Source organism: Coffea eugenioides, chromosome 2 (assembly GCF_003713205.1).
Source record: "Coffea eugenioides isolate CCC68of chromosome 2, Ceug_1.0, whole genome shotgun sequence".
NCBI classification, from domain to species: Eukaryota; Viridiplantae; Streptophyta; class Magnoliopsida; order Gentianales; family Rubiaceae; genus Coffea; species Coffea eugenioides.
This window is the reverse complement of record NC_040036.1, coordinates 71934193-72078371: the sequence shown is the minus strand read 5'-3', so window position 1 is coordinate 72078371 and position 144179 is coordinate 71934193. Positions and strand designations below refer to the sequence as shown.

The 144179-nt window shown below is 34.4% G+C and overlaps 9 protein-coding genes, 2 non-coding genes and 1 pseudogene across 15 annotated transcripts in view; 3 read left to right on the top strand and 9 right to left on the bottom strand.

The window, feature by feature from the left end:
• The window catches only part of LOC113760202, a 3329-nt gene extending 517 nt beyond the window's left edge, over nucleotides 1-2812 (bottom strand). Inside the window, exons 1-3 of the mRNA XM_027302767.1 lie at nucleotides 2726-2812; nucleotides 1343-1565; nucleotides 693-716 (exon numbers count right to left, since the gene is read on the bottom strand). Coding sequence (XP_027158568.1) covers nucleotides 693-716; nucleotides 1343-1565; nucleotides 2726-2812 — 334 coding nt within the window. The remainder of the gene's footprint in view (nucleotides 1-692; nucleotides 717-1342; nucleotides 1566-2725) is intronic.
• A 19323-nt stretch (nucleotides 2813-22135) lies between these two features.
• LOC113762532 (phosphoglycerate mutase-like protein AT74) lies at nucleotides 22136-23327 on the bottom strand. The gene is made up of 2 exons (XM_027306019.1): nucleotides 22743-23327; nucleotides 22136-22655 (listed from the first exon to the last, which is right to left on the bottom strand). The coding sequence occupies exons 1-2, from the start codon at nucleotides 23212-23214 to the stop codon at nucleotides 22240-22242; spliced, it is 888 nt and encodes a 295-aa protein (XP_027161820.1). The 5' UTR covers nucleotides 23215-23327; the 3' UTR covers nucleotides 22136-22239.
• A 2097-nt stretch (nucleotides 23328-25424) lies between these two features.
• On the bottom strand, nucleotides 25425-29720 carry LOC113761854 (phosphoglycerate mutase-like protein AT74H). Its single transcript, XM_027305010.1, has 2 exons — nucleotides 28845-29720; nucleotides 25425-26104 (listed from the first exon to the last, which is right to left on the bottom strand). The coding sequence occupies exons 1-2, from the start codon at nucleotides 29350-29352 to the stop codon at nucleotides 25680-25682; spliced, it is 933 nt and encodes a 310-aa protein (XP_027160811.1). The 5' UTR covers nucleotides 29353-29720; the 3' UTR covers nucleotides 25425-25679.
• A 6836-nt stretch (nucleotides 29721-36556) lies between these two features.
• LOC113760201 (piezo-type mechanosensitive ion channel homolog) lies at nucleotides 36557-54205 on the top strand. The gene is made up of 18 exons (XM_027302766.1): nucleotides 36557-36852; nucleotides 37489-37638; nucleotides 37743-37929; nucleotides 38278-38393; nucleotides 38913-38997; nucleotides 41031-41246; nucleotides 41322-41499; nucleotides 43068-43196; nucleotides 43376-43549; nucleotides 43711-43944; nucleotides 44658-46172; nucleotides 46601-49080; nucleotides 49543-49938; nucleotides 50288-50446; nucleotides 52156-52659; nucleotides 52761-52902; nucleotides 53019-53163; nucleotides 53526-54205. The coding sequence occupies exons 1-18, from the start codon at nucleotides 36557-36559 to the stop codon at nucleotides 53659-53661; spliced, it is 7242 nt and encodes a 2413-aa protein (XP_027158567.1). The 3' UTR covers nucleotides 53662-54205.
• A 1147-nt stretch (nucleotides 54206-55352) lies between these two features.
• TRNAS-UGA lies at nucleotides 55353-55434 on the top strand. The gene has a single exon. It is a non-coding gene; the product is annotated as a tRNA-Ser (tRNA).
• Nucleotides 55435-55563: 129 nt separating this feature from the next.
• Nucleotides 55564-55645, top strand: TRNAS-UGA. Its single transcript has one exon. It is a non-coding gene; the product is annotated as a tRNA-Ser (tRNA).
• Nucleotides 55646-59474: 3829 nt separating this feature from the next.
• LOC113762452 (protein FANTASTIC FOUR 1) lies at nucleotides 59475-61039 on the bottom strand. Its single transcript, XM_027305907.1, has one exon. It carries the CDS (start codon nucleotides 60952-60954, stop codon nucleotides 60022-60024), a length of 933 nt encoding a protein of 310 aa, XP_027161708.1. The 5' UTR covers nucleotides 60955-61039; the 3' UTR covers nucleotides 59475-60021.
• A 5083-nt stretch (nucleotides 61040-66122) lies between these two features.
• Nucleotides 66123-66833, bottom strand: LOC113760200 (protein DMP10). Its single transcript, XM_027302765.1, has one exon. It carries the CDS (start codon nucleotides 66831-66833, stop codon nucleotides 66180-66182), a length of 654 nt encoding a protein of 217 aa, XP_027158566.1. The 3' UTR covers nucleotides 66123-66179.
• Nucleotides 66834-69805: 2972 nt separating this feature from the next.
• LOC113762734 (sugar transporter ERD6-like 5) lies at nucleotides 69806-74019 on the bottom strand. 3 transcript variants are annotated; one of them, XM_027306306.1, is made up of 18 exons: nucleotides 73710-74019; nucleotides 73404-73466; nucleotides 73163-73252; nucleotides 72862-72921; nucleotides 72427-72492; nucleotides 72279-72344; nucleotides 72126-72201; nucleotides 71980-72044; nucleotides 71639-71754; nucleotides 71508-71550; nucleotides 71351-71435; nucleotides 71212-71255; nucleotides 71073-71135; nucleotides 70936-70995; nucleotides 70796-70846; nucleotides 70466-70525; nucleotides 70212-70329; nucleotides 69806-70131 (listed from the first exon to the last, which is right to left on the bottom strand). In XM_027306306.1, exons 1-18 carry the CDS (start codon nucleotides 73902-73904, stop codon nucleotides 70001-70003), a joined length of 1452 nt encoding a protein of 483 aa, XP_027162107.1. In that variant the 5' UTR covers nucleotides 73905-74019; the 3' UTR covers nucleotides 69806-70000. The 3 variants fall into 3 exon arrangements, with proteins under 3 accessions (XP_027162107.1, XP_027162106.1, XP_027162108.1); XM_027306305.1 differs by having other exon boundaries at nucleotides 71508-71588; nucleotides 71662-71754; nucleotides 73710-74018; XM_027306307.1 differs by having other exon boundaries at nucleotides 71508-71588; nucleotides 71662-71754; nucleotides 73404-73477; nucleotides 73710-73790.
• Nucleotides 74020-74895: 876 nt separating this feature from the next.
• Nucleotides 74896-79285, bottom strand: LOC113760199 (annotated as a pseudogene).
• A 2747-nt stretch (nucleotides 79286-82032) lies between these two features.
• LOC113760198 (myo-inositol transporter 1-like) lies at nucleotides 82033-94694 on the bottom strand. The gene is made up of 38 exons (XM_027302764.1): nucleotides 94510-94694; nucleotides 93068-93217; nucleotides 92572-92634; nucleotides 91391-91480; nucleotides 91251-91310; nucleotides 90405-90470; nucleotides 90246-90311; nucleotides 90056-90131; nucleotides 89904-89968; nucleotides 89571-89663; nucleotides 89377-89457; nucleotides 89213-89297; nucleotides 89083-89126; nucleotides 88936-88998; nucleotides 88796-88855; nucleotides 88626-88679; nucleotides 88270-88329; nucleotides 88057-88171; nucleotides 87853-87970; nucleotides 87750-87798; nucleotides 86257-86448; nucleotides 85989-86051; nucleotides 85087-85176; nucleotides 84707-84766; nucleotides 84206-84271; nucleotides 84055-84120; nucleotides 83902-83977; nucleotides 83758-83822; nucleotides 83549-83641; nucleotides 83383-83463; nucleotides 83217-83301; nucleotides 83077-83120; nucleotides 82933-82995; nucleotides 82795-82854; nucleotides 82660-82710; nucleotides 82516-82575; nucleotides 82256-82373; nucleotides 82033-82163 (listed from the first exon to the last, which is right to left on the bottom strand). The coding sequence occupies exons 2-38, from the start codon at nucleotides 93191-93193 to the stop codon at nucleotides 82033-82035; spliced, it is 2898 nt and encodes a 965-aa protein (XP_027158565.1). The 5' UTR covers nucleotides 93194-93217; nucleotides 94510-94694.
• A 16669-nt stretch (nucleotides 94695-111363) lies between these two features.
• Nucleotides 111364-118586, bottom strand: LOC113763724 (sugar transporter ERD6-like 5). 3 transcript variants are annotated; one of them, XM_027307631.1, is made up of 18 exons: nucleotides 118230-118586; nucleotides 116652-116714; nucleotides 115862-115951; nucleotides 115699-115758; nucleotides 115125-115190; nucleotides 114983-115039; nucleotides 114826-114901; nucleotides 114633-114697; nucleotides 113863-113955; nucleotides 113660-113740; nucleotides 113490-113574; nucleotides 113264-113307; nucleotides 113123-113185; nucleotides 112994-113053; nucleotides 112859-112912; nucleotides 112525-112581; nucleotides 112299-112413; nucleotides 111364-111800 (listed from the first exon to the last, which is right to left on the bottom strand). In XM_027307631.1, the coding sequence occupies exons 1-18, from the start codon at nucleotides 118368-118370 to the stop codon at nucleotides 111676-111678; spliced, it is 1395 nt and encodes a 464-aa protein (XP_027163432.1). In that variant the 5' UTR covers nucleotides 118371-118586; the 3' UTR covers nucleotides 111364-111675. The 3 variants fall into 3 exon arrangements, with proteins under 3 accessions (XP_027163432.1, XP_027163431.1, XP_027163433.1); XM_027307630.1 differs by having other exon boundaries at nucleotides 114974-115039; nucleotides 118230-118585; XM_027307632.1 differs by lacking the exon at nucleotides 116652-116714 and having other exon boundaries at nucleotides 114974-115039.
• Nucleotides 118587-144179: the final 25593 nt, after the last annotated feature.

Sequence of the window (144179 nt, the reverse complement as noted above, 5' to 3'; positions counted from 1 at the left end):
TCTATTTTTTAAAGACATGGAGATATAACAGGTCTGTCTTTCCAGAAATTGTTATAATGTGATTCAGAAAATAATGACAAATTGCGCTTCTCAGATTCTTCTTCTGTCATATCAATTTACAGTTTGCTTCTTTTCTATTGAGACTCAAGTATAAAGGATTTTTGTTCTTCAAGAAAAACAGGAAGATGTATAACCTCATCAAGGATTTTTGAGTTTCTTATAGCTAGAGCACCAAGAAAATTTGTTATAATGTGATTCAGAAAATAATGACAAATTGCGCTTCTCAGATTTTTCTTCTGTCATATCAATTTACAGTTTGCTTCTTTTCTATTGAGACTCAAGTATAAAGGATTTTTGTTCTTCAAGAAAAACAGGAAGATGTATAACCTCATCAAGGATTTTTGAGTTTCTTATAGCTAGAGCACCAAGAAAATTTTAACCCCTTGCTTGGCAAGTAAGTTTTTGGTCAAGTTTGTCTGCTACAAGTGTTTTAATAACTTTAATTATTAGTAACTTTAAAAAATTTCTCAAAGTTTTAAAACATACACTTCAAAATATCCAAAAATTTACTAACTACAAAATTTTTTTCGACAACTTCTACAGTAAAATTTTAGACAAACACCCAAAAAAACTCAGTTGCCAAATGAGGGGAAAGAAGCATAAAGATAAGCAAAGAGGAAGGTTCAACATACCTGATGATGACACGTTAAATATACCTGCAATTGATGAAACAAAAGAACATGAGAAGTCATTATGGACAGATAAGAATGCATAGAGGAACCAAAAGAAGGAGCTGCAAATATTCAATTAAAGAAGGATCACAGCAGTTCAATACTAAAGTTATTACAGCAAGACAACTAAATATTACAAAGAGGAAGCCTTTCACTTCAAAACTTCAACATAGATCATGAAGCTTCCCTAGGAGAAGTCAGTGCAATCCCCAACATGGATCTGACTTATCATTCTCAGTTTACTGCCTTCACCAACATTATCTTGGCATCCTCTCACTCAAGATAAGCCCACTGGTTACGAAACCTATTAATCCTATTCTCAGGTTCTCTTTGCGGGTAAAAATGGCAATTTATTCACCCGAAACTTGGCATTCTAATCTTGCTACGAAACAAAGAATACAGCCAACAGCCGCAGTGATTTCACATCCAAATAGTGACGAGTAAAAACGAAACATATTTCAAATAACAATCAATTCTCAATATGCACCAATGCAGAGAATACATTTTGACATATTTAACTAATGAACATTAGAGAAAACAGGAAAGAACAAAGGCGATCAACTAGTCAATCCCCAAATTCATTCAAGCAGAAGCAAAATCAGAAAACTAACCTGAAGGCAGGGTGAATGAATCCGATTGTGGGCAGTCACAAGAACATTCAGGACACGAAACCAAAGCCTTAAACTTCTTCTTAGGCTTATGAGACCGTCCAGAAGAAGATGGAGACGGTCTCCAGACGTAAACAACCAATATCAAGCCAACAAGAATCGATAAGAATCTCAAAAATCCGCCATTTCTCACTCTGTGGTTTGACGGGTGTGCCATAAATATCCTCTGCAAAAACAAGCAGATAAGAGAGTAATCAAATCTTTAAACTTGTAGACAAAAGGGACCCAAAAAAAACACAAAAGCCTATAAGTAATCACAAAATGGACAACGACCCATTGTTTAAATTAAAAATCCACTTCAATACCTGAATGATCAAAACTTCCACTTCAACTCAAACTCAACCATTGCACCAAGGCTTATAATAATACACTAAAACTAATATTATATCAACTGCCTGCGTAAGTTTTAAGCTTGGTCACCAAACAAGGAAATGAGAAATCTTATGGTTTGTTTTGTACGAATGCAGGGTTTGTTTTGTACGAATCAGGTCTAAAACTAACAGCAAATCGGCGTTGAGGAGGGGATTAAAAGGAGAAGTTATTGACTGGGACGAGGACTGGAATAAGATAGTTTTGTTACTGGAGAAGACTTCTACATGTGCACAAACATCACATATATGCCACGCCAAGAAACTAAGTGGTTTGTTTGCACATAATTGTAAGGGAGAATTTCAGAAACCTCCCCTCAATTTATAATAATATCAATTGGTACCGCTAAACTTTAAAAAGAAAACACATTTCCGTAGTTCTTATTTTCAAGTTTTTGTAACTTTATTGACCTATTTCAAAATGAAACTACAATATAAGGTAAATATATTAAGTATAAATTATTATACATGTTTATATTAACACTATTTATAAAATGTTTATATTAACGTTTAATTGAAACCATTATAAAAAAAATGTTTAATTGAAACAAACAAACAAACAAAATAAGAACAATATAATAAATTGTCCATATAAAATATTAAACACACAACTAATATATTCAACTAAGATTATAAAACAGTTTATGGTTATAAACAATGTATTAAAAGCAAAAATATTACACTGTTTATAATATTATTAAATAGTTTATTTTCTATTTATAAAGTATTACATACAATTTATGATAATACTAGTTTATAATAAATTGTATATTAGTTTATCAAATAATATTTGTTTATGATAATAATATGTTATAGTATTAGTTATAATATTTATTTACTAATATCATAAACTATATTAGTTTATAAAAATATTATCCAATAGTTTATTCATAACTAATATTAGTTTATTATAATCAATTTATAATTATCAACTATTATATAATCAAATTTTGGCTACAGAAGTTGTCCTGAACTTCTCATTTGCAGATTCATCACAGTTAAAACACTGCAACTTTTTTAGTCCCCTGGAATATGTAGGACTCATTTCGCATCCAACTATTTACAAGTTATGGTAGTACTACTTTCGTCTGTTGTATGTGTTGGTAGGTCGTTATCAACATCTTGACAATTCAAGACTGCCTATGTCTCATTTTGTGTTATGACTTATGACTACTTCAAGCCTTGTGAAAAAAATATTAATATATTCATAGACATGGATGTGTACATGGACTATTCGCTATAGAATATCGGTAGATTCCTTTTCTCTTTGAATTGCAACCAAATGCCTTCTAGTAGAATTCTGCAAGCACCAACAATGATACTGCAGATCTATCGTACTTGCTAAATTAAGCATAATTTGAGCACAATTAGTTTCTATGCACAAGATAGGAAAGGTGGTTAACAAATTAGAGTATTATATATGTTAACCTTTTCTTTTTCTCCTTTTCCTTGCCCATTGGAGGTGGCTTTTGCATGGCCTGTTGTATTGCGGATAGACTTTGTTTGTACAAAACAATACAAATGTAGCACTATTCAATCACTGCCGGTAAAAATGTTGTCTTGCACTACAGTATCATTGGAATGGTATTCTCATCTTTTTGATTCATTTGCTATACACTTTGTGTCAATTTATGAATAATTTTCAGTTTTTGTTGTCTTGAGGGGTTGCTATTAATGATAATAATGGGTTGATGTTTTGAATTTTATTTTCTCCAGTTGAGTACTACTATTTCAATTGTAAAGGTGTCATAAAAATGCAACTGTAAGTAATCTTAGTTTTTTGTTATTCCAATTATGCCTTTGTTAATTGATGATTGAAATCTCGTATTATGATCTTTTTTATTTTTTATGATGATTAAAATTCATTATGTCGTATCTGTTGATTTGGAAGAAAATAATAATTTGATGACAATAAGCTAGCATTAGAGACTAAGGGCGCATTTGATAAAACTGAAATCTGAAAGTGCAATCTGAGATCTGAAATCTGAATCCATTAAATTATTGAATTGTTAAGTATTAAATTTAATACATTTGAGTGCATATTACATTCAGAAATAAGTGAATAGCTTATTACTTAATTTTGGAAGCAAGTTTTGCCTAGAAAATTCAGTGCCACTTAATTAATTCAGATGTTCAAGTTTTGATTATCAAACAGTCTGAATATGTTAAGATTTGAATTCATTAGATTTAAGTGCTGAATTGGGTATCAAACAGGGCCTAAGTAGGATCTGGTCTTAGTTGTCTATTTGTCCAAAATACCCTTCTCCCTAATAATTAGATTTATTGAATTTTAAAAATAGCAATAATTATAGTAGTTAGAAAACAAACTGTAACCTTTATTAAATTTCAATTATGAAGACAATAAACAAAATATAACACTCCAAACCAATGTGTCTCTTTGCATTCCACTTTTATTTTTTTTATTTTCATTAAAAATTCTTGATCAATCACAACCTAATTAAATTTTCAAAATTTCAAAAATATTGCTATTGATTCCAAAACAAAGTGTTCTTAGGATAATAGATTCATTGTTGTTTGTGGTTTATGTTAGATTCTGCCTAAAAAATAAAAGAAAAAAACTCAATTAACTCTACCAATAAAATTCCAATTCTCAAAAAATGAATAGTTAGATAGAAAAATTTAAATGGATGGATCATTTATACTCCATTTTTAATAGAAATAACACACAAAGTAATACAAAGACTTCAACTTCAAAGAATGTACATGATCATTTTTTTAAAAAAAATGGTGCATATAACTTCATATTGAGGAATTTCATCAAGATTCTGTCAAATTCAACTTACGTAACATGAAAAATAATAATGGTAGAGTGTGCAACTGATATTTATGCAAACAAGTATTTTCTATTTTATTTTATTTTAATTTATTGCCCTCCCTCATCCCCACACCCTTTTCATCCCTAAGCATAGAATTCGAACCTTGAATTTGATATTGTAGAGAACCCTAAGAGCCTTCTCCTGGCCATTGGGCCAACCCTAGTGGTTAGCAAATAATTAATTTTTGCTTTCCATGCAAATTTAGGTCATCCAATTCCAAAAGAAAAATAAAAATTGTTCATATATCTAATTAAAAATCAAACAATTTCAGGGCTATTACCATAATTTTTTGCCGTGGAGAAAAATAAAAAAAAATAAAAGAAGTAGCTAGAAATATTGATATTGTACAAACAATTCAAAATATTGATGCTTTTGTCAAATTATTTCATAGTTGGTCAAATCTTTTTTTTAATGTTGATTTTTCATCTTCTTTAATTAATTGTCCTCAAAACCGTAATATAGTATTATATTATATTTAATAAACATTAATATAACTTATAAATTGAAAAAGAAAAAAATCTTATAAACAATAAATTATATAAAATGTTTATATAATAAAAAAATGGTTAAATAAATGATTATTAGTTTATGATAATATATTATTAGTTTATATTATAAATTGTATTGTGCAGTGAGCTCCTCTTTTTATATTTTGTGTTTGTTTAAAATATAGTTAGATTTGAAATGCGATTCCCACTTTTGCAATATAATTTTCATAATCTGAGTTAGATTTGTGCAATTCCAATGACTTTTATACTAAAGATAATGTACTCATGAAGGCTCCCCTTCAAAAGTTGCAATTCAAGCTGCTTTTGTTATTTTAAGCAAAAGCACAATCTTATAACAAGTGGAACAAGAAATGGCTAAATGCTTTGTGCTGTTCAGTGCAAATTAAAATTCGACATCTCCACTAATCTGGGGCATGCCCATTGCCGACATCTGTACTATGGTAGATATGACAATGGTTGCTTGATTTGCTTGGTGTTGGCCATAGTATAGATGTATTTCTGTAATCCTCTCAGTTCAGGGATAATGATTGGCCTATCTTCAAAAATGGAACTGTAAAGATATTTCTACAAATCATGGCAGATTATGATTCATTTCATAATTGATATAAGTTGTATCTTTCAAAGTTTCAAGTTGATTAAATGACAATTTTTTGCCATATGATGAAGCTATTCTTGATTCGTCGCAGCTTTTACATAGCTTCGGTCTGAATTCACGAATTGATTACACAGTATCATATATTTACATTGAGTTTAAACTTATGATATAATAGTTTCCTCATCAAGAAAGTTTTTTTTTTTTTTTTTGATAATCTCACCAAGAAAGATTTTGGCAGCCCTTTTTTCCCCTAGGGGTAGATGAACAACCCTTAGGAAATGAACATAGAAAATAGGGTGAAAAAACGTTATCGGCTACTCTACTACTTGGATAAATTACATATAACCCCCCCTATGATTTCATCTATTGCCACATGGCACTCCCTGACATTTCAAAATATCCACTTCATCCCTTATGATTTTATATAAAAAGGAAATTTGACAGAAAATAATCTATATAATGTCATTAGTTGAAATACTAATAGTACTCTTATTTAAAAAATAAATCAATCAACGGTTTAACCACCTTGTATAAAAGCATAAAAAGATTACGTGGATAAATGCAAAAATCATGCAGAAGTAAAGTGGATATTTATGCAAACCATAAAAGGGTTATATGGATATTAATATTTTATCTCATGAGCTTTAAAAGCGCGTTTAGTATAAACACTGCAATTGATTATGTGTTTCGATCATTTTTCACTTAATTACATAAAACTACAAGAGGGTTATGTGACTATTTTAAAATCTTAGGGGGGTCATCTAACATTATGTAAAACCACAAGGGTATAATAAGTAATTCATCCCAACTACTTAGATCGTATATATACTTCTAGTTACTCAACTATTTTTTTCCTTTAAATTGATTATTAAACTTGCAAAAAGTGATATACTTGTAACCATTCCATCTACTTTTTACAACTTTGTAAAAGTTTTAGGATCATTCATGTCCAAAATATGTTGGGGTCTACTTGAATGATGTGTTTTTTGATTATTTGTCAAAAATTAATAGTAGATCATTGTTATTGTCTTAGAAAAGTATTTGTCTGAAACACCATATTTTTTCCAAAAGCCACCCACCACTGGCAACCTCCATTGCATACTATCAGTTCCACTTCTATCGCCAGTACCGTATTTAATGCTTTATGATTATTATTTTTTAAAACTTGTGTGTGTTCTAACCTGGTTTGACCTCTTTACTTCAGGTCTTAAAACAAAGGACTTCCTCATGACTTCCTTAAGCTCATCTCCTAGCATGGTTAGCTATCTCGGCGAGCCCGGTACGACCAGGCCAAGTCATAATTGGAACGGAGAAATCGATATTATACCGATCCGTGAATCATAGATAATTTCATATTCACAGCGATTCGCTTTAACTCGATCGATATTAGCAAATTTGAATCCGCGATGCGTGGAATCAATCAAAATATTTGAGTTAACTCGAAGTCGACTCATATATTTTTTTAAATTATTCCTTTTATGGTATTTTTTATTTTTAGTAATTTTTCAGATTTTTAAAAAATTTTATGTGCTATAATGTGCGTATCACCCGATATTCAACCGATATACCACGACGAATATGAAACAACTGCGACTATGACCTGCCACGATGAACTATATTTCCTAGGCCTCCCAAGCCTAAGTTCACTTGAGAAAGAATGAGAGCCAATTTTCACCTTCTCCAAATAAATGACTTCATTCAAGTCGAAGCAAGGATTAAGGAAGGCACCCATGCATGCAATAACTACAATAGAGTTCTTTTTCTCTCTCTAACTTTACCATGAGGCCTGCTGCCCAGGTGGTTTAGCCAACAGTGGGCCAAGAAATACTGAATGGTGATATAGACAGGTTTTCGAAGAATACACTAAACTGTCGATTTTTTTCAGACTTGAAGAGCATTTGGAATGACTAGTGGATAACAACTCTATGGTATGCAATTGGTATATTGATCTTTGCAGCGTTAATGCTTTTTTACTGTTTGGTCTCATTATCATAAAGTAGCTCCGAAATTCACTTGGTTTCAAGATGTAGAATTTATGTTGAATCAACATTTAGCGGATTTACTAAGACTTGGGACGTCACTCGAATCTAATTTTTTCTAAAGACTAGTAAATTACCATTCTTCGTTTCACTGCACAAGATTCAATCCCAAATTTAATTTGAATGAGGACAGTGAAGGGACATGCCCTTGCTTAGTGACGCTACTACGCTTATGCTTAATGGGCCGCTTCGGCTTCCAATCCTGTCTGACAACCACTTTCCTTACCTTACCTCTTGCTAATCTCTAACTCTAAGCTACACCAATTGAGCAAGATGCTTCTACTTCTGTTTTGCTTGCCTCTCTCGTACTTGTTTGCCTGAAGGCTTCCGTATTGTTAGGTCCAAATTAACCAAAGATCTAATCCAACAAAATTTCCATCCTGCAAAATTGAGTGCAGCTAATGTGTGGCTACGACTAGGCGACGTTATTATGCCATAACAAACTTGTGTAGGTATAGAGAGAGATCCCCTAAAACTGACACTCCTAGATATTAGATGTTTTTTAGGGAAAAAGTCCCAATGGCCCTCTAACTATTAATGGAGTAAATTTTTGGTCCCCCAACAATTAAGAGTAAATCTTTGGTTCTTGATCTATCGAAAGTGCAAAATGTTAGACTTCTGTCAAGTTCAGCCATTAAAATTGACAGAAATTAACACCACATGAAACGCATGCCAAAATATGAAGGCCATTTTAGTCTATCCAGTAATTTTCTATTTGGTAAAAAGGAATTTCTTTCCGAACAAAAAGCTATAGGAAGAAAATCTCCATGGCAGCTGAAGAGCTTCTACTCAAGTGTTTTTGTTCCATGTGGTTGCAGATAATTGATTCTTTTTCTTTTTCTTCTTTGTTTTCTCTTCCAAATTAACAGTTTAATGTTGCTGAAGAATAAAAGAGCGATCTAATGTTGCTGAAAAATCAAAGAGCGATCATGGCTGAACCCATCAGACCCACGAGAAAGATTCGGATCTTTAGTAACAACCCGAATGCTATCGATATCGAATGAAAGGGTGATTGAAAGAAGCCTAAGAGGTTTCTTAAGGAGATTATTCTCCCTACTGTGGAGTTGAAAAGTCAACCTGGTTAGTTTGTAGCTGTTGGCCCAGAAGCTGAAATCCCTGTCAAAAGAGCAACAAAAGGGAGAAAAACAACCCGAAGAAAAAGAAGTTAGCTAAACTGTGGAGTCAACCTCAATCAAAGCCTTCGTCTACCAAATACAAAGGTGTCAGGCATAGGAAATGAGGCAAATGGGTTGCAGAAATTCGCGACCCATTTATGGGAAAGAGGATCCGGTTGGGTACCTATAATTCTTCACCGGAAGTTTCAAGAGATGTGCACTGGTGATGATGGTCCACGAATTGCAGGAGCTTCCAACCACTTGCGGTGGAGGGAGAGAGAATGGTAAAAGGAAATAATTAAGTCAAACTGAATTTTACTCTTTTTGAAACATCTTTCATTCAGGAAGAGCACTATCAGGGTTATAATGGAGAGGGCTGGACGTGGCTGCAACAAGCCAGAATGGCCAGGTCTCACTGGAGATTGGAGTCACAGCGATAAAGCACCCAAGTACTAGGCTTGCGGAATGGGCACTCAAAGAGCGAAGTAAGGGGGACAAAGTCATAGATGAAGCAGTGGCTATCCATCTGGTCTTGTGCAAGGCTTTAGAGCATCAGTGGAGTAGAATCACGATCCAGTTTCAAAGCCAGGACCTTATGAGACAGATAAAGTACAACAGCCCCTCTAACAGTAGGCTATCTACCTTGATAGATGACATTCTGAGCATGCAAAAGTTGTTTCGAATGTGCTTGTTTAGTTTGGCAAATGAAGAAAGTATTAAACGAAGTAGAGAATTAAGTTCTCATGCCTTTGGCATTTTAGTGGATGAGGAATGGAATTTCCTCAGTGCTAGATGAGCACTAGTTGTACAGTTTTTTCGAGCCGTTGCTCGTACTTGTAATTTCTTATTCCAAATAAATGAAAATCTTCTAACGTTTCGGGAAAAAAAAAAAGGAATTTTACTCTTTTTTATCGAGTGGATAACAGCTAGAACTAAAATGCCTCTCGTATTTTGGCATGCATTTCAGTGGCGTTGGTTTCCATTTTACACTTTTTCGATAAATCGAGGGTCAAAAGTTGACTTTTAATTATTGGGGACCAAAAGTTCACTTGACTAATAGTTAGAGGGCTATTGAAACTTTTTTTTTTTCCGATGTTTTGATGAGCAGATGGACATTGCATTGATATCTAGCTTTCGGGTTGAAAAAGCTCGTCGATCCAAAGGAATCATTCTTCTAGTCTTTCTTCAGCTTTCCCGCACCGAAACTGATCCACAGCAGGGTCTATTCGCTTTGTGCAAGGGATGTCAACCAAGTTCAGTTCATGAGAACGTAATAAAGTGGAGAAACCGCGACACGAGGCTTCTTACCTTAGCTGGAAGTCGTTTACTGAAGCGGCCCATTATTAAATATAAAGTAAGTGCTTTAGGAATTTACTGAATAGGTACAGAGAAAGGACTCCCTTCTATGAGACATGTTTGATAATTCGATTTAGTATTTAAATTTAATATATTCAGATCATATTATTTGAAATAATTACTGTAGCATTTTTTGTGATGTGATGCATGTGAAATAAAATAATGATTGAAAATATTAAAAGGTATGTTGGGAAATGTGTTTATGACGTAGGCGAAATATTATTTGAAAAAAATTTGATATCCAAACAAAGCCATATGACTTTATATTCAGCCACGTTTGACAATAAAAAATTGAGCATCTAAATTAATTAAGTGGTATTGAATTTTCTAGGTAAATTTTGCTCCAAAAAATAAGTAATAAACTATTCACTTATCACCGAATGTGATATATACTCAAATGTATTTGATGTAACATTTAATAATTCAATCATTTAATGGATTTAGATTTCAGATTTTAAATTTTAAATTTCAGTTTTTAAACTTCAGTCTTATCAAACACATCCTAACTCTTTAATTAGCACAAGGCAATGATGACCGCGAGTCTAGAGAAGAAAAAATTCTTAAAAAATAGAAAATAGAATATATGGGCTTTTTGCGCTTGTTCATCAAGCTTTCGAGCAACCCTTTCGACCGTCCGAATATTACTACTGAAATTATATTGTATCGCTTCCTATTGCACATTGATGGATCGAGGAATTAATTGCATATACAAGGAAGGTCTATAGACAAGGAGAATAAAGATTGGACAGGCAGTTTCTCGCTAAAGAGAGGAAGTGCTACTTGGCTATCTATATCTATATAAATTAGATATATAATACCCCTACCTTCAGATACCTTCCCACTCCAATTAACACTCTTCCAATTAACAATTCCACTCCGATTAAAACTCCTCCAACCCAATAATAAGAGATAACAACATAATTTCACCAAAAATCGCAAATTACCATCTCTTTCATCATCCTTCTCGTATTGATCTCTATCAACTTCCTTCTAGTATCGATTTTAGTCCTCAACTTAATTTCACCACGAAACATGCTCGCCTATAAACATTTCATCAACCCCTAAATTTCAAACTCGCCATATTGCAAAGGAGGAAACATTTTGCAATGACACCTACGGTAAAAATTCTCTCAATTAATTAATTAATGAACATTTATCTACATATTATTTTGAATTAGTAATTGTAATCTATATGTTTTTTGAATGGCTTTAGGTTAAATATTTTCGGATAGTTACTTACATTCAAAGCATTAACATAGACGATATGTTCCATGAGTTATGCAAAAATTGTGAACAACCATGTCAATCTCATTTTTCAAAAATGGTGTGTATCCATTGTAATGATGTAGTCGACACTATTGTCAGGTAATTATTTTCATTTATCTTTAATTTTAATTACATTTTTTCATTGTATATCACAATTTCTTCTTAACAGATACAATGTTAACATACAAGTTAGAGATTCCAGTGGTAACCTATACCTTGTTGTTCAACACAAGCATGCACGATTCATATTTTGTTCTAATGCTTCTTATCTTATACGTATATATCTTATACAATATCATTCTAAAACAAATGATAATTTTGAATTCCGTATGCTCTTAATTGTTAGAAAAATAGAGGTATATTGTTCAACCAACACATTAATTCATGTAAAAATCATGCATTCTCATTTATAGTACGAACTCCACAAAATTCAACAGAATGAATTAAACCCCCAATACTGGCATTCGTACTCAGAGTTGGTTGGTGTGAAGAATGTTCTCACCTTCATAGAAGATTATCAAATCGAAGGCTAAATATTTGTAAGTATTTCATTTACTTATCAAATTAAATATTCAGTTACATTTAATTGAACCCTTCTGTCGCTCAATTTATGATATAGATTTCTACTTTTTTTTCAGGATCCAATTCCATCAATGTGGTAGTTTTATAAATAATGGGGATGTTCTTATCATATATTGAACTATTGCTACAAAATCTCATTTAAACTAATGGGGATGTTCTTATCATATATTGAACTATTGCTACAAAATCTCATTTTTTAACTATACTTTCATGTGTCCTAAATTATACGAACAATTACATACATTTCTTACTCTTTTTAAATTCCTCCCTCAATTATATTTTCTTCCAAAAATATGATCTACTGTGTATAGCATGGGCGTTTAGACTAGTGTTTCAAATGAAAGAATAGCTAGAACCGGTGAAAGGGTAGATATAAGCCTCTTGAGAGAGGACAGGGAGGGGATCGCTTATCAATTTGTCTAGATAGTATTCTAAACAAATTTTATCTTTATACTACATATATCAAAAGCACTTGAGGGGTGGGGATAGGTGGGGATGGGTTGGTTGGTCATGGGAAGGGAGTGTAAGTGAAATATTTTAAATTTGAACCCTCACATCTATACTAAAATTTTTTTTAAAAAAAGCGTCAATATAATTTAGTAATTTAGTTTTTCTTCCCTAAAATGCCCTTATTACTAATATTAACGACTTTGCTCTGTTTCCAAACATAAATGCAATTCCACGTATTATTGGAGCTTTTTACGTACTACCAACTTTTAAGTTTTGTTTTAGAAGTAGAATCCCTTATGGAATAGAAATTGATTTGGAAAGATTATAGGTTATAAGTTAATTTGCTTGAAAAAAATTTTCGTTAAAATTTAATGACCAGGCATTAGTTAGCCCATATTCTTAAAAATCTTGACTAATTTCATGTATATTAGCTTTCTTAAACTTATATAAATTCTTGCCAAGTTGATTAGAAACTTTTATAAATTCAATGTCTCACTACATAACATTACATTAAACAAGTTGCATATCACTATATCAGTGGATGCATATTCAAGTACATAAGATAGTTATACAAAGAACGTAGACACAGCCGAATTTAGTTCAAAACCTAATACTCATATTTTGATTTTCTTTTCCATGATGTTAATTGATTTCAAAGGATACACCTAAGGGTGGATATTGCTAAAACCTATCTAATTCTATATTAGCATTAATAGAATAAGTTGTTGGCACGAAGAATTCCCGTGCACACAGCGGAAACAATTCTAACACATATAAAAAATATGTGGGAAGAGGAGGAGAACAAACACTCAATAATTTATTTAACTCAAAACAAATATTAAGTCATAGGCTTTCGCTCACGACAACTCACAAATCTCAACTATGAGATTTGCTCTCAAGTCTAATCTCTAGATTCAACTCAACTCTCCACTTCACTTCTCTTCACTTTTCTTCGCCTAATAACCTACTAGACTAGTAGTATTTATAGACTCTAAAACTTCCTAAAACAAATATAATTGTAAACCAAAACTTATTTGGAAACTAACTTGAGATTTCCTAATCTAATATGGAAACTAAACAAATAAGATACCAAATAGAATTAGGAAACTAAATACTAAAATAGCTTGGTTTAATTTCCTTCATAAGTGACCCATTAATGACTACATTATGTTCCCAAGGCCCTTTTCTATTTTTTGCGATTGTTCATATAATACTAGCCTTTAAATTTCATTTTGGAAAATAAAGTTCCTGATGTAAATCTCCATCCTGAATAGAGTTTCAAAAAATAGATACTAGAATTAGTGAAGAACAAGAAAAAAATTTAGCGGGATAATTTATAAACTAAACATGAATGGGAAAACAAAATTTATGTAAATTAATTTTACATGGAAGAAGTAGGAGCGAACTGTAGAGAAACGAAGAAAAAGGAAAAAAATAAAAAGAAATGACAAAGAAGAAAGATAGATTGAGTGAATCACCAATATGATTTGGTAATTTAATGATTTAGGTTTTCTCCAACAATACCTTTGCCATATACTCTAATTACTATTAATTATGATGTGATATTGTGAGATCTCGAAATTTTACTTGTCTTTATAACTCTTATGTGAACTCACTTACCTTTGATTCTTGGTTGCTTTAATGGTTGAATTTGAGCCAAGAGAGTGAATTTTGTTAAAAAAAAGTTTCATATTCTCAAGTTGTTAGAAAATCTAGAAATTTTTGCAGGAGGCTCTGCGCAGCTTTGGGAAATTGACTATAACTTGGTATAGGAAAGTCGGAATTGAGTTCCATTTGTTGCATTTGAAACTAGACTCATAGAGTTTCCTACGATATAAAATTCAGAGTTTGATTCAATCTCTATAAATTTCAGAAAATTGGCAAAGTTGACTGAAAATTCTACCCTGCACAAGTAAACATAGGAATGTTGTAGTAGCTTATGACTCAATTTGGACTAATTTATGAGCTGAATTTCTTTGAGGTGTTTTCTAACGATTATTAGTATTTGAAGTCTAGTTTTTAAAAGGCCAAGTTGTATGAATGTTTGACATTTATAACTCAAGTTATGATTTTCTAAAGGAATGGCATAAGCTAGGGTCTTTTTTTGTGCATACTAGGGTTTTTGGTGTGTTTTTTGTGCATTTTGGTAGTGTGATCATTTGGTGAGGTGTGTGTACTAAATTTGGTGATTAAGAGTGAGTTTCAAATAAGAGAAAGTGTATGATTAGAAGTGATAATAATAAGCTAGTGAACCATAAGTAAAAACACAAGTACGTGTGAGTTAAGAAAAATAGGCTTGAACCGACGTGCACCGTTTGCTACCAATTGAGTACCCCCACTTGACCACTACTTTCTTGCCCTAATCCTCTTGGTTTTATTTCAGCTAATCAGCACCCAATTAACCCTTAAAGCAGCCAAAATATTTGACCTAAAAACAAGAGGAAAAGAAACCAAAAACAAGAGAAAATTGGTGGTGCCAAGTGTTGAACATTTGTGGAACTTTTGACCAAAACTTTCTTATCATTTAATTCATCTTTCATGTCTTAAAACCAAATAAAACAAACTTAAAAGTAGGAGAGAGAGAGAGATCTGTGAGCTAGGGGGAAAAACAAAGAGGAAAAAAAATCTATCCAAGGTCTTGACCAAGACCCTTTGACCAAGCCTTTCTTAGTCTTTATCTTGTATACATTGAACCCAACCATTTCATTTTCTTGCAAGCTTGGCCGAGAGAGAGAGGAGAGGAAGAGAGAAAAATTCCATCTTGATTTTTTTGCTTGATTTGTGAAAAATTCAAACACTAACCCAAATCCATATCGATTAATCTTAAGTTAAGTTTGGAGAGAAGACCTTGGTGGAGTTTTTGGAGGAATAAAACTCTTGTTTGCTGGGGGTTTGACGTAAGTTTCTAGAAAACATCTCTTTTATTTGTCTCTTGAGATTCATTTAAGATAAGTTATGATTGAAGCTAAAAGAAGCATGGTTATGAAAGATTTTATGGCTTTGGCTAGGGTAGCATGTAATTTCCAGCCTTGATATGCATTTTCCAGCCATGAGATGAATTTGATAGTTTTGATATGAGATGGTTTAACTTTGATGTGAACTTTTAAGCTTTGGTATATGGTTTTCTAGCTTTGGTTGAAATTTCCAGCTTTAGTTCTAAAATTCCAGCTTTAGTAGAGAAATTTCCAGCATTGATAGTGGAATCTGCCCTGTTTCTGACATGTATAATTCGTCCATGTTAGAGGCCAAATCAGGTCTAGGTTAAAACATGAAACTTGTAGGGGATGGAGTTACCTAGCTGCTTGTAAAATTTCAGCTCAATCGGAGTACTGTAGCATGTGAAATGATAAAATTACCCCTGACTGCCAAAAGCCTTATTGCGCGGGCAGTGTTCTGTTTTCTCTGAAATTACATGTGACAGCCCCACCTTCCCCTAAGGCGAACCAAAGGGTTCGGCGGACCGCCTGCCCAACTCTCGCCAGGACTCAGTCATTCACCTCAGATAAAATCGAAACAAAATCACAAGGCAAAGTATAATAACGATTCCAAGCTTAGAACATGTGCTTAGACATTTCTATCTCAAAACGAATTACAAAATCAAATGTACAAAAGTTTTCAATTCTTCATACATCCAACCCTTGCCAAATGCTAGGGCGAGAACCATTCCAAAAGGATCAAAAAAACTAGACTAGGCTAGTCTATACAGAGCTCTCGTCCTTGCTCGCATCCCCTGTTAAGGAAAACAAAACTAACGGAATGAGCTAGAAGCTCAGTGAGGTTCCAAACACACAAACAAACAAACAGTTCAATACATTAATCATAGATAGCAAGTAATTCAAGAAACATGGCAATATAAAGCGATAATAACATTTATTAAAAGGATACGGGCTCACAGGGAGCTATTCGTTCATTCTCCTTTCATTCCCTTATTCCTCCAATCATTTGAAAATGCATTTCGATAAGTAAAACCCCTCATTTGCATTGACATTCATTTATTTATTTCATTCACCCCCTCCTGGACGTTGGCCAGGCTCCACCCGACAACAAGGTAATACTCGAGTATACCAAACGTTCACCCAGGATCACTAAATCGCTCGATCGAGTCCGCTTCTGGCTCGAGTCGATCAGTAACGAAGGGCAAGAGCCCAGTTCAGCTAAACGGCTTACATTCATGCGCAACTAGTATTTAATTATTTAATCATTGAAAATTTCACATTCATTTAGGTCGAGTGCGATAAAGTACACACTCGCCTAGAAAATTCATTTTAAGCAATCATTGAAAACATTTAACATGTTATCATTCGTTCATAACAAGTCATATAATCAAGAACAAGCCACATAGTCAATGAAAATATAACAAACAAGGAACACTCACCTATTTACGCAAAATAACGTCCAAAGTATCCTTTCGGATAACACCCTCAATCACCAAGGAACCGTAATATAATCAAAAGAACACATTATGTTTCAACCATCAAAGATGTAAGTGATTCAAAGAAAATTCGAATACGTACTAGTACAAGGTATAAATATGGTTTTGGTAGTGAAAAGAGTACATTTAAACCAAAGGACATAAGTAAAATATGTATAAAACTTATGGTCACTCGTAAAACTTTAAAATCTCCATTTGAGTCGAAGTGACAAAGAAAACGTATTTCTATTAGTCGAAAATTTCATTTTTTCAAGGGTACAAGTTTCGGCCGAATTCTAACTTATATACCTCGATAAAAGAAGACGTAAATACCCTAGATGGTTCACGTGGTATTCGCTCTCAAACCTTACTCAAGAATACTCAAGTCGCAAGTAGATCTACCTAGTTCTTGAGCGTAAATTTGAGCAGCACGCCCTTTGTATTTACCCATTTTTCAGTCATTTATGGCTTCATTCTTTTCCTCAATCAATCCCAAAGTCATACACAAAATCATCTCATTTCAATAGCCATTCCATAGGCTCCAAGTCATACAAGTACAAAATCAAGCTAAGAGCATGTGCGGAAATGAAGGTTGAATCAAGAAACAAAAGACAAATTTGACGTTCTTTTGCGTAACAGACACAACCGAGATTACGCTTATCGGATTGGGATGAAATTTATACCATTTCAAAGCTAAGGCAAAGGTCTACAACTTTGATGAAGACCACTCAGTCCAGTTTGTAGTGTATCTAAGTCAAAATTGCCATTTACAGAACCAGAATCTCACATTCGTGTTAGTTAACCGCACTATGCGTAAACAACTATAACTTAGGCTACCGAAATCCAAATGAGGTGATTCTAGGGGCGTTAGAAAGATAAGACATAGCACTACAACTTTTATGTTTTGGCTAAATGCTAATTCAGGACACATCAGGGTGAACAGACACGGTTAGTGTTGTGAAATATCAAAATTGTCCATTAGACTAAACCTATGAGAGTCAGGGGTATTTTTATCTTTTCACAGGATACGTTGCTCCGATTGAGCTGAAATTTTGCAGGCCACTATAAAACATCATTTTCTACAACTTTCATGTTTTATGCTAAGCCTAATTCGGCCTCTAACATAATGAACTGGAACCGGACAGAACTGAAGCTACAATTTCCAGAAATTTGAAATTTTGTTATATTCAAGTTATAATTCACATTTTTACCTTAAAACTACCACTACTTTCTCCTTTACAGATGATATACCAAATATATACAGCATATAACACCTAACCCACAAGAAATATAAGTGAATTAATCAAAATTCTAACTCAAAATTCATCACTCCAATCATCAAAACCATTTGAAACAAGCATCACAAGCACAATTCTAACATTAATACCCAACTTAATCATGATTCATAGAGAAAGAAAGGTTGATCAACCATTATACCTCAAGACAAGAGCTTGCAAGAAGGATCCTCCACTTCTTCTTAAAATTTTTTGTTCCTTAAGCTTCCCAAACTCCCAAACTAGTGATTAATCGGTTTAGTTTTTTCTTGGTTTCACTCAAATGATGCAATTCAAGATGAAATGAAGTTGTTTTTCTCTCGCTCACTCTCTCTCTTATGCTCGGTCAACAAACTGCAAAAATGGAGAAGAATAAAGCTCTAAGATGGTTTTAAGACTTAGTCTTCACTTGGGTCAAAGGTGCAAGGGATTGAGGCCACTTGTCACCACCAATTTCCATCCAAAATTTTTTTCTTTTCTCTTGTATTTTTGAGTCAACAATTTCGGCCAAGAGAGCTGGGAATGAGGGATATATTTTGCAATAATATCAAGGATATTTTATGGTAGGGAAGTGGTAGTCAAATGGGGTGTTCAATCGGTAGAGAGCATTACTCGTCCGTTCAGCCGTTTTTTTCTTAAATCGCGTATACTAGGGTTTTAACTTATAATTCACTAATTTATTATTACCACTTCTAATCACACACTTAATATCATCTAAAACTCACTCTTAATCACCAAATTTGATCCCCATTCTGTACCGGATAATCACACTACGGATAGGCGTAAAAACCCTAATTCGCGCTAACTTAAAAACCAAAGGAAAAACCCTTACTTTCTAGATTCATTTGCACTTATTGTGGGATGATTAGATCGTAGGGCTATTATAAAGTAATAATTTCCAAATAAAAGGGAATTTTTTTTTAAGGAATATATAAGAAATTTGCAAGTCCTCACATTACACATTTTGACCCTGAAAATGCATGAATTGGGTATCGATGTCTTCATAAGAAATATAGTTCTCTGTCTTAGTTTCGAAACGACATAAAGTTTACCCCAATCCGATAAGCGTAGCTTCAGCGGTGACCAAAACGCCGGAAGATGTCAAACCTATTACTTAGTTATTCTTCTTTAATACTAGTTCCAGCTTTGATTTTTATAGTTGTATTGCTGGAATTGCCTTGTTGTGGATGACATTGAGCCTAGTTGAAGGGCTATTGTATTAACATTGCTTATGTGTGACTTTGGGCTGAATTGAGAAAAATAATGAAGGCATATATGGCTGGAAAATAGCTAAATACAAAGGGCGTGCAGCCCAAATTTTCACTCGAAGATTAGGCATATGTACTCGCGACTTGAGCGAAGATTTGAGGTCGAATTGAACTTGCATTGTCTATGATATTCGAGTCTTGTGCCGGGAAAAGGTATATAAGCTGAAATTTGGCCGAAACTCATATCCTTGGAAAAATGGAATTAGTGATCACTCGAAATATGTTTTTCTCGTCTTTTAAACTCAAATGTGAATTCCAAAGTTTTAATCGCTTTTTAAGCAACACCAAAAGAGCGAGCATGAATTTTCTAGAGTTGGATACGTAACATGAATCCTATCTAAATGAGTTTCATTTACTTGATCTTCTTGAAGCGAAACTCCTATGTTTCGAACCCTAGTTTTCAAGCTTTTAAATGATATTGTATCACAGATTTAGACTCCGACCAAGGAGTTACACCTGAACGTGATTTTAACAAGCACTAAACTTTTGGTGAGTTCTTCCAAATACCTGATTGAACTTGACACTTGTTTTTAATACTTGACCAATGTGATCGAATGATATTTGATTGGTTTGTTCGGGCAAGGGTGTACTTTATCGCACTTGCCCTAATGTGATATGTACTTGTTTATTGTTGCAATTGACTTGATATACTTGTGCTTGACTTGTAAGTACTAAGCGACAGCATGTACCACACTCAATCCGAGTAGGAGGTGCCTCTCATTCTCGTCTCCATACTTTTATATTGATTCAGCCGATTGGAGATGTTATCTCATCGAATTCTTGGGAACCCAAACCTCACTGGCTAGTTAATCGAGTCGAGCCGGCAAGGGCTTGGTCGATTAGATAACGAACCATGGGTATCTAGTGTTGTCGAGTGGAGTGTTATCTCCTTGACTAATCGGTATACTCGAGTATTACCACCAGTGTTTAGTTGATGTTCGGGCCCGATAAGAGGGTTGAATGGTGGACGGATTGGTGTGAAATGAAGCACTACTGGACTAGTTACTTTACTTGAAAGTTGACGGAGTGTTAACTACTACTTGATCAAGCTCTGGTGAAGCAATGGGAACTTGGCTCTTGAGAGCCATCCGTATCCTTATATTTTGACATGATTATTACTTATCGGGTTATTGTTTCTTTTGAAAAACTTTATATTCGCTCATTTTGAGATTTGCTATTTAAAGTGTTATTGCTCATTTTTATGGACTTGTTATGCTCGCTACTTTGATACGTGCACTTTTAAATAATGCTCAACTTGCTATTTGGAATCTCACTGAACTTTAACTCACCCTATTCCGTTAAATTTGTTTTCCTTACAGGGGGTACGAGCGAAAGCGTGAGACTGGTACATGCTAGCGTAGTTTAGTTTTTGGAAATTTTGCGATTGTACTCGCATTAGTCGCTTAATTAGGGTTGAATGTATTAAGAATTTAAATCTTTTGTTATAATTGGGATTGTACGAATGTTTTGAATAGAAATGAATGTAATTGTACTTGCCAAACTTGGTAACTGTTATTTCCTTTATTCTTGAAGTTGTAACCTATTTTATTTGAAATGAGTGAGTGAGTCCTGGCGAGAGCCAGACATGCAGTCCTCTAAACCCTGGGGTATGCCCTAAGGGGAGGTGGGGTCGTCACAGATATCTTGAGACACTAATGCCTAAATAAGTTTTGAGGTTTTCCGTAATATCTGACTTTGATGTTTTATTTAGGAATAAAATTCTATTACGCTTCATTTGGATTGAAGAATTTGACGAAAGATTTGAAATACACTCAAATCGTTATAATTGTTTAGATGATTTAAAAAACATTTAAATTTATAATTCGCCAATTATCAAAGTACATTTTTAACACTATAATAATTTTTGATTCAGAAATTCAAATACCTTTTTAAATAATCTAAACAATTAGAGTGATTTAAGAGGATTTTGAATTTTTTGTCAAATCCCTCAATCCATACGAAGAGTAAACTTCCTCCAATAGAATTTAGTTTAGAATGGAATCATGCAATTATGAAGGAAAATTGTTCATTTTAAACCACTGATTCCTTTGAATTGCTCCTAGAATATAAGATGAATAGGAAAGAAATCTAGCTCTTGCTCTTTTTGAGGTCAGGTTTGGCCTCCCTAAAAATGAATATAAGATGAATAAGAAAGAATCTACATCCCTTTCACAAGCAATCCAAGAACTCTTTGCTTTTCATCATCTTTTTCAGAATTTTCCTCCCTGCCAGCAAGCATATCAACGAAAGGCGAAAGCATCAAGATACCAAGGGCACTTTCATGATGCCTTACCCTGAAAGTAAACAAGCTTAGGATAACAGTACACTCAAAGGAAAACTAGAAATAGTACTTTTGCTTGCAAGATTATTTGCGTCTAAATTCATACAAGCATCGCTCTTACCCCCTAAAATTGACAACATAGAAATACAGACTTGGTATAGTAGACAAACGTTGCAGCAGAAGAAGGAAAAAGGTTGAATAGAGGAACTCCCGAACAGTTGGGGATCTCAGATGTGTCGATATCAATGGTGACTCGTTATTTTTATTTCGATAAATCCTTTCGAATAAAAGAAATAGCCCTTTCTATCATTGAGTGCCCGACTACTTATGATTTTGGCAAGCTCTGGACAGATGGAAACGAGAAAATTTTGTGAGTCAGCTGTTAATTAAAAATTTTCATTCAAGAAAGTTGTTTTGGTTACATTTGATCAGAGTCAGAAGAGCTTACAATAAAATCTCAATTGAGAAAATCACAAAAAATGCAAACAATCACTTGTTCTGACCATCTTCATGACCATCTTTCTCAGCAGTTTCATGATCAGAACCAGCTAACTCAAAGAAAGTATTGAGGTACCACGGACTCCTGTCATTCCAAGTACCCCTGTAATTGGCCCTCAATTTTTGGTCCTCTATCATTTCAGGAGAGAACCCCCATCTTTTGAGTGTTTCATCATCATGTTGGATCGCTAAGCTGTACTCTCCACTTGCCCCTAATTCCATAACTCGAAACTCGCAATTTTTGGGACTCTTGAGAGACTCGAATTGCTCCACTGTCCACTTGAACCACTTCATCAGAAAAATGCGAACAGCTAATCCATGGGATACAATCACTAGATTCAGCTCATCAGCAGGATCTTGAGTTAGTCTCCTCATGTATATGTCCCTCCATAAAGATTCAAGAAAGGCTGCAAAAGTTGTACTAAATCAACTCCTCATTTACTCGGCATAATGAAAAGGATAAAATTTATCTAAGAGCGCTTAATGGTACTTACTGGAAACGCGATCATAAACATCAGCCCCTGATTCTCCTTCAGGAAACCGATAGAAGAACCTTCCATATCTATTCCTGATCTGCTTGAGCTCCTTCATTTTCTCATAATCTTGGAAGTTCCCAAAATCTTGCTCTCTGATCCTGCACTCCTCTCTGACTCCCCTGACTCTGTTTCTTGGAAATGCCCGGCCAATCTCCCTGAGAGTTGATCTGGTACGTTCGTAAGGAGACACATAAAAGTAGGCCTTCCAATTCTGTGAATTTCCCTGCTCAGAAACCACATCCAATATGCTTCTACCAGCTTGCCTGGCTTGCTCAATCCCATTTGTGGATAATGGGATTTTGTGATCTGCTGTAATGCCATAGATCTTCTCATCTGTGTTGGCCGTGCTCTCCCCATGGCGCACCAGGATTATGCGCTTTGGGAGGCACTTGTTATAGTCCTGCATTTCTGCACTGCCGTTGTTTGCCATTTCTTGCTATTGCAGATTAATGAAAGTTAATGTTTTTATGGAAGTTCATCAACTGCGAGGGTTTGACATGGTTGAGGAGGGCCATGAGCTGACCTTTATAGATTGTTTTGGCCGCGTTGGCTTTTGAATGGGAGGAGGAAAGGGGAATAGGATGGTGATAGGAACGTGGGGTTATCATTTTTTTATGATTGGATGCAGCATTTGTGGCTTCTGAATTCTAGTCAAGTTTGATAGTTTTGGACGACTTCCTCTGTGGTCGGGAAAAGTTTGGTCGGTGTATTTATAAATAAACGTTACCAGTTGGTCTAATCCCATCGACGGTTCGACACTAGTTTTAGAATCCATTTGGATGGTTATTTTTTAGAGTTTTTATTGAAAAATATGTTCATAAAAATTGAAAAGATTTTGTGGAGAAAAATGGCAATACAAACAAGGCCGATTTTGGTTAGGCAGACTTTTTTCAATTATCAAAGGATTAGATCATTGGATTAAAAAAAGGGCTTAAGATAAAAGAACATAATTTTTTATGTTTGAATCAGAGAGAAATCTAATCTTGGGCTGTTTTAGGTTAAATTTGTAAAAGTAATTTCTACTATGTGAATTCCTCTAAAAGGGCAAGGATAGAAAACAAAAGGAAGGTTGAAATGGTAAAATATCCTATTTCGGTTGCATTTTTTTGGGAGTTTTTTGAGAAAAGTTACTATAACACCTATTTAGAATCTGATATACGTAAGGTAAAAAAGATTATTAGAAATTGTGTAGAAAGAATATTCATGAAAAACATTAAAAAAATTTCACCAAAAGATCACAACCCAAACAAAGTTTTAAAAGGATAACACAAAAAGACTATTGACTTAATTTGCTCAATGCTTAAAGACGACTGCCGCGTAAGAAGAAAAAGTTTTATTATCATTTTTTCCTTTTTTGTACAGGAAACCATATGAGTTTTGAGTTATGATCGTAGATAGAGAAAGACGTAAATTCCAAAGCAAGCAACATTAAATTTGACTTCTTTTTTTTTTTCTTTTTGCTAACATTTTACCCAAAATAAGATCACTTAAGATAATGTTGCCAAATAATATTTTCACTTATTCTTTTTTTTTGGCATTTCGTTTTTTTTTTTAACCTTTTCCTTTAATATCAACACATGGATTTATCACTTTTGAATACTTTTCCTTTATCCTTCTCAAGTATATGAATTCTAGTTGATTTTTCGATGGTTATATATTCAAATTCAATCAGCTAAAGCAAGATAGAGATGGAAATGAATACAAAAATTCGAAGAAAAGAAAGAACCCATTTTGACCAATAAACTAGTATTAATTAGCTTGCACATGGATGGCTATGAAACTAGTTGTGTAGTTACATATTGGCCAAAACTTGGATAGACATGGTCTTCAAAACTTTAACACTTCAGGTTGTGCTACGACATTTGATGAAATGACGTGGCACAATCTGAACCATGTAGATTCGATTCAATCAAAGGTTCCTGTTCACTTCGAGTCCCTATATTCATTTCCAAATGCCTAGACGAAATGGAAATGAATATAGAAATTGAAAGAAGAGAAGAACTTTGTTGACCAATAATAATCAATTGCTTGCTCATGTATGGCTATAAAATAAATCTAGTATTTGTGTAGCTATGAAGACTGGATTGCACAAAACTATTCTGATGGGAATGAGTATAGAAAATTGGAAGAAGAGAAGAACATATGTTGACCAATTAATAATTAATTGCTTGCACATGGATGGCTATAAAACTAGTATTTGTGCAGCTACTTAGACTCGGTTGCAGAAAACTATTCCAATACTCTCTTTTTGATGCAGCATTTGACCGAGGGCTTTACAAACAATGTGCTGCAGTTGATCAAAACTAGGCAAAACAGCTAGCTAGTTGCCCAAGTTCTGAATTAGTATAGTTTAATCCAAACAAAAATGGAAGATATTGGAGCCCTATCTTTTTGGGGCTTGGATGATCAAAGAGTAAAAAATGCATGATTTCAATGGGGCTATCCTATAGTAAATGTTAAATCCCATAAATTGCTTTCAACTCAATCTGAATGACTGAGCAAACAAAAAGCCCTATCTGAACCATTTTTCACATAACATGCAATGTAAGGAATTTGCTACCATTGTTCCAACTTCCAACTTTGTACATAGGCCTACTTGGTTGGACCTTTATACACACAACCTTTTTGCTAAATCAAGGGTTTAAACCGAACAACTTGTTTATTGTGATTCATGTCCATGGAGGCATCAATGTAATGTATAATAGGTCATTTCCACAATGTTAAACTAAGAGATGTTTTCACATTATGACATGAAAATATTTAGCTCCTAACAAGAGAATGTGGGGCGAAACAGATACAGGGGGAATTGTTGTGTGACACCTAGAAGTACAGTAAAGAAGTGACAAATAGCCTATACAACTGAACCAAAGGAGAACTGGAAAATATACACCCCTTTCACACGCAGTCCAAGAACTCTTTGCTTTCATCATCTTCTTCAGAACTTTCATCTGTCTCAGCTAGGCTATCAAAGAAAGCATCAAGGTACCAAGGACACTTTTCATTCCAATCCCCCTTCTTGGCATGAGCTCGCCACATCTGGTCTGCTATCATATCTGAGGATAACCCCCATGCTTGCATCTCTTCATCACTATGATTGACTGCCAAGCTATATTCTCCACCAATGCCTAATTGCATAACTCGAAACTCGCAGTTGCCAAGATTGTTTAGATACTCAAATTGTTCTACAGTCCACTTGAACCACTTCATGAGAAAGACGCGAATAGCTAGTCCATGAGATACAATTACGAGATTTAGGTCATCAGCTGCGTTTTGTTGAAGTCTGTTCATGTCTATATCCCTCCATAAAGATTCAAGGAAACCTGTAAGTTAATCAGTCACTTATTAGTAAAAATATGCACTCAATATTTGTTAGCAACTAGTATTAACAAACAATTTTTCACAAAGACTTCATCTTTATCTAGATTCAGTAAATATCCAAATTTTAAAACTACAATTTTTTGTTAGGCAAGTAAAATTATGCCCTCTAAGCGGTCACCAAGTAAAACAATACATTCAGCTCTTCATCCATCAGCTTATGATGACGAGCTCACGCCAGGAAAGGTGATTATGTAAGCTTGCCACCAAGTTGGGTTTTATGAAATAATTACTGTAGCACTTTTTATGATGTGATAAATGTGAGATAAAATGATAGTTGGGAAGGTAAAAAGATGATTAGAAAATGTGTTGGTGATTCAAGCAAATGTTCTTTTCCAAATAATGCCCAACCCAAACACAGATGTCCTTAGGCTGCCTGAAGCAATTCTACACATAATGGTTGCAAATCATAGTGAGAAAAGAAATGCAAAGATCTCTAGATAATACAAGTTATGTGTAGGAGAAACAAGAGCACAATGTTGGCTCAAATGTCATAAATTACTCTCGAGATACAATCCCAACTCATAGTCCCTTTCAGCCTTTACTCATTTAATATACAGGGAAAATCAGATTTTGGTTGCATTGGTTTTATGTCCACAGAAGAAGCAAATGCAATCCTACAAATTACATGAGAACACAACAGTTCAAGCTTGCCACAGAAGTAGGAGATACTTGGACATATGAAATTTGAAAAAAAAAATTACCCAAGTTTAACTGCCAAAACTGCTAAAGAGAAAGGCTAATATGAACTTCTGATCATTCCTAAGAAAAAGTCACAAAGAAAACACCCAAAAAAAATAGATAGCTTTTCTTTTAATTTGAGTTATAAAGAATAATCATGTAATAAGGAATAAACTCAAAAAAATGTGATTATGAATGGACAACCATCCAATGCAGAGAACTGATATAAAGATATGATAGATTTGACTTAATAAAAGAATTAGGATAAACTTGAATTTGAGATGCAACAAGTTTGTATCCAAAATGAAGCTAGCAAAAAAAAAAAAAAATTTTTTTTTTTTGACTGTCTAATATGTATTGCAAACCACAATGGACAAATTGACAATCTTATCTCTTTTGATCCAGTCACTTTTGTTATTTTTAGAACCAAGTAATTATATCCATAAATAATTGAGGCACACATCTGAATAAGAAATAACAGAACAGAAAGGACCAGGAGAGCCAATGGGATATATAACGTTATAAATCACACATCTCCACTGACCAACAGCCATACATTAGAGTTGACACAGAGAATATACTCATAAAAGCTAAACAAGAATCAGATTAGCAGGTGAAGCTTAAGAATGATCAAGAAAAGAGAGACAATTACCAGTTAAGGTGTCAGCAAAGATACTTTTGCAATCTAGACAGGTTAGTAGAAATTATCCTCACATAAAAAAAGTGCAGAATTGAATGTAAGTTTGTGTTCTAAAGAAAATGCATATGGGTTCGACAAGGCTGCAGATACAAAGAGCTTTTCACATACAGGACTTAGAACCAAACTCCAAAATGTGACAGTAGTGGCTGCAAGTACTGATCATGCATTCATATGCTACACTTTGATACTTGTTTCGTATTACAGCTACTGATCAGCATCTAACTTGTCATCACAATTTCCTGAGTTCATCAGCTATGCTAAGATTCACGATGAAGTGCTTTATTGCCCATTCTTTTAAATTAAGTTTCCAATTATGTCAATCAGAGTGCTTACATCTAGTCAATAAACAGCTAATTTAATAAAGTGATGCTGAGATCCTTGAAAAGGGCTGAGAAACAGAAGGAAGTCTAAACAATTAGCATCTATTACCTAGAGGACTTAATTGATGGGCTACTACTAGTTCAAATTTACAACATTTCTAGTTGGGGGTTTCACTTCGTAAAGTGTGGCGCCGATTCATCGCTCAACCACAGTTCAGGCAACAATCATCCAAGCCTTGTCTTTTTAGGTACCCCAATAGGTGTTTATGAAATGATCAACCGAATTCAACCAAATGAATCTAAACAAAGCTTATTATCTCCCACATTTACTTAATCCAGACCACTACATATATGTCTGCAAGTGCATTCCAGTTACTTAATCTGCACCACCAAATATATGTCTGCGAATGCATTCCATTGTCTAATTTCCTAAACCTTTTGGTCAAGAAATTATATCCAATACCTCAATAACCTAAATTTGAAACTTTGACACATCTAGTAGCAAGTTTAAAAGTGTATGCTCGGTTGCTGCTGAAAATTCTAGTGTCTTTTTCAAACGCTATTCCAGTGTCCCAATGTTATATTGCTACAATTCTAAATCATACTCAACCAAATAAAATATTGATTTTCCCAACCAGCACACACTCGCATGCATTATCATCCCACACATTATTTTATTTTATGTGTACAACTTAATGATTCAAGCTCTTTTTTATTCCAAAATAACTACTCTAGCTAACCTGGTCAGACAACCAATAATCTTAGTACTATATCCTATATCCTGTAAATAGTAGAATCCAAGCAAAGCAAAAGGCCAAAAAAGTTTATATTTCTGCAAACATCCAAAACAACAGCAATCCAAACAATTCAAGAAATTCTAAAAATCAATAGTTTAAACACTTCCAAATAAAAATAAAAACAACCTGTTACAAAAAATAAAAAACAAAGACTAATTCTTTTTTTTTTTGTTTAAATTCCACTTACTGGAAACCCTGTCATAGACATCGGCCGCCGATTCGCCTTCAGGAAACCGATAAAAGAACCTCCCAAACTTCTCTCTGGTCTCTTTAATAATCTTCATCCTCTCCGCCACCTGAAAATTCCCAAAATCTTGTTCCCTAATCCTGCACTCTTCCCGGACACCGATCACTCGACGCCTAGAAAATTCCCGGCCGATCTCCCGGAGCGTGGAGCGCGTGCGCTCATAAGGAGAGACATAGAAGTAAATTCTCCAATTCTGAGAAGAACCCTGATCGGAAACCACCTGCCTGATGCCTAATCCGGCTTGCCGAGCTTGGGAAATGCCAGTAGAAGTTAATGGGATTCTGTAATCCGGGGTGGCAACGTATGCCGAGTCATCTTTGTTCCCTTCGCTTTCGCCATGCCGGACCAAGATTATTCTCTTGGGTAGATTTCTATGGTGAGAATGAGAATGAGATTTCTGCTGATGATGCTGATGGACATGGTTACCAGTAGAATTACTGGTTATCATTTTGGGCAGGAAAAAGAAAATGAACCAAAAAATGAAAAAGAAAGAAAAGATCTTTGTTGGCAGAAGAACTAATACCACATGGGGTTTATATAAGTATGGAGGTGAGGGGGATTTGGTGGGATTTGAATGGGATTTTTTGGGTTTTTTTTTTTTGGCTTTTTTATTTGGTTATTTTGGGAGTGTTTGATGGGGACAAACTGGACCAAGGGAGGAGTTTTGATTTGTGAAAGGAATCAAACTGGACAGTGGGAAGACAGGATGAAACTTGAAGAAGTATAATTACAGCAGGATTTAAAGGGGGTTTTCAGTTTGACCAAGAATTTACCTTTCAATGGCGGTGATGGCGATCCATGACTGACTCTGACTGACTCCATGAAAGGGGACGGGAGGTTGTTAACTTAATGCTAACAATCTTTTTGGGGGTTTCATGGATATTATTGTTAAAGTTGATGTACAAATTTAAGCTGTACGATACTTTTTTGGCCAATCAAGACCGTTAATAGTTCAAAACCGTTGCTATTGTGACGGTTGTGCCCCAACTTCATCTGCTTTTTTTTTTTAAAAAAAAAAAGCAAATTGGGGAAACCATCTTGCACAATTTGATTGACAAATTATTGTTGTAATGATAGGTTATACATGTATTAGAAATTACAGATCTATAATTTAACAAATACAATAGATCACTTGGTGTTAGGGCATTTGCTTTTTGGAATTTTTCTTGAAAATGAATGATATTTTTTTATAAAGTAATTTATCTAGAATTTTAAAGCTTATCATGGAGATATATAAGTATAGAATTCAATTTAGATAAAAGCGCAAACACTTATCAACGGCAATCGTTCTGAACTGTTTATATTAATAATAAACGAATTAAAAGATAAAATCCAAACAACACTACGCCATTTTGATATAATAAAAGTTAAGCCTACATGAACAGTAATTGAATATAATATTTATTTATATCACAAATTATACTACTACTATTTACCATGGATTGTATCTTATTCAAATGATCTTTGGATAGCACAAATATCTCAAATAATATTTCGTTTATATCATAAATACATTTTTCAACACACCTTTATATATTTCCAAATACCTTTTTATCTCACATACATCACATCACAAAAAGTGTTACAGTAATCATTTCAAATAATACTCTATCCAAACATAGTTATTAAACTCGGCTCGACCAGACGATCGAACCGGTGAACCAGCCATTGGACCAGACCTGATTTTAAATTAGATTGGTTGAGCAAGGAGCCCGTTGACTAGTCAACGATCTGGTGGTCCAACCAGGGTTAAACCGGAAACTCGGCCGATTTTGTCAACGAATCGGGTCTTGTCGAAAATTTTTATTACTTTTGTTGGAATACAAACCTTAGACCTCTATCCAATACACTACAACATACTTATCACCTGGCTACTTCGAAATATGCTAACAAAATAGCTTTATTATAATATATAAATGTTTTTTCAATTCTATTTTTTTTTCTCTAAAACAAATATATTGGAATCTTTTAATAAAAATTTATTACCCTCCAAACTCTATAAGTTATAAAATGGATTTCAAAAATAACATATTACATAATTCATTTTAAAGACAAATATTATTTTTAATAATTTTTTACACTTAAAATTCATAAATAAGCTAGATAATTACACTAAATATAGATAAAACTTTACACTTGAAGTTTGGTGTATTACTAAATAACTTTATATTTGATTGATTCTTATATTAATTAATTATTTTATAGCAAATTAAATTAAATGATCTTTTGCTATGGCATTATTTATTACAATTTATATCATATATCTCATAAAAAAATTATGAAATATAATATTTAAATATATTTAGTAACCCACCGGTTCAACCACTCACCCACCGATTGAACCAGTAACCCGTTAACCCACCTCTTTCGCCGGGTTCCTTCCCGAGTTGGGTTTAATGACTATGATCCAAACAAACCTAGATATCATAACTAGGGATGGCAACGGGGCGAGGTTGGGGCGGGGGACCCCTCCCCCAGCCCCCGCCCCGTTGCCTATTAATTCCCCCCGACCCCCGCCTCCCACTCCCCCCGCCCCGCCCCCCGCTTCCCCCACGGGTGCCCCCGCGGGGTTAATAAAATTTTCGCGGGGTTAATAAAATTTTATTATAGTTAAATTTTAATAAATAATCAAGTACTAAAATATCAACACATCATCAAGTTATTATTCATTTTAATTTTACAATTGAAACTCATAAAAACAATCAAACAAAAGTTATTTGAATACAATCCAACATGATGAAATAAATACAACTAAAATAGTTAAGTTTTCACTTTTGGTACAAATACAATCACTAATTCATTATTGTGTTTGTGCTTTTTTTTTGAGAAAAAAGTGTTATTCTATTAAGTGTAATTAGAAATTTAGTATAAATGTATTAGTAAATTTAGTATAACTAATTAATAAATTCTATTAGTAGACATGTCTAATTATTCGTATAATTGATAATATTAATTATATTACATACACTAATATACATTATATAATACATCTAACTAATAATATCATTATCATAAGTTTATAACTAATTAAATTACATATTATATATAATTATATATATAATTTTTTTTTTGCGGGTGGCGGGGCGGGGTATACTCCCCCGCCCCCCGCCCCGTTCTAAACGGGGGGAAAAAATTCCCCCCCGCCCCCGCCCCAACCCCCGCCCCGAGAGCCCCCCGCGGGGCGGTTGCCCGCGGGCACCCGTCCCCATTTGCCATCCCTAATCATAACGTTTTCATTCCATGGCTATATCCTTGTATTTTTTTCGAAATATTAATGGTTTAAAAACTAATTTTCAAATATAATATTATAATAATATACAAATAAAAATATTTTATCTATATAATATATCAAAAATGATTCACAAATATATAAAAGAATTAAAAAAAATTTAAATTCTACAACATTTTCCACCCCCACCCCCATCCATCACCGCTACCATCACTAGAGTGGAAGTGTTAATTTTTAAAAGTACTTTAAAATTTTTTTTAACTTTAAAAGGTACCCCAATATATATATATATTTCAAAAATTCCTCTAAAAATACAATAAAAAATATTTATAGTAAAATTTTTTCATACACGCAACTATAATAAAATATTTCAAAAATATCTTTAAAAACAGTTAATTCAAACAGAACCTCGAATCAAAAAACTATTAAGATTTGGTCTAGTGATTAAAATCGAGATTCCACTGTATTTCTATTGAGTTGTAATTTTGACTATTTGTGAGTTAGTTTGAATTGTAAATAGCTTGTGAACTCCCACAATTTTGGGTTTCTTGTAATTTTATTTTAAAAAAATATTTCAAATAATAAAATCAGTGTGGAGGGATTTTATTAACCTAACATCTATTTTTTTTTTTTTTTTAGGATTTGACGAAATCAGATGGGGTCCACCAATTCAAATCCTCCCAAAGGTCCCTTTGGTTCGTTTAACGTTTCCACACGGGAGAAAAAGAGCTTCTTTGGCTCTTTGATCCGTAAACGTGTCTTTACGGCTGCGCCAATCTGAAATCAAGAATGCCATTTTCATTCATTCCAAATCACCCCTTCAATTAATCGCCTCAAATTTCTTGATTTTCTTCTCCTGAACTGGAATAACTGGAAGGGATTAAGAGCAGAGTGCCCGATTATTATAATTATTCTTTATTTGTTGATCTTCATTTTTCCACAATTTCCGATCATGGGATTTTTGTTTTGACCATGATTTTTCAACTAAAAGGTTGAATAATTAACGTTTTCTATGATTCGAGACAAAATGGATGGAATGTATTCATAGAAACATCATTTTCTTGGTGAATTCTGTAAAAAAGATCATTTTTTTTTTCAAAATGATCAAAAGGTGTTTGTGGAATGTAAAAATGCAATCTTGGTGAAGCCATTAGTTAAAGATAGCTTAACAATGGGAAGTTCCATTGCTGGGATTGTTATACCTTTGCTGCTTTTTGCAGGTAACTGGAGGGTTCAGCCTTGATAATCATATGTTCAAAATTATGTTTGCTGCATTTTACCTTTAAGTTTTGAACATAATTTTGTATTGTTAGAAAGGACAATATGAGCAATACATGTGGATGAGACTCATTAATACTTTATAATTTATGAAGAATTAGTCTTGCATGTAGAACTGATGTCTTTATGAGTACAAGTTCTTGTATCAGAAAATATGTTGATTTTGATATTAAAGGGAAATTTGCCATGGCCTTGTTGAAGGAGAGCTAAAAAGTAGTGGTTGAGCTTTTGAATTTGTTGTGGATTTGAAGGTACTTTTGAAATTTGAACTTTAGTTGATTGGAAACTTGGAGAAGTGAAAATTTTCCTATGGAAGATGAGCATTGTGAGGGTAGTCATCATTGGAGAAACCCTACCTTTGGCGCGACAGAGGTGCAGTGGGAATTTTGGATATCCTTGGATTATGTTGCTGTTACACTAACTTTCGCACCTGGTATTGTAGGGACACTTGTCCCTTCTGATATCAATGAGATTCCATGATCATTCCAGTCCACGATAAAAAACAAGAGTTGAGCTTGAAATTTTAATGAACACTAAATGCCGTTCTTGTAGTATGTTCAGTTGGCGAACCAAGCTCAAACAAGCTAAATTCCAATATTGAGTAGCTTGCTTGTCTTTCAGCCCTGAGTGTAACTCCGACACCAGGTATAGAAGGAAGTGTAATACAGGTGTAGAAAAAGAGCCAAAGCCTGTGTGGGGTCACTCCAAATATAGGTGGTGTGATTTTAGTGCAAGGTTCTCCATGCGGAGGTGTGGTACACGGTAGTAGTACATCATGTTGTGTATGGACTAAAAGAAAGAATATGATGAGAGAGGGTGAAATGGTTGTTATTTTTGCAAGTGGTTATTTTTTAATGCTTCTGTGATGACAAGAGGTTAATAACTGGGAAATTGGACTTTGACTCTAGACTGCAGCAAAGTTGTTTTTGAGAAAACTTTGTGCAGTTACTATACCACGTCAACGAATGTATCATTAACCTCTTTCCAATGTTATGTTTCTGGGAGCATGTCGAAATATTAGGGGTTGTGAAATATTTTTTTTAACTTGCCTAATAACCACATTTGTACCTTGCTTTATTGAGTTTTTATTTTCTTCTGCAAAGAGCTGCATTGTTTCCTGGTTCATGTCTTCCACTTGTGATTCCTGCAGCTTCTCTACTTAACTGGAGTGTAATAGGTTTGGCTGATTTGTTCACTTCACTTCTCATTCTATCAACTGGTGTGGAAGGTAAGTTCTTTTTTACCACATTCTTGCTCTTTATGTAATTGGTGTATTGTTTCTATGCCGAGAAGCAACTTTCTATAAACTTTTAGGTACCTAAAACACTTTTTTATGGTCCTCTTAGTTTAAATACGCATGTGTGCTGGTTTTTAACTTGCTGAAGTTGAGGAATCACTCAGATGTTGCATGAATTCCTACATTGAACCAGATTCTTCCTAGGCAAATCTGTTCTAGCTAGGTACTCTAAAGTTATGTTAATTATATTGGTGTTCTGACTTGCGAAATGGTCTTTCAATTTGTTGTACTTTTTGTTTAATTTCATAACACCTTGTGTATAGTTTTTCTCTTTTTCTTTTTTTTCCTCCCTCTTTTATGATTGCACATTGCTGAAAGTGAACCAAGTCTGTTATCTGTCAGCAGTTTCTGGAAAACCTCCATAAAATTAGATGTCAAATATGAACGATTGCAGTCTCTGGCAGCAGTATGTACAATACCGTTAGTAATGCACCTGAACAATGATTAAGGTGGAAAGAGGATGAAATGAAGAAGAGTTTCAAAAAATTACCTGATATCACAAATCCTATGGTGGCGAGCTTGAGGATCCTATTTAAAGCATATAGCTATAACCATAAGAAGTTGCTAAGAGATCCAGAAATCCAAGTAGAGTTATAATACCGACGTGTAATTTCCCATGATTAATGAAAGGACCAAATTACTACTAAATTCCAGAAAACCCTAAGTTTATCAGCAGCAAACTAGCAAAACACCTATGCATATTAAAGACTCTTTGAATTATCATTTTCATTTTCTTTTTCTTTTAGACTGAAAACACCTGTTGTTTGAATAGTTCTTATAACTGTCCTAGAGGTTCTGAGAGGCCTTAGTTTATGGCTGAGAAGAGGTGTCACATCACCAGACTTCTTGTGATCGTAATTGTCTTTTATATCTCACTAGCTGTCATTCACATGTATGTTTCATGAATCTTCTTTGCTAGTAAGGACATTGATCAGTCCGGGATTAGTAGAATTATCTTACACAAATTTGGCCTCAATATAATCTACAACTAATGAACCTTGGTTTCATGAACTAGTATTCTGTATTAGCAAACTAAACTTTGACTATGCAATCTTGCATGATCTTGACAATTCTCACTTAACCTGTGCAATTCATCATTTAGAATTCATTGACCTGGTCAGAATGCAATCATGAGGTCCGGATCCTATTTCCCTGATTTCAGTTTCTTGAAAAAGCTTTAAAGAAGTAATTGTTTTTACATTCTATATGCACAGAATAATTTAAGAGCATAGTAGTGGGGAGACCTAACTTAAATTTACAACATATCTACCCGCATACTTATGGAAGGGTGAAAAATCGTTACAAGTGTTTCAACAGAAATGAACTAATTTCCACATTCTCATTTAGTTGAATGCTACTTTAATTAAATGGGCTTTCCCACAAACAATAACTGTTAATAATTTTATTACATGTTTGATAATTACTTCATTCAGTAGGATGATTTAATTATGACCTTTTACGAATTATTAATACACTCTGAATATCTGTCTCTATGATCCTCTTTAATCCTTCCTTTCTGAATTGTGAGTATAATTTCGTTCTCCTGTGAATGCAAATGCTAGTGGTAGACCGTTTTTGCTTTATAAACTGTGAAGTGTAGTTTGTTTACCCATTCAGAGAAATGTCCCAGGTGTAGCTTGATGATCCTTCTATTGGTGTTTTATGCATCCATTTAACATTTCAATGAGAATAATGCCATCTTTTCAGGGGATAGAATTAAAGTGGCTCAAATTTGTTTACATGCTGCTTATCCTTTTAATTTGCCGTCAGTCATTATGACTCCTGATGCCCTGATATTTTGTAGGTTCATATTGCTGGAAGCATGTTATAGTTTTATGGCATGTCATCATGCTTTCTGGAGCAGTTATAATCTCGCATTTCCTTTTCCATCTTACTGTGGCTATTGAAGGTGATCATTGGGGTGTAGCAGATGCTTGGTGGGCGAAATTACTTGGTTTTGTAAGGTTCCTACTGATGTTCTTTCTTCTCGACTCCTATGAATATGTTGATATGTTTCGTGGAAATTGGAATAGGTCTTTGTTCAGTCATTTGGTTGCTCATTTTAAAGTTGTATGGTTTCTGCAGAGATCAGTCCCAGAGTCCTCATGCAGTGATTTATTCCCTCCTCATTCACATAATCGTGGGTGTGGTTGCTCTAACCAAAATATATATGAGCAGAACCTTCCCTGATTCCTTAGGACAATCCTGTTTGCTTGATTTGGGTTTGTCTAGTGAAAGCCAAGGTCAGTTGACAATCCACGTCAAGTATTCCTTTTCAGTGCAAGACACCCGTGAGCTCACTTCTTATTGTGTTTCTGTACATTGTTTACATGTGGAAGTGCATTTTCTTTTTCTTTTTTCTGGCCATACACTTTAGGGCTGGAAGCGTTTACTAAAAAAGTTAAAGAACATAAGATTTTATAATTTATGGCAATATTACGAACAATTGAGTACTACGATTCCAGTATATTTAGTTGAAGGATCATATATGTTGGAGTCATTTGCACTTTTTTTCATGAATCCTATTATGGAACTATGAGGATCATTTCATCTGTAAGATCTTAAATACAAATTCTGATCAAATGAATCATTAATCCTTTTCTCTTTTGTTAAAAGAAGATGGAAATAATTGCTAATTAAGTTAGTGCTAGATTGAAAGTTAGAGCCAGTTGGCATATCCAAATATAATGTTCTTGGTGCAAAGTTGTTCATTTTCAACTTCTTGCATTGATCCTTGATACTTGCTTTCTTTGCTGCATGGAAGATGCTTTCCACTTCAGGTTCAAGGTCCTATGTTACTTGTTCCTGCCTGCAGTACAACTGCTGTTGGGAATTAGCCACCCATCATGGGTTTCTCTGCCATTTTTCCTCTGCAGCTGCATTGGACTTGTCAAGTGGTCAATGACAAGTAAATTTCTTGGGCTCTTTTGGTGAGTATCTATTTTGTCTTTTAGTTTCTGATTGCAACTAGTTTTTATAATTGCAATTTGCATTCAATTTTTTACTGATTGTTGGTGCATGGATCACTGTGAAGGTGCTGGAGATATCTTTTATTCTATGCAGGCGTCAACATCATTCTGTTGTATGCATATCAGCTACCCCTTGAATTCTCAAACATGCTTGAGCAGTTTGCTGATCTCACTGGACTCTACAAGTTCTCTCTCAAATCAGATTGGCCAGAAATTTGTTCTGGTATCTCACTTTTACTTTTCTACTCCATGGTGAGCTCTCAACATTTGATGTTTTGAACAATGCCGTACCAGCAGCATTACAATTTGACTGGACTAGTTGGAAGTTTTATCTATATACCATGTAGAAACACATTAAGTTTACTTGTCAAGCACTTCTTTTGGGAAATTGATTATTGACTTCTTGCACCTAGCCCTTTATTCTATTTTAATTAATCTCGCATTGCTAGACAGAAGGATGATTTCTCTTTTCTTTTCCGAGGAAGGAATGATAATTTGAGTTTTTTATTCCCTTTCTTCAACTTGGTTAGAATTTCTTGGGGTATTATTCCTTCTTAATCACTTCCAAGCTTGATAGGGATGTTTTCACCATTCTTTCAGCTTTCATATGTCAGACATGACTTGATTGAAATAAATGAAATCTTCTCCACCAAACAAACTGACTTGACTGAGCAGCTTCTTCCTAAGACACATTCTTTTCTCATTCATGAGCTAAGGTATGATTTAAGTGTTGATATTGTTTTCTCTTAATGTACTTTCGTACTTTAAGTTTCTTTGAAGATGTCTAGTATTTGTGCTCCACCGTGACAATGAAGTTTTCAGTATAAGCTGATAGAATGCAAACCTTCTCAAACAATGAAGGCATACAGTTTACCTCTATAAGAAATGAATATTGGCTATTATGTATTTTTTATTTTACTTGAAACAAAGTAAATATGACATCAAATCCTAAATGTCATCAATATGTTCCAAAATTTTTTCTTTGAAAATTACAACCTTCTAAATGCCCTATTTTTTGTTTATTTTCCAATTTAGAGGTTCACTAGGTCTGTTACAAGGTGCTTATAATCAGCTGATGTTAGCTTTTCTGAAAGCCATTTGAGGTTTTCTGCCTTCTGAATATCGTAAACAGAGTTTGCTTTCAGTTCCCCAAGTTTGATTCTTGTAAATCACCATGCTACAGAATATTTGTTTTTTTTTATAGCTGATTCTTTAATTTCTCACTTGATTTTCAGATGTAACGTGATGCGCACCAGCATTTTGCACAGTGAAGCAATTATGTGGAGATTTACTATCAACTTCTTTACTTATGGATTTCCAGTAAGAAAATAACATACATATTTGTTTTGCTTTGTTCTTGTGCATTTTATCAGAATGTATGGAATAACTTGAGGGAAAGTTGTAGAAACTACATTTTTGTATGCCATGTTTGGTTGTTATCTATGAAGAATTTTGGTTGAAGAGTAGGGGAATTTTTTTATTTCATTTTTTTTTCAGCATCTTTTTCTTAAAGAGTATTGGAATCATTTGTATAGCCACCATATTGCCTGTAATAAATATAAAAATAAATGTGAGTAAAGATTGAATATGCTTGAAGCTTGAAGCTTCAAATGGTGAAACTATTTTGGACTAACCATGCAGCAACTTTTGATTGTTGACATGGAAAATAGTAACACAAGAAATCAAGCCAAGACATGTGTACACAAAACCAAACCATGTAGTGTTTAGGTCATTGACCCATGTGCATGGGCTAAGATACTACCAGGCAGGTTCAAAGAGTAGTGGGATTATGTTAGAATGGCTCTCCAAGACATCTTACCTACTTGGCTCTCAGTAGATGAGCTTTCAGTCCCAATATGTTCCCAAATACCACTCCATATGCATGAGACCTTCCCATGATTTTATGATTCTTTGCATGCGTTCTGTAACCATAGTCAAGCCAGGAATTAACCTTCTCTAACTTCTCATGTTTTGGCCAAAAATCCTTTAAGAACATCAGAGACCTGCTTTTCCAAGAGAAAAAAGCCCTCATTCTGGCCGAGAAAAGATGCAAGTATTTTCAGATTTTTTTGGACTTCGACGGGTGCATTTTTGTATCAAAACCTTACTGTTTGGCTTGCATTGTATCTTCTTGGCTTTGGCAAAATAGTTCATGCTTTCATTAAGCGATCCTTTCTTTCAGCCCTTTCTAAGCACAGAGTCCTCGAAGTTTCCACATTTATGTGCCAGCATGGAGATAGATTAGGTAGGAAGATTGCATAGATTTTCTTGTTGCATTGGTCCTAGATGATTCTTGAACATTAAACGGCAACATGTCCAGCGAGCTTGATAAGAAGTTTAGTGCTTGAAATTTCATATTGCCCATTATCCTTGATATCATGTCAGTCTCCCAATGGTATTGCCCAATGCCAATATGACTCTTTCAACCAAATCTTATGATTTTCATGTTTAATGCAAAAGAGCAGCATGTCTATATAGTTCCTTTTACCTGGAACAGTTTACTTTTCTCTTCCTCGTGAGTTGACTGTCTGTCTGTCTCTCTTATTCTTCTTCTAGCTTCCCTTGTTATTCTCTAAGCTTTAAACTTTTATTGAAGTTCAAACCAAAGTTATAATCCTAAAACTCCCCATCTATCCAGAAAAGAACAGGTGAATGTAGCTCTGCAACTGAGATGCAGAAATTGCTGCTAGTGTCCAATTCAAGCACTAAAGCTCACTATAGTTTGTCATATAGCTTATTGGACCAAAACCAGAAACTTGCTGAAAACTGCAGATTAACCATTTAATTCCATGTTTGTATCTTTCAATAGTTTATAAATAATAGTATTACACTCAATATACGGTTGGTACGTTTCAAAATGTTGTGGACGAGATTTTCCTTATACATGAGTGGAAATTGGTTGCATGTGTATACTGCTATGTGGAATACTTTTGACATTCATATAGATGTTTGATTGTATTATCTAGTCTCTTATTTGAAGGTACTTACAGTTTGAAGTTTGTCATTGCATCAGTTAACTTTTTATAATGCTTGATAAAGGTTTTGGTCCCTTTCCAATAACTCTGGTTCAGCACAATGGAATGTGAAATAGATCTTGTTTATAAGTTTAGTTTTTGCATTTTGCTATATTTTGTTGTTTCTTTACATGAAGCATCTTAAGGTAGCTCTCATCTGTACATTATTTTGTTAGTGTGTAGAGGCTAAGAGTCTTGTTTTGTTTAACTGTTATCTTTTTAACATATTCCTATATCTTTGATTGCTTTTATACTCGATAATATTTTTGTTCCCAGTATTATTGGGGTTGCAGTCTTGACACGTATCATTAGATTCACTTATAACTTGTTAAATGACAGGTCTCTTTATTTGCTCTTTCCTTTTGGAGCTTTCAGTTCACAAGCCTGTGTTCATTTGGATTACTCGCATATGTTGGCTATGTTATATACGCCTTCCCATCCTTGTTTCACTTGCACCGGTTAAATAGTCTTCTTCTAGTGTTTATTCTATTATGGGCTGCTTGCACATATATCTTCAACATCATATTCACGCTGCTCAATAAGAAACTAGAAAAGGTAAGTTCTTAAATTATGTTTTGATGCATCTTTTATGTTTGAATATTTAGCAAGAGAATTATATTAAAATTTCAGGACATGGCACTGTGGGAAGCTATTGGCTTGTGGCACTACTCTAAACCAGGTTTATATCTACTAGCACAATTTTTTCCTGCAATCCTGCTTACTATGGGGAATCTTGTCAACAGCACTGTGTTTTCGTACTTGATTGATGGTGATGGGCAACCTAAATATCGGAACCTTGCTGCTCAAGGTAGGAAGTGTGGCTGCATATTTTAAGTGCTGGCATAGCAGTTCTATATGTGATCATATTGTACATCTATGGAAATAATTTGATGTGCTTTAAAGACCGCATGTTTCTTACTTTTGATTGCTTTATCATGAGAAAAGTGAACTTTATGGTGAATATTAGAAAATAAAAATAAAAAAAGAAAACCAATGAAATCCAAAGCTTCATCAACGAACTCTAGTGATTTTTAGAGGAAAAAAAGAAAAATTGAAAGTCAATAAATTGACATTCTTGGCTGGCCCAAATTAAGTTTCTGTTGCTAAAAATAGTAATCAAGGATTGGTAATTCATTGGCACATAAAAAGAAAAATACTATGTCAAATGGAATTGCCTCACCTCTTAAATCATGTAACTTCTCCATGGATTAAGTTTCTTCCAAGTCCCTGGGTTGTTTCATTATGGGATAATGTGGAGAAGGCTATAATGAAATTCATAATGGCTCTATTTAGCTAAAGAGAATTCCTAACAGCCCTGAAGGATATATGTAGCCAAAGTTCTTCAGAGTAGGTACAATATCAAAGATGCAAATCGTAAACCTTATCTTTTAAAGAGGGATGAGTATTGTGCCGTTGCAAACCAATTATATGACTAACATCAAAACAGTTGAAGATTTTAAGATGTTAAATAGTTAAACTCATTTATCCTCAAACTAAGATTTCCTATATTTAAAAAATTACACTGATAGTAAACAAGAATAATGTTCACCCTTAAACTAAAATTTTTTTACTAACAAATTGGACAGTTTACAAAATTCCCCTCTCTGAAAGTTGCTAATTGCTAAACACCCTCCTGCATAGACACAATTAGCACATTTATTATATGTTTCACATGATTTCCATGAGTTTTTGATATCCCTGCTTTTATTTCGCAATAGAAAGCAAAATAAATATTGACATTGGGGCATTTTAGAATTCAATCATACACATAAAATGTCTTGTTCTTTGCAAGATTTTACTGGTACGTCATCTGGGTTTAGAATGATCAGAGACACTCTGATCTATATCCAGCATATCATTAGAGTAGTGAAGGAACTGCAAGTAGTAAAAGCTTTACTTCTTTATTGCTTACATGGTTATCGATTACTGTACTCTTCCGATGTTGAACATAAGTTCCCAATAAGACTGTAGCTTTAGAATTGGTTACGTGATACTGAAAGCAGCAGATTAATGCTGTTTCTGTGTTTCTCACTCTTCTTATGGAAGGCTTGTGCATTTAGAATCTAAAATAGTCTGCAGATTCATTGGCTACTGTTAACTTTTACATTAGCACTTATTAATTCCATTCATCCATGTCATGTTCACATTTTTATCCTTTTTTGACCAATTTATAACTGTGCAGTGTTTTTCTTTTTCTTTTGGTCAATAAATTCTATGTATGTTCTAATGTTGAAGCCCTAAGATTTTATTGCCTTCTTTCTTTTGCCCTTTTAGACTGACATTCTTACTTGACAAGGCTTGTTTTCAGCTCCCTGCCTCTCTTCTCTGATTGATCTGATATTCAATGCAACAACTGATGTTTGTAATTGATTTTAGAGAAAGAGGAGAAAGAAGTATTTGTCATAGCTACAATAGCATGGGGATTTCGCAAAGGTTCTCGAGCAATTGTGCTGGTGCTGTTATTTTTCATTGCACTGAGACCTGGTTTTGTTCATGCTGTATATAGTAAGTTGAACCAGATTTTCCAATTTTTCTTGTCTATAATCCTATTTGAGTCTTGTACTAGAATTCTAGAGGCCCTTGCCCTTACTTTGGAGGCTACAGAGTTCATTTATTGTTGCTTTAAATGGACTAAAGTTAGGCAATGAAGGCTGACTATTGGTTATTCTCCCTTGACATTTCAGTGATATTCTTTATGATTTATCTATTAAGTCACACCATTAGTAGGAAGCTTCGTCAATCATTGATTCTTTTATGTGAGGCGCATTTTGCTGCACTTTTCATTCTTCAACTAAATGTGATCTCCAGAGTCCTAGAAGAGAAAGGCTCTTGGGCTGCAGAAATTTTCTCACAGTCAGGTAACTATCCCAAGATATGGTCCCCTATCTTTTAGGACATTTTTACCAGAATCTTTTAGGACCAAAGAAAAATTTTCTGCTTCAATACTGAGTGTTTTTTTTTGTTTTTTTTTTAAAGCTCATCTAATTGTCCTTTTGTACTTTCTATGCATGCGTTTCAGGTTTGCTTGATGGCACTAGCTCCATGGAGTTTGCAACAATTGCTGGGCTGGCATCCTTCTGTGCCATTCAAAATCATGGATTTGACATACTTTGTTCATTTTCAACAATTGTACAGTTCACTCCATTACCTCCTTTTGGCTGGAGATTTTGGAAAGCTGGGTTGAACAAATCCGTACTACTTTCAGTTTATGCTTTAATATCTAGAGGGATCGAGTATGATAACTCTCTTCCTGGTATTATAGCAATGCAATCTATACATAGAAAAAGGATTAGCTTGTTACTTCCTGGATCTTTTGCTTATAATTTCATTTTTAACTGCATAAGCATTATTCCAAAAAAAATTGTTTTGGGATGTGGTTTCTAATCCATCAGTAGTTTCATAGTGTTCTCTTAGAATATACTCGCAACATATGCCTACTCTTACATCTGGTTGTGGTTAGCAGAATTTCAAATTCTTGCTCTTAGGAGGGCAATAATATGATCACTATGATTTTGTATTTAAGCTTAAAACTAAAACAGAGGAGATTGTGGAAAACAATTGATGATGATGTAGCTGATTATTAAAATCTGAGGTACTGAATGTAACATGGCATTTAGATGGTAATATTTCAGTACAGATACAAGTCCCTAAGAAATAATACAAGTGGTTTTCTTTGCAATCAAAGTATGGTAAGTTTTGGATTAGTGGTTAACTAGTCCACTGGGGAAAAATATAGTCACTGATCGAGCACTAGAAAAAGCAAATTGAGAGGCAGACTTAGCAGCTGTACTATTATTGTCCAATAAATTTGGTAGCATAAAGTTTGGTGGGCAAATGATGGTCAGATGGACTAAATATTTAACTAAATAGGATGCACAACTTGATCTTACATCTTATGCATTGCTCTTGTACAACCTCCCTGGTAAAATCTAAAATCTAATATCCTTGTTAACTTTCTGTTTTCAGAGCAAAGAACAATGTTATATCTGAGTGCAATTGGACAGAAGTTTCTCCACGCATATCGAGCGTGTGGAACCTACATTGTCTGTTTGACTGTACTTCTCACAGTTTACCACGTAAAACCTAATTATATATCATTTGGATACCTGTTCTTCCTCCTACTATGGATGAATGGAAGACAACTAAGGGAGAAGACAAGCAGATACTGGTGGTTTCCTTTGAAAGTTTATGCAATCTTGGTTTGTATTCTCATTTATTGTCTGAATGTCTTTATCAGCTTAAAGAGATGGTTGTCTAGTTTGACAGATCTTTACCATGTCTTTGGCTTTAATCCTGATGCTTCAAGCATAGAAAATATCTGGATGTCATTGGCAGTTCTTGTTGTCATGGTCTTGTATAGCTATGAGAGGAGAAGAAGCAGGTCCTTGAATTTAGCAGATAAAGAAACAGAAGAAAATGTAAAATTTTCCTTTATGAGGCGTCTTCTTATTTGGCATTGTGAGAAAGTATTATCTCTTTCCTTATTCTATGCATCAGTGTCCCCGATAAGTGCATTTGGTTTTGTTTACCTTATCGGCCTGGTCATCTTTTCAACCTTCCCAAAATCCTCCCATATTCCTTCGAAAATATTTCTAGCTTATTCGGGGTTTCATTTAGCGATGGATTATCTATTCCAGATGTGGGGTGAAAAAGCAAAAATGCTTCCTGGTCAGACAAACTTTAATTTATCTCTCCTTTTGGGCTTTCGATTGTTTGAGCATGGCTTTTTTGGTCTAGAATCAGGCATGAGATGTAAAGTTTTGGTTATTGCTGCATGCTTACTCCAGTACAACATCTTTCATTGGCTGAAAAAGATGCCAAGCAACTATGGACATCATGACAAATGGGAGGAGCCTTGTGCTTTGTTTAACTTGATGGAAGAACAGCCTATAGCAGGCCCTTCTTATGCCAAAGAAAGTGAGCCTTCTGCAGAAACAAGCGCATTTTTAAGAAAGCATAAGGGACCGATGAGTAACTCGTGGCCATCTTTAGAAACTAGTACTGGAGTTTTGGAGAATAGGAACAGAAATGATACATTCAGACGTATCTGGGGAAGCTCCAAGGACAGCTTTAAGTGGAATAGAAAGTGGATTCTTCTTTTACGAAAGGAAAGGCTCGAAATGCAAATGACCACCATAAAAATATATTTAGCATATTGGATGGAGAACATATTTAACCTTTTTGGCCTTGAGATTAACATGATTGGATTACTCCTTGCTAGTTTTGCTGTCTTGAATGCTATTTCGCTGCTCTATGTGACATCACTTGCCGCCTGTATACTTATGACTCGGCATACTATTCGAAAACTCTGGCCAATATTTGTTCTCTCATTTGGTTCTGTTCTCATCCTTGAATATTTGACAATTTGGATGGGCATGGTAGACTCAAAGCAGCAGTTCCCAAAAATAGCAAAAAGGCCTTGCCACGAATGTTGGAAGAACTCTGCCCTGTTCTTTGAACACTGCAAAAAATGCTGGTTAGGTATCTATTTATATTTATGCTTTTATGATCTCTGGGGTGGGTTCTTAAACAGTAGGAATTTATCAGATTTGACTTCATTGACATACATAAGTGCTAAAACCATTTTGTCATCATCGGTGTGGTATGGTTTTCATGCAATTCGTTAGGTCTCAAATAATGGCTTTCATGCAATTCATTTGGTTCTAGTTTATGATAAAGAGGACAAATTTATTTGTAGTTTCTGGGCAAATGCTTGCCACTTCTGTGGAAGATATATTAGCATCACTATAATGAAATCATTGTGTTTTCCAGTGATCATTTTCTCTAGGACTGTTACAAATCTGTGACATCCTATGACCACATCCCCTTGTCAGTGGCTAATTGTTTGAGCTTTTCCTACAATCTCAGTTTCTCCATCACTCTTATTATTTTACTCATGGTTTTTGTAGGAATCATTGTTGATGATCCCAGAATGCTTATCAGCTATTACATGGTTTTCATGCTTTCATGTTTGAAACTGCGTGCTGATTACATGTCTAACCCTTCGGGAATGCATACTTACTGGCAAGTGATAATGCAAAGCAGAATGGCCGCTGCCTTTAGTGATCTCTCTTTTGAAACTAAGAGCATGTGGACATTTCTTGACTATCTGAGGCTTTATGGCTACTGTCACTTGCTGGATCTTGTCCTTGCCTTAATACTGATCACAGGAACACTTGAGTATGATATCCTTCACCTAGGTTATCTTGGTTTTGCTCTGGCATTCTTCCGTCTGAGGCTTAAGATACTAAAAGAAAGAAACAAAATCTTCAAATTCTTGCGTATATACAACTTCAGTTTGATTATTCTTTCTCTTGCTTATCAATCTCCTTTTGTTGGAGATTCTAATGAGGGAAAATGTAAGACAACTGATTACATACATGAAGTTATTGGCTTTTACAAATATGATTATGGCTTTCGAATCACATCAAGATCTGCCGTTGTGGAGATTATCATCTTTATGTTGGTATCCCTACAATCACATATTTTTTCATCCCCGGAGTTTGATTTTGTATCTAAGTATCTTGAAGTAGAGCAGATTGATGCCTTAATTCGAGAACAGGAGAAGAGAGCTTCCTGGAAGACAGCACAGTTGCAGCACATCCGTAAATCAGTAGAGGAGAAGCGCCTTCGCAATTTGCAAGTGGAGAATATTAAATCGGAGATGCTTAATCTACAAATCAATCTTCACAGCTTGAGCACCAATGCAACCTTAAGTAGCGCTTCTCTGGGAAGTCAAGGCCAACAAGGGAGACTGAATTCATTTTCATATCACCAAAGTAGTAACTTGCAAAATGATGAGGCTAATGTGAAAAAGAATGGACAAGATTCTTACTCTTTGTTTCCCTTTGACACAAGTTCATTAAAAGGCCTGAGAAGGGGAAGCCTGGGCGTGGACTCTATGAATGCTTCCATGGGTTCTTCGCAAGAGATCTCTGAGCTAAATGAAACATCCAGTTACCTATTTCCAGGACTGGAAGAAGATTACACAGAATATAATAAAAGTAAGCATAACTTGTTAATTTCAGCATTTCACCTTGTGGGGGATGGTGTTTCTCATGCACGATCTTTTGGTAAGAAGGCAGTTAGGAATCTTGTTAACTTTTTCAATATCGAAGATGAACTGGATCTAAATGATAATGCCTCTGAGAATGAGGTTTATTATGAGCTCGAGAGTCAGAATATAGGATTTGATCCTGTGGAGCAGATGCATTCTTTTCATTCTGCTAGTGACAAAACTGTATCTGATGCTACATGTCTGCAAATTGGAATGATTTTTCGTTTTATGTGGGTCCAGATGCGAGCAAACAATGACATTCTCTGCTATTGTTGCTTCGTTCTGATATTTCTGTGGAACTTCAGTTTGCTTTCCATTGTTTACCTTGCTGCACTATTCTTATATGCTTTATGTGTAAATACTGGCCCTAGTTACATTTTCTGGTTCATCATGCTAATATATAGTGAAATCTGCATCTTGCTCCAATATCTATACCAAGTCATTATCCAACATTGTGGGCTGGGCATCGATACAAGTTTCCTTGAGGAACTGGGATTCCCTGATCATCGAATCAGGTCATCAATTGTAATAAGCAACTTGCCTCTATTTCTGGTGTACCTCTTTACGCTCATACAGACTTTCATCAGTGCAAGAGAGGGTAAATGGGCATCTATTACAGAGTTTGGTTCTCTTGGGCCAAAAAAGAAAGATCCTAAGGTGTCCACATCGACTCCATATTGGTTGGAGCAAGTATATAAACTGCTTTTACCGGTAAAAGATGCAATGGAAAAGATTATTAGGAGTCTATATTGGTACTGGAAATCAGTAACAAAAGGAGCAGAAACTCCACCTTACTTTGTGCAGTTGTCCATGGAAGTTAAAGTGTGGCCAGAAGATGGGATTCAGCCGGAAAGAATTGAGTCAGGTATAAACAAGTTGTTAAAAGCTGTTATTGACATGAGATCCCAGGACACTAGACAGAATGGACCCCATATGCCGAGTAGAGTACGTATTCAGAGCATTGAAAGAAGTACTGAAAACCCTTCTGTTGCTTTGGCTGTTTTTGAGGTTGTGCTTGCCTCCTCGATGGAAGGATCAGTCCCTATGAAACTTTACAAGCCATTAACTCCTGCAGCTGACATAGCAAAAGAAATTTTAATCGCTCAGCGTACTGGGATTTTTGAAGAAATAGGATTTCCTTACCCTGTGCTCTCTGTGATTGGTGGTGGAAAAAGAGATATCGATCTATATGCATTTGTTTTCTGTGCAGATTTAGCTGTTTTCTTCTTGGTTGCCATTTTTTACCAATCAGTGATAAAAAATAAGAGTGAGCTTCTTGAAGTCTACCAGTTAGAAGATCAATTTCCAAAAGAGTTTGTGTTTGTTCTAATGGTAAGTGTCTATCATTTTGCTGTACTCCACAGACTCAGGACTTCCAAATGTTTTTTTGGAGTTCTATTAGTTTTCTATATTACATGAAAAATGACTGCAAAGTGATGCAAAAAATTCAATGTAGTTGTGGGATCAAAGCCTGAAATTAATTTTCAGATTCATTTCAAAATTATGAGAATTGTCTTAGTCAATTTACTGGTGGTAATAGTTGCATCTTCACTTGTTTCTACACTGAATTTGTTTGCGAATCAATATGTACCATCCTGAAGCATATAATTTTTGTAAGATATATAACTGCTGATCGGATTGTTTATTGGTTTCCAAAGACTTGGATCACTGGGGTTTTTCAGGGGATCTTGTATTATGAGCATAATCAGTAATGGCCATGCTACATGATGTAATGATGTTGGATGCAGATAATGAGCTATCTTCTTCTTCTTCTCCCTTTTTTTCTTTTTGCAGGTAATTTTCTTCTTGATTATGATTGATCGTATTATCTACCTCTGCTCATTTGCAACTGGAAAAGTCATTTCCTATCTTTTTAGCCTTTTTCTCTTTACATACTCGACAACAAAATATGCTTGCGGCATGCAGCCATCTCACCAACATGCTGGAAAATTTGCCCTCCGTGCTATCTACTTGACTAAGGCAATATCTCTAGCACTTCAGGCTATACAGATCCGCCACGGGCTTCCCCATAAAAGCACTTTATATCGGCAATTTTTAACCAGTAGTGTTTCAAAAGTTAACTTTCTATGTTTTCGGCTTTACCGAGCTCTGCCATTTCTTTATGAACTGCGATGTGTCCTTGACTGGTCTTGCACAACTACATCTTTGACAATGTATGATTGGTTAAAGGTAACCTACTGAAATTATCTAAGGAAATTTTTGCAGAAGATTTGGTCTTTTTCATATTTTTTCTCTTATGAAATTCATGCACAAGTCTGTACTCCTACTATCTGTATGCGTATATTCTTTCATCAGCTAAAAGAAAGGTTCGCAAAATGAGTTAGCATAGATGTTGGAGTTTTTATGAGTTCTAGAAATTGGTTTTTGCTTCATATCTTGCCTATATTCAGTCTCTAACATCTTTTGCCTACTGATACATTACATTCTCTTTGACTTTTCCAGTACTTTTTCCTTATTCAAATGATATCTTTTAGATTTGAAGATACCTTTTCTCATTCCAGCTTTTCTTCCCTTCCAGTTGGAGGACATTTATTCAAGTCTATTTCTGGTCAAATGTAATGAGGATTTGCACAGAGTCAAGCATCACCAGGGACAAAAGCAAAGCAAAATGACAAAATTTTGCAACGGAATATGCTTGTTCTTAGTTTTGATATGTGTTATATGGGCTCCAATGCTGGTAAGATCTCAGGGAGTTGGAATCTATGGACAATGTTTTCTGCATACTAACTCAAATATCATTTTTGTGATACTTATTGCCTGATTGAAGTGAAACATGGAAATCAGGACTCCAAGATGTTTTGACTAATCCATTAAAGTCAGACAGATAAAAATTGTTGGATACATAAAAAGAAGTCAGGATATCTTTTTCTATTGGTGGATAAGATGCATTAAAGCTTTAAAACTTCTGATTTTTCGATTGAAAACCTGAGGAACTCTGAGTCTGAATATGTCATTATTTACATTATACATGCACTCCTTGTTGACAGCAGAGTTCTTGTTTCTATTCTGCTGATTGTATCTCTGCATTTATTCTTCTTTCAAGTAATTGAATTTCCATGATAGTCGTTGATCTGTAAGAAACAGTTCAGTTAAACTGCAATCAGCTGAGTAACTAAGTTTTCTCTTTGTTGGATCATTAAATCTCTTCAGATTAGAAACCCATAGAGTGTTGCAGATGTATCATGGTTTTTTTTTTATTTGATCCATTTTTGGTGCTATTTAATTCCTGTAACTTACATAGCATCCATTCAATTCTCTAGCATTAATTCTTTTTTCTGTTCTTTTAGAAGAAAAAAAATAAAAGGGACTTAACGTGCTTCTGAAGAAGAATTCTTTCCATACTTTTCATGAAAGAATACTATCTATATCCAGATGTTTTATTCTTTTCTCTGTTGTTTCCAGATAATCTCTTTATTTTGTTAAGTAGAATCTTCCAATACTCTGTTGATGGTTGCTATCAGTTTGTGACATTCGTTGTGGTTTCCATCTAGATACCTTTCTGACTTTTATAGCTATTTGGTATTTCCTACTTTAATGGTGACAAGAATTTAGTAATGCTAAGTAAGTTTAGGTACTTCTATACTTCAATGTGAAGTTTTGGTTTGATTTTTAAATATCCTTTGATTTTTCCAGAGACTGTCTTGATATTTCTACATTCTGAAATTATATACTTGATCAATTCAGTGCCTCTTCTAATGTATTTCACATTTGTTTGTAACTTGCTCCTGGATCTTGCTGTACTGCCCTGTTCAAAGAATTATGTGCTAATTGCTTGATTAGGAGGAGACGGAGTACTTAACTAATCAAACCAAAGATTTCTGCCTAATGGGTTTTGATTTTCTAGCTGTCTGCTGGGCATTGTGGACTAGTTGAAGATAACCTGGATACCAAAAAACTGTCCATCTGCATCAGAATACAGCTGGTGTTGTAACATCAGGAGCCATGAAATTGGGAACTTGGTCTCATTATAAGAGAAATAGCACGATTAGACTGTTGCATAATTTTATGGATTTGGTTGATATAAAAATATGGATGATGATACTCTGTGTGTTTGGCTAATCGTTGGAATGTTCATTTGTTTGGTTCGAGGGTTTTGTGATATTAATTGGAAGTCACTCCACATGCATCAAGACATGTTTAACCATTTATCCTCTAATTGTTGCTTTAGCAACCAAAGTGACACCATGACTAATATTCTTTAATATCATCTATTCATCCAATTACAAGAGTGACTTTTCATCTTTAGAATACAATTACCTGATAAAGTCCACATAGAAGTACAAAGTTTCTAGGATGTCTAATTCTAGTAAATTACCCATTTGGGTCCACCCTATTGTTGTACAAGTCATTTGTTCACAGAATGTCCAATTTTGTTCTTTGTAATAGATGTACAGCAGTGGCAACCCAACGAATATTGCAAATCCTATCAAGGATGCGAGTGTTCAGATTGATATAAGGACAATCAGTGGAAAATTGACCTTGTTTGAGACAACACTTTGCAGAAAGCTGTCTTGGAATGAACTTGACACTCTAGTTGATCTGGATCCTCTGGATTTATTAAGTTCGTATAATGAGAAAGATATCCAATTAATATGTTGTGAAGCAGATGCTAGTGCATCATGGCATGTCCCTCCTGTTGTTCAAGCAAGATTCATTCAGTCTATTAATTATAGTATGAACGTTGTGTTCCACTGGCAATTCACGAGGGATAGGCCAAAAGGAAAAGAGGTGGTAAATTATGACATACACATTCAAGATGCAGATCTTCCAAAACCAGAGGAAGTAATGCAAGTCCTAAATGGTACTCTTAACAGTTTCAGGATATATAATCTCTACCCAAGATACTTCAGGGTCACTGGATCTGGTGATGTGCGATTTATTGAACAACCGGTTTGTGTTTTTTTCTTTTAATATTTTCCTTCCAAATCAAAGGATATAAAATACAAAAACCATACTGATAGAGATAAAATATGTAATGTTTGTTTATGCAGGTAAATTTAGTTACAGGTGACCTGGTACTCCATCGAGGTGATCCAGAATGGTGGTCCTTCCATGATTTAGATGTCTCAGATAGAAGTGGCTGCGGAGAACTGGCTGGACCTATGGCTGTTATTGTATCTGAAGAAACTCCACGTGAGTGCTGGTGTCTCAATAAGGGCTAAATATATTCTAGTTCTTGTTTCAGATAGGGAAATACAGTGTTGTTCTACTCTTTATTCATTCCTTAAGTCTTCTTGTCTGTTGCTTAGAAGGTATAATCGGTGATACGTTGAGCAAATTCAGCATATGGGGTCTTTACATAACCTTTGTGCTTGCGGTTGGCCGTTTCATCAGACTTCAGTGTTCTGATCTCAGGATGAGAATTCCATTTGAGGATCTCCCCTACTGTGACAGGTATACAATTTCTGCATTTCTTACCATGTCTAATACCGGGAGGGAGCATTGTTTCTTCAACTCTTAACTAGAAACTATCCACTATCAATGTCATTTTGTTTAAATTGAACTCTAAATTTTTGTATTCCTCGTCATACAAGACTTGTTCAATCATAAATACTAATCCAAAGAACCAAGATGGAATATCTATATTTTCTTACTTTTCATATTAATTCCGGTATCATTTAACGAGTTAATACTATGAAAGATCTGTTTAGTAATTGAAGTGACAGTTATTTTCTTATTAGATTGACAGTTATGTGCTTCTTTTCTGGAATATATATTCTTCTGAGGTCAGATAAGATACACAATGCTTCGTGCAGATTGATTGCAATTTGTGAGGACATCTATGCTGCAAGAGCAGAGGGTGAGCTTGAAGTTGAAGAGGTCCTTTACTGGACACTGGTGAAAATTTATCGGTCCCCTCACATGCTGCTTGAATACACTAAACGCGACTAATCCTGCGCGAGTTGCTGAACAGGAATCAATGGCAGTTTTCATCCAGCTACAATGCTGACTTTATTATCACCACTATAGAGGACGGATTGACATTTTGCCTAATGCTGTTGCTGCAAGCCAAACAATTGAAACAAATTCCTGGAAAGTTGGAATACGGCATTGTGTAAAGTGGCCTCCATGAAGCTGTTAATCGGGATTTCAGGATTGCTCAAGTGTTCTTCCAATTGGTAATTGATGAGAGTACAAGGAAACTATTTCTGCAATCACCAAATATCATTTATCACTGTCCTGAATGGAGCTCTTCTTTGTTTTAGAGGTTGATTTCAGCTGATTGCAGAAGTCTTCTTCGAAGTGGTAATCGACTAAAGAACCAGGAAATTGTTTCTCCAATCTATGAAGCTGCATCCAACTGATAAAATCTTGCAGCTTTTGTAGCTCAAATCTTTGCCTGATGACATTCTTGATAATTGGAAAGATGATAGCTGAACCCCTTCTTTAGTTGATTCATTAAATTTGGCAGATAAATTACATTCATGTTCACCACATCCACATTGTTCTGCCATTTTTAATTAGGTTTTTACAAAATAAATTTATGTATCAATTTTTTTGTAGCTTTTAGAGGTTTGATTTTTTGGCATTTGGCTTTCATTCCAACCAAATATTGATACTTTCAAGAGCTGCAGTTCTTTAATTTTCCTATTAAACTACAAGAAGCATTACTCAACCATAAATTTTACTACCAAACGATGCTTCACTCAAGTAATTCATATTTAACTTTGTTCAAACTACAAATCCAACCAGAAGCATGGCATGTATGACCTTAGAAAACTGCTTCCATTGTTTTTTTCTCTTCCCATACAGATTAAGATCATTGAAAGGCGGTTTAGTCCTTAACTAAACTTGTGATTTTAAGACTTCGTCCAGGTGTATGTAAGGATTTATTTGATGTTCAATTAGCAATTCAGAAGCTTTAAAACTTCATTAGGTATATGTAAGAAATTCATTGGTAATTTAGATGTTCAACTAACAATTCAGAGGTATACTGACTCAATTGATGTTATTATCATAAATAAAAGTAAATGGTCGTCATTGATCAGAACAAAATTGATTTCACTAAATATTCGAGAATACATTATACGTGTGAGTTTGTTGATACCAATATATATATATATTTTTTTTGATAAAAGCAAATTTCATTAACAAATTGCTAGAAATCATCCAACACGATTTGATATACATCATTGCTCTAATGGACGATTAAACATGCATTAGAAATTACACGTCTGCAATTTAACAACTCAGATACAATTATTTTCACAATTGTTCTCTAATAAATAAATCTATGCATCTCTCTTTTGTACATGTTGCAATTTCCAAATTTACTAATCAACGATTTTAAATTCCAATAATGATGATAAGATCTGTCGAAATAGATTGAAGACCCAAAAATTTTCAAATTTGACAACCAAATCTAAAATAAATTTAGATCTATCAATAAAATGAGAGATAGATTGAAAGCTCCTATAAAAATAGAAAGTTATAAAATTTTAAAGAATTGTTATGTGAAAATAGTTTTCTTCTTTGTGTGCATTTTGCCCTTGTGTGTTTTAAGCGAATATAGAGAGTTGTAGCGGCGATCAATAAAGTCAATATCTACACATAACTGTATAGTTGATCGCAGAAGCAACAAAGTCGATATGTCCGAGTGGTTAAGGAGACAGACTTGAAATCTGTTGGGCTTCGCCCGCGCAGGTTCGAACCCTGCTGTCGACGCTTTATGTTTTTCCCTTTCCAATTTTTATCAGCAATTTACATTTCAATCATTTGCCAATCAACAAAGTCGATATGCCCTTTCCAATTTTTATCAGCAGTTAACATTTCCATCATTTGTTTATCAACAAAGTCGATATGTCCGAGTGGTTAAGGAGACAGACTTGAAATCTGTTGGGCTTCGCCCGCGCAGGTTCGAACCCTGCTGTCGACGCTTTGCGTTTTCCCCTTTCCAATTTTTATCAGCAGCTGACATTTCCTTCATTAAAACCAAGCAATTCCCATTTCTTTTCTTGAATTAAAAATTATTTACCATTCCCATTTTTTGCCCCAAACAACTGAGAATTAAATATGCTATATATCTCAATAACTAAATAAATCTGACTGGTTGAAAAATTTTAAAGCTAAGAACTAAATAATCAAGTAGAGATCAAACAAGAGAAGGGTTATGTTGGGACGATATAGTGAGAGGAATTATAAATAAGATATCTTGAGTTTAAAATTTCCTATCTAGGAACAAAAAAAGAGTAGAAATTGAACAATGACTTGGTCTAGCTCTATTCTTATTAGCCACAAATTCACCCAATTACAGGATCATGATTACGTGGTTCGGTTAACAACTTTATCTTCGAATTTTAACATGTATATATATGTGTGGGTATATAAATCTTATCTACTGCACAGGATGTGCATGAACTACCTATAAAGACCGTGTTAATGAAGGTTACAAACAAACCAAATTGCTCTAGATAAGTTGGCCACCAAAAAGGGTTACAAACAAACCAAATTGCTCTAGATAAGTTGGCCACCAAAAAGGATTAAAAATCGCTCTTGAACAATAGGTTGGGTGTTTAAACCCTTACATCTACATTCAAAAGAATCTCCCTTGACCATGATAATGAAGGTTGCAAAAAAATCAAATTGCTTTTGATAAATTGGCTACCAAGAAAGGATTTAAAATCCCCCTTATTCAATGAATTGGGTGTTTGAACCTCTACATCTACATTTAAAAGAATCCAGAGAATGTGCAATACTGCACTTAAAAAAAGAACACAGAGTGCAAGCTAGCGTATCCTAGATCTTTTAATAGGATATTCCTAATTATTCTTACATTTGATGGTAAGAGTTTTTTTTTTTTCTTAAAATGGGAAGAGTTGAACACAAGATCTTCTACTTATAATTCCTCCTCCCTTACCGTCCAACTCAATCCTTACCTTCGATGATAATTGGTAAGAGTAGGCATGGCCACGGTTCCAGAACCAACGGTTCTGGTCTTCAAAGAGGTAGAACCAGAACCAGAACCAAAACTGCATAGTTTTGATTTTGGTTCCTTATGATTTTGGTTTTGATTTCCGGTTCCGTATGGTTATATACAATTTTATTTAATTCCTTATCCTTACCAATTTTAATACGAATATAATAATATATTTAAATTTTCAAATAAAATGTAAAAAAATAAATACAAAATAAAGATCATATTTTAATTTTATTATTATTCTACAAAGTAAGAAGTAATAAATAGATAATATAAATTTTATGAAAAGTACATTACATTGTCAAATTAAAAAATACATTACACTATCAAATGGTTGTCATGTGTTGACTTTCTTGAGTTGGACAATCATCAATGTTGAAGATTCCATTTGAAGAAATATTGCAAAAAAATTGCTTGATTTTGAAGATGAGCTACTACCATCAAAACTTGTCATTTGATAGCAAATAAGCAAAAAAAAATTGTAAGTAATAATTTAATACTTACAAATTATAATGATAGATATTAGATAAATAGAAAGAATTAAATAATTAATAAAATATATAGAAAGTCCATAAAATTTAAACTTTCTTAAAACCTATTAAACACAACTAATTTTTTTTTTTGAATTATCTCACTACTTATATTAATTATTTTTAATTATTTTTAACGGTTCTGGAACCGACGGTTCTGATTCTGGTTCTATTTTTTAGAGAACCAGAACCGGAACCTTTATCCAAGATTCTACCACAGTTCTGGTTTCATGGTTTTGGTTCCGGTTCTAGTTCGATTCCAAATGATCTGGATCCCGGTTCCAAATGGAACCATGGCCATGCCTAGGTAAGAGTATATTTGATGGTAAGAGTATATTCCTAATCATTCTTTCATTTGATTATTTTTTTTAAAAAAAAAAAGTATATTTGACTGCTCAATAAAATTATACTAACGTCACATCCCTTTACGTTAAAAAAACAGGGAAAAAAATTCCTTTCTTCCTTTATCATTATTTGGAGCATTCTTTATTGTCGACTTTTATCATTTAATTAAGATGTCTCATTCAGTCCCTTTTGGATGTCTGTTATTTCCCTACAAGGCTCAATGATTTGTAGCTGTACAAGTCAAATGACGGCTAATGAGTACAACCCAAATTGAGTTTTTTAATTTCCTTCTTTAACAATTCAATCAGAATGATACAGCTGTTCTTCTAACAAGAAGCTCAAGCACCAATTTCAAAGTTTTTTTTTTTTTGGGCAGCCAGTTCAAAGTTAATACACCGTACGTAGCAAAATAACTCAATCATATGCCTATTGAAAAGACAAACTGTTTGTTTCAACAAATTAAAACACACTAGTATTACAAAGTAGATGTCTAAACCTACATTGAAAATGCAAAAGTTGATGTTTATATATCCATGCTCTACGACGTAGGCTACCCAAAACAATAAAAAGGACTAACCTTCAAGTTTCAAGAAAAGGGGATGAGGAGTCGATGAATGTTAATCATGCATCAAATAAGTCTAACTATTACTCTTATTTTTAGCTTTAATTAATGTTCTAAGGCAAAGTTGAGTTTCAGAAAACTTGAAAAAGGAAAAAACTACTAATTGTCTAATACATCACTAGACAAGTATATGATGACATTTTTGTTAAACGCCCCTCGCATTTGTTGGCAAAATAGATCCAATCTACAAGTTTTATTTATTTACTTATTTACTAGTTTTATTGGAGTCAGAATTTAGAAGTTGCGTTATTTGGAAGCTTGTGTTTTATTTGATAATTTCTTATACAAGTCATTTTTTTTTTGCTATTTTTTTTTTTTTTTTTTGCTAACTATTACATTTTTTTTAAACGCCCCTCGCATTTTTTTTGCTATTTTCATCTGTAAAGTTTTATTGTGGTATTATGTTTTTCATTGTTTGAGATTTCAATAATAGTATGAATTATTTATTTTCTTCCCTCCCACATATGAGCGTTTATTTTATCCTTCAATTTTATAACCCTGCACGTACTAATTATTATTAAAACTCTAAATTTGAGTTCTACAGTATTAAGCTAGCGTCTCCCCCACCCCCCCCCACCCCCCCCCAAAAGAAAAACAAAAAAAAGGATGAATACACATGTTAAAAAACCTATATGGTCTTGGGCAACTGCACCCGTTCATGCTGTACTATTTCTTTATGCGGTTGAGTAGGTCTTTGCAGGTCTGATGATTAATCGATGATTGCTTCTTAAGATGCTTAGTAATCCCATATTCAACTAGCTGCATTTGGGTGATTGGAACTCATATTATTGTAGGAAAGTGATATGTATTGCCATAATCCAATATTCATTCCCACAGCAACTTCTATTGAAACTGCCAAATTTACTTCAATTTTTTAAGGTACAAATTGTATGTGAACTTGACAAGGGAAAGTTTGGCATTTTTTGTGCAAATCTGTAATGGACACATTAACAGCTACTACTGTTATTTTATTGCAAAGCGAAAACCATTCCATGCATTACAACCAACAAAGAGAAAAGAAAGGAATGTTCTATACATCTTGTGAGGGAAATTATTAAATTAAACTCCATCTGTCATCAATAATTAAGGAATGCATTAGTAGTTGATACACCATATATATATATATATATATATATACACGTACTTCTTGAAACTTTGATGTAACCTTCATTGATCAATTTGATATCTAGAATTGCAATAATACTACTAATAGTTATCCATTATCTAAGGTAGCTTAGTTGTAGTTTTAATTGGTTTAATCCAGCAGCCAGGCTGAGAAGGAAAGAAAGACTGAAAGAGAAGGCTTCAAGTTGCATGTTATTTTGCCTAAGCTGTGTAACTCATGGAATTTCTAAATATAGGAATTACAGGAAGACAACTACACTGATTACTAGGACCATGATATTGATTTATTTTTTTTTAAAAAAAATTTTCTATTTCATTCTTTTTTTTTTTTTTTTGGTAATCTATTTCGTTCTTTTTTTATTCTTGGGAAAAACTAAATAAATATAAATCCCTTTCTCTCACACTCACAAACACGCACTGAAATCTGTGATTGATTAGGCCATTGCTATCATTTCCCAGACCTCAATCAGAGAGTGGAACTGCACAACACCCCAATCAATACATGACTTGGGCTCCAAGACCAAAATGCATGTCACCAAACATTCTTCTTTTTGGGTTCTGATTCTTCTGAATTTCTGATAGAACTTAGCAGAAAATAGAGTCTGAAGTTCTGATTTCTGAACAGATTTGGACATGCATGGCTTGTCTTCTTCTTCTTTTTCTTTTTTTTTTTTTTCCATTTTTGATGTGGTCCACATTCTCACTGCATTTCTTCACCTGATTGTCAGACAATGTTGCCTCCAGACATTCAAGTCATGATGGTGGCCATGGCGTCCATGGTGGTGGTGGTGGTGGTTTTGATGGTGGCTCACTTGCTCATGACATCTTAGAAAACCCTCCCCACCACCACCTTGGTTCGCCGGAATTTGCCACCCTTCAGCCCTTTCTTCCACCATCTCTTTCACTTCCTCTTCCCCAATCTGTCCTTCCTCCATTTCTTGAACATTTTCTTGAAATTTTTGCATGTTTTCTTCTTCTTGTACTGCTCTTTCCTCCACCTCCTCCTCCTCTTCCTCCTCCTCCTCCTCCTCTTCTTCTTCTTCTTCTTCAAAATCTTCATCTTCATTCTTGATGAGATGTAGTCTAAGCCTTCCATCTTCCCGAGAAGCACGCAAAATCTCCTGCCGGCCTATTTTCACTTCTTGAAGCTCTAACTTGCCGTCTTTCCTCACGGGGCGAAGGAAGAAAGTTGGCTTACCATCTTGATTCAAGGAAGATAATGGCGGTGGAAACTGCCTTGCCTCTCTTTTTACATGTTCTCTTTTCCATCTTGATCCAGCCATTGATTCTCTTCTCGAACACAACTCCTCAATGACATCTAAATTCTCAATTTGATCATCAACCCTTCTCTCATCTGAGCTCTCGAATCCTAGACTCTCTGTACAAGACATCAATCCATCTACACTCCCTCCAACAAAACCCATTCCACCAGGATCCCTCTTGGTTCTTGTTGCCAAAGTTGTACTAGTACCAAAAAGATTGGAGAAATGTGGTGTTTTCTCGATGGCATCAGGCGGTTGCTGGCCGTCGGAGGTAGTATTTTGGTGGTGGTGGTGCAAGAAGGATGGTAGGTCTACTGTTCCATTGTCATTGGTGTTTGAAGAGCCTAAGAAGTTGTGTACACTTTTCTTGCAAAAGGTAATCATTATAAAAGGTAGTATACTATCTAGTGCAATTGATGGGTAGTTTTAGGTAGGGAAGATTTGGTTAAATGAAATCATAAAGAAAGAAAAAAAATGGTGGCCAGCTATATATATAGTGGCAGCAATATAGAAGGGGGAGAGCAAGAAGAGGATGAGGGTATTAATAACGTCCTCACACCAAAGATAGGGGAAGTGAGAGAGAGAGAGAGAGTTGGGCAGGCGGTTGGGATGTCATGGGATGAGGCATTGAAATCTCTAAAGAAAAAGAAAGTGGTATTTTGTTTGGAGATATTAAATGACATTCAGGCACTGATTAGTTTAAGATTTTGAAGTAATTTGAGCATACGTGGCTTAACAAATCAATCTTTTAGAGAGAACGTTGAACGGCCGAGATCATGCTGAGTTGGTAACAGTTCAACTTGAATTATAAAATCAAGATAAAAGAATGAAATTTTTTATCTTTTAAATTTAGATTGGACGACTGAAATTCAGCTGAACTGATGTGACACAATCTAGACCGAGAATCAGCATCTTGTTTATTTACCTAATTTTAACCAATTATCTATATTATTTACTTGGTGTTTCAGTAATCCCAAGCTGTAATCCAAGATTAGCTCGGTGTTGTGGTGTAAATGTAACGGTGGAATGGGGCAGAAGGGCAGGTTTTGGGGAGGGTTGTTTTGTTGGGGGGGAGGGGGGAGTTCTGGGTATGGTGGGAAGAGTGCCAGCGAGACATATAGGAATGAGCTGGATGATGAGGAGAGGAATCGGCTTCCGGGTCCCACGTAGAAGATGGGATTAGACTCTGGGAGTTTGGCTTTCAGACTTGGATCGGCCTTTCCTCTTCCACGCTTCCATCCCATCCTCATCTTTTCTGTTTTTGTGTGCCTTCTTTGGCCCTTTTGGTGTGCTCAAATATCTACCTCCTCCTCTCCCGGATCGCACTGAAGATTAGTTGGGGCCTGTAAAGATTGACTCGAATACCTCTTGTGTTGAAAAAAAAAAAAAAAAGATCTCCATATACTAGTAGTATAATAGAAGGGCCTATTTTGCTATTAGTAAGTATTTTTTGAGGATAAGATTTATTTTCTTGTATTTTCCTTTTTTTTTTTTTGGTGATTCTTCTGAGACGATAGGGATGTGATTCAATCAAATTTGTGAAATCTTTTCTGATACGGGCATTCATTATATTTTCCTATCAATGATAATAGATTTTTCATAGCTCGCTGAAAAAAATAAAATGATACTTATTAATTTATGTCGAACATAAAACTCAAATATTTAGAAATCCTGAGTTCAAAACTACGCGTGAGGATTTACATATAATCTTATATATATATACTCTTTTAAACATACATGAATTTGAAGCAAATAATTTAATGTCATTACTTTGAGATGTAAATAAAATTTGAGTTGGTGACTCTAATGTATTTTCTTAATATATTTTGACACAAAATTTGAATGATTTTGGCTTGGTCATTTTTTGTGTGCTACTATTAATTAATTTGCAAATTGGAACATCATGAATCCGGGTAGAGGAGTAGTTGGTCAAAATGCGAGGCAGCTCTAACATCATGGCTTGTGAACTCACCGTCTAAGTCGTCTATTGTGCAAAAGCGCGTGGCAGTTTGATGGAATAAGACTTGGATCAAAACGGATTCAGCAATTCAGGGAAATGAATGATGATAAAGAATAAAGAAAAAAAAAAGTAACTATCTTTCATGTTTGTTCCTCATTTTAGCTACTATATATTTTACTTCTTATTTATTTATTTATTTATATATATATTTTTTATAAAAAAAAAAGAGGATCGTGTTCCTTACTTACCTCCCTTGATTACTTAATCCATGACCTATTGTTTACAGGTGAAGCATTGCTCAGCTATAAGGAGCGCGACTTGATTTGGTTGCTCTCTTAATGATATATTGTTGGTGAAAACCTTATTTTGAAAAGAGAATCAATTTTAAGAAAATTCTATAACAGTATTGCTAAAACGGTCTGTCTAATGGGTGTCCGTTAAAATATATTTCAAGTGTTATATTTTTAAAAATATAAGGATAATTAGGGAAAGTAAATAAATATAAGGGAGTTTAGGCAAGATTAAATAGGGAAAGTATATAAATGTAAGGGAGGATAATAATTATTAGTATGTGTATATATATGATTGGTTAGGCGAATACTGGGTGTATTAACGGGTGTCCGTAGGAAAAACCCTTGTTAAAATAACACAACTGATGTTGCTTATTCTAAAAACGTATTGCTAAATAACACAACTGACATTGTTAGATTTTTATAGACAATCTGGGGGCATGAAATTTATTATCTCATCTTACATATTTACACTTTAGTGAAGTAGTTTTCATCCCCTTGTTAATTATAATTATGAGTATGTTTGGACTGATGATTATGAAATTTTTTTGGAAAATAATATCTGTGTTTGGATAGGAGATTATTTGAAATATTATTTGGAATAATTATTGTAATACTTTTTGTGATGTGATGTATGCGAGATGAAAAGGTAATTGAAAAGATAAAAAGGTATATTGGAAATTGTAATGGTGATATAAGCAAATAAATTTGGGCAAATAATTCCCTGTCCAATTCGTTTAGATATGATGCATGTGAGATAAAATGGTTATTTAAAAAATAAAATGATATTTAAAAAATGTGTTTATTAAGCAGTGAAAAATTTTTCTGAGAAAAAAAATCTTAATCTAAATAGGATTTCAAAATCTTTTGTTTTTCTAGATAGATCCCCAACTACCCATAGTTTCATTTAGTGGTCAATCTTGAGGAGCTCAGAAACGGTGTAGCAGCAATAGAACAGCATCTTCTTGTTGTATTGACCCTGTACCTTGCATGGCTCCCCTTTTCAGAGCAGGCTGGGCGCCATTTTTAATTGATTTTGACCTATCCTTGACGCAAAAAGCATATTCTGGGAACCTGCAAAAATTATAAGGAGAAGCATCTTAGATTTTTCCATTTGTGCGGTGGAAAAGCTTGTTGTTTGTTCCTGCTGCTCCCCGGCCCAAAGTTTTCTTTTCCATCGATCACACATTTCTGAGATATTTTAGAAAAGAGAATGGCTAACCAGTGAAGTTAGTAGCATTCTTTGTGGCAGTAAGATCAAAAAGGAAAAAGACGATAAGAATTATAATTTATTGCTATCAAAAATAAAAAAGGATAGATGAAGATAGTTTTAATTAAATTTCTTTTTCTTATATTAGTTGCTTTTTTTTTTTCATTTAATGGAGAAACAATGGTACAAGGGGCTCTATTGCAAATTCTAACGATCTTGTTTGGAAAGCTATTTTTGCCCCAAAAAAATATTTACATTTTTCGTAAACATATTTTTTAATTATTTTTTTATCTTATATATATTAAATTGTTACAGTACATGTTTCTATAAAAATTTTAGAAAATAGTAATCCGAACGGGAATTTGTTTTTTCTTTCTTCCTTTTCTAGACAAATTCTTAGGAAGCATTTGAATCAATTTGGATATCCTCATGAAATTGCTTCCACAATTTTGGATTAATTGTGTAAGCAACTTTCATGACAGTGATTCCTCCTGTTGCCATGTTTTACACGTTCCGATTCCAAAGTTGAAGCTGAAAAACTTGTCTCATCGTTTTGACTGTATCAGAGTAAAAAAGGGAGCACATGGCAACATTGTCTCATCGTCCGACTGTATCAACGTTGTGCTATGGCCGTTCGTGACAAAGGTTGCGACATTGACCTGACAAATTATCTCAGAAAAAAACAAAACTCATTGTTAAGTACAAAAATCTATTTTTTTTTTCATTTCATCCTATCTTGCAACGTTCTCGTTATTTTTTAGAGGGTTCATTAGAAGATATATCCTGATTCTCAATTTATTTCTTAATTGTTTTTCTTAATTTTTTGTCACTTAAATCCCCTCTGAGACAAAACTATCCCTTCTATCGTTTGGATTTTATAATTTTTTATTTCTTTTTTTTTCCTTTCCCTTTTGTTTTTCTTTTCTATTTTTTTTTTCTCTTTCTTCTTCCTTTTCTACTCCTTCCTCTTCGCACCTAAAGGTTCATCTCCAGAGACAGAGTCCAAGTTATTTTTGTTTTTAGAAAATGAAAAGCAAAGGAGATTCACAATTTTTTGCGATCACATAGCAGTTAAAATTATTTTAATTTTGGTTCTCAGCTGTTGCAAAATGAAGATACACATTTTATTTGAACTCTCAAAGCTCCAAAACAGTTTTCTGATTCAATTCATATATAGAGAGAGAGAGGGATACTTTTGTCTTACAAAGAATTAAGTGATACAAAGAAAGAAAGGTAAGGTGTAAAGTGAGTATCAGTAGTATATATTTTAGAGGATTAATTGTAAATTTGTAATTAGTCCTTTTTCATAAAATACTTGTGCTTATCGGACCACGGGTAGGAACGGTTGCAAACTGTTCTTAGCGGTTTTGTGCATTTTATACATCGCATAAGTTTGTTTGCACACGGCGTAACTTTGTTTGCATAACGTGTAACTTTAGAACAATTTTGTGGGCCCTACACATATTGTTAAAAATGATGTACAAAAAATAATCTGGAACGTATAATTTTTTTGGACCAAATCCTGACGGTGAACTGTTCAGGACGGTCCTTCTGATGACCGTCCCTGCCCCGTCTCCATACTTATCAATCATGATAATTTTCCATGCTGGTAAGTTAATAAAATGTAAGAATTTTTAAAGAATCTCATGCACTTTATCCATACTTTTCTTAACAAACTAGGACCAGCCTCCATGAAATAATCAAAACCGAACTCATTTGTTTCCACATTCCTGTCTTTTGTCATCATTGGTCATGTCTTTGGAAAAAAAAAAACTCGTACATTAAATCGAAGTGGGCAAAACTCCTTTTCATATGTCATCGTTGAAATTTGTTTTTCTGCAAATCAATCCTTATACACAATAAAACTAACATCTCTTCTTTTCCTCTTCCTCAATTTCTGCTTTAATTCTGCAAAAACACACATGAGCTAGATCACTTTTATTTATTTTTTTTAAAAAAGGGTAAAAGATTACTTAGTGCTAACAATAAGATTTAGAGCTCTTGAATTCAAGTTTCACAATTTGTGAGTTTATTATGTATATACATCAACGTTATATATTGTTGCCAGTAATAATAAACAAGCCCTGGAATTCTTTCTATAAATTATACACTTACAAAGAGGGTAGTGACTAATTGGATGGAAACTTTCTTATTTTGCACGGGTAGGCAAATCAGCATATCCAATACCTCTACGAATAGTAGGAAAGATAGTGAACAAAAAGCTTGAGAAAATCCCAGCTCCCAATGGCAAATTCATGAACAAAGCATCCATATTTGATCCTGCTTCCGGAAAGAAGCAATTTTGAACATCAGTATCACTCAGAGCAAAGATCAAGAAAACAAGAAGTGACACAAATGCATGGACAAAGTCTATCCAACGAATTCTATACTCGGACAATTCCTTCATGTCTTCTCCCTCTGATTTCTCATCATGATCACGACATTCATTGTTGAAAACGTACAAGCCCTTGAAAGTTGCAATCCCATAGTACAACTTCCCGTCATGTTTATCAAAGAAGCTATCAGTAAATGAGGAAAAAAAGCAGATAACCGTGGAGAATCCGATAAGAAATGCAGTGAGATACTTGTTGGAAGGTTGGCATCTTCCTTTGTTGGAAAATGAAGGGGTGAGAGTTCGAAATGCTAGGACTGTTCCTGTTGGCAGAAGGTTTGCAAGATTGGCGGCTGTGGCTAAGGTTTTGTGCACCGGATGTTGTATTGAATTACAATATGGTTTTCCATTTGGTGTTGAATCATTTGCATGGGATTGTTGTTGCTGTTCTAGACATGGTTGAAGATCCATTGATGAGAAGAAGAAGGAAATTAACAGGGATTTGTGTTTGATTATTGATTGGGATTAGTTATGTTTGTTATGCATGTGATGCTGGTTTATAAGCAATATTAGGAAGGAAGGTGGGGAGATTTTGGCAGGACGTACGTGACAAACTTAAAGATGTACACATTCAACATGTGATATAAAGGTGCTTTAGCAGAAAATGATTTTGCACAAGTTGTCCAACATACTAGTTTGTGTAATAGAAGCAACATGAAGTTTTGTTTTGTGGATTAGTTTCGGGTGGAAACGAAGAATCTAATCATAATTGTATGAAATATTGGAATGCATTTTTTTTCTCATTTAAGTTTTAATACATAGGAAAGTCTCACAATATATAGATTCTAGTATCTAAGATGATTTCACTATAATGTAAAGAAGACTAGCAGCTCACGGTTTACAATGCCAGAAAATGAGATTTCGAAAGTACCCTTCTTAGACCTTTAAAGCAATCACATCCCTTTTTCCCTGCCCACATGACCTTGAGTGTAGTAGTATTTATAAAATTCCAATAAGGGTAGAAATATTTTATATAGGGTTTTTCTAATGAGTGCTCTTAGATCACCCGTTAACACACACACCTATCATTCATCTAACTTACCATATATATACATATACTAATAATTATTATCCGAGTTTGTATTTATATATTTTTCTTATTTAATCTTGACTACCCTTCCTTACATTTATTTACTTTCCCTAATTAATCTTATATTTCCAAAAATATAGCTCCTGAAATATATTTTAATGGGTGCCCTGGACAGACTGTTTTAAATAAATGATTTTTAAAATTGAGTGCAAACATAGTTGTCCAAGAATTATGAAATTACTTCTATTTTTCAAATATTCATCATCTATTATTGTTTACTTGTAATAAAGTGGAAATTAGATTAGACTCATCGAGGCTCCCATTTTTAACTGGAAGCTCGTGTGTAGTTGAAATTCCTATTATTGCTAAATTAAGGACGCTAAATGAAAACTTATTTTGGAGCATGCTCAGAAAATTGTTTTCAAAAACAAAAATTGTTTTCACAACGAGTATGAATTTTTAACTCAATGCTATGGATTTAATTAGTTTCTTTTGGTCAAACCTAGACTTAATTAGTTAGTATGGTCACAAGACTCACAAGTTATTAAAGCTTGATTTTTGGTTAATTTATCATTTCACAAGTTTTTCTCAAAATAGTTCAAATCTTGCAAATAGTACTTGTAAATTTTGTTTTTCCCTTTTTTTTTTTTTTAAAGTACATGTTATATCTTAGGGGAAAGCACGGGGCAGTGAGGCAACTAAAAAGAAACATGGATTGGATTTAAAACCTTGTGGCTCCTAAAGTAGCAGAGCGGTCCATGGACTACGTGACGCCGACCCAAACTTCTTCCAAATTGATCCAAAATGTCACACAAGATGTCTTTTAACAAATTGATCCAAAAAAGAAAAGTCTTATTCTAGAATTTGGCCCAATAATCCAAAATCATAGCACGTGATATTTTTGTTGGAGAATGTTAATGACGCCCAATTTTTTTTTTTTTTAATTCACACTCCCCCTACCATTTTTTTCTTTCCTATTTCTTTTTTTTTTAATGTCCATATACTACTGACGCAAATGATTTTTTGTCCCATTTTCTATTCCAGCATCTATTAAATCGCCACATATCATTCAAAAACAAACAATTCTAGAGAAAAATAAATGTTGCAACTCATTTCTCATGCAAACACATCCTTTTAATAATTTTTTCTTCAACAAGAAAATTAACCTTGAAAAATAATTCTGTAATAGAATATATTGATAAATTAATCAAGCAAGATGTACATCTTGATCAAAATCAACAATTTTCTAAAAATTTTAAATTTTTTTATTAAAACGAGAATTCCTACTAAAGTCTACACATGAAGGTATGCACTATGAAAATGTTTAGGGTTTGTGCATTTTTGTGCTTCAAGTGGGTTGGATATTTCATTATTATTTTTCTATTCTTCAAAGATATGCATATTTTCTTCTTCTTTTTTTTAATGGTATAAACATGAAATCACTAAGAGTAAATCGTGAAGGGGCAATAATTTATAAAGGGCATGATCTCTTGATACAGTGAGGTTAATCCACCAGCATAATCTCTTGATTAAAAAGAAAATTATAATAGGATCATGAATAACCAAAAAAAGGAGCAGTGTATCCTTAACATTCCCGGATCTTGTATTTCTGCAGACATAAATAATTTGCTAACAATCAAGTCCAAGAATGTTATTTGTAGCAATTATCTGAATCATAAAAACCAAGAATTTGACGCAAAAAAGTATCAAAGAAGGCAATACTTTGAGATTTTTTGAGATATTGGTTCAACCAAAATAGTTTTCTTCTTTTTGAGTGTACATTTTCGTGTGCGTTTGGACAGGAGTTTATTTGAAATAATTACTAATAACACTTTTTGTGATGTGATGTATTTGTGATAAAAAGATAGTTCAAAAGATTTTAAAAAAAATGTATTAAAAAATATGTTTATGATGCAAATAAGTAATTTTCTGTTTAAGACGACAAATCCCCCTTACAGTCATAGATAGGAGTAGTGGCAAAACCCTATGAATACCTGATGCTAGATCTCAACATAACAATTTGACAAAGCCATTTGGTGAAGTACACTCTTTCTTTTTGTGTGCTACCATGAAGGTATGATGGCCAACAAATTGGGCACTTCATCCACTCCAATATTTGTAATCCATAAACAAATAGGAAAGTTTTCTTAGGTTCATTGCAAAAGGTTTGTGTTATACCTACTTCGACATTCCTATTATCCAATATTTTCCAACCAAAGCTATTATGACTTTAATACTTTTTGCAGGGCCAAACATCAGCTCAAATTGCAGTTTAAGTTTACTGCAATATTTGAAGCTGGTGCAATTTGCTACTTGCATTTCTTAGAACAACATGCTAATGAAAAGTCACTTGTACTCAAAACTCCAAGCATTTTTAATCTGTAGGGGATTGATAAATAGTCACTACAATCATATGGAGAAGTATGGATTTTTATTTTCTGTGCTTTTGTCAGCAATTAACTCAAAAACAAGATGTAGATATGCAGATCAAAGCAACAGGCTTATAGAACAGTACACCTCTACAACCATGAAGAATGGATTTGAAATTTCAGCTTTTCCTTGTAAACAAAACCATGGATGCTTGAATTTCTTCCAGGGTACGCCCTTTAGTCTCAGGAACAAGCTTTGCAACGAATATGATAGTTAAACCACTTGCGACTGAGAACAAGAAAAATGTCCCTGGAGAGAAAAAAAAAAAAAATGATAAATAGACGACTAAGTCTTAAAAGGGATGATTAAGTTTTTGCATGCTTTATTACCTGCAGAGCTGATCCATTTTGTAAGGAAATTGAAAGAATAGGAAATAATCCAAGAACCAAGCCAGTTCACAACTGTCACCAGGCTTCCAGCAAGACCTTTCACATTTATTGGAAATATCTGACAGAGGAAATATTCATTCAAGAATCTACTCCGGGCTACATTTAGTACAAATCTGTTTTTCCTCATTCCTGAAAATTTCGTTATTGCCTTTTGTGGCATTCAGTTATGAAGACTTCAAAGATAAATGACATACCTCTGACATTATAACCCAAGGAATTCCGCCCATCCCTAATGAGAAAGATCCTGTAAAGATCTGGTAGGAGGATGCATATCATATATTAGTACTGTATGGTATTTCCCTTTTTCCAATTTGTAACCATTTCCTCACAGTGGCTGGTACTAGCCTGCTATTACTAAGCTAGAGGAACTTCAGGAAGATTTGTAAGTCTCAAATTGTATATAGTTCTTGAGCTTTTAGAAGCAGGTTTGAAGTGGTAAAACTTTTAGCAGATCTAAGAATATATTCGGTATACAAAGAAAACAATGAAACTGGAAAATTTCAATTTCATAAGAATTGCATTACCAGTACACCGATTAATGCTAATAATGGACTGTCCTTCCAGAGTTGAAGGTCCTGTTTTGTGGAGTATATTCTTTCAGTACATAAATTTTTATAGATCAATCAATTTAATTCGGAGTAAAATGTATTAAGATAAGTAGAACCTGTAGTAAGAATGACAATCCTGTTAAGAAACAACCCAACAATGTTCCAGTTGCAGAAATCTGCAATAGTAATGGACTTAGTATGAGCAGATATTAACTGCAGAAACCTAAAAGCTTATTGACGACAACCTTCCTACCATTAGCAGTGGTACCCTTCCAGATTTATCGGTTAGGAGAGTCCCCAAAAGGGTCATTGGAACCTGTAGATGGAACAGAAATGTTTACAAATGCGTGGAGCAGAATCCAACATTGAACAGCAGTGAATCAAATGAAAACCTGAATAACAACCATGGCCAAAGTCCCAGTCCTACTAGAAACACCTGTCATTGTCCTATCATATATTAATTTCTGTACCCTCAATTACCTTTCTTAAATTATCAGCAGATGGAATCAGTAGCAAAAAGAGCTTATAAACCTGCTGACTCAAAAATTGCGCTTGCATAATAAGCAATGGCGTTAACCCCTCCGAATTGTTGCAATACCATTAGACCCACTCCAACCTGATTGAATTTTATAATTTTAGTGAATTTCTGAGTCTAATATAAAAATCAAATAACAGTAGAAGATCTTACAATGAGTCCGTGAGCATATTTCCTCTGGAATAAGTCAATCATCCTAGTGTCAGACAATTGTTTAAGCATTTCAGTATACTCCTGGAAACGCAATTTTCCTTGTCAAAAATATCCCTTAAGAAAGAAAGTACATAAAAGAGAGTCTGAATGCTACTATGATTTCAGCTGCTTCTTGAGAAATATTGGCATTGTCTCCCCTAAGGCGCTGCAAAGAAGTTTCACATTCTTTCCACTTATCCATCTTAGCCTGCAGAAAGTCCAGATCTAGTTCAGTTTTTGTCCTGATTGAATGAATTGATAAGATTACAGGGGTTAAAGGAACATAATTGAAGGGGAAGTTTCACACAAGTCTTCTACTCCTAAATAGATCCCTAAACTTTCTTGTAAGAAAACAGAATATTTTGTGTAAAAGCATTACTAATGCACTCCTTAATAGCAAGAAGTTGATTTACTGAATTGTTTCTGAACTTACCAGCCACCTGGGGGATTCTGGAATTAAAAAAAGGCCTAGCAACTGCAGTATACATGGAATGGTTCCTGAAATGACAGAGTATAGAAAGTCCTTTTTAACTGACTAACAATCATACGAGGCAATGGAGGTTGGACAAACAGAATTACCAATCAGAGCCAGTGTACGCCAGGAGGTGAAATTTCCAATAACATACATCACTGACCCCCCGCAGCATATCATCAACTGAAGTTTTATTAGCATCTAGCATCAAAACCATCAAATTGAATGCAAAATCTTATTCTCCAACCAATTTGCTTTACCTGATTGACTGATGTAAATGCTCCTCGAAGATTTTTAGGTGTTATTTCAGCTATATATACAGGTACCTGTGTCAGATTCAGAACCTAAATATTATCTTAGAGTCCAAGAGCAGATTCATAAACAAAATATTTGGTCAATGGTAAATACCACGTATGACAGAATCCCAACTCCATATCCTGCTAAAAACCGTCCAATGTCAAGCAACCAAGCATTCTGTCAATGACCAAAAAGATCTAGTTAGGATCTTAGAAAGTTATATATTATAGAGCACGCAGATGCCTAGGATTTATCCTTGTTAGGTATGTCAAGATGATGATCATCCAATCAAGAATAATAATACCATATGCAAAACTTACAATGACTTGTGTTCAGAATCTAAAAACAGCAAATTCTTCTTCGAGAGGATAAATATAAAATCAATAACATATGTAGTATTAGGATATTACACAGTCATGAAGTTATCAATCATATTCCATGGAAGTAAATCTCTGTGATTATCTATTTATGAAGCTCATTCTCTTCCATGACCACCAAATGTAAAAGGATCAAAACGAATGCAAAATAAAATACACAGTTCAGTACCTGTGAGAATGAAATTGCGGTCCAGCCCACAAGACAAAACAATTCTGCGAACCCCATTGCCTGCAGAACTAGATCAAAGTAAACTACAAATTCCTCTTTTACTTCAGCCAGGAAACGCAAAATTGACGAACAACTAAACAAGAGATGAGGTTATTGAAGAATACTATAGGATCTCACTATTTAGGACCACGAAAGGAGGATGTGAGGAAAAATTTAATGAAGACCCTCGAGGGAATGAATGAAAGGGATGTTGAGTCACTGAGATGGATTATCTAAAGAAACACAGTACTAGAGACATTACCACTCTCCTTCCAAAGAAATCTGCTATCTTCCCACTTATTATTGCACCAAGCATTGCTCCAATTGTCCATATTGAACCAAATACGGAATACTGCAACAAGAATTCCATAAAGAAGGGGTTGGAAATAACACAAACTCCAACTGTTTATGTTGAAACTGAGAAAAAGAGACATAAAGGAACATAACTGTTAAGATCTAAAGGCAGAGGTTTATCGCATACTTAAAAGAGCTGCGGAAATTACCTCAGCTATTGAGAGGCCTAGGTCATTTACAATTCCAGATTGAGCAGGAGAAGAAAATCCCACCTGCATACGAACTTCTTTCAACAACTGAGCACAATCATTTCTAGGAGTCATATCAGAAAATAAGATCAAACACACCAATTTTTGAGTTATAAAATCAATTATGGACAGTAAATCAAAGATATCAAACATAGACTATGTATCCTTATTATCAACCTTCAAGAAACTCAGGATTTTAGCTAGTGATCTGAATTTACCATAACATTCTGTGAGTAATCCTGTTAAGTTACAGTTTTCTGTACTTACTGCAGTTCCAAAGACATAGGAACCCAGGACAGAAATCAAAGTGCTGAATATCACCAAAGCTGTGGCACCAGAAGAAGCAGGGCTGCTAATCTTCCCAGCCTCAGCATCTTCACGGCTTTCTGTGTCAGGACTTGCTCTTCTAAGTAAAGGGTTGCTGGCTTCTTCATCAAAATCAACTATGCTTTGTGGCTCCATCAAATGAATGGACACAAGAAAAGAAATGAGATGAACTGAACATGCAGAAGAACCTTAGAGAGTTGGCATTGGTAGCAACTTCAACTCAATAATAGAGGATTTGCACAAGTGTTTTGTTTGTTTGGTTGTGTTGTCTTGTTTCGGATAAAATAAGAGACGGCCTTCCTTTTCTTTGTCTGCTTTTACTTGACACAAGATTGAAATTCAATCAAGAAAAGATTCTTCAAAGATTGTATTTGAAACATTTTTCTTTTTAATGTTTTGATATATTGATAGGAGACAATTTAAAAAACATATTTGGAGACGCCATATTTTTTAGTCTATCTACAGTCTATACTAACAAATTTCTGGTCATAAAAATAATAAAAAAATGAAAAGAATGAAAATGAAAAAAAAAATCCAAGAATTCAATGAAAAAAGTCCACTGCACACCCTAAGGGTTAAGTTTTGATGTATGCAGTAATACATTAACAAAACATTTGACATTTCTGCATATTTGTCCATCACAGATAAAAATAGGCATTTTTTTTAAAAGAAGAACAGATGATTTTTATAATCGCATACGTCTTATTTCAACTATAACTTTTCAAAGAAAAATTTTTACATTTTTTGTGAATATTACTTTTACACAATTTCGAATTTTTCTTTTTTATTCACATGCATCACATTCTAAAAAAGGTTCTACAATAATTTTTCTCCAAAAACGCTCTAAAAAATGCAATCCAAATGGGCTCGTAGTTAGATAGATGCTGATATAAATAGATACAGATGGATCTAGAGATAGATGTATTAAAATCCGAACATTTTCAATATATGTATTAAAGGTGCTGCTGGCATTTATATCTGGTGCAAAGAATGACAAGCAGTAGTCACTTAGGCCACTGTCAAATTCTTTGTATCGTCAGACAAATTTAGCTTCACAGTACAATATAGACTTTGGAAACAAAATATAACAAATCCTGCAATAACAATAATAAATGAATTCAAATGTTCAATTTTTGCTTGTAAACAAAACCAAGGATGCCTGAATTTCTTCCAGCGTACGCCCTTTGGTCTCTGGAACAAATTTTTTAATGAATACCAGGCCAAAACCATTGATGATGCAAAACATAAAAAATGTCCCTGAAAACGAAAGAAAGAGATCAAAATCCACTATAAGACTAAATATCAGAAGGGATATTGAAAGCAGATAATCTTCAGGTATCAGCTATTTACCTGCAGAGCCAATCCACTGTACAAGGAAATTGAAAGAATATGAAATTATCCAAGAACCTAGCCAGCTTTCTGCTGTCACCAGGCTTCCAGCTAAACCCTTCACATTTATGGGGAATATCTGAAAAAGAAACCATCTGACCATGAGCCCAGGAAAGGCTTAATCTGGGCATTACTCAAAATCTTTTACAGGTTATTTGGCTATCAAATTCAACTGAAGCTGAATGACTTGCCTCTGCCATTATGACCCAAGGAATTGCTCCCATTCCAAGTGAATAAGATCCTTCAAATACCTGATAGCAACATCCCAAATATTATTGGTAATTATATGTCCCTTTTTTTTTTGACTTTTTTTTTCTGGATGATGCCTAACATTGTGATGCCACCAAAGGAAAAAGACATAATGAAAGGCTTTTCCAACTGCAGGAATTTCCTTACCAGTGCACCGATGAATGCCAAAAATGGACTGGACTTCGATAGTCGTAGGTCCTGTTTTGCAAAGTACATTCATTCAGTACAGAGTTGTTTTAAACCTGAACATATTGAAAAAGCTGGATGAATTAAGCAGAACCTTTAATAGGAATGACGATCCCAATAAAAACCAACCCAAGCATGATCCAGCTGCAGAAGCCTGAAAATGGCAGTGGACTTGGTGTGAGCTGCTATTGAGCTACACTATAAATATATTATTCGAATCTCCGAATTTCTTACCATGATTAATGGTACCCTTCCTGATTTATCCAGTAGGAGACTCCCCAAAATGGTCATTGGAAGCTGTAGATAGAACAAATGTTTTGGGTATGTATGTAGCAGAATCCCAAAAGAGAACAGTTTTTACTGAATAGAAAGAAAACCTGAACAACCACCACCGCGATACTCCCCGCGGCAGCAGAACAACCTGTCAGATTTGAGTTATATATTGATGATTTTGTCATCTTTCTAAAAGCTCAACAAGGAGATAATTTGCTAGCAAGACAAGCTTACAGACCAGCTGACTCAAAAGTTTCACTTGCATAATATGCAATGGTATTGATCCCTCCAGCTTGTTGCAATCCCATTACTCCTAGTCCCACCTGAAGGGGGGGAAAAAGTTAAAAGGGTTGAGTATTTCCATGTCGAATGCTATGAATAGATAGTGGTAGAAACTGAGAATAAGCCTTACAATCAGTGCGTGAGCATATTTTCTGTCGAACAAGTCAGTCAAATTAGAGTTTGATAATTGTTTCAGGGTTTCTGTATGGTCCTGAGAATGCATCAAAAGTTAATTCTCTGTCAGTAAACATATTTCATAAGAAAGGAAACATTGAAGCAGTTGAATGTGAATGCTACTCTAATTTCTGCGACTTCTCCTGAAATATCAGCATTAGCTCCTCTAAGGCGCTGCAGAGAACTTTCACATTCTTTCCACCTATTGGTCTTAGCCTGGAGAATGTCAGAGAGAGAGAGTCACTCAGTTTTCTCTACATTGCATAAGGCAATTCATTAATCTTAGAATTCAAACTGTACAAATGTTTTATAATTTTTCATTAAATTTTCCCTAACGCTTACCAGCCACCTTGGAGACTCTGGAATGAAGAAAACGCCTAGCAACTGTAGCAGGCATGGAATGGTTGCTGTATTGGCATAGAAGGTAAGGAAGTCCATTTAAGGCGACAATCAAATTATCAGATCATCCAATGGAAACAAGGCAAACAGAGTTACCAATTAAAGCCAAGATTCACCAGTGGATGAAATTTCCAATTACAAACATCGTTGAATGGCCAGTGCATACCAAAACCTGAAGTTTAAAGCATCTAGCATCAGACGCTATCAGCTGGAGTGAAGTCTTTATTAGAAAACCATTTTTGTGCACCTGATTGATAGCTGTAAATGCTCCTCGAACATTTTTAGGTGTTATCTCTGCTATATATACAGGTACCTGTTTGAGATTCAGAAACTGAATACCTCCTGAGGATTTAATAATTGTTATTTGAAATATCTGATCTCCAAATCTACTTCAATTACCACATATGACAAAATCCCAATTCCAAATCCTGTTGAAATCCTTCCGATATCAAGCCACAAAGCGCTCTGTCGACAACCACAACCAACTTAGAGTCAGAAAAATTTGATATCTTGGAGTATATCAGCATAGTATTCATTATTGTACGTTATGCCAAAGAGATGGTGAATGGACGATCAGTCATTTATGGGTACAACATAAGCAAACTAGTGGCTTCATTTTAACAAGGATCCTTACTTGAAAATCGCATATAAGTTCATTCCAGTGGGATAAATAAAGATAACTTAATAAAAAAAGAAGAAAAAAAAACTCAATCAAGCATTAGCTTTTATGGTTTCGCTCTGTAATGATTTCATCAATCATAATTCAAGGCTACCTCCTCCAAAAGTACTTGATTATGGGTTCCGAATGCAAAGATCAGATGAAAAATTACCTTCGAAAATGAAATTACAAGGTATCCTGCCGCGCATAACACTTGTGAGAACCACATTGTCTGCATTTGTACAACTCATTTTGTTAGGGAGAAAGAAGTAGAAACTATCTTCCTTCTAATTTCAGCAAGTAACCTACTTTTTTGCTAGTTAAGATGAATGCCAGCAGAAGTTCTGATATCGAGTATAAAAAAATAGACCAAAAGTAACATGACTTAACGTCATCTATGAATATTATTAACATGCTTTTGAACAACATAGCACCAAGTAGAGGAGAATACAAAGAGAATATTTATGTAGATTCTGAGTCTATGGAAGATTTTGATGTGTTTTGTCCCTAGAAACTTAGTATGCTGAACTTACATATCTCCTCCCAATGATATCTGCTATCTTGCCACTCAGTATTCCACCAAACAATGCTCCAAGTGTTAGTATTGAACTGAACATGGAATACTGCAGAATCAGAACAAAAATGAGTATTTTTCATGTTCGTGTGTCCTTTTGGGATGCCATTAGTGTGAATAAGGCAGGAGCTTCACTACAATGAGAAGTGATAAGGTGTGTGAACTGTGATGGGATACTGAAAGCATCAGTAACAAGAGTGCTGAAAGATCTATGGAACCAGAGAACTATAAAGTCATAAACAGAAATTCGATCCAGCATTCTTTCAAAATTAGGCTGTCATAAAATAAAATATTTCCCCGAAGTATTAACTCAGTAAAATGCAAAATTTTTAGAAAAGCCACCATAGACAAGGTAAAAAGCCTACTTCTGTCTGTTGGCCGGAAGGATTTTCAAGAGAAACAGATTTATGGTATTTTGAAAAGTATTTCAAATAATTAACTATAAGCACTTGGAATTGGCCTCTGTCTTCATTGACTTTTTCCCAGCCATTTCTTTAGCATAACTTAGTTTCCAAGTTAATTAGTCCATTGTAATTTCTTTCTTTTTCAGCCATCCTCTTTGGATCCACAATAAACCGTGAAAGTTTAGACTGCTAAGCAGGGTGGGATGTAGCATCATTAGCCTCATTTGCGAGTTCAGGCATCATAAAAGTCGCACAAATTTGGAATAAATGTCTAAAGAAGAGCACTCTGTCAAAGACAATTGACAGGCTGCTAAATCTTGCAACAAATATTCAAAGGGTATACAGAAAAAAAAATAAAGAAAAAGCTATAATCCTCGGAGACAGACCCCTTCTGGAAAAGAAAAAAAGGAAAGTCAGTCCTTGAAGGCAGATAATTTTTTTTTTTTACCATATTTAAGAAGATTAAGGACAACTACCTCAGCTATGGAAAGGCCAAGATCATGCATTATTGCAGATTGAGCAGGAGATGAAAATCCCACCTGCACAGATATGAATGCGTCGTATGATTACATATAACAACTCCAAAAGTTGACTCTTTGAACCTAAGTTCAGTGACACCATGCAAGTTTTGAATTATACAATATTGCCATGCAAAGAGAGCAAAAATATGAACTCAATATCTTAGTCTGGAATTATGACAACCTTTATCCAGGGTGCATTATAGTGGATTTGTACTTACTCCTGTTCCAAAAGAAAAGGAGCCCAAGACAGAAACCGAAGTGCTGAATATGACCACAGGTGTGAGATTATCAGCAGGAGCAGGACTACCAATCTTTTCAGTCTCAGCATTTTCAGTATCACAACTTCCTCTTTTAAGTAAAGGGAAGGTGGCCTCTTCATCAAAATCGACTGTGTTTCGTCCCTCCATCTTTTGGCCACAAAAACCAAATGATGTCAACTCAATTTGCAGATCAACTAGCTAGTAATGGATCGTTGTTTATAAGTTCAACAGTTCAACTGGCACTTCAGAGAAAATGCTGTCATTTCAGAAATGTCTCCCCTTCTGGACATGTGGTTGAAGCAATCTCTTAACACTATTCTATTTGCGAACTTCTATGTATAAATTTGTCTCTTCCAGACTCCTAGTGGCTTGCCTAGTGAATTATGGTCAAATACTCATTTTGGTTTTACCCACTTTGCAAGCGGCTTTTTGGATTCTAGCTTTTTTATGGAAAACTACTTCCACCTATCAGTAGTCTCTCTTTCAAACCAACCATGGTTTATCCTCTCCAACATCCATCATTGTCTCATATATAAACAAAATCTAAAACTTACCCCTATCACTGCAAATTCAATGTCTGCTCCTATCAAAAACACGGAAGAGAGGCAGGAACGGAAGCAAACGTTTCTAACAGTTCATGGCTAAGATTTGGTCAAAAAAATTGTCCGGTCCAGATTTCATCTTGTACCGCGTTTTTAATAATATGTGTGAAACTCACAAAATTTTGTTCTAGAATTACACGTTGTTGAAAATAAACTACATCATGTACAAACAGAGTTACGCCGCGTGCAAAATACACATAACCTTTAGGAACAGTTCCTGCCCCTGGTCCAAAAACACGGATTTGGCCAGTGCAGTTGGGAGTTTGGTACAATTGTACGATTGTCGTGCATTTTACATGAGTTGATATATATTTACATTTCTTTGTTATACATCAAAATCTTGTTCTTGTACGCTAACTCGATAAATCAATACAACCACGATTGTAAACATACAACATGTTCTAAAAAGAGTACAAAATTGTAGTAATTGTACAATAGGACCAACCGCACTGGCTCCCGACCCCAAAAACACCATGTACTATTGGATGCCCGTACTGGATTTAACCTTTTTCCTATCACTTAAAACTTCTCATGTGATCCTATCAAAAATACCCACATATTCCTCTGCAGTCCTATTAAAAAGCTTTCATGCAACAAGGCTCTTCTTTATTTGCTGCTGCTTATATATTTGGAAGAAATTAGAAGAAGCTTGGACGATGGCTGCATTTAAACTTTTTCTAGGGGATGTTGGTACATTGTACTTTGTAGTGAATATTTTTTGATTTTCTAATGTGCTCGATCTTTACAGCCGAGATAGGCACAGGGACAAATAACAGGTGGTAACGTGAAGTTTGTCCTGGCTTTTGCTACAATTAAATTTGTTTGGCATTGATAATTTATTGATTGCTGACTCATGTGTGACAGATAAATCCAGATGAAGTATCTTGAATGTCAATTTTATATATAGCAGACTTATTTGGCAATGTGATTTATTCTTGACTCCCTCATTTTTCATTTGTTGCAGGTTTTTTTAGCAATTCTTAGTTTGAGGTTGGCTCAGGACCAATTGCCTACCAAAGCAAGAACATTAAAATTTGTGTACAAGTCCGCTAGGTTTTCTCTTTCATTTGTATTATCGGCACAAGACAATTAGTATGAAAGGTTTCTCATGCTCCTTAAAAGGATCACTCAATGTCTGAATGAGAAAATGGAATGCTACTATAAAATCTCTATATTGCGTGACTAGAATTACTTATAGGAGATTTCCTAGCCTAATGGCTCTTATGACCATTTTCATGGATTAGGGTTTCACAAGTTGAGTTTTATCTATTTCAAATTATGCGTGTAGTCTTAAAATTTTTGGTCTAAATTTGTACAATTTTGATTTTAATTTGAATTTGTCAACTAGTGCAACTAAATTGCTGATTACATCAAAACTCTATGACTCTACACCAAATACGGCAAAAATTACATTAGCTAATTTGAACTGGACAGATTTCAACTTGTGAGACCCTTGATCCCATTTTTCTTACTTTATCTACTTCTCTTTGCGTTGATTCGACTTTGCACCTTTCAACTATATTTGCATTCTCATTTTGGTTGCTAAACTTCAAAGTGAGCCACTTTAATCCATGAAGTATAAATTCTGTCTCACTTGAAGTAAAATTTGTCTCACTCGAATGCTTAATCCCAAAAGTATAAAATCTTTTCCACTTAAATATAACATCTATCCCATTTTAGGGACTGAAGTATAAAAAGTCTTATACTTTACAGATTATACTTTAGGGTTTAAAGTGGGACAGGTTTTGCTTAAGTGAGATAAAGTTTATATTTTAGGGAGTAAAGTGTTTTATTTTAAAATTTAGAGATCAAAGTGAGAATCCAAGTATATATAGTTGAAGGATGCAAAGTAAAATTTTTACCTTTTCTCTTTTCCATTGGGTTGTCTAGAAGACTAGAACTTCTAAGCTTGTTATACAAAATGATGTAGACTTCTAATATTATTCAGGTATGGTACTAAATTGTGTATAATTATATTTCTGATGTAACATTTTTACCCTTGACATACCAACAAGATTAATTCTTTAATTTATGAGATTTAAGTGCCAAAAACTATAAATTCAAATGCAACAAATATTACATTCCCTTGCATTACATGAGTTCACAACTTGGACAGCTATATATCTGATGTCCAAAGAATTGAAAGTGGTTAAAGTGTTCATCACATAAACACTTCCAATTGTTTGTACTCTCATCCTTTGTCAGACAATTTAGCATCACATGGAGACTTGTGGGAAAAAAATCATCTCAGCTCAACTCATCCTAGGATGATGAATTAGAGAATTCAAGATTTCAATTCTTGCTTGTAAACAAAACCAAGGATGCCTGAATTTCTTCCAGCGTACGCCCTTTGGTCTCTGGAACAAGCTTCTTAACAAATATCAGAGTTAAACCTGAAATGATGGAATACATAAAAAATGTCCCTGAAAACAAAAGAAAGACGTTAAAATTCAACCTATGCCTAGACATCAAAAGGGATTCTGAAGACAAATAATCTTCAAGTTCTGACTATTACCTTCTGAGGTAATCCATTGAACAAGGAAATTGAAGGAATAGGAAATCAACCAAGAACCAAGCCAGTTCACTCCTGTCACCAGGCTTCCAGCTAGACCCTTGACATGTATGGGAAAGACCTATGAAAATGAGACCATGAGACCAGCTTTTTTATTCTCTGGGCTTCACTTAATTTAACTAGGTTTTTTGTCTTTCCTTAGAAATTTTTTACTTTTAAGGTCATTTGGACTTCACTTTTTAACTGGTAGTTGAATGGCTTACCTCTGACATTATCACCCAAGGAATTCCTCCCATTCCCAGTGAGAAGGATCCTACAAATATCTGATAGCAGAATCCCATATATCATTACTATAAATATATGTTGCATTTTGTCTACAAATACCAACAAACCAAAAGAAACGTTACCAGTGCACCAATTAATGCCAAAATTGGGCTGGCCTTCCAGAGTTGAAGGTCCTGCTTTGCCAAGTACGTTCTTTGAGTACATAAATTTATTAAAAGCTCAATAATTTGAAAGAACTGGATAATTTAAGGCAAAACCTGCAATAGGAATGACAATCCCACTAGAAGCCAACCAAAGCATGATCCAGCTGCAGAAACCTGGAAGAACAGTAGACTTGGTTTGAGCTGATATTGATACTCTACAATTTTTTTAATTAAAAACCTCCAATTGCTCACCATGAGGAGCGGTATCCTTCCTGATTTATCCACTAGCAAACTCCCCAAAATGGTCATTGGAAACTGTAGATAGACCAAATTTTCATGGAATGTATGAAACAAAATCCCAAAACATAACAGTTTCCATGCATAGTGTAGGAAAACCTGAACTGAAGCCAACGCCATAGTCCCCGTGGCACCCGAACAACCTGTCAGATTTCAGTTATTGATGTACCAATTACTTTGTTGTCTTTCTGAAAGCATCAACAAGGAGATTTAATTAAGAGCAAGACTTTCTTACAGACCAGCTGACTCAAAAATTGAACTTGCATAATATGCAATGGTATTGACCCCTCCAGCCTGTTGAAATGCCATCAGTCCTAGCCCGACCTGAAGAGAAATTAAAGGATTGACTACTTTCACGTCCAATATTATGAATAAATAATGCTATAGACTGAGAAAATGGCTTACAATCATTGCGTGAGCATATTTTCTGTTGAACAAGTCAGTCAGTTTACAGTCCGAGAATTGTTGCAGGGTTTCTGTATAGACCTGGAATGCATTATATGTTAGTTTTTCTGTTGTTGAACATATCCCAGAAAAACGAAACAGTGATGAGGTTGAATCTCAATGCTACTCTAATGTCAATGGCTTCTCCTGAAATATCAGCATTAGCTCCTCTAAGGCGCTGCAGAGACATTTCACATTCTTTCCACCTATCAATCTTAGCCTGCAGAAAGTTAAAGAGTCATTAAATTTCCTCTATTGCATCGACCATTTGATTGAGCATAGGATAAAAAGCATATATTTCTGTTACCATTCGTTACTACAGTTTTTAACACTTACCAGCCACCTTGGAGACTCTGGAATGAAGAAAAGGCCTAGCAGCTGTAGAAGACATGGAATGCTTCCTATAATAACACAGAAGGTAAGAAAGTCCACTAAGGTGACATACATCTCATCCATTGGAAATAGGGCAAACAGAGTTACCAATCAAAGCCAACATTCTCCAGGATACGAAATTTCCAATTACAAGCATTGTTGAATGGCCGCAGCATATCATAACCTGAAGAATTAAAGCATCTAGCATCAGAAGCTGTCTACAGGAGTGAAGGTTTTACTAGTACAACCATTTTTCTTTACCTGATTGAGAATTGTAAATGCTCCTCTATGATTTTTAGGCGTTATTTCTGCGATATATACTGGTACCTATTTGAGATTCAGAAACTGAACCATCCTGAGTATCCAATAGTTGTTACAGAAACTACTTGAAGTGAAAGATTACTTTAATTACCACATATGATAAAATCCCAATTCCAAATCCTGTTGAAATCCTTCCAACATCAAGCCACAAAGCACTCTGTCGACAACCACAACCAACTTAATTTGATCTCAGGAAAATTTGATATCGTGGAGCATATCATCACACCATTCATCATTATAGGTTATGCCTAATAGATGATGATTTGATCTAGACAGAAAGTATAATATTAAAATGGACAAGCAGTTATTTACAAAAGAAAAAATAGATCCAGTATTATCAGTAACCTAGTGACTTCACTTCAATAAGGCTCTTTACTTGGAAACCGCTTATGATGTCATTCCACAGGATAGAGAGGAATACATCAATAACGAGAAAAAAAGAAAAAAAAATCAAGTATGAATTTCATGATTTTGCTCTGTAATGATGTCAACAATCTTACTCCAGGGATACCTACTTTTAAAGAATCTGATTGTGACTTCCAAAAGTAAAAGGACTGAAATTACTGAAGACAAAGAATAGATGAAAAAGTACCTCTGAAGTTAAAAGTACGAGATATCCTGCAGTGCAAAACAGTTCTGAGAACCACATCGTCTGCATTTTACCTCAACTCATTTCGTTAGAAACAAAAAGAAGTAAAATCTATCTTTCTTTTACTTTCAGCTGATAAACCTGTTGTAACTTTTCAGCTAGTTAACGTGAATGCAAGCAAAATATTCATAGTGTGTATAGACAAAAAGACCAAAAGTAACAAGACATAATGTCATCGAAAAATTTTATTTACATGCTTTTGAATACCATAGCACCAAGTAAAGGAGAACGGAAGGAGAAAATTTATGTGGATCCTCAGTCTATGAAAGATTTGAAGTTCTTTAGATGCTTTGTCTGTAGAAACTTAGTGTTACAGAACTTACATATTTCCTCCCAATGGCATCTGCTATCTTGCCACTCAGTATTGCACCGAACATTGCTCCAATTGTTAGTATTGAACTGAACAAGGAGTACTGCAAAACAACCAAAAAGAAGAGAATTTCTCATGTTTGATCCTTCACAGGGATGGCCACTAGTGCAAATAAAGCAGCAGCTTCACCAAAGTGAGGAATCACAAGGTGTGTGATGAGATACTGAAACATCAGAAACAGGTTGCTGGGAAGGCTACGGAACCAGAGAACTAGTAACTCATATTCTGCACCCTTTCAAACTTTGGTTCCTATTTACTCCTGAGAAGTATGAACTCAGTGCAATACAAAATTTCTAGAAGAGCCAGAATGTATGAGATAAAAAACCTACTTTTATCTGTGTGATCAGAAGCATTTTCAAGTCAAGAAGCAGACATATAATTTTTGTAGAGTGATTCAGATAGTGCATTACAAGCATTTTGAATTGAACATCTGTCTTTACTCTTTATTATCTTTTTTTTTCTGGCCAATTCTCAAGCGTTATTTAGTCTACAAGTTACTGAGTCCATTGCCATATCTTTCCACTCTTCTTTGTTGTTTCTTTGCCAATTTCTTTGGATCCAAAATAAACCATGAATTGTTAGACTACTAAGCAGAGCAGGATGTACCTGCATTAGCCTCATTTGCAAGTTCAGGCATCACATGAATAGTAATAAGCATTTCTTAAAATCACCCAAAACTAGGATGAATGTCTAAAGAAGAGTGCTTCTATCATAGAAAATAACAGTTTGCTATAATCTTGCACACAAGCAATTAAATGATACTCTGAAAAAGTTTTATTTTTCAAAGTAAAGATAATTATAGCCCTTGGAAAGAGACTCTTTCTTTTACATCATTAAGAAGATCAAGCAACCTACCTCAGCTATGGAAAGGCCTAGATCATTCATAATTACAGATTGAGCAGGAGATGAAAATCCGACCTGTTCAGAAATTAACGTATTATGTTAGTGGATATAATAATTTGAAATTTTGATTCTTTGAAAAACTAAGTTCAGTAATACAATACATGTGTTGAACTATAAAAGCAATGATGCCATGCAAAGATGTCAAACATGAACTCAAATCTGTCAGTCTGAATTTATAGCAATCATTATTGGGGATGCATTATGCTGGATTTGTACTTGCCGCAGTTCCAAAGACATAGGAGCCCAAGACAGAAACAGAAGTGCTGAATATGACCACAGGTGTGAGAGCATTTGCAGGAGTATTACTCTTTTCATTCTCAGCATCTACATTATTTTCAGTGTCACAACTTCCACTTTCAAGTAAAGGGGAAGTGGCCTCTTCATCAAAATCAACTGTGTTTGGTGCCTTCATCTTTTGGCGACAAAATCAAATGAACTCAAATTGCAGATCAACTAGCAGCGGATTGTTCTTATTCAGTTCAACATTTCAACTACCCTCAGTTTGCATGAGAAAATATTGCCGCTCAAGAGAGAGATCCCCCTTTTGCAACATGTGCTTGAAGGAATCTCTAATAGACAATTTGCAATTTGTTATATAATAACACTAAAATAATTTTTTTTTAAAAAAGATAATATCATTTTTAAAAGAATTTCAACAAAAATTAATGCAAGATTTGCTGTAGATTGCGTGGTTTTTTTGTCTGTACTAGTGTAGAGATCCATTGTGCAACAAGCAGTTGGCTGTTCTTTTTGTCTTTTTTGAACTAATAGCAAATGCTTCTTAATAAGTTTTGTTATTTGCTTGTCCAGCACATTATTATGCTATACAACTACAACTTCTAGTTCTTTTCCCTTCTAGAAAGATTTCTTGTAGGGTCACAATATTTCTTAACTCCAAGTTGTAAAAAACTAGTTTGGACAGGGAAATTAATTATCAAAATTTCTCAGAGCTATGCTGTCACTGATCGCTTCATTCAGTATGGCAGTGGTTTTAACTCAATGACCCACAACAATGTGTTTTTTGGCTTTGTTTCTTGCTTTTACGCTGACTTACCATTGATCGGACTATTCTTTAGCTTTCTATCAGGCTTTTCACTTGTTTTCATTGGCTTGTCATTCATTACATTGTTACTTAGCTTCTTTTCAAGATTTTGCACTTACTCTAGCAGACTTAGCACTTTGTGTCCACTAGTTAGTGTTCTGCAGAACAACTAAACTACCATTTGGTTTTTTTGAAGTCATAATTTGCAATGATATCATGTTCCTTTTGACATTTACAGAAAGTTTTACATCGATGCACATACTGGTGGGACTGGAAATTGGAACATACACTCTGGAGACTTCACCCAAGTTTTTCATTTCCTTTTTCCACTAAACCAATACAGTATATACAAAACAATGATAATAACAGAGATGCTTTCAGTTTCAGCATCTCAAGAATGTATCCTCAATACCTTAGTAGGTGAGGAGAACGTTTTACATTTATACCAGTTGTAACAGTAAATCAAAATTTGATTGTAAGAATGGACTATCTCTACACAAGTTACCTAGGGATTATATGCATATGTATTCCAATTCTGATAGAAGAATAGATGCTGTAGAATCCGGTGAGACATCTCCTTTGAAGGCATCCTTCAACTGCAAATGTGCTGGACCAGACTCTTGACCTCCCAACTATATTGTAATGTCCTTGATCTTCTAAAATACCTATACCGAAGATCCACATCTAATGCTTTTCTTTTCCTTTTGTGTCTCGTTTGCACTGTGAAACAAACATTTCTAGGAACTTTGCTTTACTTCTCTGGGAATCTTCTACTTGAGTAGCGCCATAGATTCTTGAATTTCTTCTAAGGTTCGTCCCTTCGTCTCAGGCACCAATAATGCAGTAAATAGAATGATTAAGGCACAAACGATTGAAAATACAAAGAATACTCCTGCAAGCATGTAATCTAAGTGTTAGAGAAGCTGTTCAAAAAGATGTTTAAGGAAACCAGAAAATAAAAAAGATGGGATGCATCACCTGATGAGCTCCACTCAAATAGATAGTTGAAAGCGTAGGTAACGATCCAAGAACTAAACCAGTTGCCTAAGGTCACAAGGCTTCCACCTGTACCTTTGATGTTTATGGGAAAGATCTGAAATAAAAACACTCCTCCCAGTTTAGCTATAGTCTTGCATAGAAAGTCAAGTTCATGGCTAGCATTCCTCAAAAGGCTTTAAATGCAAATCTTACCTCTGACATGATTACCCATGGTGTACCGCCCATTCCAGCTGAAAACGATGCGGAGTATATCTGGTTATTGAGAAAAAAAACAGATTAACCATGCAATATTCTTAGTAAGCTTGGCAGTAGATAAACCTTTTTGTTTGAGAAAAACTTCATCAAGAAGGAAGGATAGCAGGAATTTTCAAATTTGTTTAGGTAATCATGCAACAGTGACACAAATGCAGGCCACCATACACAAGATTGGACATAAAAAGAGAACATATGAAGTAAATTGCAACTAAAAATAAATCACTAAGGGGCTAAAAATCCTTGTAAGGAAATGCAGATAAAAGGAAAAAACTACTTGGATCAGGTAAACTCACCAGCAATCCTGTCAGTGCTAAAGGTGCAGAGAACTCCTTAAATAAATTGTGATCCTGCTACCACCAGGTCAGAATGTTAAAGTATGATAAATTGATAATCCACATAAGCAAAGCTATGAAAAATAACAGGGAATATTAACGAAAAAATAAGTAAACTCAAATTTTAATACCTGAAAGAAGAACCCAAGTCCTACGAGAAAGCATCCTATGCATGATCCAACAGCAGTAAACTACAAAGTTTCAATTCAGCAATTATATTCAGTACTCATGTCTGAAACCAAAAAGAATTGACAATCAGATTCAAACTAACCATCAGAATTGGACGCCGTCCAGCTTTGTCCATTAAAAGTACGCTCAGAGAAGCAAAAGGAAGCTGAAAATGACAAACACGGTTTGAGATATTTGAATGTTGTAACATTTTTCTGTTAAATAGGCATCATTTGCAAGAGAAAGAAACCTGGATTGTTGCCATTACAGTAGATGCTATGCCAGCAGAGCAACCTAGTCAAAAGTTATTGTTCAAATCATCATTCGTTGAAGTATAGTATTCTAGAGATGTATTGAGAAGTTTGCAATATGGTGCTTACCAGCTGCCTCAAAAATTGAACTGGCATAAGATGAAACTCCATCTGTCCCTCCAAATTGTACCAGAACCATCAACCCCACACCAACCTAGCAAATAAATGTTAGTTATTAACTTCACAAATAACAGGAAGAACCAAATCCAGCTTGAGTCTTAAGTAAAACATACTATAAGTGGATGAGCATATTTTCTGTCAAACAAGTCAAGAAATCTTGATTTAGGGAGTAGCTGGGCTGTTTCTGTATAGTCCTGTAAAACAGTGACCAATATGGTTAAAGAATTCCTTGGCTGGCAAACACAAACAAACTTGAAAAACAAGATCATCTCAATGCTTAAGAACATAGTCCAGAGTAAGAAGTTACTTTAATTTCAGCAGCTTCTGAAAAGATATCAGCACCTTTTCCCCTCAAACGCCGTAAAGCTAGTTCTACAGCTTTTTCTTTGCCAATCTTTGCCTGCAGATGCTTCATTGATTAGTCTATCATATGCATGTGCAGATGATAACTCATACCATCTCAGCATAGAGTGCAGGTAAAAGCGAAAGAACAATTTTAAGTAATTCTACATCAGTAAATTCATCATACCAAATTCTATGAAACATCCAGAAGTTACCCCAATCCCCATATTCATGAGAAGTAAAAATGATTACAGTGCAAATGAAACACAGATGCACTAGAATTTTCGGTTGAACTCACCAGCCATCTAGGGGACTCAGGTATGAAGAATACGCCTAATATATGGACCAAACTAGGCATCACTCCTGCAAAAGTAACCAAATGTAACTATTTACATCCCTTAAAGTTGGAACGTATGAAACAGATAAAAATTCGATGCCAACACTTCTTACCAAATATAGCCAATGAACGCCAAGTCAAGAAATTCCCAATGAAAAACATTATTGAAAAGCCACAAGTTACTGTGAACTGCAAAACAATCAGTGCATTGTTAAAAAAATATATGAATTGAAAAGGAAGAACAAGAAGAAGAAAATATGCCAATGAATCTGCTATATTGAATAAACAATATATTTCCCATACCGTAGCAACGGCTGTAAATGCACCTCGAATGTTCTTTGGAGTAATCTCTGCTATATAGACTGGTGCCTGCTTGGCAAGAAAAATTTGGTAACGAATGGTATACATAATTCACAGAGAAAATAACAAAGGGCATGGGCATGCAATAACTGTAACAATTACCACATAACAATGAAGTCCAGCTCCGATTCCCATTAAAAATCTTCCAGCATCAAGCCACCAAGCATTCTTTCAAAAAGAGCATAATACAATTAGAAACTCAAAGCTAGAGTAGTCACTGAATAGAAACAAAACTATCCCCAAGTAAAATATGAGAACATTCTGAAATTACAGACACCTAGTGAACATGTATGGTGATCTATTAGCAATATTTTTTTTTCCTGTTCAGAAAGAATGTTCTGTTTACAGCTGGCTGATGTGGTACTTCTAAGAAAAAGAGAACCACAATGATTATTGAGAAAAGCACAAATTGTGCAGTGTATATAGAAGTTGATAGTCATTAACATCTTTTTTTTCCCAACCTAATTTTAATGTGTAACATAAAAAAACAAAAAATGTTCTAAAAGAAAGATGATAATCATTTACCAACTGAGATTGATACTTAAATTTTCAAAAACAAACTACTTCTGTTGCTACATTTCCTTTAACTCACTGTAATAAATGTAGGCTAAACTGCTTTAGATCTGCTGTAGTAAAATCATCAGAGTGCATGAGTACATAACATACTACCATCACTCATTCATTATTGTAATGGATTTAATTACAATGCCGCTTTGATTGTGAAGTCCCACCAAAATAAGAATATTAGAATCCATTTGGAAGAGTATCAGTAAACTAAGGTTGGATTAACTTCTGGCTTAAACAGTATCGCAATTCCAACAAATATGATGTGCAGCTAGTCCAAGAATTATTATTTACATACACTATCTCATTCAAGCCATTTAACAGAAAAAGATGAAAATACATTCAAATCGAGCTGTAGAACAAATAGAATGGAATTAAGAGTACCTTTCCAACCATTATTAAAATCCACCCGACAATGAAAAACATCTCCAAAATCCACATTGTCTGCATTAAAGATCAATTTTTATTGGAAATATAATTCTGTAAGAAGTAAAGAGACAAGTTTCGACAACTAAGAAACTTACAACTCTTCGGCCAAAAAAATCTGATAATTTGCCACTGATTAGGGCACCCACCATTCCAGCAAAAGTCAAGATTGAACCAAAAACAGAGTACTACACATGGAGCAAAAAGAAAAGGAAAAGATCAGCTTACTCCTTCTAATACACAACAAAATCTTGTACTATACCAATGAATGTATGCTCTGTGCAAAAATAAACCACTGAGACTAAAGTTGATTCAAATGTATGGCCCCAGTATAGTTATTATGTTTGAAAAGTATCTATGTGTGCAGGAAACATGGAGAGAAAATTGCACATGGTTGTGGGAATAGCTCACAATATCAGTTTAAGATTGGTAACCATTCACTGAAGCCAAACAGAATTGGGACAAGATCGTGTTGTTTTCCCTATAATTCAAACTAGTCAGATTTGCAGCATTCACACACTAGTCACCTTTCAGGTTTTATTAATTCAGGCAGCTCAAGAGTGTCAACATTCAGTCCATCTTCAGTTTAATGAAGTTAAGACGTTACAAAGGCTTGTGAAAACAAGAACAGGCTGACTCCTCTTTCTTGAAGTATCTTCCCCCATTATTCACGTGGAAGAAGAGAAATGAGCAGGCTTTTAAGGAAACATAATTAGTCCTAGAGGTGAAAACTTTCCAGTAAAAAGGAAAAGCAGTATAACAACTCTTATTGGCATTATGTTCAAGTATGTCCCCAACTCAAGAAACACTAAGTTTAGACGCTTAGGAAGAATTGTTAGGTTGTGGTTCATTTAAAGACCTTGTTTCTCCTAAACCGATATCACCACAAGGACACAAGTTCACAATACAGCTGAAGACATGTGCATCAAAGCCAATTTTTATCGGTTGCTGTTAGGTTATCTGATGCACTTTCTCCTGATACCCGTCAATTAATTGCTCACTCTAAACCTAATAATCAACCAAAATACAGATATTTGTACTAGAAGAGTAAAAGAAAGGTCAATAAAACGAAATTTGTGGTAAATATTCAATGTATTGTTCAGTTTTTCTGATTCTTCTTCCTTTAAACATGCAGCAACTTGTTTAAGCAGGCATTTCTTCAGCTTACTGATTCCCTTTTTTAATCTTGTCGGTCAGCTATTATATCCTGATGCACTGGAAATCTTTTAAGATAATGAAGGGAACAACCAACCAACTATAGTAAAATGCACACACTTACTTCTGCAATAGATAAGTCGAGGTCATGCATAATTCCTGATTCGGCTGGAGAAGAATACCCAACCTGCAGAAATTAGTTGATGTCAACCCATGAACGCCTAAAAAGCAAGTACCTTAAGAACACACGTCTCCACTAGACCTTATCCTGCTACAAATTCATGCTTGTTATCAGATGACCCAATTGTAACATTTAACAGGCGAAGTGCAGACTCCTTTGGTTTCCGCAGAAATAACATACTTTCTCCCTTTAAAAAATTATCTCCAAATAGAGATTGGTGATTTGCCAAACATTTTAATGGAACGACCAATTACCTAATCGACAACCAAATTTGTTAAGCATCACAGTGAAAGACTTCTTCACAGATTAATTTCTACATAAACTTTGCAAAATAGTAGTACAGACGTGCACATACGAACCAAAATTTGTTCAGAAATTTTCATAATTGATTTTCATCAAACCGTACAATAGTGCATATTTTCATCTGTTCCATACTTACTGCAAATCCATAGGCTAAGGAGCCACAGGCAGCAACTGCAGTACTAAAAACGACCATAAGTGTTGCAGAGCAGCTCCTACTTGTGACTTCATCTCTGCTTCTTCCAGAAAGCAAGCCTTCTTCCATGCTGCCTTTCTCCTATCACTCTCCCTGAAGAAGGAAACAATTTTTAGTCAGTAATGAAGCCCCACTGATGGAATTATGGAATTACGGACACATGGACTACATTGTCTGTATCGTCTGCAGAATAGTAGCACATTGCTTTTGCAACATTATTTCATTTTAATGAGAACCTAATTTTCCTTTTTGCAACATTGGGACACCCCACCTTTGTCCTCTTCCTTTCTTTTCTTGAATTGGTTCAAAGCATACTCAATTCTTTTTTTGAAAGGCAAAGCATAATTCTTAAGTTGGAAAGAATAAAGTACCAAGAACTTATTTAAATGAAACTCTCTCGCAAATTTCTTATCAAATTATCCCCACAAAACAGACAACATCATAACATCAATAGCACTACTGAAAGCAACTTTCCAACATTGATGCAAGTCTAAACCTTGAAATTATCAACCATGTTAAGGTATTATTCCTCCACAGATACTGAATTAGAGAAGATTTCAAGTGCCCATACACCTAACCGTAAAGGGCCTGTCTGGTTTTAATAGTTTAATCAACTGGGGAAAAATTAATCATGATCAACAACCATTTTGAGCTCCTTGATTACCAATGTACAAAATTAAAAGCAGAGTGTGCCCACCACAAAGTCAAGCAAAAATTATTAAAATAAGATCCACTAAGCCAGTAGTCAAATCTCACAAGCCAATTAAAATTTACTTAATTGATGGATCAAAACATCTGTACTCTGTGGTGAACAATTAAGATTCCTTCACTAAATTCAATCAATAAACTCAGTTCATCTTAAAGTTCAAACACCACAAACTTTCTTAAATCAAACGGATGCCCTTTTCCGTACTAAACTGTTTCTCTACCCAAGTCAAACATACAAATTAACTATTGGAAGAAGTATTTACACCACAAACCCAAAAAATTTACAAGTGCAATAGCCTGACGAAATCATCTGCTAGTACACCAGTTTAGCCCACAGTCTTAGTACAGTGGACTTGGGAAGAGCAACAGAAAATGAAGTTCTGCAGATGCATCATTTCTTCAAATCTGACAACTTATTTGCACGCAGTCCTGAATCCTCCCTCCAAGCATACTAAATGTTTTTATAACCCCGAAAGGACACAAATTACAAAAAGTTCACCTTTTACAAAAAATAAGTTGTGGGTTATCTTTCTCCGAAATATCAGCATGACTGTAATATTGAACAATCAAGAACCCAGAAGTTAAAGTACTAAGAAAAAAAAATCTATTCCATAACAAACTTTTTTCTCCCAAAAAAGAGAATAAAACCATGTAAATTTATAGTGAGAAAAACGAACCTCCACTAAAAAAAAGCTTGATAGTTTCAGCAAAACTTCAGAAATAGCTCTTCAAGCAAAGGAATGACGTTGCTATGATTGTTGTTCAGATGAAGAGATGGCCAAGAAGTAGATAAGAGAAGATGACTTTCTTATAGGAAAGGTTTTTGTCAATTGTCAAGAAGCTCAATGGCTTGACAATTGGAAGCAAATGCACAACTGTATATATAATATACATGCGTCATGCTTCCACAACCACCATTCTTCATACGCTATTATAGTGTTTGAAATCTGTAGATGGGGCCAATCAAAAAAAGCCAAAAGGAAAGAAAGAAAGAAAGAGGGAAGAAGCAACCTCAACGAAAAGCAGCCATGAAAACAACATGGCAAAATTAATAAATGATGACTGGAAAACGGTTTGTTACGGTTTCATGTGGGTTTTTCTACTTTCTTGGAAGTTGGATACTGTACTTTAGAAGCATTTTCGCTCATATGTCCTTTTTTTTTTTTTTTTGAAACATACAAATATAAAAAAGGTGGGGACATCCATAAACCGTAGGCAATGTTTTTGAAAAATACAAATACTATGAAAAAGATGGGCACACCTTCCCTATAAACCGTAGGCAGTGTTTTCAATTTGCAGTTTAATCGGCTCAACTGGTTCAACCTTTCGGGCCGACGGTTTAGCTTTTTGTTTATTTATAGTTAGAAAATAGCATTGAAAGTAAATTATAAAAAAAAAGAAAAGAAAAATTATTGGCAAATTAGTTCAAAAGTCTAGTTTTATTTTTTTTATTATCGATTCAATCGATTTTTGACTGATTTTGACCCTATTTTGACTACTTTTAATTTTATCGATTCAATCAATTTACAATTCAATAAATCAAGCCGGCCAATTTAACTCATTTTCCAAAACATTAGTCATACGACAATGATGTTTTGTGCAATTCTATACAATTAATGAATATGTTATATAATTTGATGTATATCATATTGTTCTATTTTAATATATCATATTTTATTTGTACACATTAACTTTTGCTCAAAAATAAATATGTTATATCATTGTACGGTAGATACTATAACAAATATAACAATAGTAGTATAAAACTGGAACAAACCACAATCATCAGCTTCCCAAATCCCTTGCAATTATTATACAACTCGTTGCATTGGAGCGCTGCTTACTGGCAATGTTTTTAAACTCGGACCGGTCAGTGAACCGGAGAGGTTGCCGGTTCACGGTTCGACCGGTCCGACCGGTCCAACCGGCCGGTTCATAGGTTCACTGTTTTTTTTTTTTTTTTTTTTTTTAGTGTTAAGTACTAAGCAGGTTTCATTCTACACTTGAACTTTACCAACATAACTTAATTTAAGTTATGATAATAATAAATTTCGTAAAAGTTATACATAAAACATGGAATGATTAAATATAATTAAAATATCATAATTCACCACAAGTTTTCATAAATTCATTATAAACATAAATAGATACAATCCAAATGTTCACCAATTATCACAAATAAAAACACAAAAAATAAATAAATTAAATATTGAAATTCTTTTACAACCCTTAAAAAAATCCATAAAAGAGTTCAAGTTAAGACAAACCATTTGAATAGCAAATTTTATGAGTGGCATGATAAGCAACCACACCACCTTCACAATTTAATCAACTTAAGCTGAAAAAGTTAAAATTTTATTATAAAAATATAAATCTAATTGCTCAAACTAAAAAAAAAACTAAAAATTTTTGAAAAACAAATATACAGTTAAACACATAAAAAATTAATTGCTACTAAACATTACTAATTAACATGTTATATTAAATTCAATGATCCTATACCATTAATTATTTTAAATTCAATTATCAATAGCTTCGATTATGTGCCAACTACCATATTTTTTACCAGCCCAATGTTATTATTTGTAATTCCTACCCAATTCCTACATGGATGTGCACTACTTTTGCAAAAATTTCATCCTTAATTAATCAAATAAAAATAAAACAAAAAATGAGGGAAACATATGAAAATTGAGGGGAAAAAGAAGAAAATGCAAAAAAATCAACTAAAGATAATAATATAGAAAAAAAAAGCCTTGAAAAGAAAAAAATTAAACTTACCAAGATGTTGGAAAACAAGAAAAGTTGAAATTTTCAACTTGTTTACAATCTGCTAAAGATAATAACCTGATAATAATGGTGAAGACTTGAGAAAATCTTGTTGTGGATATTTGGGTTAAAAATGGTTAAGAAGAAAAAATTGAAAAAAAAAAAAAGAGAAGAACTTGATGTTCTAATATATTTTTTAGTCAAGTAGAATTCTCAACAAACTTAACTACAGTCTAGCGGTAAGATTGTCATATGCAAATTGGGAGACCCAGGTTCGAATCATGGCTACACCATTCTTGGTATTTTGTTGAAAATTTTAAAAAACCGCCGGTTCACGGTTCTTAACGGTTCACACGGTTCGTCCGGTTCGTCCGGGTTTCAACGGTTCTCCATGAACTTCCGGCTTTAGCATTAGACCGGACCGGTGACATGGCCGGTTCGCGGTCCAACCGGTCGAACCGGCCGGTCCGGTCCGGTTCTGAAAACACTGCTTACTGGATGCACATGTACCGCGGCCGAAACTTCAAACAAAAAGTTACAGGACAAAAAATTGGAACTCTCGAAGTAGAATAGCGATCTGTCGCTGTCTTTTACTTCCACAGCTTTGACTATATCAGGAGACCACGGCAGCTGTTACGATAAGGATATTGGCGGCCTAAAATTCAATTACAATTGACGTGCAACACTGGGAGAGCCAAATGCCAACAAGGCTACGCGGCTAGATGTATTTAGATGCACCAATATGCTGTTGAGTTTGTGTTTGTATCTCACATTGAAAATTTTAGGGTAAAATATCAAAAAATTTCTTGTGATTTGTTAAATGTTCAATTTAACTCCCTTTAATTTGGAAACCTACACTATAACTCCTTAAAATTTCAATTAAATTGAAAATTAGACGAAAAACATCCAATCTAATAGTTATACGTGAAATATCAATATTGCTCCTATATAAATGAACTTCCCATGGTTTGTCGGACGTTTAATTTAACTCCCTCTTGTTTGAAAAACTGCACCATAAGTCTCTATAGTTTTGACTAAATTGAAAATTTAATAAAAAACATCTCACGTATAGTATTGGCAATATTGACATTTCACACACAATCGTTAGATTGAATACTTTCTATCCAATTTTTAATTTAGTCAAAACCACAAGAAATTATATTGTAGGTTTCCAAATCAGAGGGAGTTAAATTAAATATTTGTCAAATCACAAGGAGTTTTTTTGCAATTTTACCTAAAGTTTTATAAATAAATCTTTCATCTTGGCAATTATAAATACAATGAACTTAAGTGAATTTAAGTGTGCCAAAAGCACCAAACCAAGCGAGTTTTTAAGAGCCCATACCCTGGTTTAAGAGAGGTTTTGATTAGACATCAAAACTTAAAAATCAAGTTAATGTGCCTTTAGGTCGTTAAGCATTTTATACTATTTAGACTCTTTTGTATTTTCAATTTTAGGTGCTTTTGAGTTTTGGAATTATTTTCTAGATTTTGTACTCTATTTTTGTTATAGTAAATATGTTAGTTCTTCGCCTGTGGACCCATGGACGTAGGTCAATTTGGTCGAATCACGTAAAATTTTGTATCTTTCTGTTTATTTTATTTACTTTGTTATTGTCTTTATTGACTTGTCAAAAACTCTATTGTTCTTGTTAGTTAAGGTTTTGGGACCAGACTTAACAAACTGATATCAGAACTTCAGCTTTGGGCTCTGCGAATTTATTTTGTTATTGTTTTTATTGGGTTGCCGAAAACTCTATTGTTCTTGTTAATTAATTTTTTAGAACCAGACTTAACAAACCGATATTAGAACTTCGAGCTCTGGGTTCTGTGGCAACAATAACAAACTATCAATATCAATTTTGAGATATTGATTTAGTGTTATAGAGGGTGAAGAAAAATCCCTTGTTGTAGTTTAGTTGGATTTTGAGTAAGAGCTATTTGGCTCGTTAGAATTTGTTGAAAGTTTATGAAGAAGATAGAACAAAATTCCTATGTTCCTTATTTTAGCCGGTTAAGATTTGTTGAATTTTTTGTGAGTTTTAGCTCGTTGGAATTTGTTGAATTTTTTACATCTTAGTTCATTAATGGCTCATTATGGTCCATTGGGACTTTTATAGTTCGTTGGGATCTATTGGACTTCTATCGAGAAGTTTTTTGAATAAGAGCTATTTGGCTCGTTAGAATTTGTTGAAAGTTTATGAAGAAGATAGAACAAAATTGCTATGTTCCTTATTTTAGGAGGTTAAGATTTGTTGAATTTTTTGTGAGTTTTAGCCCGTTGGAATTTGTTGAATTTTTTACATCTTAGTTCATTAATGGCTCATTATGGTCCATCGGGACTTTTATAGTTCGTTGGGATCTATTGGACTTTTATGGAGAAGTTGGAGCGTGTTTGCTATTTATTTGCGATGTTAGATACATGTCAAGATTAAAATTTGTTAAATTTGCCTTTATATCCTACATCGAAAGTTTTACAAAGAAATCTCTTCTCTTAGTGGTTATAAATACAATAGATTTAAATGAATTTGAGTGTATTAAAGGCAGTAGCCCAAAAGAGTTTTGGAGGGACCCTTGCCTTGATTTAAGAGAAATTTTGGTCAGATATCAAATTAAAAGAGCAAGTTAGTGGATCTTTGAGTTGTTAAGCATTTTGCGCTAGCTTTGTTTGGATTGCATTTTTCTGGATTTTTTATAGAAAAATTACTGTAGCGATTTGATATATATGAGATAAAAAGTTGATTAAAAAATGTGTTCACGGAAAACATAGCAATTTTTCAAAAAAATTGCTATGTTGTGTTTTCCGTTTTAGGTGCCTTTGGAGTTTGAAATTATTTTCTAAGTTTTGTACTCTTTTTTTGTTATAGTAAATCTGCTACCCTTTCATCCGCAGACACAAGTCAATTTGGCCGAATCAAGTATTTTACTGTGTCTTTTTGTTTATTTTATTTACTTTATTATTATCTTTATTTAATTGTTAAAAATTCTATTGTTATCGTTGATTAATTTTTCAGGATTAGACCTAACATATACTAATACAAAATAACCTAACATTTCCTACATCTAATTAATAGACTGACCTTTCTTCTATGTGGTGCATGTTCGGTTGGCTTTCAATGTAGTTGATATGGTGATGGTATTTCTTTCAAGATTCGATAAACCATTATAGACTGTTGTACTCATATATCGAGTTAGTGTAAATGAAAAAAATATATATGTTAGTCTACCCCATCTAAATGTAAAAATCTTCTCAATTGTACCTAAGTCGAACCTATATTATATGCCTTTTTGCTTTACTTGAAAATGGAAATGGAAGTTGATTTGGATAGCTTAAAGTTCTTGGAGCCATTGCCACCATGGAAGTCAAATCACACAGGTGCAATTTGAAACGACATCCAAAAGTTGTACGTGATGAGAGGGTACGTAACTAATACGCCATAACTTGTCTCGTAAGGTTCAATGATTATGCCAATGGATAATTTCATTGACCTTCCATTAGATTTGTAAAATTATACTAACCGCTCCTGAGGTTAAGATTTGATAATAAAATTAGTCCAAATAAAAAAATATCATTAAAAAAGTGCTTCGACAAGAGAGATAAAACTTTTATTCCATAATACTCTTTATGCTTGTATATAAGTTATATTGTAAAGGAATGGAAAATATATTATTAAAAGTGAGGGAAGGTAAGTGCAAATAACAAAGAACGAAAAATAAGTAGTAACTAATTTTCTCTACAAATTTGGACGAATGACTAGTGCATTAGATTACAATGGTTATTTTTTCAAGTCCTTACCATTTTGCATATAAAAAGGCAATAAGAAACATTAAGATGGATCTTACTGTCACTTGAAACAGCCAAAAATTGAGGTGAAAAAAATAGTGATTTTGTGTGGATTTTCCAAGTTGAAGGTGAAGTATAGGTGCAAAAATTACGGTCTTGTCAAGCTATAGGAAGAAATCATAAAATTCATACACATTTTTTAGCATCAAGAACAAATATTGCAAGTGTAATTGTAAGGCAACTGTGAAGATTTTTTAGATACAAATAAATTACTATTTGGTGTATCAATTTATGAGAGTGAACGAATATTTGGTATATCAATTGGCACCATTTTGTAATTGTAGATTGCTGTTCATCATTAAAAAATTTTCAGCAACTATTTTTATTAATTAGTACCTAATTACGTAATTGCCACATGTTAATTTCCAATAAAACATAATATATTAGGGTATATGAGTAATTTTATCCCAATAAAACGCTGTAGAGGAGGTTAGTATTATTTTGTAAACCACAAGTGAGACGAGCGAAATTATCAGAAATCTCAAGGGAGGTTTTGAGGTTTCTGAAATTATCCCTTGCGCCAATTACTGGCCTGTTGTAAAATGGTTACGTGCAGTTATGGTGTCTGAGGAAAGAGTGAGTTTCACACATTGATCAAAATCATTTAGGAACACAAAGTTCATTCAATATTCTTTCATTTTCACTTTTAAATTCATGTCTTCACTTTTTTTTTTTTGCCCTAGTATAAAGTAACCATTTTACGGTCAATACAAATTTTTAGTTGTTCTATTTATAAAAAGTAGCTTTCCCAAGTTTCTGGTGGACATGTACTAAGTGAATATCTTGAATTCAAGAATTATGTACATAAATTCATCCAAGTTTCTTCACCTAAACATAAAAGTTACATGTTCTTTTTTTCTTTTTTGTACTGCATAAAAAACTAGTATCCCCCTTAGATCCCCATGGACTGACTTTTGGATAGAAGCTGCATGGGGCTTCATCCTTTGACATTCTTGACGGCAGGCCAAATAATAGAGAGTCTTTCAGCTACATTCTCGATGCCGTCCAACAAGTCAAAGAACACAATTAAAGTGATAAATAATGGACTTTGATATTTTTCAATTGAGCATCCAAATAGTACCAAGGTTTAATTTGAAACTCGGACAGGGATCCATGCGGCCGAGCTTGGTGGTTTGGGATTTAAAATGCGGAACCAAAATTTTTTACATCCTTATGATGTTATAAGTATGTATATTAATTGCACATAAAAATTAAAAGTACAACAAAACAGAGAAAAAAGTATAAAAATATTTTAGAAAAAATTCTTTTTTTATTATTCAACTTTCTTAGTTAAACTTGATTTTTGACTGAATTTGATCGTGTCACTGATTAGTCTAATTTAGGATTAGACATTTGTTCTATTCTGAGTTATTCGGTTGAACCGATCAGTGTAGTTTGAGTTTTGAAACATTGATTAGTATTGTCCAGTACACTGAATTTACATGTAATTCATTATTTAACTGCACAGAGTGTCATTTTGTTGCGCACTTATTTTAGCTACTTTCTCAATTTAACTATAAGTTTTTGAAAAATTATAAGACCTAAATCCTTAACAGCAAATAAAAAGTCTTAAAATCTTGATAATAGCAAAGTGTTGCCATATTACAAAATTATCTAGATTTTGATGGGAAAGTAGCAAAGGCTACGTTGCATGGACAATTTGGCCGCGTGGCCTTAGAGCCGCCACCGAAGACCGAAGTCATCAATATTTAGTTGGAAGAATATCGCGCAGTTTTCTACGCGGCAAGACTGAAGTCAATTTATAAATTGACTTCTCTCCAGTTATTCATGACTTGGGTTGGTCAACTTTTCATCACGTTTTTCTCTTTTAACACGTTTTTAAGCTGTCTAGTTTAGTTGGCCATACGCTTAATATACGATGGAAAATTGATGATAATCACATGTTCTGTTACTTTTCAGCTTTCTCTCACACATTATTGCAGCTCTAAACCATTTTCTTGGTGATTGTATTGGTCATTGGATCGTTTAAACCACTTCTTAAAAAGTGTTGATATACAAAGATTTGAAATCTTAATTTACTTTCGAAATATCAAATTACCTAATGCAAAAAATTTATTTTTTAAAAAAGAAATTCATGGAAAGTATATATATAGTACGGATAAACCGTCATCGACACACACGGTTGCATGACTTTACCTTCATAAATCGGATTAATAAAAATACTACAATATATATATATATATATATATATATATATATAGACATACACATATACATACATATGCACGTAGACACACACAGACACATTAGACGCTCGGTTTGAGAAAGTCATATATAGTATAAAACATGTCCATGCCATGCTACAACTTTACGCTAAAATTGGCAATCCCATTGACGAGTTGTTTTGACCATTTTGGAAAATTGAGGAGGAAGGCAGAAAATAGTAGAATCCACTTTTCCTATAAGAAAAATAGAGTATTTGAAATATTATTCGGAATAATTACTGTAACACTTTTTGTGATGTGACATATGTGAGATAAAAAGGTGGTTAGAAATATAAAAAAGTGAGTTGAAAAATATGTTAATGATACAAGCGAAATATTATTTGGGATAAATTCACTATCTAAACAAACCCCTACTTTAGAGGGTAAGCTTAGGCCTGTCAACGGGTCGGGTCTAGACCCGGATCCGTGAAATTTTTGCGGGTATGGGTAGGGATTTAATTCCGTTTCCCGGATCCGGATTCGGATCCGTTTTGTCAAACAAAAAAATGGGTCGGATACGGAATATAGTATTCCGACCCGTTTTAGACCCGGATCCGGATATAAATGAATTAATAATTTAAAAAATATATATTTATCAATATAATTTGATTAGGGTGATGTATTTTAATAAAGTTAATTTGATTTCTTTTCTTATTTGATTTTTTCTTTGCATTAGTTAGAAATTAGTTTACAAATATATTTTTTTCTCATTTTTATTAGAAATTATAAATTTTGGTAAATTTGTTCGGGTAGACCCGGATCCGGATCCGGGACCCGCGGATCCGGATCCGGAACATAGAATAAAAGACCCGTCGGGTAAACGGGTCGGATCCGAATCCGGCATAGTAATTCGGGTCCGGGTCAGGAATAATGAATTCCGGCCCGGACCCGGCCCGTTGACAGCCCTAGGTAAGCTGCTTTCCAGTCCTCCTGAATGAATGTCGAACAAGAGCCACACAGACACAAAAGGAAATGTCCTCCCCAAAAGTCAACGACTTGGATTTTTGTCCACAAATGCATGTGATATACTTAATTGCTTATATAGCGACTCGTCATTACCACTTAATTACACGAAACATTTATTTATTTTAAAAAAAGGCAGTTGGGGAGATCTTACGAAGTTGTTTTCCTATGTTATTTTTCACGTGTTTGGCAACCTCATAAGTTTTGACTTTCCTAATTATAGAAATTCAGGCTCATAAGTTGGCTTTTAATTTTTGCTAAAAGTGCATTTGGACAAGTGCTTGTTGAAAATTTTGCTAGTTTGACAAACCTAATCAAGCTGACCTACTATTAATCTCTGTTTCTAGGCAAACATTCCTTTAAATTTCGCCTATTTAATGTTTTTGGTTTTATGGCAATTGGAACCATTAGCAACAATTCCTTTTACGCACAGGAAGAAATTCATCAATATGGGTGCATTCGAATATAGTTGAATTCGAGCAGTGCACTACTTGACCATTCAAGATAAAATAATTGAACTCGAACTTGATTTTAAGTTCGTCTCGTCGACCTTTTAAAAGTTGACATCGAACTCAAATTCGGTTTCAGTTTACTCTACTCGAGCTTGAACTCAAGTTTGAATTTAATTAAATTTAATTGAGTCTAATCAACCTCAATAGAGCCTATTTGAGTCTAATCAAACTCACCTAATAAAAATTAATATTTTACATATAATATCAAGTAAAGGATATAGTTGACATTTTATAATAATAAATATAAGAATTAAAAAATATATATCATAAAAAGATCGATTAGACTCGTCGAGCCTTCCAGCACAAGAATTTGGAACTCAAACTCTACTCATGAGCTCAAATGAGTAGTTTAAACACAAATTCAAGTTCAATCAAAGCGAGTTCGAGTCGAACTATTGATCGAATAGCTCACGAGATTGAGTCGAACTATTTGGTTCAACATCACCCCTATTCATCAAAAATTATCCGAAATAAAGTTGAGTTGGCTCCATCAGTTCTGGAATTTTCAAAAAATCTAAATAAAAAACCAAACTAATAAAAAAATCCAAATTGACTAACACCCCAATCCAACTGTTTGGATTGTAAGTTATTTGGGATTATTTGGGATATTTTTACTGTAGCACTTTTTGTGATGTGATGTATGTGAGATAAAAAGATATTGGGAAGATAAAAAGGTGTATTGGAAATTGTAAAGATGATGTAAGCAAATAAAATTGGGGAAATATGAAGCAATCCAAACAAAAATTTAATTGTACGACACCATGCCGTTCCATTATGCACATAAATATAATTAGTACGAAATTTGCAATTCGGCATTCATTACAACTGAAATAAACAGAAACAAGTATAGTAGTAGTTCAAAAATCACGTCAAAACACATATTGTGAGAACCCAATATATAAAACTAATATTTCGATGTCACCTATGGATTTTTTTTTCTTATTTTTCTTGTAGTACTCTAACTTAATTTGTGATCAATAGTTAATCCCTACCGACAATTTTTTTTGAATTAAAAACAAATATGTCAATGTCACAATTCCACTTGCTCATATTTCTTATAGGTGGCCCGAAAATGGCATCATATGAAACACATCAACTTAGATCTATGTTCAATAATGTATCAATCATAGGAAATGCCAATGGCACTATATGAATCAACAAGGCTTTAGCCTTTTATAAACAAATCTTTTCGGATTAATCTTGGACATAATAAGAAAAACATAAACAATTAGCGTTTGGTTAAGGTTTTCTATTCTCTTCTTTGCCCTTAAGATTATAAAATAAGCACAAAAAAGATAGAAAATGGAGTCCACCGTAGAATTTTGATATTTTATACTCACTTCCTAAATTGTGTTGCTCTAGACCAGTAATTCTAAACTGTTTCACTTAAGAAGATATATGACGCACCTTTTATCATACGAGACAAAATAAAAGAACACTTTGATTCATTAGATTAGAAAAAAGTACCTTTCCTTTTACATGTTTAATGTATTTGTTAACGTCATTGTAACTTTGTTTACTTGATGAGATCATATAAGGATCAGATAAGATGGAAACTGGCCCTACATGAAATTTATACTATATGTTGAGTGATAAATTCGGTTCATCATTGGTTAGAGTTGTTAGTGCAGGTATTTGACTTTTTCTCAAGTGTCGTATTACTTATCCACCGGAAAAACATGGCCCCTCACCATACATTTTCTACATTTAGACGTGCGACGCTTTACTTAATTCATGTCAATATAAGTTGATTTAATTGGTAAAAATAGATCATTTTCTCGCAAAAGATCTGTATATTCAAATTTCACTGTCAATGTGAAGACTAAAATATTGTTCTGGTTCAATTGGTAAGGACAAATTATTTTCTTATAAAAGATCATGTATTTGAATCTTATTGTCAGTGTAAGAGTTGTTGTATTGGTGGTCAAGTATTGATAATCAATTTGTAAAAACCTTATAAGTGACTTCTGGTCCTGGAAGCATGACAGGAACCAAATTCACCCAAATTTAAATTACTTTTGCAAGAACAAGAAACCAGCAACCAGCATCGTTCTGACTTTGAACTTCTTCCATACAACCAATCGCATTTTGTGATATTAGTCATCTTTGTTAAACCACCCTGACAGTTACGTGCCTTCACCATATAGTCAACTTTTACTCAGTATTTTTTTTTTTTTAAAGGGTGGGATTACCTTGCTGAATAATTAGATTGTATAGGCTCTCGAGTGTCAAGTATTCAGTTGTAATTCACATATTTCATGAAGTAGTAAATGTTTTAGATAATGACAGGAAATTCAGTCTCTATTTTATAAAAGCTTATTCACTTCCCTAACACAAATTGTGTTTTGGCTGTATACTTTTTCTTTTCTTCTAATTCTTTTTTTTTTTTTTTTGTTTAAAAAAAATTTTCCCCATTGACACCAAGGCACCTTATTACTATTCATGAATTCAGTTGAAGCATGAATGTGCTTACGTAATTAAACATGAACACGAAACTGAATTTACACAGCAGAATGGATTAGATCAAGATTTTATCTGCCAGAATGGAATTTTGAGTATCTTCAAATTGACAATAACCTAATGCCTCTGTTTTGATTTGAACTTCTGGAAAACATATTCACAAGGTTTTTCTTAAAATAGCGAACCTCATACATGCCTACGTTACCAACAGCTTTAGGTCATCAGATAGTAATTTAATGCAGAAGAAAATCCAAACCTTATATGAACCTTACTCCATATTAGAAATTTTAATAATGTGTTTACAGTATGTGAAACGTTGCAATTGGTTTTCTTGGTTGAATTAATTTATGTTAAAATTGTATAGGAGACCTTAGTTTAGCGGTTAAAATAGAGAACCCGTGAATTAAAAATCCTGAGTTGATTTCCTCCCGTCTCCTTCCCCATCCTTACTTCTTAATCCCACATCTAGGCTCATATTAGCGTGGATCTAATCTCTTAATTGATTTTAGTCTGGGTAATTATATATATTGATGTTCTTTATTATTCTAAAGAGAATCTAAATGTTACTAGGACTAGGACCAAAAAAAAAAAAAAAAGAGAGAGGAAGTGCAAGAGAGTGAAATGAGAATTGTCTTTGATTAGCTAATTAATGTATGTTATTTTTTTTTTAAAATAAAAACCACCTAAATATGATAAGCGTTAGGCATAGACCCCGCCCTGTTTATTAAAAATTTTCGAAGAATACATAATAAAGAGAGTATACCTCTTAATTTTGACTAAACAATTTTTTTTACAAACTTTTAAATGATCTCAACATGCTCAACCTTTGTGATACCGTGAACTTGCTTGAATTTTTAGCTTGAAATCTTGGCACGCTTGCATTTTTTTTTTTTTGCCATTTTTAAGTAACGTTTTTTTTTTTTTTTTTTTTTGGCTTTCTTTAAAATAACTTAGATGAACTGGTCATCATGAATGTCTTGGTCTTTTATATCTTCAGTGGAGTGATCTAGAGTTTTCTTAACATCAGTCGATTCTCTCCTTAGCGTTGCTTCCCTAGTGTCTGTTATTCACTGATTCAAACACCCCATCCCCCCCCCCTCCCCCAACCACCGCCACCCACCCCACCAGCAGAAAAAAAAAAAGCATCAGTGGAATCAAACTGTCCTAATCAATCGTACTATTGAAGTAATTAATTAATGGCCGGCCCGTTGTCTGAGTCGGCTTACATGCGAAGCCAAGAAGAACAATTATGGACTAGTTTCAGTCTGTATCATTCATGGCTTGGCACCTCTATACAACTTGGATGAACGCGATTAAAACAAGAAACAATTTTGAAAAGCGTACAAAATTATTCTGATTTTGCCTTTTGTTGAAAATATTGATAATATTAGGTAAAATATGATTTAAGTTAAGGAAAAATCCTACTCTAAGCTAATATACCATGATGTATACAAACTAAATGATAGTTTACCCCTTTAATTTTAGAAATTTTTATATTTGTATATGTTGTTTAGAACTCTGAGTCAAAGTGAAACTCCATGTGTTTGTATGATTGTAATCCCGCAACGGATCTTCTGTCCTACATCCTGTGCCATTCTCTGTCCCACTTTTTATTATATTGCTATTTCTTCTACATAAACATCATGTTTTAGTTCTTTTTTGTTCCCTTAAAATTCAATAACTATTAATTGAGTAAAAAATAAATATAGCAGCTTTAAAAAAGCAATATATAATAGAAAATTAAAAAATATAACAGAAAATTCAGAAAAAATCTCATTTTTTATGCATTTTGATTTTTTTAGTTTGTTAAATTTTGTGTATTACTCAATTAATAGTTATTGGATTTTTAGGGAACAAAAACGAACTAAAACATGATATTTATGTAGGAGAAATAACAATTTAATAAAAAGTGGGACAGAGAATGGCACAGGGTGTAAGACAGAAAATCCGTTGCAAATCGTAATCCGTTGTTGTGTCGAGATCAAAGGAAGTGCTGTTGGCACTTTTTAGTCATATCACTAATACTCTGCTAAACTTTTTAACCATTTGAATTAGGCGAAAATGCGCTCATCCTTTATTGAATCTGCAACCACACCCTTAATATGAATACCTTTTTTTGGTTAAAAAAATTAGGTGGATTCAATTTCGATCACCACCATGAGTCAAAATGTGCTCCCATGACCACAAGTTTATCAGTCAAGTCACACTAAACATGACTTAGCAACAGCTCTCTATTTACAAAATGTCAAATTTGTCTTGCTTAGCTTATTTAAAACTTGATTAATTACCAAACAGAGAAAGAGAAAGTTCACCAAATAATTAGTTGGCCTGTCCTAGTTTAACAGTGCAGATCTTTGCCAAATATCTGAAACAAAATCATAGACAGCCAAATTCTTTATAATTGATTCTCGAAGATGAGATTGACAATTTCTATCAATCACCTAACTGCAGATATAATTAGAGGGGAGATCTTGTTGGGTCCATAATGCTTGTATTTCTTCGAGACTCTTCCCTTTTGTCTCAGGCAACAACTTTGCCTCAAAAAGAATAAGCAATGCACAAATAGTAGCAAATATGAAGAACACTCCTGAGGGACAAAGAGTCAAATTATGAGTTAGGCAAAATGTCAATGCAATTAGCACAGATAGGAGTTTGTACAAGTGTTTTTTTTTTTTTGAATACTCTTTATATATATATATATATATATAGGGATGCCATCCCTTAATCTATTTATAATCGAAAAGAGTACAGCGATTTAGAGGGGGGCCAAACCTGACCTCTGTTAAAGGAAAAGAAACATCTAATGATCAATACAAGTGTAAACAGTAGTAAATGTAATGTTTTTTTGGCAATTAGGTGTAATTTTGGGTGGTTTTTTGTTTTTCTTTTTTTTTGAAATAAATATTATGTCAAGGTACAAGATAGATAAACTACTCCCTTTTATATTTGATTGTGAATTGCAGTTTTATAAGAAGTCGTTATGTTACAAGATCCAACATATCCAATATATAAGTCGTAATATAATCTAGACCCAAAAATCTAAACTAATAAACTTTCGACCCTTGCTTGTATGTTAAGTTTATTCCTCATTCAATCCAATCTAGGACAAATAACTCTACTTATGAACGCAGCGTGCTCTTGATAAATACATGGTATATATGTAATATCAAACAACAGAAGGTTATTTTTGGCCTTCGATACAAGTCTTTTGTAAGCCATTTTATTGCAACACTAACTAAGGTATTGTTTCTTAGTTTATGCTCCAAAGAACCAATAGGATTGTGGTGTTGGGTTTGCAGTGGCAATTTTTTGTGTCTTCTTTAATAGTGTGCATCTTTCATTGTGCTGTTTCTATTATTTTTTAGTTAATGAATATTCATACCAACAAAGAGAGAGATTCATTTGTGTTAGTTTCTTTCTGGACTTGTACAAATTGATTGATGCATTGGGAAATAATGAAATAGAATCATAGTTAGAAATTTTGTGAATGATAAGCATGTCAAGAGTAGTGTAAATTATACTATCTTATGATACAAAATTTAGTGATTGTGGTTATTTTTAAAATTATCATGTGCTTGTCATTTGCTTTCCTTGACTCTCACATATCTACAGAATTTTTGTTCCTCTTCATCTACTCCTAAAATTGAGTTCTCTTTGGTTATTTTTAGTGTTTGGTATGCTTAATCTAACCCTATTTTGGGGGTCTTTTTTCCTTTAAATTGTAGTGAAATGGCTTTTTGTCGATATCTTATAGTTTACCAAAAATGCTATTGTGAACCTATTTCTATATATATGCTAAATTATGAAAAGGCACAACAATAATAAAATTCCATACACAAGAAAGTACTCTATGTTTTTTCTTCTTTGTTTTTTCCTCCATTAGATATGGTGTGGGAATTGGTTGCTGGTTGTATTTTGTTTGCACGAATTGATCATATGATTGCTTGTTTGGATTGTGAATTATTAGAGATATTTTTACTGTAGCACTTTTTGTGATGTGATGTATGTGAGATAAAAAGGTAATTGAGAAGGTAAAAAGGTGTATTGGAAATTGTAATGATGATGTAAGCAAATAAATTTTGGGAAATAAAGCCCAATCCAAACAAAGATTCACATTCTGCACTTTGTTTTTTTCTACTAAAGTTCTCTTGTGTGATTTGTCATTCAGGATTGGTAGTCTGGTACTCAAATTGGGCTGTTTTTTCAGACTTTGGTTCATTTCATTGTCTTGTTTATGTGACTTTACGATTAGTATTCAGCTTTCTGTCAGTTTTTTTTTGATTGATGATAATAATAGGTTGTAAATATTTTGGTAGTCCTATTTCAGTTTTCCTATTTGTATAAAAGTATATACAACTATGAGAGGAATTTTCATAGTTACTTACATCCTACTTGTCTAAATTATCCATACTTTTATAAGGAGTATAGATAGATAGATTTATATCATATGTGTTATATAATTAACGAACAATAGAGACTTTTCAGATTTCAACTCCATCTCAGTTGGATTTCCTTTAGAGAATTGAAGATATATACATTACTTTTCATGAATGGTTAATCACACTTTGCCCCTTCAACTTTGGATAGTCATGTTTTACCGCCCTAAATATTATAAATATATACTTTGTCCCCATGAAAACTAGTCAATGTTAGAAATCATAAACGATAATGCCCTCTAGCTTCTATGAGCTTAGCGTTTGCACACCTCATTCATAGTGTACGTACATGATGGCTAAATGTTAAATCTAGCTGCTAAAGTAAAGAATCGATTGGCAATGTAGAAACATAGAATTCCACAGATAAGAAGAGAACTCAACAAGCCCTTATAATGGCTAAATGTTAATCCAGCTGCTGCTAAGGTAAGGAATCAATTGGAAGGAGAAAATTGGCATTGTCGAAACATAGAATTTCATGGAAAAGAAGAGGACCTAACAAGCCATTATGATCTGGTTTTTAGTTTTCCATTTCAACAACTTATTTTTGACATCTGGGATCAGTGCTTTATGTATCATGCTTCTCAACACCTTACAACTTGTGCAGCATTGCTGGTATAAGAAGTTCCTGCAAATATCAGTGGACTTCTTGTGTCCACAGTGCCTGTATCTCTTCAAGACTTTTCTTCTTTGTCTCAGGCAACATCTTTAGGACGAAGAGAATCAGCAATGCATAGATAATCGAAAATATGAAGAATGCTCCTGGAGGACAACATTCAAAGGGAAGGTGAAACAAGCATATCTGTTATGTTTCTCAGTTAATCGCATGGCATGCAAAGCATTCCTGCTCACTCATGATTCAACCAAAAAGATTATTCCAAAAGAAACAATTGAGAATCTGTTAGGATGTGCGAAAATTTGCTAATCTTTTTCACTTTCTATGGCTCTTATGAGTTTCTAAAACAGAGGTAAGTGTATTTGATAATCAGAAGAGCCGAAGGAAGAAAGTGAGCAAACAATTCTAACTTAGCTTAGCACTTATTAGCAGTGGTAGAGTTGAGTGTAAAATATGCATACTCAACCCTTGTTCAAATTCTATCTGATCTGAAATTTCATGAGAAAGATTGAAAGAGTTGCGTCATATTGATAAAACTAACATTTGCCAATATTTATATGTAAAAAAGAAGAATGCGCAAGGACACACACACACACACACATATATATATTGGAGAGAGAGAGAGAGAGAGAGAGATTAATTACCTGCTGAACTCCACTTGAACAAAAAGTTAAAGACATAGGCGACAATCCACGAGTTCAAATAGTTAATGAAAGCTGCTAAACTTCCAGCTGTGCCCTTTATGTTCATTGGAAATACCTGCAATGGAAAGACGCCAATTAGACAAGGGTTCAGATTCTTTGAAATGTCTTGCACCCCTTGATAAGTCTGAAAAGGATACAATTAAAGAGTATATTGAAAATGGCAAACCTCAGCGATGATGACGAATGGCAAACCAGCTCCAAAGGCATAAAATGCAAAAAACATCTGGTGTCAGGAATAAGAATATACAAATGGTTCAGTTTCATCTAGTTCAGATAAAGAATCTATAATAAAGCAACATCATGTCCAAATTCAGTTCTGCAATAGACAGGAATGAATTTCCAAAGGCATGAAAGGCGATTTTCAGATTTCAAACAATTTCATACATTTGCTGCATACTTCTGTTATGATCTTCCAGCCAAATGATAACAAATGTAACAAAAGAAACTAATGGCTAAAAATTTTTGTTGAAGTGATGTTTTACTATTATTCATGAAGCTACCTGCATGCCAACAAAAACTGTTGTTGCACTGAGATCCACCGGCAGTTTTAAATCCTGCTCATATTCACCAATATCTAAGAACATTAACTTTCATATGATCAATGAAACAGAGATAACTGAAATGTCCAATAAAACCTGCAACAGGAATCCCACTCCTATAAGAAGGCCTCCCAAGCATGCTCCAGCCAAATCCACCTATGAAACTTCTGGTATTAATGTCAAATAGATGAAAGAATAAAAGAAAAATATAGTCGACATTCTAACCATTAGAAGTGGCCTTCTTCCAAATTTATCCATCAAGAGAACCCCTAAAACAGAAAACGGAATCTGCAGAAAATGCTAACATGTCGTGAAATACACATCAAGCAGATGCCTTATAAATAATCCACATTCAAGCTGGAGTACCTGAATAAAAGACATAGTCGTAGTTGCAATACCAACATTGCAACCTGTCATCACCTGAAGTTTAGCTCTCTTAACACATTACGTGCATGTCGTATCAATTTTCTCAGTGTACCAAGTAATACACCATTGACTAAAGGGTGAGCAGAGAAAACAATTTAGGAAATTAATTTCTCAAGTCGAAGTCTTTTATATTTCTGGATCAAATTAATCCAGACTCTAAATTTACCTGCAGTATCAAATATCGAGCTTGCGTATAATAAAACTCCATTACTGCCTCCCCATGGTAGCAGGAAAGATAGTCCAACTCCAATCTGAAAATATATGACAAGAATTAGGAAGATAGGACATGTTAATAATTGTTGCAGGCCCTTCTCAGATTGAACTGCTGGAGCTCACACTGACTGGACGGGCATATCTCGTCTCAAGCAACTCCTGAAATCTAGAGATTGGTTGCTTATATAGAGATTGGTTGCAGTCCTACAAGATCCCAAGTTCGTTATAGTTTCACCAGCTATGAATGGGTAACAGAAATGGTAATGCCTTTTCTTCTTAGTTCAATTAAGAGATTCAGTTTCTAAAATGTGATGTCTACAAATTACCTGTATCTCAGCGGCTTCTTGAGAGATATCAGTTTCCTTACCTCTAAGCCATTGAAGACTTGCTTCTAGCTCTTTTTGTCGACCAACATTTGCCTACAGGGAACAAATCATGTAATCAGCTAACAGAGCAAGTATGGAAACAAATATGGTACTCGATTTTCAACCCTTTTTCCTTTGCAAGTAAGTTAATAGTTTGGACTATTAGTAAAAGCAATCAAAGAAAAAGCAAACCTGGTCAGCAGGACAAAGTAAAAGTTAACAAAAAGAAAGGAGAGGCAAAATTCTAAGAAATTTCTTCGAAGAACACATTGAAAATTGTCTTCCTTTGTCTCTAAAATTCTTTTATAACTTCATTCCGACAAGTTTTGATGCCATAGCATAAACACCAAGGTCTAGTTTGTTTACAAAAGAAATAGTTGTACTCTTTTTTCTCGTCTAAAAACTTCAGTTCAAAATCTATTGTTCTTTATCCCAGCAGAAATGTTTTATGACCTATTCTATCATTTTACACAACAGAAAATTGGGAATAGAAATATAATACGTGATAATCGGCATCTCATTGTGCTAAAAACTCATAAATTTTTCTGTCAGGGATTTCCCCACATTTGGTTACTCGGTCCTGAACAAAGCACGATATTACTATGGCTTTTGCTTTGAATGGAAGGATAGGTTATTATGTGACTGTTGTCAAATTCTTTACTTTTTACTCTCTCCTATTTCTGTACATCAATCAGCAAAGGAACTAATTGCGAATATCAAATAAAACGCACCAACCATCTAGGAGACTCGGGAACAAAGAATAACCCAATGAGTTGTATGATACACGGTATGGTTCCTGGAAACATGACGCAAAGAAATTGTTAAAAGTATGCATGCAATTTGTCTAATAGGAAAAATAAGTAAATGCACTGACCAACATGACTTCAGCTTATAAAAGTGACAGACAGTAGAAAGCAACATTACCAATTAAGGCTAGAAAACGCCATGGAATGATGTTCCCGAAGGAAAACATCACAGCGATGCCCGCACATGCCATGAACTGTGAGTTTATAGAAAATGCAGTTAGGAGAGGTATTGCTTCTTTAAAGAACATCTTACTTTTTCAGTTTACCTGACTTGCCATTGTGAATCCTCCCCGATTATTTGGTGGTATGGTTTCAGCAAGATATACGATAGACTGTGAACCAGAATAAAAGTGGGTCTACGTATGAAAGGAACTGATAAACAAAAGGATAATAGCTTGATAAACTTGCTTCAATTACCACATAAGTTTGAACTCCAGTGCTGAATCCCAACAACAGTCTTCCTACTATGAGCCACCACACGCCCTGTGAAAGTTGAATTGTTAGTGCTTTCCTGATTTAGTATATGCTTACTTATTCCTTTTTAACTTTTCCTCTCTAATAATAGACATCTCATGGAAATGTTATAATCTACAGCGTTTAATTAATTTGTTTGCTTGAATCTGGCAATGTAACCTTTTGAAGACATCCTTGCAGATTTGTTCTTTTGCAATTGCACCGTAATATGATATTTACCTCAACAACTTCAGTTGCAGTTTTTTTTTTATTCACTTTTCCCATCCATTACAATATCTATTGGCATATTATCAACAGTCTATTGTGCTATGAATTGTTTCTGGACCAGTTTACAAAGAAAATAAGGTAGTTTCTGAAATAATCTTTTTCAAGTCTTAAGAAATCCAAACCACTAGAATATTGAGCTTTATCATACGTATACCCTAAAACAACTTCTGACAGACGTGCTTAATCTTGACAGAATAAATAAAGGAAAACGTGTTAATTGTCAATTCTAGGACAGAAGAAATGAAGGAACCTTTGCAAACGCAATTGCTAGCCAACCAATGATGAGAAGTAGTTCAGCAAACCATAATGCCTGCACCCAAAGGGGCAGAGTTGAAATACTAGTTTCATCTGCATTGAGAATGATGAATCTGCTCATAATTAATACTTCTTAAATTAGAACTTAACAAACTTACGCCTCTTCGACCAATGATGTCAGCTACTTTGCCGCTTATGATTGCACCCAACATGGATCCAAATAACAACAATGACCCAAAAGTCGAATACTGAAAATGCAATGGGCGATGAGAAAAGGTCACAAACCAGCAAGAGAAGGAATATTGACAGGAGCACTAATGTTGCGTTACTGTTCAAACAGATTTGCAGCATAATAAGCAGCTAATCTGTACTGAGCAATGTTTTTATATTCAAAACAGAGTTGATGTCGATGGTTAATGGTTTTGCAAGGGGATAAATCCTTATACACACTAATACCTATTGCCTCAGATTTGATTATCAAGCTGAGAATCATGCAGAGGAAAAATGGTAAAACTTAAAATCTCAAGTTCTTGTATATACTTCTCAGTGCATCAATTTGTAAACCTTTTTTAATAAAGCTACATGAGCCTGCAATCAACAAGTTCCATGTGGAAAGGGGTGATGTTGTTAGTACAGTAGCTTTGTGCTTCTTTAGTCATGTATACTACCAGACATCAGCACAAATAAGTTCTGTTTATTATAATTATGCTACTGGTCTCATTAACAAACATAGCCGAATAATGAGAGTGTTCTTATTGTGAATTTTGCTTTTCTTACCATCACCTCGGCATTGCCATGATTTCATCTAGACATTTTACTACTGTACTTACTATTGGTCATTATCCAGGTTCGTCTATTCACATAATACAAGCTAGCTTTGCTTTTGACAATAGCATAGCAAAGTGCATATGTAATAAATCCCATGGTTCAGGAGTTTAGGCTGTGAACCTCTGCAGTAGAAAGGCCCAAGTCATGTATGATTCCAGATTCAGCAGGAGATGAATATCCACACTGGAGAAAACAAAAGCAATAAGCAGTTAACATCGAGAGATATTGCCATTGACAGAAGAAATTTTGTAATGGCTCACGTGTGAAATTGTTAATATGTACACCTAATCATCTAAAATACATGCTCACATGTATTGCCCTTAGTATAGTCATCTTGCCGATTAAATTTCGGAAATAGGGCTACACAATTGAATTTTGTCCAATTCGAACCGGTTGATGTATAAAGTTGAATTTGTCAACTCGTACAACAAAGTTGGTATAAAATTCACGATTACACCAAAACTATATGAGTTTACACTAGATGTAGTAAGAATTACACGAACCGGTTTGAACTAGACAGAACTCAAACCTTGCTATGCCCTGGATCCATATATTCCACTTTTCTGAAAAATTAATTCCTAGGTCTCAATAGTGTGGCACCAGCTCTCAAGTCGTCAATAGAAATTAGGGGCTAGGTGTTGATAACACATAAGCTCCATTTCCTCTTTCACTTCCTATCTCTACTTTACCGTCTTTCAGTACCATAAAGAAGAAATTGAGACAAATAGGAAACAACATATTCAATTGTCCTGCCATTTGCCTTTAAATTTTGCAAAATTTCTTTATCCGCCAACCCAAAGCCAATTTTAATAATTGCACGCATTTTGAGGTTTACTTTAGTTGTCATAGGCTCATGATTGTAGACTCAGTAAAGTTCGAGCTTAAACTCAAGAGTGAACTTTTGGACTTCGATTGAGCTCAATGTTTGTGATCCTCAAGCTTGGCTTGGATTGGCTTGGCTTGATTGCCTTGATAACATAACGTGCAAAATACATTGATGTCAAGTTCATCACTCCAACAGTACACAAACATGAAACTACAAAGGTATGACCAAAAATTTCACAGTGTTTATATAAGATTGGCAATGTAGAAATGTCTTGTAGAATGGTTCTTCATGATCGTAACCAAGAGTATCTGAAGGGTGACCAAAAGATAAAACAGAGTAAATTTGCAGAGCACAGAAGAGAAGTTGATACCTTCCGTTATAGAGAATGATGGTTCATGGTGTCTAAATATTATTCTAGCCTTCTATGTCATGGATGTGGACTATGGACCATTTTGATCCTTCAAAATTCCCAATTCCAAATCTACTAAATTGGGCAGATTTCAATATAACTTTGCTGATTTTTCATCAACTCCCTTTAATCAATCAAGACCCTAGGAGACTAAATTGTTCTAACCCATTAATGCTATTGATAGGGGACTAAAATGATTATAATTCCATTACAAACTTTTGCCCTCTCACTGGTTCGAGATTACAGTGACTGGTCTAATTATCAGCAGTAAATATTGGTGCAAAAATCCACCAATTATATCTGCTTAACTCCTCTTGCATTCAAATGCATTGATGGCAAAATAACCAAACAACAAACTGAAACATGCAAGATAGAAGCTTACAGAAAAATAAAAAAAAGGAAGGGAAAAAAATGACAGAAAAAGGAAAGCTTAAACTGCCAATTAAAAAGAAATGCAACTTACAGCACAGCCATAGGTGAAAAAACAGCAGAGAACAATAAAGCTGCTGCAAACTACTGCAAATGTGACCTTAGGAGAGGAACCCTTTTCAGCATTAACACCATTTTGGGAGCTACAGTCCGGAAGTAACCTTTCTGCATCCATGATTTCTTCTGCTTGTTCTGAAGGGTCACTTTTTTTTTGGTCAAAACTGTTCTGAAGGGTCACTTGAATCAAGACAAAAAGAAGCTTTCAAGATTTGAAGCAATTGAGTGGTCACCGTTGCAGGTACAATATATTGCTCAACTACTTCTGCATAATGCTTCATTGTAGTTTCAATGTTGGGCAAATATAAGTAGGGAAGAGACTGGTTTTGTTGTGGATTTCACGTCTTTTTCCTTTCAGGCGTAACATGAATATGATTGTGACTCGATGCATAAACGTCCGACAAACCTTTTGTCATGCACCTTGACATTCTTGAAATTGGACCCAACAAACTACTGCCATAATTACTGCCATAATTACTTAAAGTTATTTTCATTTTGGTCCTTTAAAGTATTCTAAATTCTCTATTTAGTTCTTTGAACTGGAAAGTGTCCATACGATACTCTAAAGTAACAAAGCATCTCAATTTTTTCCTTCAAATTGAAAAAGCCTCTCATTTTGGTCACACAAAGTAGTCCAATGTATTGAGAAATTCTCAATTTGGAGAAAGTTGCGAGGTTGATCCTTTCAACTTATTTCAGTAGAAGCAATACCAATTGGTTTATTCTAGGATGATTTAAACTATAAAAGGAGAAAAATAAGTGAACTCATTTTAGTTGTTTTACAAAAAGTATTTGTCCCTTGACCGTTTGAATGACAAAGTTGTGACATTTTGCTACTTACTTACTTTATGACATTTTGCTACTTACTTTTCTTATTTCAATATATAGAGTCATATTGAGGTTTCATCAATGTAGAACAAAATAACTTATCTCAACAAACGAGGCACTTTTTTTCCCCTAATTGAAGTAAATAAAGTAAGAAAAGTTTTAGAAAGTAAAAGAGTCATGTTAGTTTTTTGTCTTCAATAGTTTGATTGTTTCATATATATTAAGTTTTATAGATTAAGTTAGGAAAACCAAGTTGATATTATTTTATCGACTTGGATGAGCAAATTGAGAGTTTGGTTTTCATTTGAGGAACTAAAGTTTAGACTTTTGTGCTACTTTGAAGGATTAAAATGATACTTTCTTATTTTGAGGGATCAAATTGAGATGTTTTGTAAAATTCAAATTGGGACTTTTTTAAGTTTAAAGACCCAAAACAAGATTTAGATCATTTTAGTTCCTTATCTTTAGAGTTTTGACTAATGTAGTCCTTTATTTATTATTGTGACCATTGTGATCCCTTATCTTTACTATAAAAAGTTAATTTAGACCTTCTAACAGAAAATTAAAATTTCTAGCGGAGTTAGCCCTGTATGCATGCAGTAAGTGTACAATTAAAAATGATAATTTTGCTTCATTATCATGAGAGTCACGTCTAATTTTATCCCTTACATGTCACCGTATATCAATTAGCATGTGTGTGTGTGCTTTTAAGGACAAAATTGAACACAACTTTGAAGATATGGACCAAAATGTTCACTTTTTAACAAAGCAAACGCATTGTATGTGGCTAATAGTATTAGAAATTTTTAATTTTTTGCTAGAGATCCTAAATTGAATTTTTTTTGTTGGCAAAAATAAGGGACTAAAATGGTGGTAGTGATAGATGAGGGATAAATTGGCTAAGACCCTAAAGATGAGGGACTAAAATAGACATTTTCCCTTGTAATTTTGTTTAACCACGTCCAACCAGCACTAATTAACAGGAATTTATCCTTCAAGTATTAGTATCTCGAAAAGATAAAAAGTTAAATGTCTAATTACATAAAGCGTGGAAGGTCTTGCTACAGTGATTTCCGCCGGTTATTTTGTAATTCCGCTGTTCATTTTGTCCTTCTTTGTCCTCTGGTCCAATATGTACTCCTTTGTCCATCGTCAATGTCCTCTGGTCCAATATGTAGTCGTCAAGCTTCACTTACAAGTTAATTGTCTCCTTTTGCTGTTGTACTCATATTCCATTTTCTCGTTAATTAACTTTGGAAGTATCGTATGCTAAAGAACTTTATTTATTATTATTATTATTATTATTATTAACTTTGGAAGTATTGAATATAAAGAACTTTATATAAAGTGGGAATGCCAGTTGAATTGTTGCTGGTCTTTCGTCCTCCTACTCGTGTGCAAATCACATGGCCATGCAAATCCTGTTGCTGGTCCTAAGTGGGTTGCTGCCTTTTTGCTCCTCCGCCATCGTGCACTGTCATTTTTCACATCCCCTGCACCATCTATCTTCTATTTTTTTTCCCCTTAATTCAGATTGGTCACTATCCATTATTTGCATCTTTTTTATATACCCATGCTGTTTTTTTTTCCGCTCCTTCTTTGTTTTTATATTATATTATATACCTATATTCTATTTAGCCTATATTTTTTATATTAGTTATAAATTCTTTCGTATATATTATTTTGCTATTCAGTATTTGCTTCTTTTTTATATAGTACCCATGCTTTTTTTTTCCTCTCCTTCTTTAAATAAATCTTTAGTATATTTTTAATATACTATTTTTTTCTTTATCCCGTATTTAATATTATTTATTCTATTGTGGGTACTGCCTGACTATCTTTTTCCCCTTTTGCATAATATTTTTCGCTTTATTTTCGTTTTCCAGTTTTTTATATATTTTCTTATATGATATATATCTTATCTATATTGTAATAAAAGTATTCTTAATCATAATAATAATAGTACTTATTATTATAAGGCTAATACTAATGATAGATTAGTATAATATCTTATCTATATTGTGATGAAAATATTATTAATCATAATAATAATAGTACTTATTATTATAAGCCTAATACTAATGATAGATTAGTATAATGAAAACAAAATATTAATAATCGAGCCAATATAAGTAGACGCCTTGCCCGTTTCTTCTATTGGTCGGCGGAGTCACCTCTCAGCATACGCAGCCTACAATCCATTAATTTTTGGCGTCTCCATGCAAGATTTGCACCTCTCTAGACGTGCTTTCTCGGGTTCTCATGCATGCAAGAGAATCCAGGTAATCATTTGAGTTTCTTTCCCTTGCATTTCAGCCTGCTTTCCTTCTTCTTTTGCTTCGTTTTATGCATTGCCTCCGCTTCTTCTTCCTCGAGCTTTTCCTTTCCTCTGTTTCCTTGTGCGTCTTTCTTCAATCAGTGTTATTTCTATTTTCCTGCTGTTTGTTATTACATCTACTGTAAGTGTTGCTCCAATTTCGCTATCCCTATTCTAGTAATACTCTTTTTGTATTTTTTCCTCATATTCTTCTACTTATCATGCTTACTGCTTTGTTCTACCTGACGATACTATTATTATTCATCCTGCATTTTTAATTGTTTTACGATTCTGTTTGTTCTATAGTTTTCATTTTCATTCCATTGTTGTCTCTTGTTGCTTTAGTTTTCATTTTTACTTTCACTTCTACCCAATTTTTTTGTTGCCTCTGTTCCTTTTTGTCGCCTTTCATGCTGAACATTGCCTCTGTTCTATATGTTTCGTATGCTTTCTTTGTCATCTTCGTTTTCATGCTTTTATTGTTTCTACACTTTGTAGTTTTCTGACATTTATTGTTATTTTTCCTGGCCGTCTTGATTTCCTGCAGGTTCTGCTAACTAAAAGTTGCTACTTATTTTCCTTACTTCAGCAAAAGGTGCTTAATGCTTTTTTATTGTAATTGAGGCGCTATGTCAACTGATCCATTGAACTCTGTTCTTCTCCTTTTATCAAACAATGATTAGCTACTTTGTTCTTCGTTTTATGTATATGCCACGTTATCTTCTTCTGCTTTTACTTCCTGTCTAATGTCCCTACTTTGCGGTTGGAAATGCTTGTGAGCCGTTTATGTAGTTCTCTCACAAGTCTCGTATCATACCATATCATGGATAGAAATGCAAAATGCCGGAAACGTTATGCCGAGATGCCCCGAGAAAGGAAGGAAGAACTTTTTCTATACGTGTTGTGTAAATATATCAATTGTAATTAATGTTCTTTAATTCTATTAATCACAGCAAATTATTTTGCCTACAAACAGTTATCTGTTCGCTTTATTTGGCTACAAAATTTTTTTTTATCTGTTTCACTAAGGGTGGGACAAATAATTAAGTTTATTATATTCTACCTTAATTATCTCCTGTTTTGTTAATGCCAAATTCTCCATACCGTTAATTTATAATTGCAATCCGCTGCTTACCAAATTTCATGGTACATGGTAAAAAAATAATTTCTACTAACCTTTGGATTCTTAATTCGGATGGTGGTGTCATTTGAAGTAATAGTTAGTTTATCCTTTTTTCCATCTTTATAATTATCTCCCCTACACCACATAATTTATACACATCATACTGCAAATATCAATTATACTACTTTATTAAATTCATACACTATAATGCTCAATGTGGGCATTACATCAATTCGGTATATTTCTGCTAGTTATATATAAAGTGGGAATGGTACTTCAATTGTTTGCTGGTCTTTCGTCCTCCTCATGCGGAAGTCACGTGGCCCGTGTGTTGGAAATGACATCTTCAATGGGTTGTTGCCTTTTGCTTCTTCGTCATCAACATGCCCCTGCACCGCACCACCCATCTTCTAATTTTTTTCCTCCTCTCAATTCAGATTGGTCACTGTCCAGTATTTGCTTCTTTCATCATCATTATCTAGCTGTACAAAATAAGCAGCGGCCTTGCCCATTCTTTCTATTGGTCGGTGGATTCACCTCTCACCAAACACAATCTGCAATTCATTAAAGCCGTCTCCATGCGAGATTTGCATATCTTTAAACATGCTTTCCCGAGTTTTCATGCACCGAATACAAGACAGGTAATCATGTAAATTTCTTTCCCTTGCATTTTAGCTTGCTTTTCTTGTTTTACTTCGTTTTATGTATTGCTTCTGCTTCTTCTTCCTCGAGCTTTTCCTTCCCTCCGTTTCGTTGTGCGTCTTTCTTCATTCACTACTGTTTTTTACTGTCTGCTATTACATCTATTGTAAGTGATGCTCTATTTTCCCTTCCCCTATTCTTGTAATAGTCTTTATATTTTTTCCCCTTCGATTATTTTGTTTTTCATATTCTTCTACTTCCCATGCTTACTGCTTTTTTTGGCCTGTCACTATTATTAATATTCCTTTTGCATTTTTTTTTTGTTTTATGATTCTCTTTGTTCTATCATTTTTCATTCTCATTGCACTGTTGTCTCCTATTGTTTGAAGTTCGATTTTTTACTTTCCTTTTGCCCAATTTTTTTGTTGCCTCCGTTGTTTTTGTCAGCTTTCCTGCTGAAACATTGCTTTTGCTTTTGTTAGACTTTTTTTCTCCTGTTTTTTCTCCTGCGCTTGTATGCTTCGCGTGCTTTCTTGATCATATTCATTTATTTAATGCTATTGTTTCTACGCTTTGCAGTTTAGTGGCATTTATTGCTATTCTTTTTTTTTTTTTTGTATTTATTCCTATCTGACAATGACATTTTCCTTTTATCCATTTTTGCATGGCCCTCTTAATTTCCTCTAGGTTTTGCTGGCTACGAGCTGCTACTTATTTTTTTTGCTGCCGCAAAAGGTACTTGTTTTTATTTTTTATTGGAATTGAAGCATTATCTTTAATAGTTCATTCATCTTTGTTCTTCTCCTTTGATCGAACACTTATTAGCTACTTTTTTCTCCATTTTTGGTATATACCCTTTGCAGTTTAGTGACATTTATTGCTGTTCTTCTTTTTTTTTATATTCCTATCTGAAAATGACATTTTCCTATTATCCATTTTTTCATGGCCCTCTTAATTTTCTCCAGGTTTTGCTTGCTATGGTCTGTTGCTTATTTTTCTTGCTGCAGCAAAAGGTACTTAATTTTTTATATTGGAATTGAAACATAATCTTTAATAGTTCATTCATCTCTGTTCTTCTCCCTTGATCAAACAATTATTAGCTACTTTGTTCTCCATTTTATGTATGGGACGCATTATCTTCTTCTGTTTTTACTTCCCGTCTAATAGTTTTTTCTTGTTTTATTTCTCACCTTCGTACACTTAAACTTTTTTTGTATGAAATATAGGACAAAGAATGTTGTGCCGGAAAGTAGCATCAGCAATGAAACCAAATTTCATTCAAGACATCTCTGATGGGCTATCATTCTATGAGATCTTCACTCAACAAAACCAGCGTAATTTTGTGAGCTTTGGCTATATCCTGTTTTATTTTATCATTCATTACTTTCTTTCCCACTAATAAATTTTTTTGTCGATGAACAACAGAAAGTGCCCGAGTTTGTATCCTCCTTCATGCATGGTGACAAAACTCCTCTGACCACCCTGAGAATTGTAAATACGACAGTCACTCTTGGAATGCGTCAGAGACAGTTTACAAATAATTGGAATACGTTTAAGTTTGAGCATCAACTACAATTTGGCGATACTTTAGTATTTATCCCTGAATCAAAGTCCTGCAATACTGTCCTAATCTTCAACAAACATGGAGTCGAAAAACTATTCCCTTGGTACAATAAGTTCTACATCTTCTCTGATACACCAACCGGTAGAACTTAGACCTTTCTTTTAAATTTATTCTGCAAGAAACGGGTTGTTCTTCTTATATGTTCAATAAACATATGAATGTCAGTTTCTATTGTCCATTCTTTTTCCATATCAATTTAACTTAGCAATTTATGGACAACATGCTGCAGAATTATTTTCAACCATTCAGGACTGTGCTTGATTTTTTGTAAAAAGCTTTGAATAAATCTACAACTTCAACTCTCAACGCTTCATTATTCTCATATAATATGCAATTTTACGAGGCTTAACATCTTATCTTTAAACTTGTGCCTTTTATTAAGAACGGTATACTTAATATGACTATGATACAATTCAAATATATTGTAGCATAAACCAAGAAAGGTATCAAACAAAAAAATGCGTTAATAAAAAAATTAAGCTAAGCTATTCCAATAGATGCACAATTACATGACACACACCAAAACATGAAATACATTAAAATCAACATGCATCAAAAATTTCCTCAAGTTTGACAGACATTCCATGGCAGGACTATTTTCGTCAATTAACCTATTTTGTTTGATTTCATTTCATCGTTTCTCTGTCAAGCAGTAAATAAAGGGTCAGCGTAGCTTTCGTGCATTTCCATACATGTTGACCAAATTGGTAACTAATAGTGTCAGGAGTCCAGCCTATGCAATTTTGTGACTTTGAAACGTGACCTTTATTACTGTAATATCATATCCAAACTCAAAAAAGTTTTCACCTGTAGAAAGCCAAATAATGTGTAAATATATTAATTGTAATAAATGTTCTTTAATTCTATTAATTACACCAAATTATTTTGCCTTCAATGTTCTCCATATCGTTAGTTTATAATTGCAATTCGCTGGTTACCAAATTTCATTGTGGGCATTACATAAATTCTTCACCGTGCACAAGCACGGTATATTTCTGCTAGTCTTATTCCAACGGTCTTTAGCTATCATCTCCCTAATTATTCCATTTTCTTTTGTTTTCTTTGTTTGTTGCAGCTGTTCAGCTCCTACATTTCATTTCCTAATAATTATTGTTTCCTTGGTTTTCTTTGTTGCGGCTCGAAAATATATATCAAAATATATGTATCCACAAAAATATTTATTTTCGGAAAATTATATATATGTATATATATGGACACAAATTTTGTGTGTATCTAATAAATACAAATCAATTGTGCCATTTTGTATTAGCTTGCATTAATATGACTAATTGTTTTGAAAAATACAGGATAATTTCCCTTTATTTGCAAGATGTTATTTTTTTTGGTTTTCTTTGTTGCAGCTCGAAAATATATATCGAAATATATATTTATCGATAAAAATATTTATTTTCAAAAAATTATATATATGTAGATATATATATCAACACAAATTTTGTGTGTATCTAATAAATATAAATCAATTGTGCCACATTGTATTAGCTTGCATTAATACGACTGATTGTTTTGAAAAATACAGGATAATTTCCCTCTATTTCCAAGATGTTAGTTCGATGACATTTCAAAAATTGGAAAATATATCACTAAAAACCAAAATCAAAAGGTTTGAAACTATAACAAAGATAACCAAACAACCACAAATTTACATACAAATACTTAAAACAGTATCCTTATATATATAGCAAACATATACATGATACAACTAAAAAAAACAATATCATATTGACACATGAATCACAGGACAAATAGGAATACCACAAATATAAAAAAGCATATATATATATATATATATATATATATGCACACATATTACAAAATATATCGCATGCCTATATCTATGTATTAATACAAGATTCGCTACAGCTTTGAGTACAATAAAATAAGTCGCATAAACATCAAACAATAAATGTTGAAAAATTCTTCTGTAAATTGCAGTGGTTAAACTCTATAATTTTCACGTACAATCATTTCAATTTCTTATAAAAAAATTTATATGCATCACCTCACTTTCAATAATATCCATTTAGTACTAAACTATTAATATAAAATCTTTCAACTCTCAAAAATAATATTATCCTTTACCTATTCAGGTTCTATTAATTAAAAAAATACAGCTTCCATTTATTGCAGTCACATTTATTCATAACTTAATCAATATCATCTTTACTTACAGAAAAAAACCTACTTAATCAATAAACAAATATTTTACCAAGCTATAGTGTCAAATTATTCCAAATTATTCATCTATCTCATTGCACAACACCCAAACTATATCAAAATTGACCCAAAAAAATCTATTTTCCATTGATTTTTCAACAAACTTCCCATTCTCTTATATCTTTTCCATAGACTTTTCCACTGCAACAATGCACACTTTCTCATCCTACCTATCTAAATTATGAAAATATCATCGTCCTAAAATACATAAACTACCAATGCCCAAGATACCAAAATTATAACACTCTCAATGTAATTCTTCACCTATTTTTCCATCCAATCAACTTAAAAAAATTAATATATATCTCATTAATTTAAAACTATTTATTTATCACTAAATAAAAATAAAAACAAAATTTTTTAAAACCAATATTATCCATCAAATCTTTTAATCATATTAATTTTATAAAACACAATACAAATCGCATCAGTTTTACTATATTTATTTATAAATAAATCAATCCAATATATCAACTCTCTATCAACTATTCCAACTCCATTATCATACAAAATACTATAAATCTATCTTATTAAAAAAATCTCACATTAGACTAAGACAATCAATAATTTTGTCCTGCTTTGTCCTCTGGTGCAATTCTGCTATGATGCCAACATATCCTGCAATTTTTCTACGATGCCACCACATGCTCTCAAATTTTACATGGTTCTTCCCTGGTGGTTAAATGTAACGTGGCGCAAAATTTATGTTACGTGGTTAAAAATTAGAAGTTACACTTGTTGTTACAGTTCATGTCATATACTTAAAGAAAGAGATATGCTTGCTTTGTTCAGTTCTTTCACAGATTACATATTGTCATAGTGGACTTGCAATCATTAATCAGATTTAATGCATGCACGTGCTTGGTTCTGCCAAAGCACAAACTCTTTGTATAGCTCAAGACTATGTGTTCTATCTACATTTAACCTTTCCACCGTCAGTTTCTTTGGTTTGGTTTTCTTTACCTACGGACTACCAACTATTATAATGCTTTAGAGATCTTTCTCTTTTCTCTTACGCCTTTCTGTTAGCTTTTTATTTTCTGTTGGCTTTTCCTGATCTTTGTTTCGAATTCTTAGCTTCGCACCCGCTTCAATCAGGTATCTCCTTGTTTTTCTTTACTGCATTTCCTGGTCGACCTTTTCCTCTTTTACTCTTAATCAATCTGCAGTTACTTATTTTCTTTCCTTATGATTGAAGTTTTGTTTCTATCATTTTCTCTTCCGTATTAATTACCTGAGAATATCTATTTTTCCCATGATTTTTGCCAAAAAACTTACTACTTCGCACAGAATCATTTTTCTTGTTGCAGCTTTTTAGTTTGCATTGACTCTGAATTTTCTTATGTTAGTTGACTCCATTAATTCTTAGCAAATTTAAAAAATCTCGTCACTTTTTCCATTTTGGTGTATTTTGCTCATGCTCACTGTATGTACTTTTTCCATGATCATACCAGTTCATTTAATACACCCTAGTTTTCCACCATCCTATTCGACGCTTATTGTTCAGGTAAAGCAATCCTTTCTTCACTTAATTGCTTCTCATTTGCTTACTGCTTAGTCTATTCTGCTTCGTTGTGTTTTATTTTTCAAGCCGTGTTTGTTATCCTTTTGCCTATTGAATAGTGATCGTCTCTTTCATGCACACTTGTTCTGATTGCTTGGACAAACTTCAGATGATTTGTCATTATTATTGTTGCATATTATAGATAACAGAATTCTTTTGGTTTTAGCTGCAATTCCATATGGGTCGCAAGCGTAAATTTTCATCAGAGGATGAATACTGTTTAGAAAAAAACCGTGCCACAAAGCATCAAAAACTAGACTAACCAGTTTACATTGCAGTTGGATGTAAGACTAAAAACTGTACTTTTTATTTAACAACCAAGGCAGCTCGTTAGAATTTTGTTTTGTAAAAATTGCAACTAACTTTTGTAGCAAGCTGCACTCTTCAGTTAGGATGTATATAAAAAAAAAACGCATGCTTTTAGCTTTCCTATTCATAATCTATTTCCTACACAAACATATTCTTCATAAATAAATCATCAGTTAACACTGTTACAATAGATACCAATTTCACATCCCTCTACATTTACATATACTATCTCATATTTGCTTGCTTAATCTACAGTCACTACTATAATATTCAACAAATCAATAATTCTCTATTTATGATTTCTTCTACTTTATTTTATATTCTTCATCACTCAATAACACCAAATATGGGCACCCCGCGACAAGCGCGGGGTCAAATGCCTAGTATAGCATCTAAAGTGTGGCAATAAATGTGGAAATTCTCAACTCTCAAGCTTTATTTATGCAATTTAAGAGCAAGGGTTCGAAGGTTGACACTTTTATTCATTTTTTTATATGAAAGAATATGCATTAATCTAATTATTTGTCTTTTACAAAACAAGACAACTAAAGGCCTCCTAAGTCATCTTCTAACAATCAGACAGTAGTGAAGCAAATTCATGATGATTAGTATTCTTACAAGAAATATAAATCAATTACAAGATCGGAATCTAGTTCTATTTGCAGTTCGGAGGCATGAAGTGAAGCAAACAACTTATTCATTATTGCTCTCAAGATTCAGGATCTGGCTTCAAGAAGTGACGTACCATGGAAACCTGTAATCCGCACAATAGAAACCAACCACATATGGACCCCGGAGAAGCAAATATCTAACCACCAGCTTTGGGCTGGTGGCCACACCAAAGCATTATTGTCTCGTTAAAAAGTGGCTTTGTTTAAAAAATTCAGGCAGGTAAGTACGGCATCCGTTTGATCCAGTGGTGCTTCAATCCTTTCCGAATTATTCTTGGATCTTCTTAGGTCCGCCTCCTCCCTCTAGTGTAGGATAGATTAGGTTGTACAACAGTTATCATCTCTGAAAAAAAAAAGGGAAGCAAATATCTAAATCGTGAAGTGGATGCAAAATTTTCCACCCTGTGTACAAGTGTAGGACCTTCTTATCTCTTCAGATTCACATTTATTGAGAAGAGAATGCAATCATTGAGGATATGGATCGTACAAGAAGATTGAAGCCTCAGGTCCTCAACCGGCTAAAAATATATAGTATTTTGTGTTTGCTTTTTCTTTTTTCAACAAATCAATGCAAATTAATGCCTCTGCATTTCAAATCTCTAGTAATTAACGTTGAAACTTAAAGGGCATTTTGAAATTGACGATGAGCTAATATTTCGATTCGGTTTACAATTTGGGAAATGAATTTGTCAAAGATTCTTTTAGCAAAATTTTACCCCTTTTTTTTGTCTTGCATAGACCCTTTATAAGTTACAAAAAAATATCTCTTAAATAAAATGCAATCCAAATTAATGGAGCTTATTTAAAAAGGTTTCTCCACTATTTGAGAGTTGGAAATGATCGAAAGCGTTATTTCAAGATATGCCACAATCAAGCTATATTCTCACTTATGTTGACACTAGAACCATACGCATGTAACAAAATCGTTGGAAATTACATATCTAACTTAGGTAGTTTCTCTGGAGGTAGATATTATTAGAGGTAGAAAAACCTACACTATTCTTTTTTTTCTACTTTTAATAATTATTTTGTATTTTGAGTTTCTGTTTTCGATGAATTTCTCGAACTCTCTTGGGCATTTTTTACGGGTAGGTTATTGATTATTGATTGGTACTTGAATTTTTGTTCGACTGATTTTTAAAACCTTTTTCTGTCGCTGTTGGTAATGGTAATACTACTCCTCGCTGCCTTGGATATTATAATGTTGCCTTCAGATATTATCATCATTCTTAGACAATGTGCTATTCTTTTACAAATTACAAGTTCAATGCTAGTAGAATGTGTAAAATTCCATTTTTTCTGCATTATATGCATTATAACGACCTTGGCTGCCAAAATTTTTTCATTTGATTGGTAAGCGCAGATTACGTATTCACAAAAAGTCTGTGTTTAAATCCTATTATCAATGTGACGATTATGTTAGTGGATAATCTGTAAATACCGTTATAAGTGATCCATGATTCTGGTGACGTGTTTCAATTTTGAATCTTGCTTCGAAAACATATGCTCACAAAGGTCTATATGTTTAAATTCAATTCTGATGACATGTCTTGACTTCGGACCCTGCTGCCAAAGACATATCTTCACAAAAGGTCTGTGACCTTTTTTGTCTAACTTCTAATTGGAATTCAATTAAAAAAAAAAGGAAAATTCTCAACAGGCTAAAGGGAATTCAATCATCGCTTCAAAGTCATCACTCAACCTTTTTGGACCAGCTGGAAATTTCTCTTCAAGCTGAATATAATCATGTCCTGAATCAAGAAAAAGATCTTTGGGCAATGAAATCTAGAATGGATTATCTCTGCTGGGGCAACCTTAGTTCCAAATTTCTTCAAACCACTACCGTGTGTAGGAGAAACAAGAACAAAATCTCTTATCTTGAAGATGAACTTGGTAATTGGGTCACTGATCCTTCTCTTATCAAACACATCTTCAGATCCTACTTTGCCAACCTTTTCACCACAGACTTTACCTCAAATTACCTAGAACCTGAGCCTTTTCCCATACCCTTTGCAAACCAAAAACTTGAGCCCTTAAGATCTCTTGCACTTAAGCCTACTCCTCAAGAAATAAAAAAGCCCTCTTTGAACTTAAACCTTTCAAATCCCCGGAACCAGATAGGCTTCACCTCTATTTCTTTCAAAAATTTTGGGATAAAACCTCACCTTCCCTCATTAAACTGATCTCTGATTGCTTTGAGCTCAAACCTATACACTCCTCTGTCTCATCCCGAAAATGTAACACCCAGAAACCCTGAACCATTTTAGACCTATCGGCTTAATTAACTCTGCCTACAAGGTACTAGCAAAAATCATAGTCAACCGACTAAGACCTATTCTCTCTGATATCATTTCCCCGCTTCAAGCAAGTTTCCTTCCTACAAGAAGCTGTTCAGACAATATTCTGCTTGTACAAGAAGCTTTCTTTAGATTGAAAAAAAAGTGGGAAAACTGGCAATTGTACAATCAAGCTCGACCTTGAAAATGCCTTTGACAAATTGGAATGGGGTTTTATTAGGGAAGCCCTTTACCATTTCTAGCTTCCTCCTACTTTCATCAATCTTATCTTGCAATGCATCTCTTCTTCTAGACTAGGCCTAATCATAAATGGTCAAACCACAGAAATTTTTACCCCTTCTAGAGGTATTAGACAGGGAGACCCTATCTCCCTATACCTTTTCATTCTCTGCATGGAGTACCTATCTCAAAAAATAGAACTCCTATGCGAAAAAAAGCTGTGGAAACCAATTAAATTTGGTAGACAGGGCCCCACCCTCTTCCACTATTTTTATGTAGATGAAGTAATTCTCTTCAGCACTGTCGAATCTTCCTCCATTCAGGCAGTAACAACTGCCTTAAATGATTTTTGCCTCAATCTGGACTTACCATTAACTTTGAGAAGTCAAAAGTCCTCTTCTCCTCCAATACCCCTTCTACCCAAAAAACAGTTCTTTCTCAGATGCTCAACATCAACACCACTGAAGACCTTGGCGCCTATTTGGGTATCCCCCTCACCATCTCCAGACCTTCAATAAGAAACTTCTCTTTTATTCTTGACAAAGTCAAAAATAAACTTGAAGGCTGGAAATCCAAACTCTTGTCCCTAGTAGGCAGGAAAACCATTGCTCAACAATCCATCTCTGCTATCCCAGCTTATTACACTCAATACCTTCCTCTACCACAAAAAATTTGTCATGAGATTGACAAAGAGCAGAGAAGATTCCTCTGGGGTTCTTCAGAAGATAAACAAAAAATTCATCTGGTTAGCTGGGATAATATCACCAAAGACAAACACCTCGGGGGACTTGGACTCAAACAGGCTGCCTTGCTTAACAAGGCTGCAAAAGTCAAACTCTGCTGGAATATCACCCAAGAGAGTAACAAATCTTGGGTGAAAGTCCTCAGGCACTGTTATGTGGATAAATATAATTCCACTAACACCCACATGCTCCATCTCAACAATGTAAATGGCTCCATAAATAAAAAAAGCCTAAACATTAAGATCAAAACCTTCAACGAAGGTATAATTTGGTCTATCAGAGATGGGCATACAGTCAGATTGTGGGGAGATAAATGGCTCCATTCCGGTTCTATCAGAAGCCAAATCCAGGGGCCTCTAACTGAGGGGGAAGAGGACTTAAGAGTCTTTCAACTCTTTCACTCCCCCACCAGCTAGAACCTAGATAGAATCTCCTTCCAGCTTCCCCTTCATCTGTTGAAGAAAATCAAGGGTACACCAAGACAAGAGCTCAATCCATCTCATGACTTCCTTAGGTGGAATCACTCCAACAATGGGGTTTTCAACTCTAAATCAGCTTATAATTTGTGCAAAAATCCTTCCTCATGTCCAGTAGACAATAGAACTCCATCCCACTTCCGTTGGATCTGGAAAGTTAATACCTCTTCAAAAGTCAAGCATTTTCTTTGGCTAGCCTCCCAGGATAGACTCCCTACGAAAAGCCTTCTTACCCACCGTACAATTCTATCCGAAGCCTCTTGTCCTTTTTGTGAAGCTCCTTCTGAGGATTCGGACCACATACTAAGGCTTTGTCACCAAGCAACCTCCTTTTGGCTTAAACTTACCTAAATCTCTCAAAACTGTCCCCAAACCAACTCAGATTTTATTCTTGGATCAAGGATGGATGCTCCTCTACCATTCCTTCACCTTTCAATCTTATTCCCTGGGGAACCATCTTTAGCTTTGGTTGTTGGAGCCTTTGGCAAGCTCACAATGCTAAGATCTTTCAAAAATTTTTTTTAGATTCTATCAAATTTTTCCTTCACCATGCCCATGAATTTTTCCTATTAGGACCTGGTTCTCATATCACCAGATCCCCTAGACAGGAAAAATTCATTAGATGGATCCCCTTGGCTATAGATTTTGTCAAACTCAACATTGATGGTTCGGTCTCTGGACCATCAAACCAGGCAGGAGCTGGTGGCATAATTCGTGACTCAAATGGGTTATGGATTGCAGGCTTCGCAAGAAATTTAGGCTCCGGTTCCGTTCCTTCCGCAGAATGCTGGGCTCTTAGAGATGGTTTACAACTTGCAAAAAACCTCAACATCCACTCTCTCAAAGTGGAAATGGACTCTTCCAGTATCATCTCGTTGTGTAAGTTAAATAATCTTATTTCTCATGAACTTTTGCCTATTATTCTTGACTGCAGGGAGCTGTTGACTACATTCTAGCAAACATGTTTCTACCATAACTATCGCGAAGCAAACAAATGTGCAGACATCCTAGCAAATTGGGGAAGAAGCAGCACTCAAGACTTCACTTTTTTTGAATTATGTCCTAATTTTGTCCATCCCTTGCTTTTGTAAGACTTAAAGGGTGTTACCACCCCACGGATGACTGTACTTTAATTTCCACTCTGTAGACTTGACTTTTACTTTAATGCATCCTTATTTACCAAAAAAAAAAAAAATCTTCACAAAAGGTCTATGTGTTTAAATCCTAGTACGAATGTAAGAATTATGTTGATGGATAATCTATAAGTATCATTGTCAGTGATCTATGATTTCAGAAACATGTCTTGATTTCAATCTTGCTGTCGTGGACATATTTTGATTTTTAAGACATTGGCTTACAATCTATGATTTTGGAGACATGTTTTGATTTCGAACTTGCTATCGAAGACATATCTTGATTTTGAAGACATTGACAGTGAGATTTAAACACACTATCGAAGACATATCCTAATTTTGAAGACATCATCAGTGGGATTTGATAGCACATATCCTATTTTGAAGACACCGGCTTACAATCTATGATTTTGGAGACATTTCTTGATTTCGAACTTGCCGTCAAAGGTATATCCTGATTTTGAAAATATTCGCAGTGGCATCCAAACACACTATTGAAGACATATCTTGATTTTGAAGACATCAGTTATGAGATTCGAACACATGATCTTTTGTAAAATAAAAAATAATAATAATCTAATATTACCAATTGAACCAATTTGTGTTGACTTGAAACAACAAACTCCATTCAGCAAATAGAAGTTAGACAAAACTAGAACTATAATCTCCCTGCAAACATAGCTCCGAAAGAACTTGGCAAGCAAAGAATTTTCACCATATTCTCAACAAAGAAGCTAAGATATGCTCCAATCTTGACAAGGGTGGACTCAAAATTTAACTGACCATTTGGTTCAAAAATGGCTTCATGATATTCAAAACTTTGTTCCTCTTGAAAATTTTACCACTTACCAAACCTTCCTAAGGCTTATTTTGCATGCATGTTGAACAAAATTTCAGTTCATTGTCCAGTAACCTCTTTTTTCTTTTTACGTCAAGTCATATAAAGATAATTAGACAAAGAAGGTAATTGCAAAAGATGAAGTTAGTGGATGTCTCGCCATCAATTTTAACAGCCGTATTAGGATTGCGGTAATGTTAGTTAAGACACAATAAAAGCATCAGGGCTAAACGGCATAATGTCCCAACGCATCCATGTTACAAAAGGAAATTGAATTATATTTTGGAAAAGCACTTAATAAAGTCATCAAAATTCATCCATGTACGGCACGTAAGCTAGAAGAATCGTTTAGTCTTGAAGACTAAAACAGACTCGTGGCATCTGGTTCTATGAAGGATTTGGCATCCTGGCATATTGTAGATTCGAGGAGAAAATTGAACCAGATTGATGTTAAAAATTATGTAGAGGATATATAGATGACATGATGTTGATAGGTCATAATTTGTTGTTAAATTTATAATTATTCTCCCCCTGATTTTAGCCAAATATTATTTTAATTGATTGATTCTACTTATATTTGATATTTGGTACTAATTGTAGGAAGGTGGAGCAAAAAGAGAATAAAAGATGTGATTTTTCAAGAGTTTTTCAATTCAAAATGGAGTCTACGTGGATTATTGACGGAGGATTAGGAGGGAAGTATTATACTCCTAGTAGGTCTGCTTGGCTTGGCATGTATTTCGTCTGGCTTTGAATGCTTTGTAAGCAATCAGGAGACAAGAAAGCCACGGTTGTTGACCTTGGAAAGTGGGGACCATTGCAATTGTCTTCCAATCTTGCTTTGACCGAAATTGAAGGGAGAAAAAAAGGGAATCTCTCGTATGTTTTGTGAGAGACCCTTAAGAGCCACTATTGTTGACTATTATTAGGGGACTTGGTTTTTGTTTTGACTGGCAGTAGTTTTCAAAAACAATTCCTTAGCTTTCGAATTGAAGGGGCGGCAGATGAGGAGTTTGGCCAGCAACAAATTCGCAGGCACTTAGGTCTTTATTTTTCCTCCGGAGCCGACTTTTTTAAAGAGGAGAAAAACATTAGAAAAGCTCGACTATTATTTTTATTCTTGGACAGCTGGTTCTCCATTAATGGAGAACTAGCTTCTCAATTCTAGTCAAGGGAACAACTGAAGATTTGGTTCAACAATTACTGTGAGATCTAATTTATTTTAATTGCTTCATTCATTTTAATTGCTTCATTCATTTATTGGTATTCATATGTTTCCTGCTTTTAACCGTTATAGCTCGTGTGGATGATTGATTAGTGCGCAATAATTAATTATTCATATAGGCTATTTTGCTAAATATGTGTAATTGAATCCGTAATTGTTCGTTATCCCTATCTCAGTAGCAACTGGCGTAATTGGGTTTATGTCAGGGGAACATACGATCTAATTTAAACAAACCCTCGTAGCGTGTTTGTTAGTTAGGATTGGGCCTTTCTAATTATTAATGCAATCTAGAAATTAAATCCTACGGTCGTACCTAGGGTTGTTTTTGGGTTAGAGAAATAGTTAACGGTCGTACCTTAACTATCGAGAAATTAAGGAAAGGTTGGTTGTTTATCGCGTGCATGACAACTATAACTAATCTATTAATAAATGTGGAATTATCTGTGAATCAATGATCAGTGCCTGAACCATTTCTGAAGTGTACCCTTGGCTAGAGTTTTCCCTTAATTATTTCTCTTAATCAATTATTTTCTGCAGTTAATTTATTTAGTTAGCATTTAATCCAAAACCCCCTATACCTTGGACTCTAGAAGAAACGAATTATCCCCAGTCCCTGTGGATTCGACCCTACTCACTGCTATATACAAAATCTGTATTTTTCTCGAGTAGGTACTTATTATTGCACAAGTTCAGCACCTGTCAAATGTGTGTACGGGTGGCGAGATGGATGGCGGCCTTGACTCAAGACTTTCATAGAGATATTGAAGGCTTGAAGTTGTCTACACTTTGATTCAAGTCAATGAAGCTTAATGGAGTTGGTCGAATCGTTAGTCCTTTAGTCGTTTGTTATTAGTTGTTTGTTAGTTGGGCTTAATCGAGTCATTAGTTGAATTGCTAGCTTAATTAGCAGTTTCATTTGGTTGTGCAAATTCGACCCACTCTTGCCAAATTGTGGCCCGACTTATTTGGTTGTGCAAAGTCGGCCCACTCTTGCCGACTAGGGTATTAGGCCTTGGTGTCTAATAGAGTTGGATTAGTTATTTAGTAAAGCATGGGCCGGCCTATCTTGACCCTAAGATGGCCAAATTTCCCTTCCTTGTTTTCCTTAGGATTTTAGTAACCCTTAACCTATAAATAGACTTGCTTTGTAAGGTTTTAGATAGCCGTTTTATGATAATAAATATTGTTTTGTTTCTCTTACATTGAGAGTACAGTTCCATTACTTGCAATAACAAGGGTGCTTGAGCAATCTCGTGCTTGTCCTTGATTGTTCTACCGACCTATCCACATGAGTAATCACCTAGATTGGAGTCGTCGTTCTACAACCTTTAACCAATTTGTGTCGTCCGTGTTGGTTTTAGGTCCAGCAATCCAAGCGTTGGACAACCTCACTAGATTCTTGGGCAATCGTGCTACGTGTCTCGAAACGTGTTGATCGAGGACCGAATCAATTGGCTTCAGAGCTTAGGTAGAGGTATCTTTCGTTATATCCTTATTTTTCATAGTTGTGTCGTAAGGATTGGTGTTATTTCCGCTGCATTATACCAAAAAAAAAAATTCTGACCGTTAGTTGTTATTGTTGCTTTATCGTTGAAATTCTGTCCGCCGTTCGTGTCCATTGTTGCGTCAATTTCTGGTCAGTATTGTGTCTTGTTGTTTGAAGTAATTCTGTCCATTGAGTGTTGTCGTTCTTCACCAAATTTCTGTCCGTTAGTTGTGTCAAATCTGGCCAACGTTGTTTCCATGTTGTTTTGCAAAATCACTCGCTAAAATTCTGCCCGAACTTGCTTGTGTTGTTGAGGCGTCGTGGTGAAATCAAATCTGTCCATGCATGCGTCGTTGTTGTCTTGACAATCTGACCATACTTGGTGTCCTTTGTTGCATCAAATTTCTGTCCAATTCATACGTGTTGTTGTTGTCTACAACCTGTCCGTGTTCAACAAGGAAACAAAAGAAAGTTTTAGTAGTGGCGGCTAGGGTTTTTTTCCCTTCCAAATCTGTCCAAGTTAGCTTTGAGTCGTCCAAGCTGTTTTTCTTGCTTTCCAAATCTGATTTTGGTTAAACTTGTGGGTATTTGTGAACCTTGAAGAGAACCTACAAGAATTTAGGGTTTCTTGAATTTCTTGGTTATAATCTTGAAGTTCTTGAAGTCTTGATAACTTGCTTGGGAGTTCTTGAAGGATCTTGAAGGTTTCTTGTGTGTTTGATTAGCCGAAACAAATCTGGAATATTATTTCATTTGGCCAAGCTTGTGATGTGTTTGTTCGTTATAGTAAAAAAAAAAAAGAAGAAGAAGAAAAAAAATTCGTGGGGTACTGTTCACGTTGGTACTATTCACCGTACTGTAGAAGTACTGTTCATCCGAAAAAAAAGAGAGAAAAAAAGAAGAATCGGTTGGCAAGAAAACAAAGAGAAAAAAAAAATAATAGCAACCGAATTGTGTGGGGGAAAATTCTGATTTGTAGCTTTCTTGGGTAAGAATTTGGAAGTTTCTAAAGGTTGTTTCAAGAAGGAAACCAAATCTGATTTGTAGCTTTCTTGGGTTAGAATTTGAAGGTTTCTTAAAGTTGTGCAAGAAAGGTTTTCTAAGAAGTTTCCAAAACTAATTTGTTTCCCAAAATCAATTAGGAAACTAAGTAGATAGTTTGGGTAACTCTTGGTTCTCACTTGGACACTCTTCTATATTTTCTCACCCATTTAGGAAACTCTCATATATTTTCTCATCCATTTTTTAGGAAACTTTCCTATATTCTCTCATCCATTTTTGGGAAACTCTCCTAATTCATTTTTAGGAAACTCTCCTATATTCTCTCATCCATTTTTAGGAAACTCTCCTATATTCCCTCCTACACTCTAGGAAACTACTCCTACGTTTTAGGAGTTAGGATTTTTCTTTCTTTTGTGTTCCCATTAGCGCATTTTTTTTTGTCATTTCTGTCCGCCATCATTGGCCTTCCAAAGTAGTCCATTTTCACCTCATTTTGCACCCCACATTTGTGTCTTATTTTCTTGATTACTCCTGTGGAAAAAGTAGGTGACAATTTTGGACTTGTGCGGCATTTTTCAATTTATCCTAGCCGACCAGGTAAGGAATTTTGGTAAGACCATTAGAGTGTAAATTCGAGAGATATACGAGGGATGAGCACATACATTTGTGTGTCGTGAGGAATCTCTTTTTCTTTGCTAACAATTTTGGCAGGTCACGTAATCATGCCTAGTGGAGTTGCCTCTTACTCGTACAACCAAGAATTCTTGGAGAATGAGCCTCTCAAGAGGAGGGGTCCCAAGAGGCCTACTCACAAGCACTCTAGTTCCATGGAATCTAATTCACAACATGAGTTTCGTTCACTCCGGAAAGAGATGGAACGTTACCGTGCTTCATGTGTATATGAAAGGTATAAACGAGATTGTGATGAGTATGAGAAAGAGCAAAGAAGTTTGCACCGAACATCTAAATTGAGGTCAATCTCAAGCAAACGAGATTCATCTAAGAAGTGTCTTGACAATCCAGACAAGGAGTTTGAGAATTCTTGAATTGAGTCAAAGCTTCGTGAAGCAAAGGATGAATTCCGAAGTCGGACTAAAGCATTGGTTGATTCTATGATGGAAAGACTTAACCAAGTGTTGGATTCCCACTTGGAGCAACTTAATCATGCATCAACTGGTGGGAATAAAGGGAAAATTCATCCTAGTCCTTCGTTGATTGAAGTGCCATATATGAATAAGTTGCAGCCAGGCCACGAACATAAGCTAGACAATGAAAATCCAAACTCAAGTGCAATGAATGAACAATGGTCCGAGAAGAATGGAGTGGGAACAGGCAAGAATAATTTGGCCTTAGTGAAGAGTCAAGAAAAAGAGTTGACCATGTCTGCAAACATTGAACGTGTGAACACTTTGTTTGCTAACCGGATAACACATGTTTTGTTTAGTATCTCTTTGTTTGTGCAGATTAAACAAGGTCAGGTAGAGTTGGTCATGGCATGTTCCATTCCGAAGTCACTTCGACACTTTGCGAGTTTCCATGGAGTTTGTCTCCTAGGAGCTAAATCTCTCTGGTATCAATCCATGGAACAATGTCCATTCAAACCTATCCGCGCCATTGGAGGATTTATTCGAACTCATCTTTTTGATAAGAAGTGTAGAGAACCTGCACTAGATTCTCAAGTTAAATCAAGTGGTGGAAGGCACATTGAAGTGTCAAAGAGAGTTTTCACATTTAAATCTTGTTCTACACCTTCTTACCATTTAACTAATGATGTCCCATTGCTTCTTTATCCAATTTCTGGTTCGAAACAAGCTGAAACTTATTTCATTTTTTTAGGTGGTAAAGCTGTCCGAAAGTTTTCAGCTTTGACCAAAGAGTTGCAACTTGATTTCATGCTTGTTCCAGCTGCATGTTGCGAAGAAGGGCCGAACTATACCACCTTGTACAACCCAATTCAGGGTTTCTCTAGCTTCAATGAACATCATTATGAAGAACCTTATCTTGTGCACGTGACTGGTAAGCTATTGCATAGTTTTATACTTGTGACTACTAACTATGTGATTTATTGTGTAGGTACCAATATGACAATCCATGGCCGACAGCTGATTAGAGAGCTTTGGATTGCTACCTGAAATTTTCACGAGCCTTACACAAGCTCTTTCCTATCTTGGCGCATTTCCTTGTTTGAGAGTCTCATGAAGTTGACCAAACGACATTTAACTTGGCTTGTGACCTTTCATTTGTTCCCAACGTGGCTGACCTCCAAGCGCACCGTCGATTTAAGGTGTCGTACTACTAACTCTTGCTAGTATCATTCATCTCCATCCAGATTTGAGGACAAATCCTTCTCAAGAGGAGGGGACTGATGTGTGTACGGATGGCGAGATGGATGACGGCATTGACTCAAGGCTTTCATAGAGACATTAAAGGCTTGAAGTTGTCTACACTTTGATTCAAGTCAATGAAGCTTAATGGAGTTGGTCGAATCGTTAGTCCTTTAGTCGTTTGTTATTAGTTGTTTGTTAGTTGGGCTTAATCGAGTCATTAGTTGAATTGCTAGCTTAATTAGCAGTTTCATTTGGTTGTGCAAATTCGACCCACTCTTGCCAAATTGTGGCCCGACTTATTTGGTTGTGCAAAGTCGGCCCACTCTTGCCGACTAGGGCATTAGGCCTTGGTGTCTAATAGAGTTGGATTAGTTATTTAGTAAAGCATGGGCCGGCCCATCTTGACCCCAAGATGGCCGAATTTCCCTTCCTTGTTTTCCTTAGGGTTTTAGTAACCCTTAGCCTATAAATAGGTTTGTTTTGTAAGGTTTTAGATAGCCGTTTTATGATAATAAACATTGTTTTGTTTCTCTTACATTGAGAGTACAGTTCCATTACTTGCAATGGCAAGGGTGCTTGAGCAATCTCGTGCTTGTCCTTGATTGTTCTACCGACCTATCCACTTGAGTAATAACCTCGATTGGAGTCGTCGTTCTACCACCTTTAACCAATTTGTGTCGTCCGTGTTGGTTTTAGGTCCCGCAATCCAAGCGTTGGACAACCTCACTAGATCCTTGGACAATCATGCTACGTGTCTCGAAACGTGTTGATCATGCTACGTGCTTCGAAACGTGTTGATCGAGAACCGTATCATGACACTTAATAACATGCACTACACTAATTAACAACACATAACTCTGATTTCAAATTGACAGGTGCCGAACCTGTACAATAATAAATACCTACTCGAGAAAAATACAGATTTTGTATATAGCGGTGAGTAGGGTCGAATCCACAGGGACTGGGGATAATTTGTTTCTTCTAGAGTCCAAAGTATGGGGGGTTTTGGATTAAATGCTAACTAAATAAATTAACTGCAGAAAATAATTAATTAAAAGAAATGATTGGGGAAACTCTAGCCAAGGGTACACATCAGAAATGGTTCATGCACTGATCATTGATGCAGAAATAATTCCAACATTTAGCAATAGATTAGTTATAGTTGTCATGCACGCGATAAACAACCAACCCTTCCTTAATTTCTCGATAGCTAAGGTACGACCGTTAGCTATTTCTCTAACCCAAAAATAACCCTAGGTACGACCGTAGGATTTAATTTCTAGATTGCATTAATAATTAGAAAGGCCCAATCCTAACCAACAAACACGCTACGAGGGTTTGTTTAAATTAGATCATATGCTCCCCTGACATAAACCCAATTACGCCAGTTGCTACTGAGATAGAGATAACGAACAATTACGGATTCAATTACCCCTATTTAGCAAAAATAGCCTATATGAATAATTAATTATTGCGCACTAATCAATCATACACAAGGCCATAGCAATTAAAATCAAGGAACATATAAATACTAATAAATGAAGAAAATAATTAAAACAGATTCGATTAAAACAGTCGAACCAAATCGTCAGTTGTCCCCTTGACTAGAAAAGCTTAACCACGCCTCATGAGAAAATCTCCCCGTTGGGGAATATTGTCGAATACCTGGCGTGTGTCAGAGGCCAGTCCAAAGAAAGAAAACTAGAACTAAACTAAAAAAACTAAAACTAAAGCCCTAGATATCTTTTGCTTCTGTACGTTGTCCCCTTTTAAAGCAACAAAAGAAAGATGACTAAAAGCTATCTAGGTGGTCCCCACACATGTGGACAAAGCCTCCCAAGTACTTCTTGTTCCAAGTCTCTCTACGTTGCTTTCTTTGAAGCCCAAATGACCAAATGCCTTTCACTAGCTTGTGGTCCCCCCACCAATTCAAGGGCCCAAGGATTGAAGCCCTTAGAAATCTCCATATTTTTCACAAAGTCCCTCCTTTTTGGTAGTTTTCTGCTTCATTCCTGAAATTGATTCCAAATACCAAATATGAGTAAATATCAGCAATTAACACAATATTTGTCAGGGATAGAAGGGAAAATTAATAATAAAAATACCAACAATTAACACCCTATCAATTCCCCCCACACCTAAACCATGCTTGTCCTCAAGCATGAGAACAAGAAACAAACACCAATATTTGATAGTGGCTATTGCTCTATCCAACAAATTGCCAAGATACCAAGAAAAATAATATTCAAGCATCAATGGTCAAGTCCAAGAAACATCACTCCGGTTAGCTTCTAAACCACAAACTCCTCTAATTCCAGGTTAACTAATCTAAGAAAAAGGAATGACACACAACATTTATCAGCAAATGGTCCAACTATTAACCAAAATCTCAACATTAAATCCATAATTCGGCAAGCTGACTTTTATTACACACTAACACAACCTTCACTTTTTTTCACATTTTTTCTACTTTTCTCTCTTTTTTTTTTTTTTTTTTTTTTTTTTATTCTTTTTTTTCTTTCAATAGTAACAAAAGACTTAGTCGCTAGCCATTTGAGCCTTTTGACGCGAACTCCAACATTGGCCAGATGAAGGAGCCCGGTTACTCAGCTTCTATCGCCACGTGACCACGTACTCATAGCAATTACTACTTTTTGACGCGAGAATCGACACTTTTGGTGAAGATCCCCGGTTACTCGGTAGTAAATACTAGCGGAGTACAGTCAACTCTTATTCACAGCCAAATAATACCAAAAATTCAAAATAACACAAAAATCAAAAGAAACTTTGCAGCTGCTAGTCTCATTTTTAAATATGGAGAACTAAGGTTAATAACCGGACCAATTCACATGAAAATGCCAATAATCA

Bases quoted from the DNA above. Each gene is read 5' to 3' on its own strand.
- LOC113762532 (XM_027306019.1), bottom strand. From the start codon at position 23,214: ATGGCAAACAACGGCAGTGCAGAAATGCAGGACTATAACAAGTGCCTC. The intron at 22,656-22,742 runs GTAAGTACCATT...CAACTTTTGCAG, and splicing joins TGTTTATGATCGCGTTTCCA to CCTTTCTTGAATCTTTATGG.
- LOC113761854 (XM_027305010.1), bottom strand. From the start codon at position 29,352: ATGATAACCAGTAATTCTACTGGTAACCATGTCCATCAGCATCATCAG. The intron at 26,105-28,844 runs GTAAGTGGAATT...ATTAACTTACAG, and splicing joins TGTCTATGACAGGGTTTCCA to GTTTCCTTGAATCTTTATGG.
- LOC113760201 (XM_027302766.1), top strand. From the start codon at position 36,557: ATGCTTTCTGGAGCAGTTATAATCTCGCATTTCCTTTTCCATCTTACT. The intron at 41,247-41,321 runs GTAAGTTCTTAA...TTAAAATTTCAG, and splicing joins TCAATAAGAAACTAGAAAAG to GACATGGCACTGTGGGAAGC. The intron at 52,903-53,018 runs GTGAGTGCTGGT...TCTGTTGCTTAG, and splicing joins TGTATCTGAAGAAACTCCAC to AAGGTATAATCGGTGATACG.
- LOC113762452 (XM_027305907.1), bottom strand. From the start codon at position 60,954: ATGATTACCTTTTGCAAGAAAAGTGTACACAACTTCTTAGGCTCTTCA.
- LOC113760200 (XM_027302765.1), bottom strand. From the start codon at position 66,833: ATGGATCTTCAACCATGTCTAGAACAGCAACAACAATCCCATGCAAAT.
- LOC113762734 (XM_027306305.1), bottom strand. From the start codon at position 73,904: ATGGAGCCACAAAGCATAGTTGATTTTGATGAAGAAGCCAGCAACCCT. The intron at 72,922-73,162 runs GTAATGTCTCTA...CTAGTTCTGCAG, and splicing joins ATTTCTTTGGAAGGAGAGTG to GCAATGGGGTTCGCAGAATT. The intron at 72,493-72,861 runs GTACTGAACTGT...GGTCATTGACAG, and splicing joins CCGCAATTTCATTCTCACAG to AATGCTTGGTTGCTTGACAT.
- LOC113760198 (XM_027302764.1), bottom strand. From the start codon at position 93,193: ATGGAAGAAGGCTTGCTTTCTGGAAGAAGCAGAGATGAAGTCACAAGT. The intron at 90,132-90,245 runs GTATGGGAAATA...ATTGTTTTGCAG, and splicing joins CATTTACAGCCGTTGCTACG to TTCACAGTAACTTGTGGCTT. The intron at 86,449-87,749 runs GTATAGGTATTT...TGTCGCCAAAAG, and splicing joins GCATTAGATGTGGATCTTCG to ATGAAGGCACCAAACACAGT.
- LOC113763724 (XM_027307630.1), bottom strand. From the start codon at position 118,370: ATGGATGCAGAAAGGTTACTTCCGGACTGTAGCTCCCAAAATGGTGTT. The intron at 116,715-118,229 runs GTAAGTTGCATT...TGTTTTCTCCAG, and splicing joins TTTTCACCTATGGCTGTGCT to TGTGGATATTCATCTCCTGC. The intron at 113,186-113,263 runs GTACTCCAGCTT...CATTTTCTGCAG, and splicing joins CGACTATGTCTTTTATTCAG to ATTCCGTTTTCTGTTTTAGG.